Here is a 104,684-nt window from a genome sequence, read left to right as displayed (position 1 = left end):
TACAGAGCGTATTTGCGGAAATAGGAGGTGTGTAAATAAAGTGATGAGACTGATTTTTATAATTTTTTATTCAATTAAAATTACAATTCGACATTGTCTTGCGAAGCCTCATAGCGATGGGCACGATTTTTCCGCTCTTCATAGCGGTGCCAGGAATTCGGATACTGAAATTGCCTTCAGCTGATGGGTTACGCGGCCGTTTTAACGTTTTCTAGTGTCCCAAAATGGCGTCCTCTGAGGTAATTTTTCAATATTGGGAAGAGAAAAAAGTCACAAGGACTCAAGTCGGGGGATTAAGGGGTTTGAAGAGCCATATTTTTACTTGCCAAAAACTCATTAATTGAAAATGACAAGGCACATTGGTCGTGATGCAGCACCCAGTTGTTCTTGTTGCTTGGTCTCACACGCATGACCCTTTTTCAAAGTATTTCGAGAACTTCTCGGTAAGTGTGTTGGTTTGCCTTGAGGCACCAACTCTTTCTGGACGATTCCCTGGCAAATCGAAAAGGGAGATCAGCATGATTTTGATCTTCGACTTACTCATTCTTGCTCTTTTTTTTTTTTTTTCTTTTTTTTTATTGCCTTGGTGGAGTTGAAGTGTGCCATTCCTGGCTCTGGCGCTTCGATTTCCGGGCCATACTGAAAGACCTTAGACTCGTCACCAGTAATAACACGTTCCAGAAAATGAGGGGTCATTTTCAATCCGCTCCAAAATATCAAGGCATGTGTCCCTCCTGTTGTTCTTTTGTTCCTGCGAAAGGTTTCGAATCCGATCTCGTATAGTGGCTATACACGTGCGCCCACGCTTTCAAACTTGGCCGCACTTCCAGTCCAAATTGTCGCCAGTGCGGTGAGCCAGAAACGGAGGAACACATTATAATGGACATGAAAGAACTGATGTTCTGAGGCAAGCCTCAGAACATCAGTTCTTTCATGTTCAACAGTTGCCGCCTGCGTCGATCCCGTCGTATGAATGTGTGTATGAGTGTGCAAAAATGTAAGAGTGAAAGGAGGATGAGTGAGAGAGAGTGGCTGGTTTGTCCCTTCAGATGACGCCCCCTAGAAGTCGCTGAGAAGGAGTGTTAGCTTAGCTCAATTGGTAGAGCCATGGACCGGCAATCCAGAAGATGTGGGTTCGAGTCCTACAGCTGGCTAAACTTTTCAATGACTTTCATCTTTTAACATTATAATGGTGCGTCCGGCTACATCCGACACCAGACGGGAACTCCAGAAAGCAGAGTGCAGCACCCTGGAACATCAGAGCTACAGATTGAGGAGATCGTCCATTCGCGTGGCAAGCTCCAGCGCCGCAAATCCTCACAGAAAGCCCTGCTGAACTTTCTGAAGGCAGTGGACCATCCCGATCGGTTGTAGTGCAAGAAACTGTATAGAACCAGACGTGTGAGCCTTCCCCCTTTCCCCTCCCCCTTTCATCACTTCCCCGAGCAACGTACCGCCAATGTAGGCAGACAGACCGGCTCGACTTTCCCCATCCCCAATTCATTGGTCAACACCTCACCGAACGGTGGTATGAGTGAAATTCAACTTTCCCCAGGTCGTTCTGACTGTCAAGCCACGATCGGAGCGCACAGGATCCCGGAGTCTGTCAACATTTTCGTCAATTCTTACCTCTGCAGGCCTTTCGCTGCGAGGTTCGTCTTGAATCTGTTCTCTTCCTTCTGAAAATGCTTTATACCACCTGAAAAATCTGGTTCCCTTGACAAAACATTGTCTCCATGGACCTGCTGAATCTTCGAAAAAGTCTCCGTCGTACTGCGCCCAAGTCTGAGGCAGAATCTGATAGCACAACGTTGCTCGAAATCGATGCGACTGAGTTCCAGAACGCATATAAAAAAATAATGACAAACAGTTTACGAAAAAAAAAAAAGAAAATGCTACGGACAACCAAATGACTCGCACTGGCGTCGCATCACATGTTGACCCACCTTCCCTCCAAGCGGAAGTCCCCGTTGTTCCCAGATCGAACATTACGCTACCAGCCTTATTGTTTTATACCCCTGTCACGCGGGCAGTCTTCAATGATCATTGAAACCAATGACCATTGAAAATGCGTGTAGTGACACCAAGCGTGTGACGTGTCAACTTCAAAAAGAGTATTGGATTCAATGTTCCCCGACAGGTTGACACGTTACACGCAAGGTTGCGCTACACGCATTTTCAATGACGATTGGTTTCGACTTACAAACTTCATAGAGCATACATGCGTGATATGTGCATACAGATCTTGGCATGCGGCAGCATTCAGGTGGGTTTGTACCCTCTCAGAAGAGAGGGTACAAACTCCAGACACCAGACACCAGAGACACCAGAAGGTGTCTCTGGGGCTGTTGCAGTTTCGGAACTATTCAAATATGTTCGTTTTGAAAAAAAAAGGTCACTTCAATTGGATAGTCGAATACATCGTATAGAATTGCATATTCGACAAAGAAATTCGAATCGAATTTTTGTTAGCTTCGATATTCGAAAACTATACGAATATATTCGCGCATCCCTAATAATGCTTAATAATCTTTCCCATACCAAGATGTTTCCGCCACGTTTTCGTTGAATCATTCAACGTCACCCGCGTCCACTGTACAGACGTAGAGGAAAGGCGTGTAACTACGACGTGTAAAGAGAGCTTCACCACATAACGCGCTGCAGGCTGACCAGTGCACCGAATAATGGCGTTATTGACTGATTCCAGGAGGGAGCGAAGCAGACTTCACTCGAAACAATTAACCCAATTAAGTGATCCAAAATGACTGTACACATCCTATTTTCAATAAATCAGGAGTGGCAGCCGTATTATTCGGAATGACAGAAACCTGATGCTATGCAGTGAAGTTCTGGTTTAGAGTGTAGGAGTGTGCTATGTGGTGAAATTATCCAGTGGAGCGCCAGGAGACCGTTATGTGGTGAATGCACTTTTTTTTTCCTTCTGGTAAGATCGTGTTTGAGGTGAAGTCGTGAGTAAAGTTGTTGTTGTTGTTGTTTTACGGTGAAGTCGTGTTTCAGAGCTCACTTGGACATTGCATGTTACGAACGAACAACAATTTGTCATGGCTGGTCAAAGCGTCATCAGGACAAGAGGCGGCTGAGAAGCGAAAATATATGTCGTAATCGCCCGAACAACTGCGCATATCTATCGGGTTGATGAGTCTTGGCCACACCTCCCTTCTTCGCGAACGTCGTTGTGACGTGTAGTCCACGAGAGCTCATTTTAGTTCACATCTAGTCCATTGTATCAGAGGGAGAGAGAGATAGCTCGTCGCATCGACATAAATCTTGCAAAACTGCCCACAGAAATGACAACCTTCGCACAAGCGTCAAAACATACTGACTGCGCCTCGCACTGAAACCGAAACACCGATCAACCGAAGTGTCTGTTGTCCGACTGACATTTCCTGTAATCTCTTCTGCTTCCATACTGGCCACTTCTTTTACGAACTCTTGGGAGTACCCACCGCTGTAGGAGCAGCCGAAGGAAAGATTTCGGTAACTGCACATAAAGGCGACTTCCGAAGCGAGAACACTCGAACAGATAGAATCGGGAACTGGACAACCCACGCGCCATCGCCATCATTTCCTCTTTTATCGTCGTCTGCTTCTTTGTCGTCTGTTTCCATGAAGCTAATGTTCCGTCCCTCTTTTCGCTCGCTAAGCGATATCGAACCGCGACTATTTTTCAATGCTACGTCCGACAAAAAAGGGGGGAAATGGAAAGACAGGAAAAAGAACAATGCAAAAAAAGAAAAAAAAGTCAATACAAGTTTATACAAAATGTGGTACGAATCACGCTTGTAAGAATAATTTCAGTGCGTGTTAAAACGTTCTTATTGCAGATCGAATGTAAAGAATTTTTAATGGCTGTACACTGTAAAAACGAACTTCACAGCATAACATGCTGGAGACACTCCTACGCAGAATGATACTTTTATCACTCCTGATTTGTGGAAAGTGTCACAAAAGGGCGTACGCCTCCTGGTATCACCAAATCTGCACTCTTAAAAGTGAAATTCGCCGCATAGCACGCTCCTAGCCAACCATAATCTCGAATGATATCGTTATTTGCTCTGATTTGCTGAAAACGGGAGGCGTACGCCTTTTTTGTGACAATTATGAACAGCATAAGTGTCACAAAAAAGGCGTACGCCTCCCGTTTTCAACAAATCAGAGCAGATAACGATATCATTCGAAATGATGGTTGGCTAGGAGCGTGCTATGCGGTGAAGTTCATTTTTAAGAGTGTGGAGCTCGTATGGGGTGTCTTTTGTGGTTTTGTGAGGTGTGCGTACCCGTAATGTAAAGGGCCTAATGTGATTCGAGAACGCCCGTTTGTGATAATTAACAGTTTAACAGGTACCCAGACTGCCAGAAAAAATAAATAAAGAAAGAAAAGGCGTACGCCGCCTACTCTCGACAAATTAGAATTCTGGATGTTGGTCTGTCTTGTGGATTATGTTGTGGTAAAGACTTCGCCAACTTCATCGCGTAACAGGTTCGGAACGTACCACACTACAGAACGATTTCGCCCTTTTTCCTGGTTTGGCGCATATTTGGCGCTTTTATGGCAAGTTCGATATGCAAATTGTCACAAAAAGGCGTCGCGTACCGACCTCTCCTCAACTCGAAGCGAGGACTGCGCCACACCTTTAGAAAGGGGTTTCAACATATTGCACGCTGAAGATCAGACATTGCACAGAATGATGCCATCATCACTCCGGATTTGTGAAAAGCTCAAGGCTCACGCCTTTTCGTGACCAGTAACGTAACGGCATAAGTGTCACAAAAATGTGTGGACCTCCCGTTTTCAGCGAATCGTTTTTGTCGGGATGATGGTTCTGCGGGTACACTGTGAATAGCGAACTTCACCGCATAGCACGCTCTCCGCCAACCACCATCACGAACGATAGGGTTATGGCCTCTTATTCGAAGAGAGAGAGGGGGGCGTACGCCTTTTTTTCGGCAGTTTGGATATATGATATTTGAAAACGTACAAAAAGGCGTACGCCTCCCTCGCTCCTCGAATGAGAATATATAACCGTATCATTCGTCGCAATGGTTTGCGCAGAGCGTGCTATGCAGTAAAGTTCTGTTGTTAGAGTGTAGTGTGCTAAAAAAAAAAGAAGAAAGAAAAGAAAAAGAAAACAATAAAAGGAAGGAAACGGGGTCTCTCCATTTTCCTTAGGCATCAGAAAGAAAAAAGCCCCCAAACTTCCAATAATAATAGTTAAAAAAAGAGTCGTGAGGAAATATGAGCAATAATATAAACACATGCCCTTTGTCTTGGCCCAAAATAAAAGCGATTCTTGCATGCCGTACTTGCACTATAGGTAAGGCCTAGCACTGCGTGACAAGGACAGACAGAACGAGAGAACGGGACAAGGTGCTATAGCCTTCCAACCAAACAATGTACTGGCAAACAAGATGCGACAAGATAAAAAGTGATTCCACCGTCTGTTCCCCTAGAGTGCAGGTGACCATTTCTTGCACTTCGCTTAGAGGCCAGCGTACAAGGTGCGCGCAGGACGGGCGACATTCCCCACAGCAGCGGAAGATGCGAAAAACGCCATAGCTTTCTGCGCGCAAGCGCTCAACGTCCAGTGTCCACGTACACTGCTAACCGTGGGGAATATCATGCGACAGAGCCACAAGATATTCTGTAGCAGACGACAGGAAAGACGCTGACGGTGTCATCTGCTAAGTGTCGTCTGCTAAGTGCGCAGTACGCCACTCCTAACATTTCGCACCGTGTGAATGCCCAACATAAACACGGGACGGAACTTAGTCTCTGTGAACAGTGTTTTCGCTTTTTCATCCACTAGAATCTTCCGCGAGCATGTTGCTTCATTCGAGGGGCCGCCAGCTTCACAGATTTCGACAGAGATTTCGAACAAAACGTCACTCGCAGTTCGTGTTCATTTTGAAATGACCTTTCGTGCATGATTTAGCGCAAACACCACAGTACAAAACAGTGTAACATTAAAACCTCGCAAAAGTCACACGTCGATCGTGAAAGCAGTACAATACGGAACGAGATATATGGGCATTTAGAGAAGAAAAAAAAACAAAAACACAATGGGAGATCCGCACGCGCAGCAGCATAATAGCTATATACTGTGCGTATAGAGTGGGACTATTCGAAGCGAAAATCTCCCGCTTGAAAATCAGCGCACGGCAAAGGAACATATGGGCGCACAGAGGCATAGGAAAGGAGGAACGTATCCAAACATCCGATAAAGAGATCGGGGAGGCCGCTATATTGGGGAGAGGAAGGGGCGCAGTTAAACTCTAGTTTGCGTACGCCGCGGGGTTCGACTTTCGGTGAGCAGATGGTTTGTTAGACTCGAAGCAACCCGGGAGTTGCAGCGGGGGAGACATTAATGAGAAACGCCCCTGTTGTGGTCGTGTGACGCGAGGGGGCGCACCTTGCGTGTCGGTCACGTGGCGCAGAGCAGGTTGCCAGAGGGAGGATAATGTGGCGCACTGTTGCCAGGTTCGTCATGCGACCTGATGTTGCTGCCATTGAGGGAGTGCGTGTATCGCTTTCATCTCTTCAGGGAATGCGTGTGTGTGTGAGAAAGTGATTGTTACGAAGGTGGCGTAGCTGAGGGCAATGAGATGCAGAAACGAATGCAACAGTTAAGCCTGACACGGCTTGGTTGCAGACGACAGTGACAGAAGGGAGCTACTTAATTCTCGCTTTAAAAAGATGCCGCCCGCCTCGACTTGTGTTTGTGTGCATTTGCACCAGCCCCACTCATAAAATATACATACTCGTAATACTGACTGTAGATATAACCTGTACATATTGTAGCTATATTGTCACTGCCTGACACCAAGTTGACGCCAAGCTTTTTAGCGAGTGTTGTGTGTTGTTGTTGTTGTGTAAATATTTTCTGAAACGAATGTATACATAATATTGTCTCTACTTGTAACTGCACGTTGTCTGGTATAGTGTCCCGGGTGTGTCGTATGTTGCGTGTCGTTACCGTCAATAAATTTTCCTTTAGTATAAAACATAACTTCGCGGCCAACTAACGTGAATGGATATAAGTTTCATAAAACGTGTCATAAAAAGTGTCATAAATTCAAAAGGTGTAACAAAAAAGTGTCGCAAAATCAGGAGAGAAAACGACAATGGCCATGGCACGAAGCTAGCCATCACCACGAATGACAAACGTTATTCCATCTGATTTAATGAGACTCGATTTCCAGATACAGGACAAGATTTGATGATATCACGTGTTGCGATGTTTCAAGTGAAAACATGGAGGGGGTTTATGGATTTCCACATTTCGTCTTCTTTCGTAGTAATCACCGAGTGTTTCTGCGAAGGTAGAAATTAATTTCGTATTATCTGCCCTTTTAACACCTGTAAACCTTCTACTACCTGATAACCAGTCAAAATTTAATTCTATGACGCCTTTTATTGCGTAATCTTACATTATGTCCTAGTTTCGGTATTGTACTTTCTGTTTTTATTATGATGTATTCCTGTGCGAATGTTTTTGTACATTCTAAAAACGGAACCTCACTGCATAACGGACTGAGAATCAACCAGAACCATAAAGTTCTTTCGTGATATCTGGAACATGGGAAGAGTAGGCTTTTTTTTGTGACACATACAAAGTTACCTTAATTGTCGTCACCGAAAGGAGTACTACAATCGTTCGCAAAAGAAGATTTAGGCCTTTTCTGGAAACCTTATGCAGAATATATAATCTGTTGAACACAGGTGTCTTCCTCGGATTTTCAACAAATCAGCGGGAAAGACGACATCATTTTGAGCGGTGGTTTGCTAGGAGTTCGTTAGACGGCGAAATTTCAATCCAACAGCTTCCAGTGAAGTTAGCCCAGGACACACGATCATAACCCCCCTCCCTTCCGCGGTACTCAGTCCACTTCCATCCCTCTTATTCTACATGAACGGTGCATCGAAGAGCAGCAAAGAACAGGTGGACCCAATAAAATCGGCCAACCAGCTCTCAGAGAGCCCTCCAGAAATGCAACCTTCACTCAACAGAGAGGGCGGACAACCATGTTATTCAACATGTGCCACCAAATACTTGCCTCGCCCGCTCCACACCACGTGGAAGTCAACCGGGCGCACAACAGTTGGAGGCATTGAAACCCACACAGACGGGGCGAACGGTTCAAAGCCGGAGGCGGGAGAGAGCAAACCCGACAACCTTCCCTTTCTCCCCTCTCCCTCCCCTTTCGCAGCTTTCGGCCAATCGAGGGCCGGCATACGCCGAGGAGGGAGAACGTGGAACCCTTACTCAGCACTTGAACCGCGAGTCGCATCGGAGTCCGGCTCTTCATCGCGGGGTTTTTGCGTCGTGTCGTCTGTTGGTGAAGTGTCGTCTGCTACGCGCCGCTGCGGGGATGAGTAACCAGGATCGTTCAGCAGGTGAGTGTTGTTTCTTTGCGTTGTTTCCAGACCTTTGTGGAAAAAGCAGCGCGCAATATGATGGCTGTTCGTTGCGTGATGAGTTTCAATTGTTCCCGGTTAGCAGAATTAGCTTTCAGTTAAATCTGAAGACGTGTACTGCACGCGGCTGATTTCGCCCACGAATCTCAACTGGCACAAGGTTAACAAACGTACGCGAATTCGATAAAGGCAAACAAAAAAGACAACGGGACGTATGGGCTCTATCAGTATGGATGCTGGTCACGACGTACAGCTGCGTGCTGATAAAAACTGGTGAAGCAACAAAAAGCAGAAGAGATAAGCGTAGAAGCATGTATGCGATTCTGCAGGCAAGCTTACTGCCACATAAAGAAAAAAAGTTACCTAATGAATGAAAAACCCGATAACTCAAATAGATCGTGAAAGAGGGATATCAGTATCAGTGCATCCAGAGGACGACGCCTATAAGGTTCGAGGTTCAAGTTAACGGAAACCAGAAACGTGAAATACCCAGATTCCACAGGGAACAAAAAATATTTTCGTTACCTTTACCGGCAACCGCAACGGAACCGAAATTGAAGCCTGGGAAACGGAATTCGTGTAACGTAGTTCCCCTATACCGTTCCTCCTTAACATGCATATAATGTCTTTAAAATTCCATCAAGCGTGGAGTGGAACCACCTTCCATCGTCATTATTTTTTATGAATGCTCATATGTTCCATTGAATTATAAGTAGCCACCACTCCCCTCTCTTTGCCATGAGGGTATTAATAAATGAATACATATATAGGGTGTTGCATGAGAGAGTGACCCCTAATTATTAAAAAAAAATCTACGTGAGATACAAATTGAGAACCTTCTGCACGACACTTGTGAAGGTTTTTGCCACCCGAACAGGCGGTTCGTATGAGTGTACCTCGTCAATTAGGCTAATTATCTTAATTGAACTTTTGCCAAGAAAACGTAGCGTTTCTTCTTCTTTTTTTTTTTTTCGCTGGTTAGAACGTCTGTGGGCACAACATTCTATTCCAATCGTAATTTAAAGTTTCTTCAACTATTCCCGAGTTTTTCGACACCGGAAAACTTGCCATCAATGCGAGGGCGTTTTCCGATATCATCAGTGCCGGCATGGAAACAGCATGAGGAAACAAGAAAAAAAAGGGAGGGCGCGGACCGGCTTAATCACGCATTTTGTCTTGGCAAGCTTATCTGTTCGCGGCCATCAGTTACTGATAGTCACCGACATCGGATGTTCTGTGCTGTTTTCTGTGTTGTCCTTTCCTCCTCCCCATACTATACGTTATGCGGGGAAACTTGGACGAGCGCGCCTTGATGGGCGACGGTTGTCCAGGCATGCAGTTGTTACGTATTTCCGGATTTCAAATTTTTATGGAAACATTGTAAAAGACCCTGTATTTGTGATTGAAATGGCGTGTTGTGGCTATGAACTTTCTAATTAACATAAAAAAATGTTACCGTTCCTTGGCAAATTCTTGAGTTCAATTAAGCTAATTAGACTAATTAATGGGGTACACTCATAGAAAACACCCGTTTTGGGTTGCAAAAACCTTCGCAAGTGTCGTGCACAAGGTTTTCAACTTTTATCTCACGTAGACTTTTTTTTTAATAATTAGAGGTCACTCTCTCGTGCAACACTCTGTATAGTAGCACCTTCTTAGACATGAACTTCACCGCATAGCACGCTCTCAGCCAACCATCATCTCGAATGATATCATTATCTGCCCTGATTTGTTGAAAACGGGAGGCGTACGCCTTTTTTGTGACACTTATGCTGATCATGATTGTCACGGAAAAGGCGTACGCCTCCAGTTTTCAACAAATCAGGGCAGATAACGTTATCAGTTAAGATTGTGGTTGGCTAGGATGTGCTATGCGATTAAGTTCATTTTTAAGAGTGTATTCTCTCATTCACATGATGCGACGTGATGTGATGTGATAAAGAAGAAAAAAATGGGGATGTGAGTTTCGACTAAGTCGAACTGGCTACCCAAGTACGCTTACACACAGAAAGTATAAACAGGTGATGAGACGATGAGAAAACAAAGAGATCACATCGTCATCACATCATCACACACACCATTCACATCACATCATTCACATCACATCATTCACATCACTTCAGTCATCAGATTGATTTAATGGCGAAATACATGCAGACGATGTGAATTGTTGATGCAGAGAGGTTTTATCGCGGGCCTCACCAGCTTCTTGGGATATTGAAGTAATTGAAATGAAAACGAAATTGAAATATGCAATTGAAATAAACTGGACGAAACTGCAACGCAGTAAGCGCGCAACTAACTGTTGGCTGTGCTCACTGTCTACCGAATGCCTTTGTCTGTGCCGTGTATGAGTGGTCGGGGAAGACCACATAGGTCATCTGTCTGTTCCTACATCAAGTTTGACGTAGAAAGCAGGGTTTGTTACTGGAAACGGAAAGTTCAAATATTCTCCAGGAAACGTAAATAGAAACAGAAACGAAAAACAGTTTCGTTATATTTACCAGAAACCGAAACTGAAACTGCTACCGAAAATCATCCGGAAACGGTGACAGAAACGGAAACGAAAAATTGAATATCTTGGGTACGGGAAACAGAAACGCGGAAACGTTATTATTCTCGGTAACCACCCGTGCCTTCAGGTGTTCCGAACCCATCAAAATATCAAATGGATTACTTGTACGACCTGCATAAAGTATCGTGTACACACACGTAGGTAACCGTGCGAAAAAGAACGTTTTCAATTCTTCGGCTTGTCCTTATTTTTCACCTTTAGAAGATTCCTCACAAGTATGACCAGCAAGAGGTCCTTAGTGATTCTTGCGTTCTTCAAGATACGATAAAAGGGTCACAGATAGGGTTGCCACATTTCGTAGTGAAAAATACCGGCTGAGGGAGAGGAGGTGGAATAGAGGGAAAGGAGGAAAGGCTCGCGGAAAAGGGAAAGTGGGTGAGGGGTGGACGAGCACACACACATAGAGAGAGCGTGCTCGCTCAAGATAATACGAGGAAACATACAGGGTGTCCCAGAAAACGTGTCATTGAATTATAATAAAAAAACTACACCACCTAGAGTCATGCGGTCAAGGCCATTTGTTCTTACTGGGTTTTTGCCACCTCCTCATGTGAATGTCGTGTAACGTAACTTTAATTATGTAAATTTTTGCGAGCTTAAGTCGGAAATTTGCCTAGTAAAGGTCACTTTTTTACCCCACCAATGTGAAGAGCGTGTCTAATTTAGTCAAATTAATGATAATTGACAGGGATATTCAGGAGCTATCCCATCGAAAAAAATAGCCGAACATCATGTTCTACGGAGGTCGCACAGAATAGCGCACGATGAATTTTTCAGCGCAATCTTTCTCAGCCCGACGAAAGGAGGTTGGAAACCCAGCCCTTCTCGACATCGCAGAAAGAGATAAAACACGCACGGCTTATCACGTCCGACTTTCGCTGGGATAATGCTCTCCCTCTCCCAATTTTAGGAACTGTTACTTTTTTTTACTATCACTCTGTAGGCTGGCTTCGGAACCTCCTTTCGCCGCACTGAGAGCGTTGCGCCCAAAAAGTCATCGCGCGCTATGGTGCGGTGCTCCGAAAAGCATGATATTCGGCTATTTTTTCCGATGGGATAGCTCGTCAATATCACTGCGAATTATCATGAATTTGAGTGAATTCGGCACGCTCTTCATATTGGTGGGGTAAAAAAAGTGACCTTTACTTGGCAAATTTCCGAGTTCAGTTCGCAAATATTTACATAATTAAACTTACGTTACACGACATTCACATGAGGAGGTGGCAAAAACCTAATAAGAACAAATGCCGTTGACCGCATGATTCTAGGTGGCGTAGTTTTTTTATTATAATTCAATGACACGTGTTCTGGGACACCCTGTATGTTCCTGTGTGTGGTTGTATCATTGTGCTAGAAATAACAATGATAATAATAATAATAACAATGAATAATAATAAGAATGAAGAACTAAGAAAATGACTGGTGACTGCGGAGCTGGGTCTGTAGTGGAATGTTGAAAGGAAAATCCCGTAAAAGCCCTTATGAAAGGTCTTGAGCCATAAATACCGGCAAAACGCTGCCGGTATCACCTTCCTACCGGCAGAGCGGCCAAATAACCGGCCGTGCCGGTATAATACCGGCCTGGTGGCAGCCCTAGTCACAGAAAGGTTCTTGCAGCATGGAGAACTGTTGAAGAAAAGTCATTTTTTCCGTGGGATAAACCACATAACGGGATATACGTATTGAGGACTCTGACGGCAATTCACATGAAATGTGAACCGGCTGCAATTCACCAACAGAGAAAGCGGGTGCTCGAATCCGCCACCCCTGGACCTCTAGCGAACCTGGCTCTTTCGAAACGTACACGCATTTGGAATTTTTGTCACTGAGGAATCCTCTTATGGCTACGATGGATTAGGGTCACATTTTTTGTTAAAGGTACTGTAAAGCAGTAGACAAGCATGATATGCCGGTGATGTGACTAGAGACTTGGTTGCTTCTAAATACCATACGCGGAACCATACGACCGACAACGCACTATAAATATTTTTAATTTGCCATGAAAGATGCGGCGTAATGAGTAATTTGTAACGTAATCGATTACTTTTGGGGCCCAGTAATTTTTTGAGTAATTCAATTACAATTTGCAGTAATCAATTACCAAGTAATCGATTACTTGGAAACTAAAGAATCCACATTGTTCGGGACGACGCACACACACATATATGGGATGATTCACCGCCGCGAGAAGACAAAACCAACTGCCCTCTGCAATTCGGTTCAAGGCAGCTGTCTTATATGTAGGACTTTTCCCGCAACAATTACTTACCCGAGGACCCCGAGGTCAATTGCCACATTGTTTCGCACGTGTAGTGTATTTTTGAGTCCACTGTCCTCTCCCCATTCATGTGTACTATCTATCCGTAACCCGGCCTGTATACAGTAAGTTGGACTGTAGGTTGTATCGTGAACCTGATGAGTCATTTGTGGGAGTTCCAGTTGGGACTCTTTTCACAGAACTCTCAAAACTCTCAACCTCTCGACACATTTTTCACAGAACTCTCGACCCCGATAACCTAATGCCACTCTTGTGACCATGAGCCCCTGTCAGTCTTGTGCGGAATACTGTCGATATCACAACGATGTCGACGATCTACAATGACTTGTCGCCGTGGCCTCAGCTATCCGGCATGTTCACAGCGCTGGAGAGAGGACAGAAACAACATCTTGTTCAAATCGTTTTCTCAGATATCGAAAGTAATTGGCAAAGTAACGCGTTACTTTTCGAGGCGTTACATCATTACTTTTTCCGGCAAGTAATTTGTAACGGTAAAAAATTACTTTTTCGTACAAGGTAACGGTAACGGTAATCAATTACTTTTTTTTTAGTAACGTGTACAAGTCTGCGTGGTATGGAGTAGCCGGCTTCCACGTTGGCGGTGCCAATTTTCTCCATTCTTTTTTTTTCTTTTTCGTTCACTCACTCACTCTCTCCATAAACTAGCGCCATTGCTGATCGTCTACACTCCATAGCACGCTCGTTGGCCGGCCACACTTGGGAATCATATCGTTCGGCCTTATGATTTCTAACACCAGAGGGGGCCTGCGCCTATTGTGTAACAGTGCCGTGTATGCCAAAGAGAGCCTGGCCATTAATGGAACCTACCTAACAGAACCACTGCTTCACATGATGAAATAGGATGTGGAGCACTACATCCGCGTGGGATGTGGAATCCCATATAATGATGTGAAATCCCACATCAGTGTGGGATATTACATCCTATATCAGTGTCGGATGTAAGGTCTCACATCGACGTGAGACCTTACATCGATGTAAGACCTTATACCAGAATCCCACATGGCCCTCATGTAGGAATTTTCAATAGGGTTTTTGAGGTATCTAGCCAATCACACGTCGAAATACAGTTGTCTATTATTACATCCATCCCGTACTTATGCCTCACCCTTATTTACTGGGCGCCACCATTTTGGAGAAACTGGATTGATTCGGATTGAAACGGGTATCACTGGTGGCAGACGAAAACGACGGATTTTGCGACCACTTTTATCAGCGCCATCTGCATAGAGAGGTATGCCGGGAAGGCTCAGAATTGCAGGAATGGTTGCTGGCAGAATTAATTATTCAGGAGAGCGGTACAACCGCTTCTTCGTAGCAAACTGAAGTTTTAAATCACGTAATGTAAGTAGATCGAATCAAAAACGAGCAAAGATGTATGTATAAATAATATGCAATCATATAATAACAAATTCCTACGTATAAGGGTCGCCCTTCATTGCTATTTTCTTGGTATAGCGGTCTTCACTAGGCTAACGTTAGCAATGAAACATCCCATTTTCGTGTAGATAATGATGATGGAGCGAAAGTTGAAGCTGATTTTTGCAGATGAGTACATGAGGGCATATACTCATAGTATGAAATTAAATTAGTCTGTGAAAATTTCTTGTCACGAAATCTCCGCTTCGCCGTTCCATGCACCATCCTCCATATTCGATAAAATTTGGTGTCATGGCAACTCCAATGAAAAACGGTAACCAATGAAATGCGCCTAAGTTTGATTGACAGGTCGAGCCTATTTTTAAGGTTCCTCCTAATGGCCAGACTCCCTTTGGCATTCACGGCACTGTTGTGTAGCATCCGAACGCGTATACAGTGTGGTGCAAAGATGGCGCACGACACTTTTGACTTCAGCAAATCAGGGATGGGCATAAATACATTTTCTGAGTATTTAAATATAAATACAAAATACTTTGTTGAAAAAGGTATTTAAATACTCTGCATAAATACTTTTCGACACGAGTATTTAAATACAAAATATAAATACAGTATTTAAATACCATAACTACTACCATAAATACTTTGAGGAAAATGTCATCTGGAATTACAGAAATAACGATAATCATAACAAATCAGCAACGAACAATAACATTTATTTGTTAGGTTATTATATTTGCTAGAACAAATGCTTGTATTAAATTTGAGGAAGATGCTTCGTACAACAAGGTATTTGGCTAGTCGCGACGTTGTCCGCAACAACAGTGAAAAACTTGCCAGCTAAAATGGTTTGTCGCATCCGCATGGTAGCGCAAACTCTCCTTTCTTGCCAAAAGGTCAAATGCAGGGCAACTTTAAGATATGAGTCAGTATATACTGTATCTAGGAGTATTTACAAAGTATTTTGAAGAATAAATACCCGAAAATTGGTATTTAAGTATAATTATAAATATATTTTTCGAGTCTGTATTTAAGTACAAAATATAAATACATGTATTTATATTTGAAATAGTATTTTAATTACAATGTATTTAAATACTGCCCATCCCTGCAGCAAATCTTGTCACTGGGCAGTATTACTCAACGCCGATCGTCCTATATGAGGTGAAGTACTGTTCTTAGAATACACATAGGACTACAAATTCTGAACGGATCTGAGGTCCAGTGCAAGTTTCAACCTATAAGAACGGTACGGTGGGTGCCCTTTTTCTACCTATATTAGCCACCGGAAGACATTACGGTATCTTAAACGTTGTATATATAATTTATATGGATCATACTTACGTTTTACGAAGGTCATTGTCGTTGTTGAATGTAATGAGAATATATAGTCTAAAATTATACCGTTCAGCACCTGGGATACCGTTCTTATAGGTCTGAACACGCTCCAGCAAACCGTCTATATTCCCACTGCCGAGAGCTATGCCTGCCGATGTGACGTCACGTTACTCGGGGGAGGGGGGGGGGGGGGTAGCGCGCCCTGGGCTCTCAACACCAGCGTAAACTTTCTTTTTTTCAGGATGGCCTATGCGCATGGGTATGACCTTGAGGCGCCGGAGATGGGTTATCTGCGTCTTCACTAGATGGAGCAATATGGGGACGAAAGAAGTTAGGACCAGTGAGGACATCGCACGAGCTGCGCGATGCGTTGGTCCCACTCCGAACCGGTTTTGGTCCTTTGTGCCACCCACGTGGATATGTTTTGACGCGCACCGAGCATGGTTCGCTGGAGAGCCGCTAGGATATGACGCGGTGGGGGGAGGTGTAAAGCAAAATTTGCCCGTTTTCGAACTGTTGTTGAATTCGAATGGCAGATTTGGAGCGCCTCCGGAGCAAGTTTTGTTGCTCCGCCGAGAGCAAGCCTGTTCGAATGGCAGATTGAGAACAGTTCTGGAGTCTTCCAATGGGAGCTTCGGAGCGGCATTCGAGCCAAGGTCGCTCCAGGGAGCAACCCAGACTGCTCCGCCAAAATAGGCAGATTCAACCGGAACTCTACGTGACGTGTCACTTGTCGCTCGTGCTTCCTATTTCCTGTCTCTATTTCGCCAACATGGCTGCTTTGCAACGCGTCTTCGCCGTGACTAGTATTTCGCGTCGTACGTTGGCGATTTTGTTTCGTGAAGGAAGCGAGAATCAGACATTACCAGGGCAACGTTAGGAGATTAGGAGGACCTTGATGTTGCAAAACATGGCGTTATAATGGAACATGAGCATCTTCTTCTTCTTCTTCCTCAGTCTCTGGCCGCCATCCACCAAGGGAGGTTACCCAGCGCTAACTCCAAGTTGTGCGGAAGTGTTCCAGTCGCAGATTCGGATCACTTGCTCTAGGCCAGATCAAGCCGCTCCACTGCGGAGCCTGCCACTTGCTCCGACTCTGCCATTATAATTCAACATATATGGTTTCCGCTTTTCCCTCACGTATAGTACCATCATAGCTAAGGGCCAGTTCTCACTTGGCGAAGCCCGACGCGGCGTCGTGTGCGAGCGGCGGAAGTAGAGGCGCTTTTCCGCCGCCCCGTCAGCGCGCTCGATTTTCATGTTCCCACCACGGTGACCTTCCGTCGCCCAAAGCAGACGAAAAATGAGGGGGCGTGGCCTTTCTCTTTCACCCTATTGGTCGCCAGCTGTCGTTCTCGGCAGCTCTCGTCGACGTCGTGATAGAAGTTCAGCAGAGCAGTTTTTTCGGCTCGACTTCTCTCCTCTCCCGACTCCGGAAATGCGCGTCTATTTCCGCCGCCCGCTCACGACGCAGCGTCGGGCGTCGCCAAGTGAGAACTGGTGCTAAGAAAGCTTTAAACCACTATACGAAACTACTACTGAGAACTATGCTAGATCTTTCACTCGTTTTTTGTTGCATCTCATCAAGCACCGCTGAAACTGGCCATGCACAGATACGACGCAAAAACACTTCCCTCTCGCTAAACAGATAACAACAACAACAACAATAATAATAATAATAATAATCAAATCAAATCAAATCTTTATTAGCTGAAAGTGGTCAGTACATATCAGGCGGGTCCGCCTAAGCCCGAAGGCTTGTTACGCGGGACCCGGCAGCAGCGACAAACACTACTTGTGTTTATAAGGTTAAACATACATTGGAAGCATTATCTAATACATAGTACGTAATGCCTAATAAGATTAACTTAACAAGAGCATGGCACGTAATGGGAACTGACTGGTGTTTACATTCCAAGTAGGTAGACAGTTCAGTTCACGAACAGTTCAATTCTTGTTATTTAGAGAGCATTCCGTAAGGGACATTTAACGGGGTGCACTGAGTGATATTGTGTCAAGGTGATGTTTATAGAATAAATCCCTCAATGATTGCTTTAGTTGACGTTTCGAATTTATATGCAGTATTTCACTTGGGAGCCGGTTAAAGACTGCTGGCACATAGTAGTTTCTACAATAAGTTCCATATCGAATAATAATAATAATAATAACAATAATAATAATAATAATACTTTATTTCCCGCATTTCGTGGTAGGAGGTGCTGACAAAAAGCTGCCACGAAAGCAGCTTGACAGACAATCTACATCGTTGTTTTCCTTCCGACACGTTCAATACTCTTCGGCTGTATCAACAGCATAACATTCCTTCGGAAGGCGCTGTCCTGTCCAAACGTGCAATACATGCTTTCTTCTAAGCTTCCATCCCCATATATATATATATATATATACGACTTCCTTGGTCAAGACAACCACTTGGCGTACTTCATTCAATAAAGAGGCCCGCACATCCGTATTGCCGCTATAGCCCGTCGGTGCAATATATGCCTTCGCTTGCTCCACTCGATGAAATCTGTCAAAGGAAGGCCCCGCGAGGAATAAAATATATGGCGCATTCATAACATCAGGGCCTGGCCCGTTTTCTCTTGGCGGTATGGCGTGTTCTTGCCCTAAGGCTAAGCATATACCCACTTCCTGATATATAAACTTGCTCGTCTTTATTCGGGACTTGAGTATTTGTGTATGCCCGTATATTGATCGTAGCCAGATACTGCGTTACGGATCTCTTGCTGCTGTTGCCGTGTTTTCGTTTTCTTGAGTAGAATGGGGAATATGTTTATTAAAAAAAGAGAAAAGGATAGCTCAGCCCACACACGCTGAATAAGGCCAACCGTTGCACGGAATGATACCTTTAAACAATCCCGATTTGGGGAAAGCGAGGAGCGTAACGCCTTTCTTCGGAACTGCGTAAGTGTTCCCCAAAACGGCTTACGCCTCCCGTTTTTAACCAGTCAGGGGCAAGAAAGGTGTCATTCGGGATGGTGATTGACTAAGAGGGTGCCATGTTGTGAAGTTCTGTTTTTCTTCTTCTTTTTTTTTTTTTTGGGGTGCTGGCAAAGAGCCGGGTTGCTATTCCAAAGAAAAAGAGAAGAAGAAACAAAAAAAAAAGGAAAAGAAGGAAGAAAAAGGAAAGAAATAGAAATGAGACACTATGACCACGGAAAAACCACGGCCACCACCCCACAACAACAACAAGAATGGGTTTGGCTTCCATGCAGGAGTGCGTGCCGTGCGTCAGTCATCATAGTGCCGTTGCGGACATCTGATATTGGTGTTTATGGAGAAAAAGCACTAGGAAGAAGTTGCGGACTGGCTAAAATGGTTATTTATTTCATTTCCTGTTATAATGCAAGCTCTATCAGAGGCCTGTTATTTGCAAGGTACGACAACAGTCAGGGAACAGCACGTGCTTTTACGAATTTTCGAGGTACCCCGCAAACCTTCGTAGTCTCCGGTTCTCTAAGAAAACACACACACACACACACACACACACAAAAAAAGACACAAGAGACGTATGTGGCGGAGGATTGTGCGGTGACGAGACCGGCTTACCGTTGCTGGCCTCATGACGAGTGTCACGACTGTTGCCATACTCGAAAGATACAACGGAACGATGCCTCGAGTGTGTCCTGCGGTGAAGTACACTCTAAGAAAAAAGAAAGAAAGAGTGAAATGAGGAGTAATTGCGGCTTCTGATCCCCTAAACTGCAATTACTCCCCATATTAGTCCCCTATCCCCGACATTTACTCCCCAGGAATGCAAATTGTCACTGAACTTCACAAATGGTCTTCCGAATGCAACAGTCTGCGTAAATATGTGCTCTTGGTCAATTTGATGGCATAAGGCTGTATTACTCAGCCAACTCCACAGTTTTCCACCCAAACGGAGTAAGAAACAGTTAACGTTTCTTTCTTCGCGAATCGTGCCCTATGTACGTCGCAAGATTTTATTTCACTCGATATATCACTGTTGACGGTTTGATTCAAAGTACTTTCATACATGCACGCGAATTATGTACCTGGTACTCCTAGAACGGAGCGTAAAATGCAGCCTCCACTCTGTGACATTCATTTACTCCCGTGCATTTGCTCCCGAAAGGGACTATATTTTTGTGGCAACGCATTTAGTCCCGAAAAGGAGCAAAATTACTTCCTTTTTTCCTTATATAGTGCAGTGTTTTTAATCCTGAATTGAGGACTGCCTGTTCCATGTTACGAAAACACCGTAATTAACCATTCTATTCACTATCACCGCTCGTCTCTGGCGCTCGGCAGCGTCTCCTTTCCCTCGTGGCAATGCGAGACAAACGATAGCATGGGTGATGGCCGATTCTCTGGAGGATTCGCAGCTTTCGGGCCATCCTGCGGTAGCCACGTGCGCTAGTGCAGCTGGGTTCAGCCTCCGAGAAACGAGATTGGTGGGCAACCGGGCGAAACAAGAAATCCTCCTGGGTCTATATCCCCCGTGGTGCCGAGTTGCCACGTGTTCCACTCTGTAGCTCTGCGGCTGCGAACAGCACTTGGTCGAACTATCTCTTCGGACGGGATGCTCACGACGGGAAGACGGATGAAGAAGGAACTTTGATCTTTACTATCACTCTTAAAAATGAGGGGGGGGGGGGGGGGGTGTCGAGGTAGCTTGCCGTTGTTGGCCGCACTCAAGTGGGCATCGTCACGACTATAGCCAAAAAAAAAAAAAAAAAAGGAAAAGAAGGTGGGAGTTGAGGACTTCAAAGTGATGTAGAAGCAGGATGACCGGTACTGATGGGACGGAAGCACACTGTAGGTGAGAGGTGCACTAGAGTGGTCTCTCCGCTAGGCCCGTTGTTTGGAGAAAGCGCACGAGGCCGCGAGTTTTTGAAAGTCGTTCCGCACAAGAACCTTCGGGGAAGAGGACGTCCGTCAGTATACCAGGCCTGGCGTGGGGAAGATGGGTTTCCCGCATGGCATGGTATGCACGGCATTCTGTCAGGACATGCGCAATTGTCTCCGGATGATTACAGTGTCCGCAACTGGAGTCCTCCCTGGAGCCGATCTTGCACAGTTGCGAGTTCGTGAACGCAGATCCTGTGCGTAATCGATGGAGCATTGTCTGCATACCACGGGGAAGATCTTTCGTGGGAAGAGAGGGTCGGTGATTCTGCATGATGTCCTGTATGCCAGGGTGGCGCACCTCAACTAGCTGTTTGACGACCATGAGCCTGTCAGTGTCGGCCGGGACTGCTAAGGATGGGCTGCAGCTGTTGTGTGCTGAGGAAGCTAGCTGGTCCGCTCGTTCGTTGCCTCTGATGCCGACATGAGATGGGATCCATTGGAGCGTAAGCTCACCTCCGGTTAGCCTATGCTGGGCACACGATCTCCTTATACATCGGGCCAGAATGCTACCACACATGGGGTTTATCACGTTGTTGAGGGCACTTCTGGAGTCTGTACTCTCTTAAAAATGAACTTCACCTCATAGCACGCTCCTAGCAAACCATCATCTCAAATGATATCGGGATAACACGGGGCGGAACTTGCGAGCAGTGTTTTTGCTTTTTCTTCCACTAGAATCTTCCCTGAGGATGTCGTTCGTGTGAGTACACAGATACGCTGACATTTATAGATAATTCACGCTTCGGACACTATTTCTTGTATAACTTTAAAATGATGAATGCCCCCTTACCCTAGATCTCCACAAGACGAATCGTTGTTTCGTTGCGAGTGCGACATAAGGTGCGAGGAGTGATTGTAGAGCGACTGAAGACATTCCAACCTTTCAGTTGCCAACATATGTTCACCATTGCTGCGAACGCGTGCATTACTAAGTGAAGGCACACCGCAAAGACCGTACCGCAAAGAAGGATGTAGTTGCAGGTGAAAAGGCGCGCATGTTGCTTCGATTCCCATTCGAATAATTCTACAGCCGTATACTCCTGCGTAGGTCATCCATGTTCTAGCCAGCTCGCTAGGACCGTACTGCACTCTGCAGCGGCTCTCCCGTGTTTGGATTGCTCGCTTGGTATGGTCAGTACGAAAAGCAAACTTGTTATCTAGCTTGTAGGACTGTAGCGTAAAGTTAGTGTCTGTCCAAAGGGGACTACCTCCATAGGTAGCTCTCCTGCTTGATGACAATACACTCCTGCGTAGGTTATCTGTTATCTGTCATCCTACAGTTGGCGATACAAGGTTACCTGTTATCTGGTATGTAAGATAGAGTTTGTGTAAAAGAGGCTACCTCCATAGGTAGTTATCTTGCTTGATGACAATACACACTCCTGTATAGGTCGTGTTCTCGTTACGGTCGAGTATCGAATGCACGAATCAACAGAGAAAAAAGCGCTGCGTTGTTCACTCCCTCCTGTCCGTCTCCATTCGGGATCCCTGTTAGGAATGAGGTGCGGGTTCTTGGTATTCACTATAACAGGGCTGGGGTCTGTTCTCTTTCTTGGTTGCGTGTTCACGAGCGCAGCGTCTCGGTTCTCACGGATTTAAGGGGCCTAGTGCTCCAACCTGTAGAGCTCGCCTGGCTGCGTCGTGGTTCCTGAGCAAATATTGGTATCACGGGAGAGTTTGCCTTCCCAAGTTCCCCCTCGTCAGGTTTTCCTTGCAGCAACTCGTACGGCCTTTCGGTTAATCTGGGGCAACGGAGCTGAATGGGTATCCCGTGCACGTATGCACCAGCCGAGAGAGGTTGGCGGTTTCCGGGTTCCGCACGTAAGAATCAAGTGTCTTGCGCTCGGGATAAAGGCAATTTTTGACGGCCTTAGTGACCTTGGCCACCCCGCCCACGATCTCCTGCAATACTGCTTAGGTCCAGATGCACATCTGTTTCGCCCGCTTGTGCAGAATAGACCACGCTCTGAGTTTGTGGCCTCGCACTTGAGAGAGTACGTTTTGAACGTCCGTCGCCTACGCGCATCATTCCCGTCGGATGATTTCTTTGTCTGGCCCGTCAAGCAGTTTTATGCCACTCTTCTGAAACTCCTTCCGACGGCGAGCTCGGCTGTGCCTCGCCCGATCGCGTGGCGTCATATTACGACCGGCTTGTTGGATGCGCGCCGTGCAAGCTTGCAGTGGCGTCTTGCGCACGACGTTTTACCTCTCAGGGACAGGTTGTCCCGCTTTGGTTTGACCAGGCCTTTTTGCCCTTTCTGCCCTTCCTTTGAAACGTCGGAGCACGCTTTTCGCAATTGTCTGCTCCCGGATTTTTTGTGGCACCAGGCTGAGATGCTTTACTGCATTCCGTTCATTCGGTGGGGCACGGTCCAGTTACTGAGCTCGCTCCCAGTTCCGGTCTGCGATAGACGCCAGTTTGTACTCCTGGCGGTAGAAGTAATCTACCAGGGGGCTTAATTGCTTCATCGTCGTTACGGTCGTTACAAGCTAACGAGTGGCGGGAAATTCAAAAAGGCGGGCGGGAAATTTAAAAAGGCGGGCACGTGATAAAACACGTGCACGGCGCTCTTCGCGCGATACGTGAAGGCCGTGGTACACGTCACGCGCAATGTGTCACGTGCCCACCTTTTTGAATTTCCCGCCACTCGTTAGCTTGTAACGACCGTAACGAAGATGAAGCGATTAAGCCCCCAGGTCTGGATAGCACGCTGCATAGCTGTGCACGGTGGCCGTGCTCGCACCGCCGTTGAGTTACTGAACAGGGTCAGACCGGGCATCCGTAGAGTGCTATACAGGGAGAGGGGAGTCCTTAGGGCCGTCCAGTTTCGTATGCGGCGGCAAACATCAGCGACCCTCTTTGAAGAAAGGAATGGTAGGTATATCATCCGCTTCTAATATCCTTCGTGCTGCTGTCCCACGAGCAACTCTCCGTCAGTTTTGGTTTGTTGCGAGGTGGCATCTAGCACGTACATCAATCCCAGACCTGCCGTGAGCTCGTCTTCGAGTGTTGGCGTTGCGATGGTTGTAGACTAGTGCGTTTGTTGCGTTAAAGGGAGCCAGTCAATATGGCTGGTCTTCCACGATGATGCCAATACATACAGGGTGTTTCAAAAAACTTCTCGACTACCAGAGCGTAAAAATGGGCTCGAAGGACTTGAGGGGTCACTACGTTCACTTTTACCATGTATATGTATACGTATGTATACGTAAGACTGCGATATGATATGTATACGTAAGACTGCGAAGATAAAAGACGCGGTGTCGCACTTTGAATTTAGCATTGGTTGTCCAGAAACAGAACAGAGCTTCACCACATGAAACGGTGAGTGCCAACCGTTCCACAGAATGATAACGCTATACCTATACCCAGTCTTCGGAAAGTGCGTGGCGTACGTCTTTTGGTGACAGTTAACAGAACTGCATAAGCGTCACAAAAAATGCCCCCGTTTTTAGCTAATCTGTAGGGCCCGGAATTTTATGCATTTGCCTAAAATGCCTATAAATGTCCTAAATGCGACACCTTCAGTGTTGCCGCATTTTTATCCACTCTATCGAGTTGTGGCCTATTTTAAGATTTTCGATGTCATAACGTCCTTTTTTTAGACGTGCAAGTGCGAGTGCACCTTCGCAGGCTCATGCTGAGTTTTACTTTTCGTTTCTGCGTGTTTGTGCGTTTTGTTCCTTTTTTTTTTTAGTTTGGTTTCCTTCAGTACCTTGGTTTTCTAGAATGTATGTTTGATCAAATGCTTCGCCTTCTCTTGACCTTTTAAGGTCATCGAGAGCGCAGAACTAAAAGTATTGTCCAGTATATAGCGTTGTTTCGAGGAAGCCTCAACGTTCCTGTACCAGAAGTCAAAACTTGTGTGGTATACCGTGGTCTTTAAACGAGCAGGAATTCCTGGACGGAGCCTTCTGAAATGCCAGCAAGCCAAAGAGTGTACCATATTAACGTGCCTACTTTTGCGTTTCATTCCCCGTTTTGGCGTTTCTGAGTGCCTATCTGCCTGCCTATTTCCATCGTTGTTAGTGCCTCACTTTGCGTGCCATACTAATCCGGGTGCAGAACGATATCATTCGGGTGGTGGTTGGCTAAGAGCGTTTGATGCGGCGAAGTTCTCTCTTAATCCGGGCGCCGCGGCTGTGTTGTCTGGGTATGTTCCCTCGATTTTCCTCGGACGCTTCAAGACAAATGTCGGCAGAATTCCCTGTGAAGTCAGCCCAAGACGCACGATCCCTGCGTGCAGTTAACCAATTTGTTTTAAGAGTGCGAGGCGTACACCTTTTCTGTAACAATTACCAAAATAGCGTGAGTGTCAGAAAAAGCCGCTCTCTCGTTTGTAAGAAATTAGGGGAGGAAATGATGTCATTCGACCCAGGCGCCTGTGATTCGCTGAAGTTTTGCTTTTACACTCTAAGGGGGTGAGGGGGGAAGAAAAGAGTAGACTGGGAAGTACTTACAGCTTATAGTCCTGTAAATTTCAGTTATTCCTCTCCATTCAAAAAAAATAAAAAAATACTTTCCGCACCGTAAGTTGTCCTCGAACATGACCATTCAGTTGCTTGTTTATGCATTTATCCCCCGAAGAAATCACACACACAAGGTCGTCACAAAGCATCTAATCCAGAAAATGGTTAAAATCATTTCATTTTTGCTGAGAGTGTATAGAACAGCGCGAATGTTTTGTGAGGGTGCGATGGCAGACTTTGCAAAGTCCGATGACAACATGAAAGACGACAGTATGATGAGATGATGACAAGAAAGAAAGAAAGACCAGGCTTACTTGTTCGCATTGATTCTGATACGCGTTTAAAATTTCGAGCCGAAAGCAAAGCGTTAACTGTGGCGAAAGTAAAACAAATACCTAAAAGCACCCATCACGTGCGCCCTCACAAAACAACAATTCCCATTCTCAAACGGGGAACACTTTTATGAAAATAAAAACTCTCTTCCCGGAATGATATAGCGGGCAAAACAAAACGAAGGAATGTTTCAAACTTGCACATACTCCTGCAGTTGCATCTTTTTGTTGCCGCGCAGATTCCCAGCTGCGTGCTTACAGATCCTCGTTCCCCGCGGAGTCTGCTCGAAACCATCCCGATTTGTTCGCTATGGAAATCTATCTGTGCTTTCTCCCCCTGCTGAATAGAAGAGACTGATTTGGCCTCCATCCGATCGCTTCTGTCACGACAACAACGGCCGGTCTATCTCTCTAACCCGTTGCAGCGGATGTATATTGTTCGCGTATACCTTTGAGATACAGTTAGAGAGTTCTGTAAACCTCATGGGGGGGGGGATATGTTTATTACGAAAAAAAAGGCAAGCAAAAAGGAAAGGTCAGCCAGACAGAAGTCGACTCGCTATTCCTTGTAAAAACAAAAACAGAAAAGGAGAAACAGGCAAGCGGCACATGGGCAGCAGGGAGGCATGAGTGCACGATCGCTCAGAGGGAGTCTATAGGAGCCCAGAGTCACCCAGGAAGCATAATAGCGCTCTGGTAACAGCCCATTGCTTCTGCCCTATATACAGGGCCCAGTCGGGTGGTCAAAGAGAGGTCTCTGTGCCCCAGGGCAGACGGTGCGTGATAAACATCAGGGTCACAGCGTATGAGCCCGTTGCGATCACCACACCAAACAAAGCAGTGTTCTATTGAGCTCTTGCAAATGCTCATGTAAACGGAAACTTGCGGATTACAAGTTTTCATCATTACTTGTGTCTAAAAGTTCCGAAAAAAAAGAAAGAAAGAAAAAAACTACCTAATTCCTAGAGACACTGCACTTCCAACAGAGTTGTTCCTCACTTGCAATGTTCACTGACATTCTACGGGGCTATCGTAGGAGAAACTCAAATATGATATTACTTGCAGACTCCACATTCCATAACACATTTTATGCCACCCTTCTTAAGCAACCGATGCTTGCTTCGCCTTCTTCGTACCACTAGCAGGCAAGGAGTATGTGTGGCACGTCAGCTTCTACGTGGCACGTGGGGCAAAGAGGCGATGGATGCTGACTCATCTTAAATAGGAGAAGTGGAGTTCGTGCCACATTCAGCCGCTCCCGATGAAGCAACGATTCTTCGATGCGTGGAATGCGGCCAGGCACAGCATATGTGATACAAGATCAGTGTGCAGGACGATGATCGTGGTGTAGGTGTCACCGATGACTGCAGCAGACTAAGAGGCCAGAGCCTCCAGAGCCACTTTATACTGTCGGTGAGAATCGTCCAGGCCCTGGGCGCCAACGAGGAGACGTGTGTCTCAAAAAGGCCAGTGGTGCGAATGGTGCCAGAGGTAATTCAACTCGTTCGTGCCAGTCTCTGCAGAGTTCTTTGCAGGGAGAGAGTCCTTCTGGGCTCTGTCGAGCTTGAACAACGGTGGGTGGCATCCAGTGTCGTCTTCCGAGTGGACCACGGTAGGTTTTGCAATAACTTCTGAACTGTACATGTTCTCGTGTCGTTACCCTGGTGGCAGCTCAGCGAAGCTATGGACTGCTGCAAGGAGACAACTTACACGAATATCAATCTCTGATCATAAGTAAGCTCTGGCAGAGGGTTGCCATTCAGTTTGTGTTAGCCTGAGTTCGTTTTGTGGCGTTATAGGGAGGCTGCCCCTGTGGTTAGTCTTCCACTTTGATGCCAAAACATCTTTCAATCCTACGGACAAGACTTGTGCTTGATGCGAGACCGCGTTTTTGTCTTTCGTTATTTATAACGTCCTGCAACAATGAGTGCAAGCTCTCTACAGACCTCAGGGTCTGCTCTTTCTGTATGGGACAGGCTTTCCTTGATTTTGATTCGGTCTTGTCGTCTCAGATACGCTGACATATCCAGATAATTCACGCTTCGTACGCTATTTGTTGTATAACTTTCCCCCTTTAAATTATGAATTCTCCCTTACTTCACATCTCCTCAAGACGAATCTTTCTTTCGTTGCGAGTGCGACATAAGGTGCGAGGGGTGATTGTAGGGCGGCTGAAGACTTCCTGCCCTTCAGTTGAAAACATATGTTCACCATTGCTGCGAACGCGTGCATTACCAAGTGAAAGCACACCGCAAAGACCGTGCCGCAAAGAAGGATGTCGTTGCAGGTGAAAAGGCGCGTATATTGTTTCCCTTCCCATTCGTGTAATTCCATAAGTTTCTCTGTGGCCGGCCTTCCATTTGATGCCAATACACTCTCTAAGTTTCCGCCCCCGGGTGGGTCGTGTCTTGGAATGCGCGGCCCGTAAAACGGTCGTCGGGGCAACATCGCTTGCGGTGTTGTTTCCGGGAAGATTTTTTTCTAAAGATCTAAGTTTCCATGAGCCCTTGCGTACCACAGGTGGCGCTTGCGATTCCAATGAAGGCTTCTGAGGGATCTCAGGCGGTTACTGTTTTGTGGTCTATTTTTGAACCGTGACGTGGGCAAGCTAACGCTTGTCCCATCCTACAGTTGGCGATACAAAGTCCCGAGCTTCGCCCCAGGGCGGAAGTACTCCCTGCTTATTTTTGTGCTTGTGTTGCTGTCGTGCGGCGCTTGCGTGTCGAACGCCCAGATGAAGACATTTCCTTGTGGAGCGCCCGTGATTTCTACGCCACCTACAGGGAAATGCGACCGGGTCCCGCAAGGCCAGCAGTGCCAACGAAATTCGCCTGGCGGCGTATCACTGCTGGCTGGCTTGATGCACGGCGCGCTGGTCTCCAGTGGAAGCTGGCCCATGGTGTCCTCCCACTGCGTGAACGTTTGCACCGGTTTCGGATATGTCGCACGGACGGTTGTCCGTCTTGTGGCATGTCTGGGACAGCAGAACATTGTTTTTTGCGATGCCATATTCCACTTTTACTGTGAAGTAGGGCGGTGCAAATATTTGGGCTCCCAGCAGTTGATTGGGCCACCGTATGGTACCTGGAGCCGATGCCGGTCGCACGCGCGGAGCGGAAGCAACTAGCTTTGCTGATTTCGGAAATTAACTTCCAGATTTGGATTCGCCGGTGCCGGCTGTCCTTTGGCGGCCCAGATGTTGGGAGCATGGCTATTTTTCAGGCAGTGAGAGCCGGGCTGCGTGCACATATCATCCGTGAGCAGTCATTATTTGGGTCTGTGGAGTGCTGTCGCCGCTGGCTTACAGCGCCTCGGCTCTTTGATCATGATCAAGGTGAGTGGCATATCAATTTCTAGTAAGCCCACTAGGACTGTACTGCTCCCCCGTAGCGACTCTTCCGGAGTTTCAGGATTGTTCGCAGGGTATGGCACGTACAAAAACCAATCTCCCTTTGGAGCGTTGTTATCTGGTATGTAAGATAGAGTTTGTGTAAAAGAGGCTACCTCCATAGGTAGTTATCTTGCTTGATGACAATACATACTCTCCTTGATGACAATACACTCGTTCCTCCCCTGTGGCCGGCCTTCCATTTGATGCCAATACACTCTCCTCCGCTGTAGGACTGTAACGTAAAGTTAATGTCTGTCTAAAGGGGACTACCTCCATAGGTAGCTCTCCTGCTTGATGACAATACACACGCTGTTCTCTGTGATCTCAAATCTGTAGACCTGCCCCTCACTTTCCGTGCCCGCTTACTGGCCTCTTGGTACTACAGCCGTCTGTGGTTCCTCGCCGCTGCATGTCTGCCACCTGCAGTCATTCGAGTCGCCATAACTCGGAACGCATTCCGTTTCCTGAGGGCTGGTTCAGTTGAATGGGTCAGGAGGTCCCAGCTGTATCTCACGCGTGATCGTGGTGGTTTGGGCGTGCCGGCTATCACGGAGCGATATCTAGCACTGCAGATCCGTGCTCTTTTTGAGGCGCTTCACAGTCCTGATCATCCAGCGTGCGCTTTGGTGCACTATTTCCTCGGTCACGCCGTCCGGTGGTTCACCGATATCACTGACAGCCGCCCGAGAGCAGAAGTTCCTTCCCCCTTTTCACAGCTTGCATAGCTGCCGTCAGACGCGTACGCGAGAAATCCCCGGACGCTGACATCTCTCTTTGGGAAGATTTCTATGCCGCACTCATGGAGGCGCCGCTGGTTCCCTCCCTGCCTGGTGCTGTGGGCGGTCCTTCCGGAAGCGCCTGGCGACGTATCACGGCTGGCTGGCTGGACACTCGTCAAGCGAGTCTTCAGTGGAAGCTGGCTTATGGTGTCCTGCCGCTCCGTGAACGTTTACACCGATTCCATATTTGTCGCACGGATCACTGCCCGTCTTGTTGCATCTCGGAGTCACCAGAGCACTGCTTCCTTCAGTGCCAGATTCCGCTGCTCCTGTGGAGCATAGTGGCGGTTGTTTTTTATCTTCCGAGTGTCGAATGGGCCACTGTAAGGTTCATGGAACCGTTGCCGGTTGCAGAAAGGGATCGGAAACATTTGGCATGTCTGATTGCGGAAATAAATTTACAAATTTATATACGCCGGTGCCGGTTAGCCTTCGAAAGGTGGCCCCGACTGCGGGAGTTTAGGTCTGTTTCAGGCAGTCCGTACTGGACTGCGGGAGCTGATCATCAGGGAGCACGCAGTGCTCGGCCCAGTGGAGTGCTCCCGTCGCTGGCTTTGCTCCACTCGCATCTTCCGCTATGATCAGTGTGAGTGGCACATTGTGTTCTAGCCAGTTTGCTAGACCTGTACTGTCCTCCGTCGCAACTCTCCTGTATATCATGGATTGTTCGCATGGTATGGCCCGTACAAACAGCAATCTCCATTAGGAGCGTTGTTATCCTGCCTTTCAGCATAGTGCGATACTAGTGTTCCTGTTCGTGTAAAGGAGCCTACCTCCATAGGTAGCTCTCCTGCTCGATGACAATACACGTATCTGAAGTCTAGTCTGTGTCTCATCTCATAGAGTCAACAATGCAACAAGTCTGGTAAGCCAACTAGGACTGTACTGCTCCCCCGTAGCGGCTCTTCCGGAGTTTCAGGATTGTTCGCAGGGTATGGCACGCACAAAAAGCAAACTCCCTTTGGAGCGTTGTTATCTGGTATGTAAGATAGAGTTTGCGTAAAGGAGGCTACCTTCATAGGTAGCTGTCTTGCTTGATGACAGTGCACACACAATGAAGGCTGGCCATGTCACGTCGGGACTGGGAGGTACTCGGGTTCGAATCCCGGTGCCGGCTGTGCTGTCCGGGGTTTTTCCTGGGTTTTCCTCAGACGCTTTCAGACATATGTCAGCACAGTTCCCCTAGAAGTCGGCCCAGGACGCACATTTCCCGAGGGCGTCAGTCGTGACGCTGCTCACATACGTGAGGGCGACAACGGCAGGCCCTTTCACCATCACCACCCCACCCACACACTATGAAGAGAGAGAGAGGGAGAGATTATGGGTTTAATGGCACAAAAGCAGCAAAGGCCATAGAACGCCAAATCTATGGTGAGTGTGTGGTGGTGTGAGATGGTTATGGGAGAGATGATGTGAGAGAGAGAGTGTGTGGTAGTTAAAAGCTATCTACAGGTATGAGCGATGAGATGGATCAGGATAAAAGAGAGAGGAGAATGACGATAACAAGTGAGTATCGCGATGAGGTGATCCAGGATGCGATATTTACAGAAGTTCGGTGATATTGGATAAAAGCGGAGCAATGCTTCACATCTACATCTGACTTAGTAGCCCACACATGGTCAAAAATTGGATGACATTATCAAACGGCACAAGAGGAGTGTCACCCAGTAGAAGGGCTGTGTGGAGTGAGACATGGTATCTGTAGAGTGCGGTGAAATACTGTTGGCGTTGGTGTTCGAAGTGAGGGCAGGATGCCAGTACGTGCAAGACAGTCGTCAAGCTGTCACCGCAGTGCGCGCAAGTTGGCGGATCCTGACTATGAAGAAGAAGAAGAAGTGGCTGTGATTGGAATGGTTAAATGGTTCGGAGACGTAGGAAGATAAGTACACAATCTTCTGTGGCTCATCTCATAGAGTCAACAATATAGGTTGTGACTGGACGTGTTCTGCAACCGCTCCGAACTAAGTCTATTGCTTTCCAAGCCCCGAATTTTGCAGTGCCGCAGGGCGGCTTGCGACTTCCCGGCGAACCACCGGCCAGAGAACTGACGTTCGACGTACAACTTCCTTAAGACATAAACGTTGACCAGTTTATTGACGGCATGGTCGAACTGGTAGGCGAGGACGACTTTTACGGCGTTCAGCATAAAGGCGGCAATGCCTTCCAGGCTTCTGTAGAAATGCGGAAAGCCCTCGACATGATCCGTCAGTTGGGAGCCGTCCGTGTCAACGGTCGTGTTTTCCCGGTGCATCCCCTTGGGTCCAGCACACGTCAGTTGTCTGAGAATGCCCTTGTTCCTGAGGAACGAGTTTCTTGGGCACGCGCTGCTTAGGTATGGAACGGTTATTGGCATTCAAGATGTCGTATATCCCGTGAGGAAAAAGGCCAAGATTGGAACAAGAGTCGTTAAAATGGAAATGTCATACGATAACCCGCTGCGAAACTGAGTTCTGGTTCGAAACTGTTCGGGTGCGCGAGTATCTAATCACCTGAATACCCTCGCGTTGTCCATGTGCGCCGCGCATGTAAGAGAGAAGGTCACTTCCGAGCCGCATGTACTACTCCATTCTGCGAGCGTTGCTCCATGTTCAGGCACGCCAAGAGTGAGTGCAAGTCTGCATGTAGGCGGTGCAGAGCAGATGACGCGACTGTGGAATGCACTGCAACCGTTTTCACACCTTTAAAGGTGTAATAATGTTTATGGCGCACGCCCTTTTTGGTGTAATTTTGGTAACACCATAATGGAGTACGGTTTAACGCTAATTTTCTTTACTCGCATGCTGTCTGTCCTCCAAAAATTCAGTCTTTCAAGTCTCAACGTTGTTGAACAGTATTGTAGACACTTGTACGTGCTCGATTATGGCTAGCAATGCATATATGCATTAGCATGTATCTACGACATCCAAGACATAATGAGAGCAAGATTTGAACTTACACCTATCTTTTGTAATGCTTTCTGATTTTTGTAAAATATCGTCCTGGAGGTACAATGTTAGGCAACCAGGTCTAATGTGCATGGCGCCACCTTTCAAGGTGTGAAAAATTTAACAGTGAAGCGTACGGAGCAGGAGCTACGCCGAAGCAATCCTGGGACGTCCCCGACCCCAAACAAACAGCCTCTCACAACGTGCTGCACCTTCGCGAACGGACCAAGTGTTTCTTCCTCTTACCACCGAGGAGACGTCTGGGCTCCCTGGAGACCAGGTTAAAGCAGGAGACGCAGCAGTGGAGGACCATACGCTACCTGCTGTTGATCGGCGCGCAACTGTAGACAATGTCGCTCCTTTGCTTGCAGGGGTCACCACTGACCTGTGTAGTGCCCCTAGTAGAGAGCCACCAGATGTCGAGGTGCCCTGCGCTGATATCCAACACCAAGGATTAGGCCAACAACGCGAGGCCGGGGTGCCTCCTTCAGACTTAGCCGTAGACACCCCAGCGGACAACTCGTCTACAACATCATATACCTCGCCGAAAGTATCAGACGACAAAATGGCGCCCTGTCAAGATCGCAAGAGCACGCATGACCTTCAGTTGACATCTAGATCCGGGGACAGCCCATCTAGGAAGAAGAAGAGGAGGAAACTGAAGACTGCGTCCCAGTCGGAGAGGCAGTTCTGGGGTTGGTCGTCGCACTCATCCGGTGCCTTACGATTCTAGTATGGAAGTGCGTATACTGACACTTCACGTCCAGGGTTCTAAGAACCCTAATAAGCGAGCCGAAGTAGTCAATCTCGTGTAGAGACTAAAGTGCGACATACTCTTGCTCTAAGAGGTACATTTTCAAAACAAGTTAGAGCAAACCGCATTTAGGCGGAAATATCGGTTGCCTTGTTCTCTTAGTTTATGTGTAGGCAGACCATGCCGGCGTGGTTATAGTCATTTTCAGTGGTCGTCTTCTAAAGGATAGTTTCGTCTCGTATGATAGCGATGGCAGGGTTATTTGTCTTGACTTTTTCATAGGTTGTGCTAAGCGTCGGCTGGTGAATGTTTATGACCCTGCATCCGCACCTCTCACGAACCGTTTTTCACGTGAGGTGGAGGACAGCGTGCGAGTCGACTGTCCTGTCTTGGTAGCCGGTGATTTCAATTGTGTGACCGACTCAAATCGCGATGCCCGCGGTCCGGGACAGGGTAGGCCTACTTGGAATGCTAGAGGCCTGCAACGGCTGTTGTCGACCTTCGACATGGTTGACGCGTGGCCTTTGCTTCGTGACGACGTTTTTCTTTGCAACACGATCAAGGGGACCCTCTGGCAGTCGGTTATACAGGTTCTACGTGCCCCGATCCGCATCGACGTCTGTCAAGGAGTGCAGTGTCGTGACTTCTACGTTTTCGGCGGCATATGTCAGCGATCACCAGCCTGTGCTCTTAATGCTTGACACTTCGCGTACACGCCGTCGCGGTGTGGGGACGTGGCGACTTGCCCCGCCCTTTCTCAACGACGCCGTCGTTACTGTCCGCATCAGAGGATACCTGTCTAGTCGCGACCCAACAGCCCAAGAATGGGAGGGTTCCAAGCATTGGGTGAGACGTGTCCTGCAGACCTGGGGTAAGCGTCGTGCAAGAAACCGTACACGCGCATTGAACTCCCTTTCTGCGAAGATATGCTTCGTTCGCAGGGGCCACCCAACGACGCCATTGATGACAGAGTACCTTGAATCACTCATTCACCGCCGACTCGCTCTTTTGTGGTGTTCATCCGCTACAGCCCGCCAAGAACGCTGCCAGTCCAGATCGGTGGCCGGCCCTGAAGTTCTTCGTTATGTTCATGACACGTCGGCATCAGTCAAAGACCAGGCGACTGCTCGAGGCTATTGGCTAGGCCTTGCTACACCCGTTAAGCTAAGATGTACGACAACCAAGATGATCGCATCGTCTGTGTTCAAAGTACGAGCACCGCAGGGTTACTTTGGAAGAGATGTGTTGGATGCCTGAAAACGTGTCGCGCCTGGTAAAGTTCGTGGTGCGCAGGATCAAGGGTATGGTCATTATGAGGCGATAATGAGGCGATGATATAAATGATTTGGAAGGAGTGAGGTTGCTTAAGGAGGAGGCATCGGTTGTGATTGGTGGGGAAAAGTTGGTGCGTTTTATTTGGGAGGAAAGATGAGGAGGGTCACGGTGTTCAGGTACCCGATTGATTATCTTGACACAGACTTAGAGAAACAACAACAACTTTATTTTCGACCTTGGAGAGTGGGAGTTTCATCGCCACAGGCGATACTCTACCCCATTGCTGGATGGAATGGGGGGAATAAAATAACGAGCCCCTTCACAATAACGATCGAAGTCCGATGGTGTCCAGAAATGTCAGAAGAGCTCTGAGCGCAGAGCGTTGCTGGGCTGGATTGGGCCAGGGACCAAGCAATTTCGATAGGGAGAAGGGGCGAGAGTCCAGCTGACGAAGAGACTCGGAGAGTGTGGTTCGGGAAGGTTCGTAGTGAGGGCAATGAAGAAGAATGTGCTCCAGATCCACAAGAGCACCACAGTGGCAGCAGGTGGGAGAGTCAACTTGTCTCAAGCGGTAACGCCACCGAGCTGTAAAGGCCACATCGAGGCGCATTCGGTGGATTCCAGTGGGTTCCAGTCCATTGTGGTGTCGTGGGGAACGAGCAGGGCCAACAGCGCCGCAGAAGCAGCACTCTCGTATCGGAAACGGACCCGTATTGTTCTGCTGAGAGGAGACCGCCGTTCAATTCTGCGACGCCTAGTGACACCCCTGGCTTCCCGCCAACGCACAACCGACATTCTTCCCCCCTCTATGTTGAACAGAGTTGATCCCACGCTCGCTTTCCGCATGCCACGAAACACCTCTCGTCAGACTTAGAGAAGGAACTGGAGAACTACGGAGAATTTGTAATTAAGACACAGAGGGAGAAGTACCGTGGTGTCCACGACGACTGAGAGGCGGGTATATGATTCGTTCTCATGGAGCTTAGAGGGGAACTTCCCAACTTTTTGACGGTGAGAGGGACCGGCGTTGAATATCTGTACCACGGGGTTACACGAAGGTGTGCCAAGTTTGATGAGACAGACCATTTAGCTCGTGACTGTAAGGTCCTCAGATGCCGGGAATGTGGCTCCTTTTATGAAGGATAATGTGGGAGGCAGGAAAGGAGAGGAAACAGTTGTGGGGAGAAGTTCCTGATCCTGTTCACATCATGGACAACGACATGGAGAGGAACAATGGTGTCGCTGAGGACGTGAAAAATTCGGTAGAAATGCAGGAGAAAATCGCAGGGAAAGCAGATACAGAAAATCAGCGGGCACTTCAGGAGAAAAGTGCAGTGGCACGTCAGGTTCAGCATCAGAAAAAGCAGGATGCTGAGGATGGCGAAAGCCAGGATACGGAGGAGTCGGAGGTTGTGGAAGGGTGTAGTGGGGTGGACATAAAGAAAGTTGAGTTGCTCGAAAATCGCTCTAGTGATGACCCAAGGAATATGTCCTGTGCATCAACCACGGCAACGCTGTGTGCGTCTCCCGGGTAAAAAAACAAACAAAAAACGAGTCGTTAGATAGTGGAGAGAGCGTAGCTGGTATCTGAGAGTGGAGGGCGTGCGAGTGACAGTTGTGACAGGAAAGATAGGGGCATGACTCTGAAAAGGAGGAGGGAGGACATCGAAGATGAGGAAGAGAGAGGGTAAATGCGCCTAAGGTGCCTGTCTAGATCAGATTGCTGTTCTCCGGTGTTTTACGCTTTTCTTGAACAGGCTCATATTTCTGTAAGAAAAAAGTGAGGTTCACTTGGCAACTATCAAAGTTCAATAGAAAAAAAAATTCCCGCAATTAAAAAATTGTCCAAAGCCTTCCTTAATGGTGGCAAAACTTTACTTGCCGAAAGTCCCACAATCCTCCTGCGAGTACGTCGCCAGTTAGAATTTTTTATCACGTTAGGTGAGCCGAAAGAAGAGCGTAAACTGTGGCGAAAACAGAGCAAATACTTGAAAGACACCGATCATAAGCGTCCTTACAAAACAACCATCCTCATTCTAGAACGGCGAACACTTTTATCAAAATAAAAATATTCTTTTCGGAATGATATAGCGGACGAAACAAATGGAGGAACGTTTCAGCTTGCAGTCATACTCCTGCAGTTGCCTCATCGTTCTTTTTGTTGCCGCGCAGATTCCCAGCTGCGTGCTTACAGATCCTCGTTCCTCGGAGTCTGCTTGAAACCATCCCGATTTGTTCGCTATGGAAATCTATCTGTGCTTTTTCTCCCCCTGCTGAATAGCAGAGACGGATTTGGCTCCACCTCGTTCGGTTCTATCTTACGAGGAGAGACCTTATCCATCTCGACAACAATGGCATGTCTATCTAATGCAACCCGTTGGAAACTGGAGGGGCTGTAACGAAACAGCTTGTTTGTGCTTTCGTTGGTCGTACGAATATATAGGGCTTGGATAAACCGTACATAACTTTACGGAGGGTTGCCTCGTGCAACTCTAAAAGATAGCTGATCACAAAACAATGGATAAGTAGGAATAATGCATCGTGTGTTCTCTTAGTACGAAACTGCACCGAAGGACACGGTCTTAGCCAGCCATAATCCGGAACGATGTCGTTCTCCCGTACGGTTTGTTGAAAACAAGAGGCACACGCCTTTTTGTGACCGTTACGTGGTTGCGTTAATTGTCAGAAAACGCCGTACGCACGGCGCTTTCCACAAGCTAACGGTGATAACTGTGTCGTTTCGCGCAATGGGAGAGCTGGGCGTACGCCTTTTTGTGACAATTCTGTATTTATCCGAATTGGCACAAAAATCCATACACCTCTCGTTTTGAACGAACAATAAAGAAAAAGAACAGAAAAGGAAGCTGCCCATTCTGAATGACGTGTTGATTTGAACTTGTTTCTGTTCATAGAGTGTAGGTTCACAAACAGACGTGGTTTAAATGGCTTCCCACTAGACTGCATACTTTTTCTTACTAAGAATAGAGCTTCGTCGCATAGCACGTTTAGAACGTGCAGCATGTCGCCACACAATTTTTTGGCGTTTAGAGCGACCCGTCATTCAGATTGGGCATCATCGGCTTTCGTGATTTGGTTTTTAATCGAAATCAATCAGTTTCCTGAAAGTAAGAATTTTTGTAGAAGTGTAGGAACCTTTGCAGAAGTGCAAGAACAAGCCGTAAAACAAAAATTACGACAGAGTAGGTTGGGTGTGAAATATACGAGCATGTTATCCTTAACAGTTTAAATGATTTTGATAGACTTTTGCACCTGCAACCGCAAACGCCGAACTACATGATGCGAGGCCTCGTTTTTGTCTTTCGTTGTTAATAACGTCCTGCAACAGTGAGTGCAACCTCTATACAGACCTCAAGGTCTGCTCTTTGTCGTCTCATATATCGTGTATTCACACGAGCGACATTCACCGCAGAAGCGGAAGACGCGAAAAAACGTCATAGCCTTATGAGCGCGAGTGCTCAACGTCCAGTGTTCACGTACACTGCTAACCGTGGGGAATATCCTGCGACGCAGTCACAAGATATTCTGTAGCAGACGACAGGAAAGACGCTGACGGTGTCGTCTGCGAAATGTCGTCTGCTAAGTGCGCAGTGCGCCACTTCCGATATTCCGCATCGTGTGAATGCTCACATGACACGGGACGGAACTTGGTCTCTGTGAGCAGTGTTTTTGCTTTTTCTTCCACTAGAATCTTCCCTGAGGATGTCGCTCGTGTGAGTACACAGATATGCTGACATTTATGGATAATTCACGCTTCGGACACTATTTCTTGTATAACTTTCAAATGGTGAATTTCCCCATACCTTAGATCTCCTCAAGACGAATCGTTGTTTCGTTGCGACTGCGACATAAGGTGAAAGAAAAAATATTTCCTGGAACAGCACCGCAAGCGGTGCTTCCCCGACGACCTCGTTATCGGCCGTACCATTCAAACACACGGCCCACCCGGGGGCGGACCGCGTGATCAAGGGGCCCGTCTCCACATAGGGTGCGAGGAGCGATTGTAGGGCGACCGAAGACATTCATACCTTTCATTTGCCAGCATATGTTCACCATTGCCGCGAACGCGTGCATTATCACGTGAGATCACACCGCAAAGACCGTACCGCAAAGAAGGATGTAGTTGCAGGTGAAAAGGCGCGTGTATTGTTTCGATTCCCATTCGTGTAATTCCATGATCACGCAACGTGTATAGGTTTAGTTACTGGTTAGAAGGCAAAAGAAAATCATTCCTGTGGAAAATTGCGCATGAGGTCATACCAGTGAGGGACAAGTTTTATCTGTGGGGTAAAAGCCGCAGAAGAGACTGCGAGCTTTGCGGTCAAATAGAAACGGTGAGGCACGCCGTCTTCGAGTGCAAGGTACCGATGTACCTGTGGTCCTGTTTTAAGAAATATTTTGGATTAAGTAACTTGACATTTGAAGAAGCTATGGGAATACATAGATGGGTAGAAATCCAGCGAACCGGTAGAGATGTAGGAAGGGAGTTGCCTCAGGACAGAAGCCGCCGATATTTCGAACAGAGACTGTTCTTCTTCTGGGCACCGTCCTCATCATTGGCATGGTATTTAAAGGGTTAGGTGTGACGTGTTTAAAGGTTCATGCGAATTGTGGGTCAACAGCCCGGAGGGAAGAAAGGTCCGTAGGGGTTTATTACGGCGGGAGTGAATGGCTGCTTTGTTAGAGTGTGGAGGGGATTATGTGAACGTAGTGATCTAGGCTACAGACCGGTTGCAGAAAAATGGAAGGTTCACGAACACGTGGACATGGGAATACATGTTGGGAAAGTAACCAAAAGACAACAGAAATTTTACATGTTAGTAGCAGTCGAAATCGCATATCAAGCTTGGGTAAACAGGTGTAGAGTGGTGCATGGTGGTGACTGCTGGGGTAAAGAACGAATGAGAAATATAATCAGCTATTACGTACGAACTTGGCTTGGGAGGGAGCGGCTAAGGTTAGGAGCAAAAAACTTCTCGAAACAGTGGCAGTGTAAAGGGTTCAGGGTAGTGGAGGGTATTATTAAATTTAAATTGGCAGATTAGTTAAATGAATTTAGAATATACTACCGCCCAAGACAAGGAGGAGATCTATCGGAATTTTGGGGTGAGTTAACTGTAAAGCACAGGAGTGTTGACGCTCTTCTGAAGCACACGATACAGCGTTACGCTCAAGTGCAAAAGCAATGGGGCAGAGTTTTAGAACTGGCCTCAGTTGTTGACTTGGTTGGGGAAAATAAAGCAAATCAGTAAATTAAGGATATAGGGAGTGGTAGGCTAAAAGATAAGGAAGATGGGCTCACTAATTTTGTGACTCATCTAATCAGTCAACAATACAACGTGTATAGGTCTTGTGGAGTGCTCTCGCCGCTGGCTGACGTCTACTCGTCTTTTCCGCCACGTTCAGGGTGAGTGGCAAATCATGTTCTAGCCAGCTCGCTAGGACCGTACTGCACTCTGCAGCGGCTCTCCCGTGTTTGGATTGTTCGCTTGGTATGGTCAGTACGAAAAGCAAACTCTCCTAGAGAGTGTTGTTATCTAGCTTGTAGGACTGTAACGTAAAGTTAGTGTCTGTCCAAAGGGGACTACCTCCATAGGTAGCTCTCCTGCTTGATGACAATACGCACCGTACATAGCTCTAGTTTTAGTTATCCCATCCTACAGTTGGCAATACAAAAAAAAAGAGATTGTTATATGGGAGTCAGTCCTTGTGACTGGTCTTCCGCCTCGGTGCCAATACACACATTTGAAGCGTGATGTGAGCAAGCTAACGCTTGTCCCATCCTACAGTTGGCTATACAATACACACAGCGTGCGTAGTGCGAGTCTAGTGTAAAGGAGCCTACCTCCATAGGTAGCTCTCCTGCTTGATGACAATACAGCTACGAAACAATGAATTGCGGCGTGGTAACGACTCCCAGAAACCACAAGCGACTATGGTACCAGGCCACTAGCAGATGATCGCGAAAAGTGATGGGTAAATCAACAAACTTAAGCTGCCGCAGGACAACACTGCAACGATTAAACACTCGTGGCCAATTTACGGTAGATATGCCAGTGCAATCAAAGGTAACACCAAGAATTTTGACTTCTGGCCTCACTGGAACACAGAAAGGAGCCCCGCAGGAAGTCTGGAGGTTCAGAAACAGGGCTGCACTTTTTGATCTATTCAGTCTTGCCCCTGAAACGGCTCGGCAGTCCTCAAACGCGTTCAAAACAGGCCCTAGGGAACACTCGCGAGAAAGGATCACAGAGATGTCGTCCGCGAACGCAAAGACAGGTGGGGGGCATCCATTTGGTAGTGGCAATATAACTGGAAGCGAGCACAGTCTCTCGAGTAGAGGGTTGATGGCAATGGCGTACAAGCCGGGGGAGAAAGGACACCCTTGACGGACCCCACAAGTTACGTCAAAGGGGGACGAGAGTCCGCCAGCGACAGAGACAACGCTTCTATACAACGCCCCTATACAACGTTTCCACATACCTGACCCAAGCAACGGCGAACCCATATGCCCTCAGCCGAGAGAACAGGTATGCGTGTCGCACACGATCAAATGCCTTGGACTGATCGAATGACGCCAGCACAGCGAAGGCATGACCACTGTTAATCCAGTGTATGGCATCACAAAGAGCGATTCTATGAAGGTCTGAGGACCTGCCGGGGACGGAACATGCTTGGCATGGGTGTAACACCTTCTCCAACAGAGTTGAAACGCGCAATAAAAGAGTTCTGGCTAAGATCTTATAATCGCTCCTCAGTGAAGTGATTGGACGATAAGCACCTGGCTCCAGTTTTCGAGACTTGTCTTTGCACAGAAGAACAACAACACCATTCTGCATGATGGGGCATAGCAACCCCTGGGTTAAGCATATGTTAAACACCCGGGTCATGCAAGAACCAATCACACTCCAGAAGCGCTTGTAAAACTCAACTGGGAGGCCATCAACGCCAGGGCACTTTCCGCTCGTCATTGAGGAGACAGACGCAAAAACTTCATTTCGCGTGAGCGGCCCTGAGTCAACACACTCCATTTGTTTCGCCGGCAGTGGGCGCTCTCGGCTAACAACATGCTCGTCGTGAGGTGACTCCTGATAAAGGGCCGCGCAATGCTCACGCATTGCTTTCTGAATGTCACCGGGATAAGTCAGAATTGAGCCGTCAGCTGATTGGAGCTCAGTAATTCCGAAGTCCGGATTTTCTGACACATAGCGCTTGAGTAACACTCGGGAGCAATATGCCTCCCGGCACCAGCGCAACACGTTGCGCTGCGCAACAAATTTGCGCCAGGACTCCATTCGCAGAGAGGCTAGGCGCCTCCGCACGTCCTCGGTATCGGACGCAGATTCAGGACTGCGTGAGTCAGTGTGGCGAAGCAGAGCTATCACCTGTGCTAACACCTGTGAAATCGGACGCGGAACGAACATCCGCAAGCCAATTTTTTACGTCGTTTTTAATTTCTGGGTCGTTTAGCAAAGACACGTTCAGGCGCCAAAAGCTGGAGCCAGAGCGAAAATTTAGCAGGCCAGATAAAGATAATAGAACACCAACATGATCCGTGAGATCCCCAGCAGGTCGCGTCATACAGCGGGTGATGAAACCCGACAGCCCTTGCGAGACGTAAAACCTGTCCAATCTGCTGTGGCGACCCCGGGAATCAACCCAGGTGAATTCATAGGTATTCCCGTTTACGTGCGACCAAGCATTAATGAAACCAACCGAATTTACTAAGCGCTCAAGTTCTCTATTCGCTTGTCTGCCGCGCTGTCGGTCAATCGTGCATTTGAAGTCGCCCGCAAAGAGTAGATTTTGGTTACCATAGAAAAAAAGAGTCAATTCTGCGAAAGAAATCTGAGCGCTCAGTGCGACCGGTAGGGGCGTAAACATTTACAATCCGAAAAACACTACTGCCGTACTCCACCGCCACTACCCTACCTTCGGTGTCCGTGTCGAACCACCGGACGATACCCCGGAATGACGGGAACACTAGAATACCCACGCCTGCCCTATGTGGCGATCCAGGACTGAAGAAAGCTCTGAGCCCTGAATCTTCAAGGGACTTGATCGCACGCCCGGAAAGGCAACCAGTCTCTTGAAGAAGGATAATGTCCGCACCCGCCAACTTCGCCCAATCGACAACCTCCACCTGCTTGGACTCCCTGCTAAACCCCCGGACGTTTAAGGTTGCAAGACTGAACAGAGACATTAAAAGGAAAGGAAATGCAGCGAGTTGAACATTAGGACTCATCGTCCATTGGGGAGTCATCGTGCACATCGGAGCCGTCGGAGGACACACGCATATACGTTTAGCGACAGAGGCCAGGAAATCTCTATCACCCACGTGCACTTTCTTAGGGTCCTCGTCAATTACCAAGCGCTCCGAGTCTGAGGACGCACCACTGTCATCATCGTCACCGATCGCCTCGGTAATCGGGGAGCTACACCCTGCCACAACGCTACCAACGCCACCCACGCCACCAACGACAGCAATCGTGCGCTCAACTGGAGAAGCATATGTTGCATCAAGAGCACCGCCACTGACCACTACGGCTGCAACACTAACAGCACAAGCAGAACTGGTAACGGCTCTGACGGCAGAGACACCTGCAACGGTCTCATCGGTATCTGCTCTGTCACCACTAACTGCGTCCCCACTACCATTATCACTGCCAGCACTAACAGTGAAAGGATCTTCCGGCACACTAACGGTTTCGTGAGGCACTCCCACTGAACGCACCCCACCACAGCCGTGGTACCCTCGTCCGCGAGAGCCTGCACGGGAGGCGCTCCAACGGGAGCAGTTGATAGCACACTGCTACCAGAAACACGGGATGCCCATGTTGTGGCCAAACATTCGGACGAAGCATGATCACCGCCACAGCGATTACACGAAGCATCACACCTCTCGTGCCCAAAGTCACCACAGCGAGCACATACTGGGACTACGCAGTCTTTTTTGAAGTGGCCCCCTGCGCCACACCGCATACAAACACGCTTGATACCGTCATAGTTGACGGTCAAACGCTTACCACGCACACTTACGAAGTTCGGAACTGGGGTCCGCATTTCCATAAGAGCGCGCCGGTTGCCCGTTTCAATACCTTCTGGCTCCTTCTGAGGGAACGTCTCGCGGGCTAGTTTGGTGACAGGACCGTACTCGGTAAGAACGGCCTCCACTGCTACATCAGGGATGCCATCTGGCACCGATATCACAAACTGTGACCAAGTTGGACTCCAACGAGACCAACTCGATCACATTGCCCTTCACTGTGAGAGACCCCAGGGACTTAAGCTTCTCAGCACCAGACATGGTCTTCACAATGAGATCACATGCTTCACCGCCAGTGTGGCGCATCCTTTTCACGACTTTTCCTACCTTCATCACAAGAGGAAGTAGGAAGACCACTCGTGACACACTGCTGGAGGCAGTGTCACGGAAAAAGCTAACGGCCGACTGGCAATAGGAATTAGTGGCGAAAACGCCAAAAAACGACACGCTATACTCTCCTCACATAGTGAGGCAACCACACAAAGAAGTCAGCACAAAAAAAAAGAAGAAACCACAAAAAAAAATCACTCACCCGAAATATGGAACAAAGCTATAGCCTGCCGATGCCGCCACCACTAATTCGTATACTGCCATCACTATAGGCACGCGTTCCGTTTCCTCTGGGGCGGTTCAGTGGAGTGGGTCACGATGTCCCGCTTGTACCGTACACGTGACCAGGGCGGCTTAGCCTTGCCGGTGGTGCTCGACAAATGCCTTGCACTTCAGTCGCGCGTTTATTTCGAGGCATTGCACACTCCCGAACACACAGCGTGCGCATTATTGCAGTAGTCCCTGGGATGTGCTACCAGGCGGTTCGTTGAGAGCCCTAGGTTTCGGTCTAGGTCCGAAGTCCTGCCTCATAACTACAGTGCCTGTGTTGATGTTGTACGGCGGTTGCGCCTTCACCTTCCGGATGCTGACATCCAGTTATGGGCTGTCAGCGATTTTTATACAGCTATCCGGGAGTTGGAGCCTGGTCCCCCAGTTCCTTCGGTGCCGACGAAGCTGTCTTGGCGTCGAATCACTGCGGGCTGGCTAGATGCCCGGACTACCTCCATAGGTACATTCTAAATCAGGTAACGCATATGTAACGGTTAAGTACCGCTTGGCCAGGAGGTGCTTTTTTTTAAATGTACCTCTTAAAATTATGAGGTACATGCTCCCTCACATGCGATACATGTAACGGATAGCGCGCAGCAATTTAGGCCTACCCGTCGGGGTGGTTCCCCTCCTCCACGATATATTAACAGCACCAAGAAGCTACACTGCATGATAAATATAACAAACAAATACCTTTATTCGAAAATTATATCCATTTCAGGGGTGATGCTTGTGCATTGCGAACGTGCATTGTCGTGATGCACAAACGCCGAACGCATGGGGCACAGCGTATATGGATGAACGATGACCACTCCATCTCTCCTTCGCCATTGCAGCTGCTCTGTGGTCACGCTTCTTTATCTCTTCCACACCTTTGGATTGCTGTTCTTCCCCAACTTCAGTTTCTTCCGCAGAACGAAACACCAACCACAGTAGACGATCGACTCACCCCTTTACGACATCGCCTGGACGTAACCTAGGAGAAAATACAATGTAAAAAAATCCAACAACCGAAATAGCTTGCCTGAAAAACATGCCTACTTGCTTGTGTAATCCAGGTGTAAAGTGCAATCTAGGCTCCTCTAATTCACGCATCAACGTTCGTGCATGAAACACAAAGTTCGTTGTCTCCGTCCCTCAGTCGTTGTGTCCAGCCTGCCGGTGATCAGGACCACTGGGAATCAGAGCGAAGATGAACGAAAATGCGTCGTGCAGACGAATTATTACTTCATAGATATAATACACACCTTAAATGACTCCAATCTTGAAAGCGTCGAACGAATTTCTTCGAAGACCGAGCAGACTCGTCCTCGCTCCCCGACGTTTCAAAACAAACTGATTTGCAGCGGTTCCAAGAAACGCATTCTTCCCAAACGTGCGATCCCTCACGGTCACGGGTTCTAGTTATTGCACTTCTTTGACAGAATGATAGTGCTCATCCATTACGGCACTGCTGCATAAGGGAATTTATTGACTGGTATTCGGAATCACACGTACGAAATATATTTGCAGCGCACGGATATCGTGAGACGGCGTTCGTACTCATGCGCCGGAAACACGCGGTACACATGAGGTACAGCTGCTATAGATCGCGCTTAAAAGGTACCTAGCCGGTACGGATGGGTCTCGGAGCCCTTGTAGCGTTTGAATACCGCAGTGGTCGCGAACTGTACCTGCTGGTTGAGGTACCTCATGTGTACCGCTTGGCCCAAGTACGGGTCCTCTTTCATGCGGTACATATCGGGTGCCGGATTTAGAGTGTATCTCTCCTGCTTGATGACAATACACACGTGGCCCGTATAGCCCGTCCAAACAGCAAGCTCCCTAGGAGCGTTGTTATCCTGCCTTTCGGCATAGTGCGCGTCTAGTGTAAAGGAGCCTACGCTTACGCTTGTCCCATCCTACAGTTGGCAATACAAGGAGCCTACCTCCATAGGTAGCTCTCCTGCTTGATGACAATACAGGTGTTTACTCGTCTTTTCCGCCACGTTCAGGGTGAGTGGCAAATCATGTTCTAGCCAGCTCGTTAGGACCGTACTGCACTCTGCAGCGGCTCTCCCGTGTTTGGATTGTTCGCTTGGTATGGTCAGTATGAAAAGCAAACTCTCCTAGCCTAGAGAGTGTTGTTATCTTGCTTGTAGGACTGTAACGTAAAGTGAGTGTCTGTCCAAAGGGGACTACCTCCATAGGTGGCTCTCCTGCTTGATGACAATACACACACACTTCCAAATCGGTACCGGTGTACCTGTGGTCCTGTTTTAAGAAATATTTTGGATTAAGTAACTTAACCTTTGAAGAAGCTGTGGGAATCCATGTTGGAAAAGTAACCAAAAGACAACAGAAATTTTACATGCTAGTAGCAGTCCAAATCGCATATCAAGCTTGGGTAAACAGGTGTAGAGTGGTGCATGGCGGTGACTGCTGGGGTGAAGAACGAATTAGAAATATAATCAGTTACTACGTACCAACTTGGCTTGGGAGGGAGCGGCTAAGGTTAGGAGCAAAAATATTCGCGATACAGTGGCAGTGTAAAGGGTTCAGAGTAGTGGAGGGTATTATTAAATTTAAATTGGCAGACTAGGTAAATGAATTTAGAATATACTAACGCCGCAACACAAGGAGGATATCTATCGGAATTTTGGGGTGAGTTAATTGTAGAGCACAGGAGTGTTGACGCTCTTCTGAAGCACACGATACAGCGTTACACTCAAGTGCAAGAGCAATGGGGCAGAGAGTTTTAAAACTGGCCTCTGTCGTTGACTTGGTTGGGGAAAACAAAGCAAATCAGTAAATTAAGGATATAGGGTATGGTAGGGTAAAAGATAAGGAAGATGGGCTTACTAATTTCGTGACTCATCTAATCAGTCAACAATACAACTTCCAAATCGCCTCTTCTCACCTGTATATGAACATTTGGAAGTGAGCCTACACTCTTAAAAATGAACTTCACCGCATAGCACGCTTCTAGCCAACCATTATCTCGAATGATATCGTTATCTGCACTGATTTGTTGAAAACAGGGGGCGTACGCCTTTTCTGTGATAATTATGAACAGCATAAGTGTCACAGAAATGGCGTACGCCCCCCGTTTTCAACAAATCAGGGCAGATAACGATATCATTCGAGATAATGGTTGGCTAGGAGCGTGCTATGCGGTGAAGTTCATTTTTAAAAGTGTAGGCCACCCATGAATAAATTTTTCCGACAACAACAACTTCCAAATTTGGATTCGCCGGTGCCGGCTGTCCTTTGGTGGCCCAGATTGTGGGAGCATTTTTATTTCTCAGGCAGTGAGAGCCGGGCTGCGTGCGCATATCATCCGTGAGCAGTCATTATTTGAGTCTGTAGAGTGCTGTCGCCGCTGGCTTACAGCGTCTCGGCTCTTTGTTCATGGTCAATGTGAGTGGCATATCAAGTTCTAGTAAGCCCACTTGGACTGTACTGCTCCCCCGTAGCGACTCTTCCGGAGTTTCAGGATTGTTCGCAGGGTATGGCACGTACAAAAAGTAATCTCCCTTTGGAGCGTTGTTATCTGGTATGTAAGATAGAGTTTGTGTGAAAGAGGTAGTTATCTTGCTTGATGACAATACACACACTCGAGCTAGCTCCATAGATAGCTCTCCTGCTCGATGACAATACACGTACTCGTTTGGTTTTGTTCTCGTTCTCGTCAGTGCAAAGGAGCCTACCTCTATAGGTAGCTCTCCTGCTCGATGACAATACACGTATCTGAAGTCTAGTCTGTGTCTCATCCCATAGAGTCAACAATGCAACAAGTCTAGTAAGCCCACTAGGACTGTACTGCTCCCCCGTAGCGACTTTTCCGGAGTTTCAGGATTGTTCGCAGGGTATGGCACGTACAAAAAGTAATCTCCCTTTGGAGCGTTGTTATCTGGTATGTAAGAGTTTGTGTGAAAGAGGTAGTTATCTTGCTTGATGACAATACACACACTCGAGCTACCTCCATAGATAGCTCTCCTGCTCGATGACAATACACGTACTCGTTTGGTTTTGTTCTCGTTCTCGTCAGTGCAAAGGGGACTATACCTCTTTGCTTGTTCCGTTCCATTTGATGCCAATACACACACACACACACTCTCTCTCGTTTGTGTCAGGATATGATCTGGTCTCCATTCAAATACGCGGTGGAGGGAGGTAAGGGGGAGACGGTCCTTCATATACTGGAGAAGGGCTCCTTGATAACGCGTCGCCCCAGGGGTGGGCAGTGTCTTTGAATGCGCGGTCGTCGAGGCAGTATCGCATGCGGCGCTGGTAGGGAAAGATTTTCCTTAAATCGTTCTCGTTCGTGCTCTCGTGTACCTTCAAATCCGCGTAAGCGGTGGAGGGAGGCAAATAGGAACCGGACCCTCATTTACGGGAGAAGGGCCGCTTGATAATGCGGTCCGCCCCCGTGTGGGCCGTGTCTCTGAATGTGCGGCCGATAAAAAGATGGTCGGGGCAGTATCGCTTGCGGTGCTGTTTCCAGGAACATTTTTTCTTAAACTCTCGTTGGTCAGCCATCTTTATACGGCAATCACCGAGCTGAGTCCGATCCTGCAGTTCCTTCAGTGCGAATCGTTGCTTCGTTGCGAGTGCGACATAAGGCGAAAGAAAAATTATTTCCCCGAACAGCACCGCAAGCGGTGGTGCCCCGACGACCTTGTTATCGGCCGTACCATTCAAAGACACGGCCCACCCGGGGGCGGACCGCGTTATCAAGGGGCTCTTCTCCACATAAGGTGCGAGGAGTGATTGTAGGGCGACCGAAGACACTGCTACCTTTCAGTTGCCAGTATATGTTCAACCATTGTCGCGAACGCGTGCATTATCACGTGAAACCACACCGCAAAGACCGTACCGCAAAGAAGGATGTAGTTGCAGGTGAAAAGGCGCGTATGTTGTTTCGATTCCCATTCGTATAATTGAATTGTTTCGTTTCAACGTAATTGGAAGTGAGCCTAGGTCACCCATGAATAAATTTTTCCCCACACACATTCAACGTAATATTGCGATCCCAATGAAGGCCTCCGAGGGATGTTTGGCATTGGCAGTTCCGTGGGACTGTCTGCCTAGCACTAGTTGATCCTGCTCTTCGTTTTTAGGGAGAGAGCAGTACTATTTTTGAAATGTGATGTGGGCAAGCTTTCGTTTGTCCCATCCTACAGTTGGCAATACGGTTTCAACGTAACGCTCTGGTCTCCCTTCAAATCCGCGTATTGATCTTTCGCCTGTAGGGCCAGGATCTTTCGCGGTGGAGGGAGGCGAAAGGGAGCCGGTCCTTCATATTTGGAGTAGGGCCCCTTGATAACGCGGTCCGCCCCTGGGTGGGCCGTGTCTTTGAACGCGCGGCCGATAACAAGGTCGTCGGGGCAGTACCGCTTGCGGTGCTGTTCCGGGAAGATCTTTTCCTGATCTTTCAACGTAAAGTTATTGTCTGTCCAAAGGGGACTACCTCCATAGGTGCACACACTTCCAAATCGGTACCGGTGTACCTGTGGTCCTGTCCAACCAAGCTTTCGTGGCGTCAAATCACTGCGGGATGGCTAGACGCCCGCCCCGTCGGTCTTCAGTGGAAGCTTGCCCACAGCGTTCTTCCTCTCCGCCGAACGATTACGCCGGTTTCTAATCTCTCGCTCTGACGGTTGCCCGCCTTGCGAGATGTGTGAAATCGCAGAGGACCGTTTCAAAGTTCACTTTTAAGAGCGTATGCACTCTTAAAAATAAACTTCACCGCATACCACGCTCCTAGCCAACCATCATCTCGCATGATATCGTAACCTGCCCCGATTTGTTGAAAACGGGAGGCGTACGCTTTTGTTGTGACAATTATGAACGGCATAAGTGTCACAGAAAAGGCGTACGCCTCCCATTTTCAACAAATCAGGGCAGATCACCACATCATTCGGGATGATGGTTGGCTAGGAGCGTACCACGCGATGGAGTTCATTTCTAAGAGTGTGGAATATCGGGATGCCCCTAGCCTTGGCGGACCGTCCTGTCTGGGAGCGCACCCTAACGGTGGAGGTTCGAGACGTTCGACTACTGTAGCCAGGTCCCCCAAACTCACCTCGGAAAAGCGTGCAACGAAGAAGGCCGCCACTAGATACCCCACTGTTGCCGTTCCGGATCACTTCAGCGCGCTAAGTTTAGCGGCAAAATGTTTTTGTTGTTTCCGCGAATGAATCTAGTCTTTATATGTCCAAATAGAACGCGTATAACAACTTTCTCTGTCGTGTTTCACTTTTTGGTTCGTTTTTAAACGTGTTGAGCGATCGGAAGGATCTAGTGCACGGCTGCGTGCATCACATAGCGTACCTGTCGTACCAGGCGCCGCAGGCGCTGCAGTCGTCCATTTCTCCTTCGGTGACTTGGCCTGGCTTGGATTGTGCTTCAACTGGATCTTTAGCGCGCTACAATCTACGCAAGCCAACGTCTGGTAACACTGGGGTATCTAAGGGCGGCCTCCGGCATTGCACGCATCGGGATAGGAACAAATACATGGGAAAATGGCGACCTTGGGGGACCTGACTGTAGCCTCTTAAAGCGCTTTAAACTCCTCCCCCTCACATAGCGGCGTCAAATCGTTGATGCCACATTCCTCTACAAATGCGTTTATTCCACTATATCGATTCCGCAGAATTGCTAAGCTGCATAAATTTTCGCTGTTCTTGTGGTACCCTTCGCAATCCACCATCCTACACTCTTAAAAATGAACTTCACCGCATAGCACGCTCCTAGCCAACCATCATCTCAAATGATATCGTTATCTGCCCTGATTTGTTGAAAACGGGAGGCGTACGCCTTTTTGTGACAATTATGAACATCATAAGTGTCACAAAAAAGGCGTACGCCTCCTTTTAGGCAGTTCCCTTTGCAATATCGAGCGGATTTCTTGGTGGATCTGACTAAGTTCGCTACAGGCTCTCTAATTATGCAAAAAAAAAACAAAAAAAAACAAAACGTGAGGTTGACTTGGGAAATTTTGGAGTTCAATTAAAGAAATTGAATTTCTTTTAATTAAAATGAAATGAAAATATTTTTGCAAGGTGGCAAATTCCGTTGCCACACAAATGCCGTTTACCCCGTATTTTTTTCGTCGCCCCGTTTTTTTATAAAGTCCAAATGACACGTTTTTTGAAACACCCTGTATATGTACATTACTGTGATTTGATAGTGCGCCAACACCTAGGCTCTTGCGACCGTTCTTGGGCACAATAAACTCGTTCATTCATTCATTACTAACAGTATTGTTTCTGGAAATATTTTTCCTAATCTTCATCTCATAGCATGCCTAGAACCGAATGATTGTCCGTTCTAAGTACGCTATGCGGTGAAGAAAGTGTAAAACAGGTGCAATATCTTTCGATCTCTGTTTCTGCGGCAAGGCTTCTCGTGTCCTTGCGTACACACTCGAAGAAAAGACTCTAAGACACACATTTCACCGTGGGCGCCTTTTGAGTGTCGCCCTACAATTGTGCATCTCTTCGCATCCGAATTTCATTCCCTGTGCGTGGGTGCAGAGCAGCAGACATACATCGCTTACACATGTCAAAGCGCTAAACAGAACAGACCGCCAGACGACGGTCTGTCTCCTAGCTATGCACTTTACCACACGATTCCCGGCAATCCTTCACCATAATTCACTTACGCAGCCACCACGAACCGCAAAGAACGACGCGCAAAAACAGACACCCACACAAAAACAAACAAACAAAAAAGCAGCAGCATAGACATCGAAACCTCTTCCACTGTTTCTCTCTCTCTATTTTTTTTTCTATTTTTTTTCAGCCCGCAGAGCATAACTGGGAATGTCATCCGCGACGCGGCGCTGCTGTCGTTTCCATCATGGCAGCGTCCCGGTAGAATCCGGTTAGGCTTAACTGCGATCATTTTTCAAGCGGGTCGATCTTTTTAATTTGCAGAAGTGAGGACGAAGGAACCGACTATACGTCCTTCGTTCGGCTGCCTGTCGGACGAGAAAAGCGTGAAATATTTAACGTGAGGCGAGAGGGTGATAATTTGATTACGGAGGACCAGCGCGGACGATATGCGTTGACGAACAAGAAGTGGTCGGACAGGGCGAACAACGACGAATGAAACTCTGACGAAAAAAAGAAGAAAAAAAAAACGTTATCGCATTGCCTCTTGCAGACGGGAATTAGATTACCGGGCGAGCGACATTTTCGACTGACTGATTTCATTTGGGCAAAGGGCCACATCATTCTGCGGTCACATTCTGCGGACCCATGTGTGGAGAGAAGCTTCTGAAGGGGAAATGCGGCGTTAATATAATTGATGTCGTAAGTGATGGCACGTCTGAGTGTTACATGATGATTGGAGAATAAGAATGCGCAATGGTGTGCGACTAATTTCATTGGCCGTATTGTTTTTTCTCTCTCTCTCTCTTGACTTCTGGAACATGCGAGGAGTATGGCTTTATTTTTTTAGAATTAACGCAAAATGTGAAGTGTCCCGAAGAGGAACACGCTCTCCACTTTCAGCCAATCAGAAGCGAGGAAGATATCATTCGCGTAACACCTAACTCATATTTAAGCTGGTACGTATAAATCTGTGTCAAAATTATCGAACGCAGTGCTAAAATTGCTGCATTTTTAGGGCTCGGTACCTCGTTTGGACTTGTGTTCACTACCTTGTGGTCTATGCTGTTCTCGGGAAGATTTTTTCCTGAAAAACGACACTGTTAAAAATCACCCAAATCAAATCAAATCACTCAATCAGGGTGCCCTGTTTTTATTATTTGTTTAATTAATTCACTCGGCACGCTCCGAGCCAAGCGTCATCCCGATTGGCATCGGTCTCTTGTTTGACTTGTTGAAAACGGGATGCCTTTCGTGACACTTATGCAGTTCAGTATGCTAATTATCAAAACAAAACAGCTCTGTCCACAAATAAGAATCAATAACGGTATCATTCTGCGCAATGATTGGCCTTGGACATGTCATGCGGTGTTGTAGTCTATCGAGCACATCCTACTGCACTGCTGTGCATATGCTGCGGTGCGGGAGAAATACCTTAGCCATTGCAGGAACTGTACGGTGGATGATGTCCTACATCCCAATGGCTCTTTCACGGAAAGACACTCCAAAATTCGCAGCCTCGTCTACTTTCTCCAGATATCTGGCGTCCGGCTCAGAGGCTAAAAGTACCGCTCGGACTTCCTGGCAACTCTGCAGTGACAGCCCTAAATCTTAAATTTCGGCCGTCATCATTCCTTCATCTGTTATCACACCATATCATCTCATCCTGGCTACAGTCGTGACGCAACCGGTTCGTCACCACCACCAGTCTTGTTATGACTGTAGTCGTGACGACGCCATTATCCCCCCCCCCCCCCCCCGCTTTCAGAGTGGAACCCTCCATACGCTCAAAAAGCGGACCTTCACCGCTCTGTATATTTGGTTGGGGCGGACCCTGTTATTCGTACACTCTTAAAAATGAACTTCACCTCATAGCACGCTCCTAGCCAACCATCACCCCGAATGACAACGTTCTCGCTCTAGATTTGTTGAAAACGGGAGGAGGAGCCTATTTTGTGTCCATTATGCACGGCACAAAATAGGCTCCTCCTCCCGTTTTCAACAAATCAGGGGCGAGAACGTTGTCATTCGGGATGATGGTTGGCTAGGAGCGTGCTATGTGGTGAAGTTCATTTCTAAGAGTGTAGGTATCGCTTCCGATTCGAAGAAAAGGGGTTGTACGCCTCTTTGTGGCAGTTGCCATATATCCAGACTGTTGACAAAAAAAAAAGAAAAAGAAAGAAAGAAAGAAAAAGGCGTGCGCCCCCCACCCTCTTCGAATCCGAGTGCGCAAGAAGACACTTCCAAACTTGCAATGTTCGTCGAGAGAAATTATTCGCTTTACAAGTTCGACAATTCCTCTTTTATTTTAGTAGAATAGCGAGAGCAGAAAAGTAAAAAGAAAAAAAAAAGAAAACACGGGATTCAGCGCCTTGAATGTCAACTTTCAAGAAATCCAAAAAAGGACTGTCGACGAGCTCACTGCTTCGGCAATTTCTGCTGGCGGCAATTCCCCCCCCCCCTGCAGTCGAGCACTCGGGCGCCGCCACACCGCCCTTCTGGCAATTCTCTTCCCGATTCCTTCTCCGGCAAATACGGCAAACACAATTTCCACGCGACGCGGATGTCCCACACTGGGATCGCGACGACGACGACGACAACAAGCAAAACAAAAATGTCGCAACCCGTAAATCAAATCGCACAGCTGGAGGGGACCAAGACGGGGCGAGTCCCTTTGCCATCTTTCGCGCAAATAATAGAAATAAAGCAGACGACAGAGTCATAATATCAATAAAAGGACGCGGGCTCCCTTCAAATCCAAGATGGCCGCCCCGATGGCGAAGCAGACGATGTCCGAATTGCCTCATGTGAATTTCAAATGCGGTGAGGGAGGAAAGAGACGCGGGGATGGAAAGGACAGACCACGTGACTCATCGCTCGATTCCAAAAACACTTTGTCGACCTTTTGCGGAAGATTAATGTTGAGTGGAAATTGCGAAAAGAGAGAAGGAAAGACAGAAAGCCATTCTTTTGGCGGTCTTGTCCCCCAAAGAAGATGCGGAAATTCGTTCGTTGAAATGCTTTCTTCAGGAAGCTTGCATCAACTGGGCCCCCATACAGTCCTGTCTTTTCGTCTTCTTCTTTTTTTTTTTTTTCGAACTCAGTATTCGCGCAGCTCTCATCTGTGCATATCCACTCCGTTGAAAACGCGTTATCGTCTGAGGATAAGCTGCCCTGGAAGTTTATGTTGAACACCCGAAAAACAGACCACCACCACGTAACGCATCCAAGGACAACTGCCTACTCTTTCAGTCAACTGTCTCAACCACCTCTTTCACTCAACACGCAGCTTATGGTACTGTTATCGCTTCGGATTTGCGGTGCATGGGACATACGCCCTTTTGTGAGAAACGCAGGGATCGAAACCGGAACTGAACCTGAACCGAAAACCGGAAGAAAAACGTTATTTTTCATCGAACCCGAACCGAACCGAACTCGAACAATTTTTTTGCTTGTCTTGAACCGAACCGGAACTGAACCAAAAAAAATTGATACGGTTACCGGTTCGGCAACCGGTTCAGAGGTGAAATACCTAATTCTGCTATCCACTGACCTTTTTTTTTTCTCGATTATTTATTTTTTGTACGACGCCAGATGAGCGTAAAAGTTTGTGACTGTGTCGCCAGTATTTTGCCGGAGCAAATGAGGGCCCTGACTGGGTTCTGCCAAAAGGCGTCCCTTTTCGTTTTCAGCAGGCGACCACAGGAGTGCAATACAATAAAATATCAGAGACCCGCTACTCTCTTCGGATGCCCTGACCATCTTGTGCAACGAAGAGGCAGAGAGTGAAACCGAAACTATGCAAAACTTTGCGTTTCCCTAAGAATGCTTCGTCTTGTGAAGCAAGCGGTCGTGGCGAGGCAGCAGTAGACGCTTCCTGAAACGGTTATCTCACACCGCTCTCTTAAGACCATGCGCAGTGAGGGTATAAGCTCGCTTTCATGTAGCAAAATTACTGCCGATGAACCGGTTAAACCAGGACCGAAAAAAAGTAACGGTTCCAATCCCTGTAAGTGTCCCGACCGCTGACAGCTTTTATTTTTATTCTTTCATTTCTCCCGGAACCGAACCTGAGCCGAACCGATATACCTGAACCGGTTCAAGCTGATAATTTCGGTTCACCGGAGCTCAACCCGAACCGAACCAATATGCCAGAACCCCAACCCGAACCGGACCGAAAAAAATACCGGTTCCGATCCGTGGAGAAAAGCAGAACAAGCATATTGCTCGACAGCGCCACCAACTTGGTAGAGTTGATCTACGCTAGAAGCTAGAGGCGAACAAGGTCGCGCCCGAAAGCCACGGTCTTGAGGGGACTACGATGGTCCCTCAAAGGGACGCGACCTTCGGTCCTACTTTTCTCTCAATAGGAGGCAGGGAACAAGTGTCCATTCGTGGAACCCAGCCCTCCCCTTTCGATTTGTTTCGGTTTCAGTCTATCTACCAACGTCATGATGACGTTTCTCAGGTAGAGGTTTATTTTATAAAGAGCGTCGTCTGCTAGAACGAAAAGTTATGCATTGCGTTCTCGGGCATATGCAGGCTTTCAGAGACACGCGGCACGACGGACATTCGACTGGGCACGACCCAGGAAAACGAATAACGTATATTCACGCAATTCCATTAATTGGACTAATTAATAATGTGTGGTAATTCCATTACCGCACAAATAATTTTCCTCGTCGAATGGCGATGAAAGTGTTTGCCACAGTCGGGCCACGCTCAGGCAGGTAACATCACGGCTATCGCAAGATGGGGAGAGAAAACCGTGCGTCCTGGGTCGACTTCACAGGGAACTGTGTCGACGTTTGTCTTAAAGCGTCCGAAGAAAACCCAGGGGAAGCGCGGAGACGACAGCAGCCGGGCAATCATCGGGCGCTGGTAGACAGCTGGAAACGAGATTGGGATGATCGACTATCTCGTTGAAGGGAGAGTCGGTACGCACAACGGATGCGTCAGATAAACGGTGCGGTGCGGCGAACGCATCCGTTGTGCGTACCGACCATCCCTTCAAGGGGATATGTGTCATCCCAATCTCGTTTCTAGCTGTCTATCAGACACGCGCTCCGCCGTTCAAGGCAAGTCTGCGCGCCACTGTACAGGTCTTTTGTGGGTGCCTGCGGCAAAATCTTTTCAGCGTCTACAATATTTTTCGGCAATAACACTCTGACAACTGACGCTGAGGAAAGTGCACGAACACGTACTGTTCAAAGGGCGACGAATTATAATTTCTAAGTATACGCAACCCAGACGCGTTGATCCGATTACCGGGAAACCTGAATCCGAAGCTGTTCTTCCCACCCATCATCCTTTCAGCACATTTAAGAACGGTCGCACAGAAAGAGATTAGAGAAGAACGGATTCCGGCTCGTGAGGATTATAGGTATGATCATTCGAACTGCGCCTGCTTCAACGTGCCGTCTCAAATGCTGCTCAAGAATTCACTATACGCAATCTGGGATTTAATGGGCTCGAAGAAGGTTACATCGCTCAGGGCTGCGAATTGGTCCGCAATGCTGATAAAGGAATAACTAACGAGGCGTCCTTCAGGCAGTTTCTGCTTTTGGCCTCGACGTCCCTCATCAATTATGAAGGAAATAAATTCAATAAATCAAATCAAATCAAACTGTGCGTGTATGTGCGGAGATGATGTGGAAAAAAGAGAACTTCACCGAGCTGATACCATAACTCCATAAGTGTCACTAAAAGGTGTACCAGCGGCATGGCCGAGCGGGTTAAGGGGGCATACCAGCTCATCGCACCTGATGAAGGACGGACTGCGTCTGAAAGCTTGTTTTTCAGTAAAATAAATGTTTCAATATCTTTATTTTATCCAATGTATTTCCTGTGGAACATATATTATGCTTTTTCTCGGTAACCACCGCGCAGATTTTAACGCAATTAGAGCAAGCACCAGGGAATAGGCGATTCCTTTTGTTTTACTAAAAAAAAAAAAAGTCTCTTAGCCGAGTCTGTGGAAAGTGTAACCTAAATGCGCTCAGTCATAATGATAGGTTCACCCGTTTGGGAAGCGCCTGCTAGGGATGGCGCCGGAAATAGTGTTCGATGGTCATACGAGGGGTGTTCAAGTCAAACCGGGACTTTTCATTTTTCGCAAAAGTACAATGAACTTACAGGCGAGAAATTTGTTTTATTTTTCGACGTAATCTCCAGCTGCACTAATGCACTTGTCGCAGCGTTTCACGAGGGCTTGGATGCCAGCAGCGTATAGAAATCCTCACCAGCGCGTATCAGCCATCGCGACCTCGTAACGGCTTCACAACGGCCTCATCAACTGCAACAGCAGTGCTATCTGAGGAAAGTACTATGTGCGTAAAAAAACGGTGGTGTGTAACTCAACCTCAACAGCTCGTTCATCACCTCATCATCAGGACACATCACATCCTGCCCCATTGTGCCTTGGGGTAGTGGGCCGCACCTCAAGTGGCGAATTTCCCCATTCATTGTCATTAACTTATTTGTTGTTGTTCAACAGCTGCGCTCAAATTTCGCGTTACCGACTACCATGATCGTCCAGTGAATTTTGTGTACTGTATATCAACACAGGCGCATGCGCACAAGATGCCGACGTGCAGTAAGGAAATAGTCGGTGTGTATTTGGGATAAAACGGTGAACATCGAAGCATTTAATTCTCTTATTGCTCGGAGAAGGCGTCACGAAACCAATTAAACCCTACTGCAGACGCCATAAAAGGGACGGCACAAATCGTAAACAGCTAGCATTACTGCACCTTTTGATTGAGCGTAACCATGGTCGCTATAAGACCCCGTTGTCGCGATGAAAGCGTCGTCTGCTACTGTTGGACAGCAATCGCACCCACTAAAAGACCCCGTTGCCGCCATGAAAGGGTCGTCTGCTATAGACATCCACACTCGCCCAACAACGCCACATAATGTTAATCCAATCAGGCATTAATCTCACGGATGAGAGCGTGATCCAAACAGGGTTTACGACCATATCTACTTCTAACGGATCCCATAAAGGCAATTGCCACCGTTTAGCGATATTGGGCCCGTCGTCGAAGAGGGCGCTGCGAACGGGTAGACGTTATTGTTGTCTTTCTATAACGGCGACGTTTCTTGTTTGCGGTCCTTATTTGGAGATAGTGCAGAGGGGCTGATCGGCAAACAATGGGTGTTGACTCTGCTGCTGGGAAGAATCTGGAGGAAGTTCTCGAGAAGTTATATTTTTGCGAGATGAGAGCGGTTGCTTAGCAACAGATACGGATCGAGGTACGCCTCTCGCGGAATCGGCTTCTTCTCCCATTTTTGACGTCACTGTCAAAATCGTTTACACGCGTCGAATACTTGTTTCGAGGCAGCGGAGAGCAACTGACAAGCAAACTCTGCCCTATGACTTCACTTTTTGGAAGGATAGAGAAGCACTCTGAGCTTGTTGGCACGAGAACATATTACTGTATAGCGCCAAGCAGAGAAAGACGACAGACACTTTTCTGTGGATATCACCTATACCACCTACAAGAAATGGAGCTGCAGGCGACATATGAAGTCACCACATAGGTCCACGCTGGATGATGATGATGATCATCATCATCATCATCCAGCAAACATCCAGTTAAAACAAGAAGAAGAAGAAGACAAGTTGCAAGTTAGCAAGTCGTGCATGAGCCAGGTTCGCTTTGTCTGCCTCGTGAAATACTTATGAAGCTTCCGTGGTGTGTGAAGGGCACTGGGCTAAAGTCCGCGCCGTGTCAAAGCACAAAAATCAGTACGTGCTATGTGTACGGAATGTAGTTATCTTGCTAATTACACGATGGATGTAGGATGGGACAAGCGGAATGTACCGTAGTATAAGGTTGCCGTTGTCGTGTGGGAAATGGTACGTCGTTCAAAGCGCGTGGTGTGTGAAGGAACGATTGCGGGAACGTGATTTGAATGTCAAGGATAACCGAGGGGGTTGGCTAAAAGAACATCGTAAATAGTGCAGGTGGTGAGCCGCTGTTGATCCAAAGTTCGTACGTTGGAAGGCATCGGAACATATATCAAGTCCGTGAGATGCCAGAAAGATTAGGGAACCCCTTTTGTTATTTTTATTAATAGCTGGAAAGGCAACACACACTTGCCTTTGGCTGAGTGATTTGAAGAGAGAGGAAGGTGCACTGTAAGAAAAAAAAAAGAGTAATTTTACTCGTTTTGGGGGCTAAATGCATTGCCACAAAAAAATATTCCCTTTCGGGAGTAAATGCACCGGAGTAAATGAATGTCACGGAATGGAGACTGCATTTCACGCTCTGTTCTCAGAGTCCCCGGTGCATGCATATAGCAATACTTTGAATCAAACCGTCAATCGTGATGTATTAAGGGATATAAAACCTTGCGACACACATATAGGACACAATTTTGCGAAGAAAGAAGCGCTATTTCTTACTCTGTGTGGGTGGAAAAGTTGACGAGTTATACACTCTAAATCTTCTCACACCTTTAAAGGTGGAATAGCGTACATGGCGCACGCCTCCTTAGGTGTAATTTTTGTAACATCATAATGTAGCACGGTTTCGCACAAATTTTCTTTACTCGAGTGTTCTCTCTCCTCCAAAAGTTCAGTCTTGTGCCATCTCAACATTGTTCAACAGTATTGTAGACTCTTGCGCGTGCTCGATTATCGATAGCGATGCATATATGCATTAGCTCGTACCTACGATATCCAAGACATAATGAAAGCGAGATTTGCACTGACACTTGATCTTGAGTAATGCTTTCCGAATTTTGTAAAATATCATCCTGGAGATGCAATGTTACGCAACCAGATTGAATGTGCATAGCGCACACCTTTAAAAGTGTGAAAAAGTTTACAGTGTACAGCCTTATGCCATCAAATTGACCAAGAGCACACATTTACGTAGACCGTTGCATTCGGGAGACCATTAGCGAAGTTCAGTGACTATTTGCAGTCCTGGGGAGTAAATGTCCAGGATAGGGGACTAAAACGGGGAGTAATTGCAATCTAGGGGAGTAGAAGATGCAACTACTCCCCATTTCATTCCTTTTTTCCCCTTAGAGTGTGGACGCCCCCCCCCCCCCCCTCTCTCTCTTGGGATCGGAAGCACTAACCCTATTATTCCTTGCAACGGTTGGCGAACAGCTTCTTACGCGGTAATGTTCTGGAGTGTGCATGCCGCCTGTCCAGTTCTCTCCAATCTAAAATACGAAAAGTACGTAAAGACTAATAAAATAAAATAAATGAGGTATAAAGAAAACGCGATATTATGACTTTGTCTCTCTTCCTTGTGACCCCTATTGAAATATTCTTTTGGCGTTCTTGTCATTAGCTTTATCTGCGCCCTTCATTCTACGCCATTTTGAGGTAATTTCCACTTTTCCGTTCTGCCCAAAAAGTATCTACGCAGCTAAGATGAAAGGATTTCTTTCCTGTAAAAACAGAAGAAAAAAAAGCGACCCGATTAATTTTGGAACCTAATCTGCTCCACCCATTGTGGTCGTGGATCGAAGAACGGTAGAATATTTCGGGCGCTCGGGCCACATCTTCTCGTTGATGGGGATGGATGCTGTAGAACAGAGGGGTGACACAGGTGATATAGCAGCTTCTTTCCACGCAGCCTTATCTTCCATCCTTGACAGGCGACGATCTTCGAATCGTTTCCGCGCGAACGGGGGCGATGACTACGCCGTCATCCATTATGTAGTAGAACAATAGATTTGTGTCGAAAGCCTATTCGAGGAAAAACTCGTGCTTCTCTCCTTTTTGAGAAGCGCGGGCGACTCTTCAAAAGCGGATGAGGACAGGTCGACTACCATCATCATCATGAGTGCGACGATCGTACGCCATTGGATGCTTGCCGAGCGGTACGTTGCTCAAGGGGAATCGTGCCTCCTGGGCAGACTTCACGGGGAACTGAACCGGCATTTGTCACAGCGCAAGGCCAGAACACAGGAAACTGACCTATAGTAGCGCAGTAGGAGAGCGCACTTTTTGCCACAGCGTCGCGTCATGCGGCCAGTCTTAACAGCCAATACGAAAGCAGAGTGAGCATGATGGATTACACTACCTGGCGCAAGAGGGAGAGTGGCCTCTCTGTGTCCAGTCGTCCTATCTGCGGCGCAGTAACATTTTGAGCGCTCACGGGCTAGGTTTCTTTTCCTTATTTCGTTCAACATGGCTATAGACATTTATTAAACATAACTGGATTTAAACATCTATTTTACACGCAGTGTGGAAGGCTAATCGTTTAGCCACTAAACCGTGGGAGCTGGTGATCATACACGGTTAAAAATGAGCTCCACCACATAGCGCGCTCCTAGCCAACCATCATCCCGAAAGACAACCGGTTCTCGCCCCTGATTTGTTGAAGACGTACGACCAAAAGCAGTGTGTTCTAGCAATCTTGTCGTCCTCTGAGCGCTGCGACACGATATGCGTTACGACATTATGACAGTATCAGCGCTAGATGTCACTGATATACCGGAGAGAGCATTATGCATGCATAATTCACCAAGCCGTTATTGAAAAAAAAAAAAAGTTTGGCGAATTCCATACAGACTGATGGATGCCGCGTCTTTTTAGAAGTATCGTAGATCAGTTGAAGCGCAATCGAACAAAATGTGTTGATTCAACATCACCTCAGGATTGTAACATCACGTGTTTCGTCCAAACCCCAATTTCTGCGTGTCGCGTGTGTTTAGTTCTATTTCTTTTCTTCTTTTTTTTTTTGCAACTTGCCGCTCTTCACGACTGGCAGGCCACCTTCTCTTTCTGCAAACGCCCCCCCCCCTCCCCAAATCACATCGGGGCCGTTTAGAAGATCAACCATGAAGATTGCCTGCAACACTGCGCCGAAGTATAGACACCAACTTTGCATTGCCCGTCAAATGGGACGGCAAAACTACATTGCGTGCCTTAAAGGGACGGTCTCGTACAGCCGGGGCGATTCCGAAACTTAGCCAAAACTATCTTCACGAGTACTGTACACATACAACTATCAAAGTTTCATTCGAAATAACCAAGTTGTTTTACTGTGCACTGTGCACAACCATGTGCTTGTTCCATACGAGGAAAATATGTGGGTAATAAGAAACGCCTTTTCGTCCTGTGGTTCGCTGTCCGTCGGGTATCCTAAACGTTCCCCGTCGGTACAATCCCCAACCCATGATCTGTATCCAGTTATCCTTTACACACAAAACATGTATACTGCAAATGCATATGTGTGTGTGTGTGTGTGCATGCATGCAATCTGGCTATGTGGTCACGGTTTGCGATTTGTATACTTTTCAGGTATCCTGAACTAGCGAACGGCTACGTCGAGATGGGAGAGCGTCGCTGGTCTGGTGTCACAACCCAGGAAGCTGTCCGCGAGGGTACCTGTTTCGGTCCCCTGCCGTCCAGCATAGGAGGCTTGGACCCACTCGCCTCCATGGCATGGTTCTGCACCGACAGGACGCCAACACCAACAAATACCATAAAGGTAAATACAGTCAAACTCCTTTACAACGAAACTCAGGGGACAGCAAAAAAAAATTCGCAGTGAAGGTATTTTCATTAAAAAGGATGTCCATTATTGGACCTATAGGCTCCAGCGGGACCGCGAAAAAAATTTGCTGTAGTGGTATTTTCGTTAAAAAGGTGTTCGCTATAAAGGAGTTTGACTGTATACTGTTAAGGTGTTCGAAAGCTGTGAGGTAACTATAACATGGCACATACAGCGCGGCTTTTAAAGAATGTGCCTGGTTCGATGCATCCGGAGAGCGTTCCGCACGGCGAGTGCACTTGGCTACTTGCACCACGTCCTCCTGGTCTGTCAGACAGCATTGAACTGAAGCGCGCCCTCATGGTAAATGGCATGCATCGGAATCTATTCGAAATCCTGAAAATCCGCTGGGTCGTGGTCGGAGCTCGCAAATAAATAAATAAACGAATAAAAACAAATAGAAGACAGAAAGAGGGCAACATCAATGTTGCGGAGTTCCCGCCCTGCGCAGGTCTTTTCAATCTAACAGCGCACTTCTTTTCAGTTATTACCCTGTCACCCCTTTTGCCTTGTGCCACCGCCGTGACGGTAGCCAACGCCTCATCACATCATGATGCGCTCTTAAAAATGAACTTCACCGCATAGCACGCTCCTAGTCAGCCATCATCCCGAGTGACATCGTTCTCTCCCCTCATTTGTTGAAAACGGGACGCGTACGCCATTTTGTGACACTTATGCAGAAATGTTAATTGTCACAAAAAGGCGTACGCTCCGTGCTTTTCACAAATCAAGAGTGATAGAGGTATCACTATGTACAATGGTTGGGCTTCAGCGTGTTATGTGGTGAAGCTTTGTTTTAAGAGAGTACACTCTTAAAAATGAACTTCACCGCATAGCACGCTTCTAGCCAACCACTATCTCGAATGATATCGTTGTGTGCCCTGATTTGTTGAAAACGGGAGGCGTACGCATTTTTTGTGACACTTATGCGGTTCATAATTGTCACAAAAAAGGCGGACGCCTCCCGTTTTCAACGAACTAGGGCAGATAACGGTGAATTTTTTTATGAATTTTTTTGAACGATGATGAATGAAACTCTTTGAATTTCCCGCCACTCGTTAGCTTGTAACGACCGTAAAGATGATGAAGCGATTAAGCCCCCTGATTTGTTGAAAACAGGAGGGTAAGCCTTGCCTCAGGGTAGGACTGCGGACAAATTCGACCACCTGGGGTGCCTTGAACGGGCGCCGAAAACCTCAGACACACTGTGCAATATTTAGCAATATTTACCTCCCCCACGTCGCTACCGTCCTCAGCCGGGATCGAACACGCGATCTTGTAGCCAACCACCATCCCGAATGACATCGTTCTGTCATCTGATTTGCTGAGAACGGGGGACGTACCTGGTACGTACATGGTCAGGTACTGGGAGGTACCCGGGTTCGAATTCCGGTGCCGGCTGTGCTGTCTGGGGTTTTTCCTGGGATTTCCTCAGACGCTTTCAGACATATGTCGGCACAGTTCCCTTAGAAGTCGGCCCAGGACGCACATTCCCCCAGGCCGTGAGTCGTGACGTTGCCCACATATGTGAGGCCGACAACGGCAACCCCTATCACCACCACCACCACCACCACCATGGTCAGGTACCTTGTCAGGGTTTCTTCCTTTTGTACCTGACCCTCGTTTCCAATGGAAATGAAATGAAGGCATACATACATACATACGCCATTTTTACATACATACATACGCCATTACGCAGTTCATAATTGGTACAGAATGGCATACGCCCCCCGTTTTCATCAAATCAAGGATGATAACGTTGTCATTCGGGATGATGGTTGGCCAGGAGCGTGCTGTGCAGTGAAGCTATATTTTTAGACTGTATAGGTGCACCCTAAGCGGGGACGTGTCCTATATGACGTCATTATTCACCATTTGATCGTTGTTACTGCATCCTATCTGAGCCACGTCAGTGGTGCGTCTCACAGGCAAATATTTCCATAGATTGAGAAGTTACCCGCCAAAAAGAATTCGTTACAAGTTAAGTTACCGTATGCAAAATGTAACTAAGTTAATAACGAAGTTCTTCAGCATGAAATGTAACTCGCAGTTACTGAGTTACTTAAAAAAGAGAACGAGTTACTTCCAAGTTACTGCGCACACAAAATAGCATTACGCAGGTGCAGCGCGCGTGAGCAGTTGAGTTAGACCTTGAGTTGCAGCGGAGGAGTGCAACACGCTTAGATCGTTTTTGTTTATGTCCAACAGTATACCTCGCCCTGTTTGTAAACAAATGACGTCATAGTGTTCGACAGCGCCAAAATTTGGTAGAATTCAACTACGCTCGAAGCTAGAGGTGAATAAAATCGCGCCCGAAAGCCACGGTCTTGAGGGGGTTACGACATGGTCCCTTAAAGGGACGCGACCCTCGGTCCTACTTTTCTTTCAGTTGCTTTCAATGGGAGACAGCGAACAAGTGACCGTTCGTGGAACCCAGCCCTCCTTCCGATTTGTTTCGGTTTCAGTCTGTCGGCCAATGTCATGATGACGTTTCTCTGGTAGAGATCTATTCGAACGCTTTGCATCTTACTCCCTGTGGGCGCACAATGGTTCAGCTTCATTTCAATGGCAGCAGTTCTTACTTCCTGAATAAAATACTGTCATTGATTGAACATCACGTTTTATGGGAAAAAATGCCATGAAGGAACCGGAGAGAAAGCAAGAAAATATGTGGACGTGAGTGAAAAGCGAGTTAAAAGTAACTTGGAACTTAACTTAGGTTACTTTGGCAAAGTTACCTGAAAAACGAACGAGTTTCTCTGAAAGTTACCACGGCGCAAAAGTACCGAGTTAAGTTACAAGTTACAAAAAAAAAAAGAATTTAGTTACAGTAACGAGTTACCTCGAACTCTGAATATTTCTTTCTCTCACCCGAGAACACGCGGCGCACAGAGGAAGTCATAAATGAATAAACAGAAGCACTTGATCCCCCTTTGTGATGAAGAGCCTCCATATAAGCGACATATGTAAACAAACAAGCTTATCGAACGCGCTAATTATGTTCCCCTTTGTTTCGCTACAGGGCACGGACGCGAAGCAGCAGTCACTTTTCCATTCGACGTGCCCATTAAGGGTAACATGAAAAGAACGACAGTACACAGCTCGCTAATTGCGACGTCAAAGACACATCGGAGAGCCCATTGTTCGGCGCAATGCCACAATCATAAGGAAACCCCCCGCATATAATCTAAAACGCGCTCCCCGAGCACATTCATCGATTCGCCCGTCGAGTCAATACCGCCCGCGACCCCGCCACATATACTCGCGGGGGAAACTGGGTGAAGCAAAAAGGGGTAAGCATTCGTTATGGAAACAAAGAACGAAGCCCGCAGGAGGAAGGCAACGCAGATACAAAACCGGGGATCTACAGATAAAAGCGTCAATATCGGACCGTATACATAAAGAGAAGAATCGGCAGCTGAAGATAGCCTCGCCTTCACAAAAGCGCACTCATTTTCTCTTCCTCCGTATATGACAGTCGTCATCGAGATTGTAAGCCAGTAGCTCGCGACGATGGTTCATTAGTGAAGCCCGCCGACAAAAGAACATTAAATAGATCGAGGCAGAGGGCGCATCTCCGCATGCCATCTTGCCTTACAGGCGAATGTACGAACGAAAACGTCTTTCAGAGGGTCTGGATGGGGATATGACCGGAACGACGCCAAATGAGGTCCATAGTGTGTTGAGCAGCTTGCTGTGGAAGTCACATGGAAGGGAGACTAAAAGGGACCGACCGTCTATGGGAGAGAAACAAAATGTCAGTGGTGGCTGAACTATGAGCCTGTAAGCGTAGACCACGCGAAGACGCTCGTCGTTGTCGATGACAGTGTGTGCTGTGTCCACCGAATATAAAGCACTGCGTTCATTCTACGCAGTAAAAAATAACGCTAGAATCACTCCTACGTCAGTTCTTGCTGAACGTTTCCCTTCGTCGCGCCTTCCTATAATCCTATACACCGTGTCGAGATAGCCTCCTCACCTGCAAGCTATGTATACGTTCTTGCAAGAGAACCTAATAGCGTCCTCGATAAACTTGCTCCGGAATTGCCCCGAAACCACAGTGGTGCGTGGCGCTCTACACTGGCGGTGCCCTGGGCGGAGGCATTATCGAACATGAAGCTGCACTGCACTGGTGGATCTGATGGATACTAGCATGCGCCACCTAGAGATATGTGCTCGTTGTTGCTCGTAGGCTGCGCGACCCGTAGCGAGAGGCACCTGGCGAGCGGCACCGATCGAATGCCATGCTGACGATGACTGTCTGCTGCTACTTGCCCGGCTACACCTGGCTACTTGCCGCTTCCGCCTTTCTCCGTGCTTCCGGCAATCGCGATGCTTCTTGGGATTGCACTCTGGCGCTCGGCCGCTTTTCTCGGTGTGGGTTCGGGGCAACTCAGTGCTGCACTGAACGGGTGCACTCCTTTAATCGAGGACGTTCAGTGCGCACCAGTGCAGTTTATCGAGGATGGCAAGCCGCACCAGGTCGCACCGGGGCGCACCAGTGCAGTTTATCGAGGACGCTATTACTACATAACACGGTGAAGGGTAAGGACTGATCAGTGGCGTATCTAGGGTGTGGCAGGTGTGGACAGGTGCCATGGGCGCCAGGTGAACAGGGGCGCTATTACGTGGTCGGGTGTGAATGTGCCAGGTCGGGTACTCAACCTGGCACATTCATAAATGATCTAAAGCACCCGCCATTAGAGAGGTTGTAGTGTGAAACCTAGTGCGGACTACACGAAAAAAACGCATCCCCAAGGACATCATGTTAACCATGTTGCCATGGGCGCAGATAGCTCTAGATACGCCACTGGGACTGATAATGACTAATGATAACTGACTGGTAATGGACTGATATGCCGCATCACTCCTGGTTTGTGGGAAGCTGCATTGTGTCACATAAAGGCGTACGCCTTCTGTTTTTGACCATTCGGGCGGCAGAACGACGTCATTGTCGACGGTGCTTGGCTAATAGCGATTTCGGGTGGTTATTGGTCATTCGGGTCGCCGAACGCAGCACTGCACTCGGAAATCGCCCGCGCTGGATCACGTGACAGTTGCAACACGAAATGACAGTAATCTAGCGGTTTATGCGCTTGGACGGCGCTAGGGGCATCGCTGTCGCTCGTCTCCGGGTTTCGTCGTCTGCTTTCGCCATGCAAACTGGCGCGTAATAATTACGCGTCATTTTGCGGTACGCGATAAGGAGTGCAATCATTGCACTCCTTCTTGCGTTGCAGTACATAAATAGGATGACTCGCCTTACGTGTAAATCTACTGCAGTTATTAATTAGTATTACTACTTGTTTCTCTTTCACGAAAGGTTTCGCCCAAGGAAGATGATGCGAGCCAGTGGCTGTGTCAAGTGACTCCCGCGCGAGGCCCTCACGAGCAAACAGTGGAGGTGATCGCTCAAGACGGCCAACTTTTCCTGCGTGCAATGCGCGATCTCCATCGTGGTGACCAACTTCTTGCCTGGTTCGGCAAAGAGCTAGCCAACGTCCTTCGTCTACCCGAGATCACACCCACTCTCGTCGACGGTACGCTGTCTCACACTGTGTCCGCGATAGTGGTACTCGTCGCTCGTTTACAATAGCTTTTTACAATTTGCAGGTGACAAAGCCTACCAGTGTGCATTGTGCAACGAAGCCTTCTGCTTCCCGTTCCCCGTCATCTCCCACCTGATGTATCGCTGTCCCGCTAGGAATCCAGGCAGTCTCCTGGGAACCAGTCCTGAGCGGCAGCTTCCTGCGCCGATGTCCAGACGCGTAAAGGGCTTCGACATTGCGTCGTTGACCGACACCGCCATCGAAAGTCCTAATACGCCGCCTCCATCGGAACACTTGTCTGCCGACCGTCTCACCCCTCCGGACTCCGAACAGACGGCCCTCATTTCGCGGCGGAAACCATCGCCCGATGCTCCCGCGTTACCCGACGTCAAACGTCCGTCCCTCGCGGATCAACTTCGAGCGTCAATCGCTGAATCAAAATCGTCGCAGAGAGCATTAGACCGGCACACGTCCCTGCCGGAGCAGGACTTCAAGCCCAACGATCTGTCTCGTAAAAGAAAGTCCGAGGACGACCCGACATCCTTTCCGCCACAAAGCGCTTTCAAGAAGGTCGATAAGACGGATCGTACGGCACCTCAGGGCCTAGGAGTCTCTGCCTCATTCCCTTACCCTCTCCCTGGATTGTGTCCACCTTTCCTGACAATGTCCACACTGGACAGCCGACTTAAGAGCGACGAAGACGGCGGCCGGAGGTTCCTTGCTGCAGCCTACCCACCCCTGGTGCCATATATGCCACCGTCCCTGGCGGCCTTGTCGCTTCCATCGCAGAACTGGTGCGCGAAGTGCCAGGCCAGTTTCCGCATGACCAGCGACCTGGTGTACCATATGCGGTCGCATCACAAGCGGGAAGTGGACCCGGCCAAGAAACGCAGGGAGGAGAAGCTGCGATGCCACATTTGTCACGAGACATTCCGCGAGAGACATCATCTCACGCGGCACATGACTTCGCATCAGTGAAGCCTACACTTCCTGTAGAGACGATATTATAATCTGGGTGCTACGTTTTTGTGTACCTTCTGTGTGCATTTAGAACACATTTCCATCAGACGACGTTCCGGAAGCGGTGACCTTGAAGCATTTTTGTTCCTGTACCGAAAGGGTGCGGGAACCGATCGCTGGAACCGATGTACAGAGATATATTGTTAGTCTTGATCTTATTGACGCTTGCCAGACTTTCCAGGTTCAGCATGAAGTGAAAGAGCATGTACACACGGCTTCTAGTCAGACGAGTGCTATACAGGTGTACATATGGCAAAAGATTGCAACAACTTTCTACCAGTGCAGCGGCCAGAAGTTGTTGCATTGAAGTGTTCAAGTGATAACGTTATAGTGCAGTACCGTAGCTACCTTAAAGTGCCACTACGGACTAAAAAACACGTTTTCAGATGTCGTTTTCTAAGTAAACCTCGTTCGAAGGAAAGAAAACGCAATAAAATGGTGTCTGCGAACATTGCATACCTCAACAGATTTTCGAGAGAGACCGCGAAATCTCATAGTTTCGGATTCTGCATGAGTATATGACGTCACCGCAAGCTATGGAATGTGTCTTCTAGTAACGGTCTCTGCTCTTCACCTTACGCTGAAAGAATGCCAGCAACTGCAGTGAGGAGGCGGAAATCGATTTTATTTTCGAGGAGCAATGTTGTCAGACGCCTGGCAGATTACACACCCTATGACGTCATACTTCTTAAAACTAGAAAATACTTTCATGACGCGTTCCCGTCAGGCTGTTTCGGGAGAATATAATGCAAGACAGGTGGATTGCAGTGGCATAAATTAGACAGGATTCCGAAGACACAAGATTCACACAAGACACAAGAAGTACGCGGCGGCACCTTAGAGGGAATATCGCGTCAGTTTCTGTCGATTTCCAAACTATAGTGTCGTATTATTCCTCGATGACCACGGTATCTAAAATCCCACGCAAAGTACTGGCGTAGTTTGACTGTTATTCGATGGATTGCACGGAAAGAGCAGGTGGCGGATGTTGAGAGTACGCCGGAATTCCCTCTTTGAAATAACAAGGAACCGTCACTCCTTATGGACCAATGGGGGCGCGGTCATGAGAAAAGGAATCTGATCTCCAAAATTCGTGTGTTCTTAATATTCAACCACATTTCGGACAAAAAAAAAAAGACGAGTAGATTGTCGGGCGGTGCCGAACCTAGTGGTCACTATAGGAACAATCCGGGGTAGTTGGTATAGGTTCATGATGGCGAATAGCAGCAAGAAGACAAGGACATATGTAGAAGTAGATCGCCGCAGTTGTCCCGTCTACTTCTACCTATATCCTTGTCTTCTTGCTGATATTCGCCATCATAAACATAGTGGTATCAGTTCACAGATGGTTTTCCGGATGAGACCTTTAGAGTGACTATGGCATCCAGGAACGTACGTGTGAGACTGATACGGCGATGTTCGTCACCGCTTCACAGTCAACTTGGCCAAGTTTCGCTTCCAAAAAAAGCTTACATATTAAATAAACTATAGTTTGAAAGATTCGCTCTCCCTCTGCAGCTAACGCCACGATGACGTAAGCCATGCACACGAATGGGAGCGCAGCGCAGGCGATTATCTCCGAGGTCGTCTGTTTGGGGTTCGCATCGCAATATGCTAAGTGAAAAGTCCTCGGTGCATAGGACGACTTTCGTTTACCGGTGTGAGTTCTAACGTGACCTTGCTGGCGTGGAACACGGTGTTGCGCTCCACGTCCGACGCTAAGCAGAAACAACATTCCGCAAGCCGACCATTGAGCCTAGTATTCCGGATCGCCCGCCCGCCTACTGGCCTGTCTCCAAGGCTACCAAGGTCCCTCCATCCACTCTCTTATTGGTCTCGTTCTTGGTAAAGGGCGTTCACTGATTGGCCTTGCCCAGATGACGTTTCCAGAAAGGGACTTCCGGAATAGCCTCAATATGTGTCGTCTGCTCTTGCCATGTGTTACATCAAACTGCGCAGGAACAACGCCACCAATAGACCTCTCCCTGATTTTAAACAAATGACGTCATAGTGTTCGACAGCGCCACCAATTTGGTAGAGTTGAACTACGCTCAAAGCTACGCCGAAAGCTACGGTCTTGAGGGGATTACGATGGTCTCTGAAAGGGACACGACCTTCGGTCCTCCTTTTCTTTCCATAGGAGGCAGCCAACAAGTGCTCATTCGTGGAACCCAGCCCTCACCTTCCGATTTGTTTCGGTTTCAGTCTGTCTATCAACGTCATGATGACGTTTCTCGGGTAGAGGTCTATTGGCGTCGGATTTTCATCGTTATCATCAATTATGAACACGGAGTAAAACGGCACTATAGTTTTGGAATAGACCGGGACCGATGCAATAGTCCCTTGAACGTTTAATATTTTTGTGCAATGACAGGTCCAATATGGAAAATCGTCTGGACTTAAAAACGTGGACAGCGTTTATGTACATGCATCAGGGTGAGATAAAACTTGAGTTGGAGTCCATCCACTGTCATAGCTCGTTTATCGACTGACTATCGACGGAGTGCGATAGAAATAGAGTATTTAGTAATGGTAGCATAGCATTATTGATCGTATGTATGGTTTATTTACTAAGGGATCAACTGGAAGCGACTTGTGGCAAAGCGTGTTTTTCTGTGTGCAAGGACGGCACTCTATGGCGAGTGTGGTTGGTGAGGAAAATGTGCAGTGATTGTGAAAGGGAGAAAGCAGCAATACATTATGTTCGAAAGCATTATGTGCGAATCAATTTTTATGTGCGTCCTGGTAGATGTGGTTCCTCTCTCTATAGCTCTTTCGCATGTAGTCTGTAAAAATTATACGCTTCTTAGCGAAGCATTTACAGTTTTTTTTAATCGTATTTTTTGGTTGAGAGTTTTTGTGAAAATGAATAAAGAGAAGGTTGTTACATATAACACGAGAAAGAGCATCATTTTAATCTTCCCTTGGTACTGGTGATGGTGGTGGCGGCAAAACGTCCCGGGTCGATCCCAGTGCAAAAGGACAAAAAAAAAGAAAAGATAAGATGTGCAGAAAACTCTTATTAGAGCTCTTCAAAATAATCGGAAGGCACGTCACGTGTCACATCCTGCGACACTCACAGCAGCTGACCCATAATTACAAAAAAGAAAGAAAGAAAAAGATAACGGTAACTGGGGGTATGTCCTGTCGCATCCACGTGAGACCACAGAAGGATGCCTGGGTTTTTATTTCTTGTTAGCGCCGCGAAGCAACTGTGGCTATGAACGGCGTACAGATGTGGACACATGGAGAGAGTGTACAGCTGGGGGGAATGGGGGACATGGGGGTTAGTGTACTTCCTGGGCCGACTTCAAGGGGAGCTGTGCCGACATTCGACTGGAACGTCCGCTGGAAAATCCCGGAAAAATCATAGCCGTTGGTATAAGATTCGAACTCACCACCTCTAGGTCTTCAGCACGACCTTGGCTATTATAAACGAGCGGACACTCGGATGCCTCAGTATCCAGGCAGTATGAGTATTAAATTATTTCTTCCTCTTCTTCTTCTTTATTGTATTTTTATTATTTTTATTTTTATTATTTTTATTTTTATTTATTTTATTATATTTTTATTATTTTTATTTAGCAAGCCGACCGCCTTTCTGGTTGACCTTTCCTTTTCCTTTAAAAAAATCTTCATATCCCCCCTTATTATCAAAGTATTTTTACGCAGTATCTACTCGTAACATCGGTTTTGGCCTGCATTCGTGGTTGAACGGAGCCCCGTCTGTGCGCAGGAATCCTGAGAACGGAAGAATCGTACATATACATACGTATGTACGGCTCGCGTCATAGTTAACTTGAACACCGCACTAGCCTGCGAAGCGGGAAAAGAGCCATCCGGCAGCGCCTAGCACAAAACAACACCTTCGTAACAAGGGTCCCCTCCTCGGGCTGTAAACAGATGACCAAAACACCCTCCGACGTGACTTCTCCGAAGCATCACCAGGGTGCGCAGGCTGGAATGGCGTTCAAGTTCACTCTGATACGAGCTGTACATACATAAAAACGGTGTGTGTGCATAGAGACCTAACTGTCATTTGCACACGTAACTCGTTGTCTACTTACCTGAGGTACTTCCGGTGGCGCACGCTGGCGTATTTATGCGTGCGAAAGCTACAAAAAATATTGGAAGCGAAACTCAGCGTAAAAAAATAAACAATGCGATGAAGCCGGCTTCCATGCATTAGAATAGACAACGTGGCGGCCTCAGGAGAGTTGCATTCAGGTGCAACTAATGGAGCTATCGGTGCGGAAACCGAAACCGATGTCCCACATGGATGCTCATCGGTAATGCCCCTAGTGGTACCCGCACACAACTTACCGAGGACCGCCATGTTGTACCATTCTAATGCATGGAAGCCGACGTATTCGTGCCCTATTTCTTTTTTAATACGCTGAGTATGGGTTCCAGGGTTGTTTTGGTAGCTATCGCAGGCATAAATGCGCCATCATGCGCCACCGGAAGTTCCTCAGGTAAGTTGACAACGAGTTACGCGTGCAAATGCCAGTTAGGTTTATCTGGACCCACCCTGTATGTATGTATGTGTGTGTACAGCTCATATCAGAGTTAACTTGAACGCCATTCCAGACTGCGGGCCCCGGTGGTGCTTGGTAGAAATCACGTCAACTCTGTCACATCGGAAGGCGAGGAAAGCGCACGCGTCTGCCGGGCCGAAAATAAACAAAATAAAGAAAAACACATGGTTTTTCGGCAAAAGGACTGTGTAGCAAAGGTTGGCCCGATTTCGATTTTGGAAACGGCAATTGCATCAGGGGAACAAGATCTACCAATGTTACATTTGAACCGAGCCTCTATATCTAATAATTGAAAAGTTAATTAGTACAAGTTAATTAGTCAGTTGCGTCGTTCATGGCTTATGATCGAAAGAGAGAGAGAGAGAGAAAAAAAAATAGCGCAATTTACGCTTTCCTCTTCCCTCTCCTTTTCGCGAAGGAGTGGAAGACAAAACAGTGCGGAAGGGCCTTTGATTGGTTTCTTGGCACTCTAGTAAAATAATGTAGAGCGGTGATTGGAGAAATCGTCTGAGGGAACCAACGATAGCCCACATTGCATCATTGCGCTACATAGTGCAAAAGGACGGCGAAAGCACAAATTGCGACTTCTTTTTGCTCACAAGTCACGAACGACACAACGGACGGACCTACTTGAGGACCCACCGCACTGTCGCATATCTTGAGAAGGAGAGAAAGAGGAGGTGCGTAAATTGAACTTTTTTTTTTCTCTCTCTCTCTATCGATCATAAACCACGAACCACGCAAAGGATGAGTTCGTTTCCTTTTCTGTTTGTGTCGAGGTAACGACATTGAGCGTTCCTCGCTGAGAAATCGACCATGTTATTCGAACACATTACAACATAGCAGTCTGTCCCACACTCTACTAGAATCCTCCCTAATAGCAACTACAAAAGGATGTGTGAGCCAACTTGAACCCTGATACGAGCTGTACATACATACATACGGGGTGTGTACATAGAGACCTAACTGTCATTTGCACACGTAACTCGTTGTCTACTTACCTGAGGAACTTCCGGGACTTTCGGTTCGCATCCGAACGTCCGGTACGGGAAGCCATGGTCGCTGCAGCGCTGGGTGGTGTCTCTCTCTGATGACTGAGGTACAAGTTCCTCTGACGTCTATAGCATAGGGGGTGGCATTATTACTCCGTAGACGAAGTGTGCTGGGCGAACGCAATGCATTCTGGACAGGTCATGGTCACTCGTCACAGCAAACGTCACCGCACACGTGACCTTAAAGAGACTATGAAACGATTTTTTTTCTCGTTTTCGTCAGAAAGAACACCTCTTTTTTTTTTTGGGGGGGGGGGGGTCAAGAACCGAAGTGTTAACTTCGTCATACGAGCGGTTCTCTCGGGAGCGAGTTTAAACGGAGCTAGGAAGGGAGTACAGCTGGCGCCGCGCCGTGGCGAGCTGTCGAGCGAAGAAACAACGAGCAGCTTGATGGAAGGACGGCCAGGTACGAGACACGTCATCATGACGTGTCATGATCCTGCCGTAAGGTCCCGCATCTGCTTTCATCAGGAGCGGAAATCTCCATGACGTCAGCTTCCGTGCCGGGTCGCATGGTCTGGTAAAGCAAAGCAAAGCAAAGCCATCAAATGCGTTTCTCTGTGGAGCCTGACTGTGGCTGAGCGTCCGATTTTCCCACGTTACTTTGGCGGTATGGATGATAGTATTCTTTCTCCGTGTTTTTTTTTTCTCCAGCTTGGCCTTGTGCATGATATCAGCTGCTGCTCGTTGGCGCTCGACTGTCTGTCTGAGGTCCCGTGCTTCTCGCTAGTTCCTGTCGCATTGTCCTCCCAGAAGGCTTGATCACTCTTCTTAGCCCCGTTAGCCACGGATAACTTCTTTAATCTTGACTAATTCCATGGGAGAGACTCAGTTTTATTCCGTACCTTATTCACTCCTGAGTTTTACATGTATGTTTATATTTTTATATATTTTACTTACAGTTACCAATATTTTTACTTTGTATCGTCCTTTTTACAATTGTGCTGGAATAGCTTTCCATCCTTTGCAAGCACACGCGTTCCCTTGTGCAGTTATCGATGTTACCACCGATCGTTAAGAGGTTCGTATTACGCGCCTCATATTCACCTACGCTGAGACGCCGAAGTGTACACTTTCTTTTTACCCTGTCTCCCTTGTCCTTTGTGTATTTCATTGCTGGTTCGTGAGTCTATCTGTTCATCTCGTCCTGTGTTCGTCCTGTGTTTTCCTCTGAAACTCAAGGCAATGTTAATATCACATTAGAAGCGCTCTGCACGAAAGTGGGGTCGATATTTTTATACATCAAAATATTACACGTATTTTATACGCATATTACGTGCATTGCAACGCTTTGAACTGGGTTTATTTTTTTAAAGTAGCATCAAGCTTGTTTTATTCAGTGAGCGGACTGCATCGACATCGTGGTATTTAATGTCATCGTGAATCGTCATTGGATACTCAAATGTCATTAGACGGTAATATCATTTCTCGCGCCCGTGTTGCACGAAATTCTCCCTCTTAAAGCTCGCGAGGGCCATTATGTGTCTCCACAAAGAGATATCAAAGAGATAGCGTATCACGGAGTTGCTCGGATAGCAAAAACCCGAACACGTTCTCAACGCCGCATAATGGCTCCTACCACGCCATTCAAGCTCTTTCGAATCAACACGCTCGCCCAAACGACCACATCGATTTGACTGAAAAGATGCCATCAAAACAGTTAGAATATTCTTTCGAGAACATTCGGCATAGAAAGCAGGCGCGATAACGAACATGCGTACCAGATTACGCAAAAAAAAGTGTCTCAAATGAAGCCCTGATGAAGGCGTGAAAAACCATTAAAGCCGCATTGAGGCTGATGACGACCTTCGTTTTATTTGCTCCAAAAAGTACGTTGGACAGGGAGGTGGTGGTAGTGGAGGGGGGGAGGTCATTTATCATGCACAAAATCAACGTTTTCTTATTTCTGAGTGCTCATGTAGCCAATATCTACTGATGCGGCGATAGTGAGACGGAAGTTGTAAGTTGCTTTCTATCTTCCCAAGCAGCACAATGTACTGAAAGTCGAGTGCAATAGGGGTGGACGGGTAGGTGGAAGGCCTTGAACAGACTCGTGAAACTCAAGAACATTGATAAGACACATACCGTCCACCCCTATTGCACCCGACTTTCAGTACATCGTGCTGCTTGGGTTGCAACGGTACCGCGGTCATTTTCTCAAGCATGAGGGAGTTGTAGGAAATCGCAAGCGCCCTGCGATTCTGACTCCGTATCACTGTCAGTCAATCAAATATCAGCAACGTGATGTCATCCACTCCAAAGGTATCAGGCGATTGGCTTATCATGTTCTCGGAAACGTTATCGTGAGACTTCTACGTTTTCCTAAAACTCCTTATTGAGAGCTACGCCGATTCGCATCCGAATGTCCGGTACCGGAAGCCATGGTCGCTGCAGCGCTGGGTGGCGTCCTTCTCCGATTACTGAGGTACAAGTTCGTCTGACGTGTATGGCACTGGGGGTGGCATCGAATGTAGTGCTCCATAAACGAAAGCGTGCTGGGCGAACGCAATGCATTCTGGACAGGTCATGGTCACTCGTCACAGCAAACCTCACAGCACACGTGACCTTAAAGGGACTATGAAACGATTTTTGTCCCGTTTTCATCGGAAAGAAAGCATTTTTCTGGATCAAGAACCGAAATTTTACCTTCGTCATGCCAGCGACTTTCCCTGGAGAGGGCAGATTTCCGCCAGTAGACCAAAAAGCATTTTATTTCATAGTCCCGTTAAAGGTGGCAGCGGCCTTGATCGGTGGCCAAGCCGACTTTATTCCAACAGGAATATGTTGGCAAGGGCTAAGGCGACATGAAAACGAAGTCACGACCTCAAAGTGACGTTGCCTATGACGTGTAACCACAACAAGATGGCGCTTTTGCGAAATCCACCCGCTTGAGGGTTGTTACAACAATGGGGGGTTTGTGTCACCTCTGTGGTCTGTACTCCTGTGACTCAACCTCGGTAATATACTGGGCAGTTTCATTTTAAATCGAAGAAGGTGCGAGTGACAAAAAATATATACGTTGGATGGGACCTTGGGTAATGTGAAAGACACCCTATAGACGACCTGAACCTCTGCGCAATCGACAACGTAACGCTGCCGCGCAAAGCATGCTGGTCTGCACCTATCACCCTTATCAGCCGACGCATTCTTCCGACTTCTTGCCCACTATAACAAAATATAACCTCGAACCGGTCTTCTCGTGACGTCAGATGTTTGCCAAACAGAGTTGTATTTGTATACGCTACCGTATACGCTATACGTATACGCTACCGACCCCAGCGCTCCGCGTCGACCCAAGAGTCGCTGGAAGGCGACTCTTGAGAAGCAGTCTAGTGTTGAACCCTCGAATTTTAGAACGGGAGTCACTTCCACGGGGACGACTTCACGAGAACCGCGCGGGCTGTATTTTCTCCTCCCCCTAAAATCGACACACTCGAGTTGCTCGAGTCCAGTAAACGTCTAAACGAACGCAACTAGATAGGGAAGAAAAGTAGCCGAAGCTCTTTGGCTGTGGCCCGCCTGCGCACTGTAATGATGGCCCAATAAGACCAAAACAGCTGTCCAGTGCTGCTGTGGCGACGTTTGGGTCTTATAAGCAACCAAATAGGGTCGTCTATCTATACTAGGCCCGTGCAGGTGACAGTGTGCGAGGTGAAGACATGGAGAAACTTCGATGCCTCTTGCGCGCGCTTTCTTATGTGTCCTCTTTGAGCAATTCCTGAGACGTTCGTTCTCGGCGTCATATCATAGCTTTCGTATGATATCAAATTTGTTTGTATCGGAAACGTGTGTTTCTCGAAGAGCGCTCAAATCTGCACACTATGCTCACGTTTTTCTGGAAAACACCAATTTTGTTTTTAATACAGATTCACTCGCATGAGTAGTCGAAGACCTCTCTCTTACATTAGCAAAGAGGTACTTTTGTGTGTTTGTTTATTTTTTATTTTTTGCCCGATACGTCAAGACGTGCAAAGTGACCCGGGTGCGAGTCAGGGCGCCATCTGTGCTATCTGGGTGTTTTCTCTTGGTTTTCTTCAGACGCTTAGAGACAAATGTCGGCATAATTCCCTATGAAGTCGGGCCAGAACACACAATCCCTCAAGCTACATGCCGACAGGCAGCAGGCAGATTGCTCGGAGATGAAAAATGAAAGTCACTGAAAAGGTTACCCAGCTGTCGGACTCGAACCCACATCTTCTGGATTGGCGGTACAGGGCTCTACCAATTGAGCTAAGCTAACACGCATTCTCAGCGACTTCCAGGGTGCGTCATCTGAAGGGACAAACCAGCCACTCTCTCTCAGTCATCCTCCTTTCACTCTTACATTTTTGCTCACTCACACACACATTCATACGACGGGATCGACGCAGGCGGCAACTGATGAACATGAAAGAACTGATGTTCTGAGACTCTTCTATGTTGTTCCAGTATCAGAACATCAGTTCTTTCATGCTCGGAGATATTACGCTATACCACCGCCACCATCACCGCCACCACGACCCTGAGACGCGCGGCGATGGGTTCTTTTCTTTCTTTCATTTTTTTTTTTCCTGAGCTCTCGCGCCTTAGTGCCCTGGATGATGACATACCACGCAGTGACTGGGACTCCAAGTGGTCTCTTCAGCTCCGCATCGACGACCCCATAGCACATACCATACTGGAGATAGAAACAACTCAAAAACAACGATATTGCCGTGGGTTTTCAGTGGGTTCCTTCCCAGGCAGGAATATCCGGCAACGAAACAGCTGACCGGATCGCCAACACTTACACCACAAGCTTCCTCCTCCAGGTCCCTGCACCTCTGGACCCACGACATAATAGGAAGCAGTCCTCTGCGTATACGTCCAAGAAATCCGTCTCACTGCTTATACGGAAGTACGGCACTTCTCCCAACCATGCCCTGTGAAGGATCCCAACCGGAAGCGATCTCCTCTTCTCCACAGACTCCGATGCAAGTCCGCTTGGCACCCGCCTTTCGTTACAAACTGGGCTTCGCGTCATCGCCACGCTGTGAGGCTTGTTTCTGTTTCGGTGACCTGGCGCACATCATCATGGACTGTGCAGAGTCTCCAACAGCCAGAGACACCTTCATCTAGAGTTTCAGTGCCTTATCGCTTCCCTGTGGCTCTCTGGACGAGATTGTGTACCCGTAGGGTCTCACCCACATCCGTAGAAAAGCGCGAGACGGGCTCCTAGCTTTCGCTTCCTCTGTGGGACTGTTGTGAATGCTTTCCTTCTCCCTCCCTCCCTTCTTCTTTATCTCTATGTTTCTAATTTCTATTTTTTTAATTTCTGACCCTCTATACTTTCTCTCTCTCTTTTACTCCCCCTCTCCCCCTCCCTTTTCACAAAGGAGTGAAATTTGCCGCCCTGTCTGAGCAGGCAGACCTCACTCCTCTTCCTTATAACATCACACCACCACCACCACCACCACAGGAGTCCGCGGGGTTTGAATCAGGGCTCCGGCTGTGCATGTGTGTTTTCCTCAGACAGTTTACGACAAACATCGGCAGAGTCCCCTGTGAAGTTTGTCCAAGTTTCACGATCTCCTCCAACCAACATGTCGCAGGCAGGCAAGCAGACCGCCAGGAAACAGCACTTTACCACCTCCACCGCTGAGATACTGTGTTCCTGGGTGATGGCCCTTCCAGACGCCACTCTTTTCATGCATGCAACGAAGCATTTCTCGGGATACACCATCGGCATGGTCGAGCGGGGTAAGGCGTCCCGCTTGTTGGTGATAGCCAAGTTCGTGCTGAGGACTGGGAGGAGGTGGGTTTCGGATCCTGCCACTGCAGCTGTGCTGTCTGAGCTTTCCCGAAGACTTTCCAGACCAATCTCGGCACAATTCCCTCTGACATCCGCACACCAAGCGTACTAACCCCCCTGTCCCCCACTCCTTCCTGCTGTCCTCTCTCCATCTACGCCTGTACGCCGCTCATAGCCAAAGGGACTTCGCGACGTAAGCAGGAACAAAAATTCTCGGAGTATCATGAACTAAGAGTCTGATCCTCAGTTCGTTGTACAGTTTTCACCTGGTAGATTATTGTAGTTCGCGTGACCCAAAACTGATACCAAGCCTGAAGGAACCCAAGCAGCACAATGTACTGAAACTCGAGTGCAGTAAGGGTGGATGGGTAGGTGGAATGCCTTAAACCGACTTGTGAAACTAAAGAACATTGATAACATACATACCGTCCACCCATATTGCACTGGGCTTTCAGTACATTGTGCTGCTTGGGAACGGTCGCATTCGGGATCCGATCCATGAAATTGGTGATTTTTTTTTTTTCGTCCGAAAAGTGCTTAGATATTGAATCAACGAATTTTAAACAGCAGTGTTGCTTCCGCAGTTGCAGGGGATTGGAAACCACATCAGCCTGACGTCACACTCCTTAACAGAAGGAGTGTGAGAGCTCACATCAGAAAGTAAAAGCACCGTCCACACGTCCGCATAACCGCGGTATCCTTCTTCTCAAGGCTTCGGAGAGGGAATTGCAGCGCACTTTCAAAATCTTGAGCCTGCTCTGACATGCGCTCCATCAAATAACAGTCAGACTACGCCAGTATCTCGCGTGGGGTTTTCAAAAGCACTGTCGATGGTCTACCAGGAATAAAATGATACCATTGTTTCAAAAATGCACTGTGAACGATGCGACCGCCCCTTTAAAGGCAAAGAAACGAAGACGCTCCTTTCACGGCCCCTATTTCGTCCGAGTATTGTTTCATGGCTCGTTCAATTCGTTTCAGTAATTCTTCCTTTATGTGTCTTGGTAGCCATAACTGCCAAATTATTCAGGACGGAAACTGCGTTCGCCATTAAAAACAAAACGAAGGTATTCGCACAATCACAGCGGTGGTGGCTAGACGAATAAGTAATTGGGCATGCGCAAGATCAACGACGCTATTTCTTGGGGACCCTAAAACGTTTGGATTTCCTATTCTAACACTCTCTAATAGCGATACGTTGTTCCTCGAGAGTCTTATGACGTAAAATTTCTTTTTCAGGGTGTCATGCTTGTACGACAACACACAACAGGGTCTTTACCATTACTCGTAGAGCGTGGAGATCGTTATGTTCAACCCTGTTACTCAACACTCCGACGACCCGAATATAGTAGGTTGTGAAATCCTTCATGTCCCCAGTGGTGCAAACGTCTCCCTTTAAAGCCTTAGCGATGCACCTCAACGTAGACGAGCCTCTCCTTGCCGATGATTTCTGCAGAGTGATCCTAAGGCCACCAGCAGCTCCAAAGTCTCTTGAGCATATGAGCTCCCAGGAGCGAGTTAAACTGGATACAGACATTGGGACCTTGGTCGACACACACACACACGCACACACATAAAGATACGATGATGAGATGGAACTGATGCCGGCCACATGGACTTCACGGTGCAGGAGCTACGGACGGCGTTACGCGCTTCCCGTCTGAGTCCTTCTCCTGGCCCGGACGGAGTACCGAATCGAGCGGTTTCAAACCTGGGTCCTGCAGCCTTACATGCACTCCTACGGTTTATTAATGAGAGTTGGAGGGAGGGCAGAGTCCCAGACTGCTGGAAGGTGTCGCAAATAAGTGCCTGTACTGAAGCCTGGAAAGTCGCCCATGGCTCTTGACTCATTTTCGACCCATCAGCCTGACAAGCTACCTGTATAACCTCACAGAGCGTACAATCCCCAAACGGGTAGAGTGGCATCTAGCTAGAGGCAAACGCACTTCTGCCTCAGGCCATGGCCGGTTTTAGGACACCGCAATGCACAATGGATTGCGTCCTTGACCTGGTATCGAGCGCTGAGCACGAGCGTGGATGTGGCCGGTTAACTGCACTGCCTTTTTTGGACATCAAGAGGGCTTATGGATCTGTGAGCGACGCCCATGTGTTGCTTGCATTGTGCATCTTGAGTGTTGTCGGACGATCTCTTCGGCGGATTGCTTCGTACCTGGAGGGGCGGTCGATCTTTCTTCGCACCAACAGTGGAGTGAGTCACCATACCACCTACAGTCATCGGGCGTTCCGCAAGGGGGAGTTCTGAGCCCCCTGCTCTTCAACGTAGTGCTGGCTTCACTCCCGGGCTTGCTTTTCCGCCGCGTGAATATCAGCATGTACGCAGCTTGTGGTCGCCGGGCACACAATGGCCAGCCATGTAGCGTCGGCTTCAGGAATCTCTGGAGATAGTGGCCAAATTTCTGTCTCAGCGTGGCATGGATGTGTCTCAGGACAAAACAGTCGTCCTAGCATTTACTAGAAAGAAGCTTGCAGGCTTCCAATTCACTATCGGTGGGAACCCAGTGCGCAGAGTAACCTCACATCGGTTCCTGGATGTTGTGCTGTACATATGCCTCTCCTGGTCAGCAGAGGTCTAAAGCCTCCGTGAAAAGGCTGCTTCACATATTAACGTCTTGAGGTTTTCGGCAGGCCATCGGTGGGGATCATCTTGTGCTTCGATGCTTCGGTTCCACTCTGCCATGATTCGCCAGATGCTTAGGTATCACTTGCCGGCACTCCATGGCTCCATGTCCGACATCTGAGCAAGTTTTGCACAGCATATTTGCTCGAAGCGTGAAGGTCTGCCTTGGTCTACCACGTGCAACACGGAACGAGGTAGCCGTAGCTGAGGCTAGGAAGCCCCTTTGTAGGTGCTACGTGCAACAGAGTCTCTTCGCTATTACGTTCGATCGTCTCTGTACGCGTCTGTTCAAGCATCCGTTAGTTTCAGCCATTCATAGACGACGTTTTTCAAGCATTCATAACGCAGTAATGGCATATAAGAATCTTATCGTTGCGCACAGGCCACCGTCCAAACAGCGTAGTCCACTATGGATTTTTCAAGCCCCCGTTGCTAGCACCGTGGTCCCCGGACTGCGTCGCCCATCAGTGCAGTCTGGACCTAATGACCCAGTATAGCGACCGAACTGCGTTCACAGACGCTTCGAGCACGGCAACGGGGTCTACTTGTGCTTACGTGATCCCGCACCTCCCCGTTAAAGGGTTTCAAGTTATCGCACCGTACGACCTCGACTGCTGCGGAGCTCTATACAATGGCTCTGATACTCCACTACACGGAATCCTCCTCCAGTGCCACTTCATGGATTATTTATAGCGACTCGAAGATTGTCCTACAAGCGTTGCAGAATGTGTTTGTGTCTGACGCCATTTTTGCCCCCATATACGAGGTCACCACGTCTTACAACTCCTGCCGCTTCGGCTGGCCACAACGTGACATTGCACTGGGTACCAGGTCACTGTGGAATTCAACGAAATGACGCAGCTTACGATGCAGCGTGTCCGGCACACCAGCTTGCGTCCACGCGGAAGGTGTTCTTTTCGCGATCGGACGCGAAATGCATGCTTCATTCCCTTCGAGAGCGGCTCAGTAGGAATCTGTGGTTTTCTGGCAGTGCACGGTCGACTCTGCGATTTACCCATCTACCCTCAGTTAAGCTTCCGCACCCCTTGGTCTCTTCCGCGTTCCATGGAGTGCCTTGTCCACCGGCTGCGCCTGAATGTTCCCTAAACTGCTCGGCTGTTTCACAAGGTAGGGAAGGCGGACTCGTCCAACTGCCCTGACTGCGGTGTCATCGAGGATTCAGAGCATATACTGGTCTTGTGCACTCGATACTCCGATACCCGATCTAAACTTCAGCGCTCGCTCGCGGCCCTAGACAGTCGCCCTCTTGGGTTATATCTACGGTTCTGGGTGCCCGACCCCCGCATGAAGATCTGTTTGCGCTGCGTGCCTTGGTCTCGCTCCTGTGTGATATTGATGCCGACGATAAGTTTTAATTTTTGTGCCTCTGTTTCCGTTTCTGTTCTCTTCTTTTCTTTTGACTGTTCTGTCTCTGTGTGACTCTTTGTATCTGAGTCCAGTGTATGTTTTCTGAATTGTCTACGCGGTGTGGAGTAGCCGGGTTCGACGTTGGTGGTACCAATTTTCTCAGTTATTTTCTTTTTCATTCACTCACTCACTCATTATTCAGATTCGTACGCTCACTTTCCATCCAACATCCCCAAACTTTCTTGCTCACAGCTTTGAACTCCTCCTCTCCAGGAACAGTCCGCATACACCTACGCCCCCCCCCCCCCACCCACCCACCCCCCGCTCTACGAAATCTCTGGCCGCATTCCCACACGAATTTCTCTACCGTGCCCAATTCGCTTGTGGAGGCCACATTCTATGCCCGCCGACAAATCGCTTCACAGAGCGGAGGATCCCCGTTTGATGGTCACCTAATTGGGTTGAAGACCCTTGGGGGCTTGTGAGCGATGGGTCCCATGCGAGCCTTCGGGCGAAGCCACCGCGGCGCATCAATCTGCTCTGGCAGATTGTCTCCCCGAGACCGCCGGATAGATTGTAATATTTCCCAGATGCCGCTTTAACGTTAGCCGCATTCTCCATGCAAATATATGGTCTTTCTTCGGAAGATGACGTTGTATCGAATTGCTCGAGGGTACAGGTCTGGTCGTCGGAGTCTAAGACAAAATTGGAGGCACCGAAAAGGGTGTGGGTTGTCAAAGAGAAGCCATCTCGTGGAAGTTGATCAATATACGCATCGTCGCAAAGGTGTGACAGTCTAATACAACTGTTACATGGGCAGTTTTCAGTGACCTTTGGAACCAATGGTCATTGAATGGTATCAGAGCTATCATGGCTGTGAATGGCAGTGGTATCGAGAGCTCAAGCAATGTTGATGCTCGAAACTTAAGCTATGGTGTTTTCTTCTTGTTGTTTCTTTTTTTCTTTTCTTCTACAGAACCTGCTGACCTTTCGTCGTTACCACCCAGGGATGAGAGTGCGTACCCCCAAGCTGCTGAGGGTACCTCATCCAATTGTCTTTCACCTTTTTTTTTTCTTCGTCTTTTTGGCTTTTTGGTTACCAATGATGAATGACAGCATGTCATTGTATAACAGAATGCTTGGCTGTTTCTTTTCTTTTTTTTTCTTTTTCTTTTGCAAAGTCAAAATCTTCTGTTTCGCTCATGATCACAGTTGCCTTGCCATAGTAAAGCCACGACTTATTATTATTATTATTACAGAAGCTGTTCAAATTTCGTATATCCGTGTATCCGTTGTCATGCATACACTGCCATTTTTAACACAGTGTTGGTAACACATCAACCGGCTTTGAAAATTCCAGGCTCTCCCGACAAATGTTTTAAGCACAAAATATTATGTATTGTGGGTGGACATGAGTCAGAGTCAGTTGACGTAGACGATGAACCCGAAGATAATCTTCCAGCCCAGGATACGCCAGGTACGTTTATTTTCTTGTAATTCGCAAACTCAAAAGATCGTAATGGTCACTACATGTGTGTGTAATGTTAACGCAACGTGTAATATCATGTGTAATATCATGACGTCAGGACGGCCACAGAGTCTTCCTGTATGCTCTGCTCATCATCTGTCATGTGTGCTCCATCCACTTCATCGACACCCCTATTACATAATAACCGATGTGGAACGAGGTATACATGCCGCGACCGCTCTGATGAAACACCTCTTTACGACACCAATATGCATCTATTGGTTGAGAGTTCTTCATGCCTGCGCTTCGTTAACTGATGATGATGATGATGATTGAAAGGAAAAAAATGGGGATTGTAGCTCTCATCACGAGGGCCGGCTACCCCAGATCACCTAAGGAAAGGAATGCCAGACACATCCACCCACACCCACTGGAGATGTCACGAAGCGGCGACGAACGCCACAGACAGGGTCATAGCCCGTCTAACAGCTTGGGCTTCGTTAACTATGGGTGCTCGTTACGTAAGGTCCGCGTAACCATGCATCAACTTAGCACTGGGCCTCCCTTTTATGGTGGCACGTCTTTTCCGTGTGTAAACTTTTAATGACGTGTAACTGCTCTATTGATGACCAATGCAAGGTTGTCATTGCGTGCAGTGGTGGTTGGAGGCGTGCAGGATGGTTGCGTGAGTGGTGGTTGATGTGTGACGCTCTTTCATATGTTTGGTAATGACAGCCCCCTAAAGTCAAAGTTGCAACACGTTCCAGATTGCAAATGGTGTCAAACAGTTTTGCTGCATTGTGCGCGCACGGTTGACCTTCGAAACTTGTCACATGACACTTTTTGCATCAAATGCTGGAAGGCTACTTTTTGCAACTTCTATGGCCAGAAATACAACGGTACGCTTGCAAGCGAGCTACACTCAAGGGGGTATGCCACGATATTCCGCCGGTTGAAGTCCCAGGTCTCAACATCCACAATATACCCAAATGGCAGTCTGTGGACCTCTTCCGGACAACCCATCACGGATGAGGACCCAACGACACTTTGAGGACGTCCTGAGGACCGCAAGTGTTCTTGGGGCACTTTGACAGATATACTTTGTTGTTACACTAAGCAAAGAAAATTGCATACCTACTCTCAGTAGAAGTCGCAGAAATCTAGCTTTGAACAGTCTATGAAACGATTTTTTTCTTGTTTTCATTCAAACAAAGGATTTTTCCGAGCCTATAACTGAAATTTTACCTCAGGCATGCGAGCGGATTTCTCGGGAGAGAATGTGAACGGAGTAGGGAATGAGGTACACCTGGCGCCGCCCAGTGGCAGTGCACAAGGATACGTAACTCGGCAGTTCGATAGCTGGATAAAGTGAGGCGCTGCATCCTTTGCACGTCATTAAACCTCACGATGTGACGTCCCAGAGACGTAATTGCGATCAGTCCTCAGCGATTCGTTCTCACGTCTCGTCACCCTCTCTCAGCGGCGGATTCAGACCCTCGCTTGAGTGTGGGTGAGGGTGGGGTCGGGGTTCCTTTGTCGCAGCGCGTAACTGGGGAAGAGGAATACTAATGTTGGGGGACGAACGTCAACTACCCCCGTTCCCTGGGGGGGGGGGGGTATGTTTAATGCGAAAAAGAGAGAGAGAGAGAGAAGAGTGTCGGGCTGAAAATGCTTCCTTCGAGGACCCTTTTATGAACAGAATGCTTAGGGCTTTGGCCTCGCGATGTCCTGACAGCGACAGTTTGGTCCGTAAGGAGGTCTTTGAGCTAGATGAAGAGTCGACCGGACAACCCCCCCCCCCCCCAAGAAAAAAAAAAGGCGTGAAGCACGCAATTGTGCGAGACGGTATCACATGCGCGCTTGATGTCCAGGAAAATCGGTACGATGATCCACCGATGAGCACGAGCATGTTGGAGTCCAGAGACTAGGTCGAGAACTGGATCAATGGAGTTTCTGTGTCGACGACATGCAGCCATTTCGTGAGGGGACACACATTGCTGCCAGCCGCCAGTCGAAGCGATGCAAAACCTTTCTCTCCATCAGTTTTCCCATACAGCTTGTCATGCTCACAGGGCATCCCCATATCATCGTCATCATGTATTTCTCTCTCTCTCTCTCACACACACGCACAGGGCGAAAGGTGGATAGGGCATTTCGGACCTGGTTTTAGGATGGGAACAACTAATGCCTACTTCCAGGTAGGTGGTACACTCTTAGAAATGAACTTCACCACATAGCACGCTCCTAGCCAACCATCATCCCCAATGTCAACGTTCTCGTCCCTGATTTGTTGAAAACGGGAGGAGAAGCCTATTTTGTGCCATTATGCGCGGCACAAAATAGGCTCCTCCCGTTTTCAACAAATCTAGGGCGAGAACGTTGTCATTCGGGATGATGGTTGGCTAGGAGCGTGCTATGTGGTGAAGTTCATTTTTAAGAGTGTAGAGATCCCTGTTACCAAGAGGTATTATACACATGAAGTAGAGCATGGAGTGACAGCTTGTGACTGTTTCGCAGTGCGGCATAGGTGATCGAGTCCTGGGGACCGAGCCGGCGTTCACAATTTTTTTTAGCTCGGTTGGTGTGAAGTCACGATCCATAACCTCCGGTGAACTGAGCCAATCCTGGTGAATTTCAGCCGTGAAACTGCGGACAAAACTGCTACGTAACCGGAGTCGTCGAGGCGACTGTCGGTGTTGTTAGTACCACACAAAACCCCGTCGCTAGTGTGTTTTCGTCTACACCCTTAACGATGCGTATTTGACTTTGTCATAGAGCACGCTTTTCAATTGCTTCCAATATTTACAAATAGGCTGTGTGTAGGCTGGTCACAATCACGCATTAAAGTGAATGGTTAGAATGCAATTCACAGTTCTCACATACACTGAAAGGATATTTTACGTGTTAGGAATATGCGCTCGTATTAACACGTATGCACGACAACCAGGCACACTAGCATGCTGAAAAAAAGCATTCGATCTGAGTATAGGAGTATAGAAAACATACTACCCTCGTCATATCCAGACGTGGCGCCATGCGAATATAACCTATTAGTCGTTGAGGCTTAGAACACATACAGAAACGCAACACGAGCTCACAACACGCAGTTGTATATTCCAACTGCACTAGGCGAAGGAAGATCTAGCGATGGTACAGCTGACTGTAGGAAGGGGTTACTGGGCCCATCCATGGTACTATACCACTGGGTTCCACCCGTATTCTATACCCTTGAAACGCAGCTGACAACATTTCATATCCATACATTGCTGTGGAAGCGTGTTTGCCATCAAATTACTGATAGCCATCCCAGCAAACCACGAGACATTATCAACCACAAGATGTTACTTAATGATAAAACAACGACGATAAAACCTGAGACACGGAAGAGAAAAAAAAGACAACACGACACGTTCTCACTCAACAACCCATTTAAATGGGTTATGAGTTAAATGGGTTAAATGGGTTGCTGAGTTTGAGAACGTGTCGTGTTGTCTTTTTTCTGTTTCGTGTCTGTTTTCGTCGTCTTCGTTCGTTTCTGTTTTATCGTCGTTTTTTTACAATGTACCACCTCGCATGCACCCTTGCACTTCTACCATCGTTACTTACTGGACAACGTGATCTGCCGAGGACGTCCAAGGTTTGTCTCGATGACGTAACTTGGATGACGATAGGACTGCCAATGTAACATATTGTGACATATTCATAATAGAGTGCACACGCAACACAGAAACAGGGCGACGAAACAACCACTCACTTCCATATTGAGACATCCTTCTGGCAATCCTGTGAACATCCAGAGGGACATTTTAGGGACGCCTTACGGGACGCTACCACCGAGCGCCCCCAGCTGCCTTCGCGGTTCGTCGCTCGGCAGCTGGCGAAACCTCACATCCAGCGATTGTTGTTTGTATAGCTATCTAGCCGGTTGCTGTTTAGGCAGCGTTCAGCACCGTTACAGGCACTTCGGGTGAGGGGGTGATGTAGGGGGAAGGTGCGGACTTCGGGTGAAGTCGAGACGTATGACATCATGATTCACGCGGATGTTCGGAAGGATGGTGAAAGACAAGCACGAAAATGCTCACACAAACTGTAATATCAACTTCTGTGAAACAGCGTACCGAATGCCAAGGTCGTCGTAGCTCAGACTTCCGTTTTCCATTGAAGGACTGGATAGCGACTCGCATAACTTACTGGATAGCGATTAGCATAATTCATAAGGCAGGTTTCGAGTGCCACTTCTTGTTTTTAGATGTTGTGATGGCAACGTTTTTACGTAGAAATGTCGTTCCATGCAGATTATTCACAATCTATCGCATTTTACAGTGTTTATTACAATAAACATCAGAACTCATCAGGCTCAACTTTATTTGCTTAGAATCGAAAAACTGAATACTTTTTAACAGCAGTAACCTGCGTATTTGTTACTGTTCCCTGCTCTTTCGGAAGATGCTAGGGTGCCTCCGTGCGTCGTAGCTTTTCCTCCTGCCATTGTTAAGACGCAAGCGTATTGTTCCACAAGATTTCCATGCAATCCTGTAAAGCAGAATAAACAAAGAGTAGGTCGTTCTGAAATGTCAAATGTTAAACGGATAACCGCATACCACGCTCATATAGCAAGCCGTTATCCAGAGGCATGTCCTTATCTCTGACAATTTGTGCACTTTTGGAGGCACGTGTTCGCTAAATGTCACACACCACCCTACGCATCTTCTCTATAATCAAAGCGACATCGATAACGCTATCACTCTGTGTGTTGGTTGGCCCTGAGCATGTTATGCGGCGGAGCCTGGCGATTGCTCTCTAAAGACAGAACTACATTGCATAATACCCATGGCTGTTTGCCAACGGGCAATTTTCAACGATCACCGAAACCAATGACAATTGAAGACGCATATAGCGCTCCACGAGGCCGCAGAACGCGTCAATTTCTCGCACGAAAGCTAGGTTCCCAGACAAGGTTAACGTGTTAGGGTCGATTCACGCGCTGCAACTGTTTTGCTGAAACTCAGTTCCCGCAACAGTTGCGTACGACCGAAGTTACAACAAATAGGTTCCCCAGGCAGCACGAAACTTTATTTGGATGTCCGAAAAATATCCCAACATCCCACGTCCCAGAAAGAGCATCCCTAACATAGCCCTGGGACGTGCCCTTGAACAGCGGCTCTAGTTGTTAGTTTTTTTTTTTTTTTTTTAAGGAAACACGTAATGAAGTCCCAGAAATGTAATGTCCGTCGGCGTGCGAAGTAGGGATCTCCTCCCACTCCCCCAAGTGTGTTGAGAGAAAGAGTGAAAGAGTGGGTGACATGAGGCGTTCGCGCGACAGTGGATACGTGACGCCATTTGATGAGTTTACACCGCGCTTCAGAGTAGAGTATGCAGAATACTAAGCACCACTACAGTTGAGGTTAATCCTTATCGTGACGTTCATGTTTACGGTTCATAATTCGAGGTGTTTGTGTTCGTGATATGGATGACAAATGCAGAAATGTGGCTTGCTGAAACTGCTCTTTGAAAGTGGTGGGAAGACAAATTTCCGTTGACACCTTGTCCTCCATGTTGGCTGTGCGTGTGGCTGCTTACCTTGTGAGGTACAGACGAGAGCACTGCATGGCGAATAAGTTATGCAGCTGATTCCAATCCTTCGAATTACTTAAATGCGACATTATATGTATACCGTTGTTTAAATGAGCAATAGTCTGACTTAGATGTGCTGCACAACATGCTTTGGCCAAGTCAGTGCGAATATTTGCTTACATGGGACGGCGTTAGGTAGGCATAAGGTTCCTGGGATATGCAACGGATGAACTGGCTGTGCATTTGTTAAATATTTAGCATGTTCTTTGCTTTGTTTGTTTCCAGATTATTTGACAGAAACAAAAGACAGAAAAAAAAGTGTATCCTCAATGATGGCACTGTTGAAGAAGCTCAACAAGCGACAAGGTCATGGTTGCGCCACGCACTATACAAGCCGTCAAAGAGGAGTGGAACACACAGTGAATCGGAAGAAGAACAGTGATGTTTGTTGGGTGCATTGGAGGTTTTGTTGTAATACTTCTTGATAGGCATTTAGTGATGGAATATTCTTCATTGCGTGCGTTTAATGTACTTATCCCTGATGAAGTAGACCAATGGCAAGCTACAACTTGACGCAGCTGTAGTATTACTCTTAGTTCAGTGACAGATCCGAGGGGAGGGGCCGTTGGGCGATCACCTCCCCCCCCCCATAAACACACACACACACACACACACACAAAACGTTAGTCCATCCATTGAATTTCCCTCTCACTCCCCTCCCTCACAACGCGCTTCGACAAAGAAACCGCCCTCCTCTCAACCGAGGGTCGGGACCAGCCACTGGGTTAGCTATTGAGTTTATCTCAGTTATTGTACATGTAAGCTAGATTGGGGATCTAATAAAGAAGGCGCGTTTATTATCTCGCAGCAAGTGATCATTTCCTGTTGCCTGATGACAGTAATTTGTACAACAAGAGAGAGACTGTCAAACAGCATAGATGAGCACATGTCCTGATCTATTGTGTTTGTAAACCTCCATCAAGTTCAACGCGGCAATATCAATAAGGCTAGCACATCTGCGGAGCTGACGTGCTGTGCAGGGAAGCCTGCTTCCAGTGAACGTATAACATCCCAATAAGGACTCCTACAAGCCCAATACAGATCACAACGGACGTCCCTGTAACGTGAACCACAAAATCTATCCGAGTTTCATCTAGACGCGCTTTAGACTTCTATTGGACGGAACTCGCACAACGCCTGGACGTCCAAAACATCCGTAGAGGGACGTCGCAGAGACATTTCTCTGATCATTTTGTGTTATCTTTCACACGGCGAGCAACACGGAATGTCGTGGTGGTCAGCGAGCGCTCCAGATGGCGCGAAAAAACATCATTGTCATCATTTTCGCCCAACCGCACTGAGACTTCCACCCGTTGCGAGTTCAATCCTCCGCGAGTTCCACAATTTCTACGAGTCAGTGATATATTGATCGTCCCGCGTATTGCATCTGCAACAACTGCAATCTTTGAAGAGTGTCCGTGTGACAGGGGTATCATACCCCTGTCACACGGACACTCTCAAAGATCATTGAAACCAATCGTCGTTGAAAATGCGTGTAGCGCCACCTTGCGTGTAACGTGTCAAGCTGTCGGGGAACATTGAATCCAATACTCTGTGGGAAGTTGACACGTCACACGCTTGGTGTCACTACACGCATTTTCAATGGTCATTGGTTTCAATTATCATTGAAGACTGCCCGTGTGACAGGGGTATGACACACGGAAGTTTCATCACGGAAATTGCGCATGGGCAGCCAATCGTTCTGATTTTGACGAGCTTGGAAGGAGGAGCCATGTGATTGACAGGTTGCACCGAGAGCTGCAGGAGGAATCGCTCGTGGAGCGATCGGCTGTGCAACTCCTGCAACTCGGGTTGCGCAGCCAGAGCTTCCGGTGCAACCTGGTGGCGCACAACTAAAGTTGCATCGTGTGAACACGCTTCTTAGCACTACGCAAATGTTCAATGACTATTGGTCTCAATGATCATCGAAGACTGCCTGTGTGTAATACACTCGATATCACCCAGCATGAACGATTATGTCGGCATGTCTTCCGATTATTGAAACCCGAGGTGGAGACACGGCCTTTCTATATCGCTCGACGGACACACAAAGTGATGGTGCATTCCACTGGTTATCAGGAAACGTGATTTTATCTCTTTGTAGTCACTTCGTGGTACCTGACCGTCACCGCTATCGAACACAACCCTGTTTCACGACGAGGAACAGCAACAGAGCTCCACTCGTGGGTGGAATGGTGATGGTGGTTGTGGTGCTGCAGCTGCAGCTGCTAAAAGATCTCGCCGTTGTCGGCCCCGCAGAGGTGGGCAACGTGACGACGAACGCCCTTGGGGAATGTGCGTAATGGGCCGACTTCTAAGGGAACTGGGGCGACATATGTCGTGCACTCCGACAGAGCTTCACCACATAGGACGGTGAAGGCCAACCTCTGTACAGAATGATACATTTATCACTACCGGTGTGTGGAAAGTGCGGCGCGTACGCTTTTCTTTTTTTTCGAGCTGCATAAGTGTTCCAAAAAGGCGTATGCCTCTCCCGTTTTTAACTAATCAGCGTTCAGAACGATGTGATTCGGGATGGTGATTGGTAAAGAGCGTGCTATGTGGTGAACCTTCATCCTCCTCTGTCCTCCATCCGTCCGTCCTTCTTTCTTTCTTTCTTTTTTTTTTTGCTATTTGCTTTGCTATGTTTTTTTCCTACCCTTCTGTTGAGTCGCTTTGTCCTCTGTTGCATGCAACCGCTGCAGGCCGTGCCCAACCACAACAACAACAAAAAAGTTGTGGCTGTAAGTGCCTCCCTGTGCGGCTGGCGTCGACTTGTTTTTACGACTACTGTCATCGGAGATACGACCATGATTGGCAGGGTTCCTGAGGACGTCACGTCGATTAGGATTAACGGCCTTTTAGTGTACTGATGCCGTTGACTGAGCTCTATCAATACGTATAGCCCACTTATTTAATGCGATTCACAGCGAGATCACGAATGGCTCACAGATCTCACCTGTGCGTTCCTCACGGCTGCGCCCTCTGCTGGTAACAGTCGAACAGACATTTTCTGGAAAGAAAGAAAAAAGAAAAAAAAAAAGAAACATGGCTGAGAGGGAAGGCTTCGCAAGACAACTGATGTTTTGAAACTTGCTATAATTGTCCCCTTATTTTCCTGTTATAATTTTTCTACTAAATGCAGAGCTGCGCTTCAGTTTTTAGATAGCATGTTTAAGATTATGCTTACTGTTGTTTATCGTCTATTTATTATTATTATTTTGTCAAACCAAACACCTCAATGGAGCAGTGTTTCTCGTCTCCTCTCTTTCTCTGGTGATACCAGTACAAATGCCTAGCGCGATTTTCTGCTCAGGTGGTCATTATTGGGACTTGGCTTTGTTATTTGGTTCTCTTTCGTTCCTTCTTTTTTTTTCTCTTTCAAGTTGCTCAAGTGAGCCGGCTATGTATTTTCCTATGGATTTCCACTCAGGTTATATCGATATGATATAATTAATAAATTAATAAACTACAAAATTACGTTATTTGGGTACACGTGAGCTGGATAGAGCGCTGAGGGGGTTACTCAAACCCTCTCAACCTCTTGCACATAGGCCTTACTAACGCTCAGTAAAGCTGACATGCACACATATTGCAATGGCCTTCATTCTCATCATATTTTCACGAGAGAAAATAGAGTATGCCTCGATTCACAACAGCGTTACAGTGAAATCTACTCCTAATTATTATTATTAATGTTACGGTCTAGTAGCTTCAGAAACTCCCGATGACCACGCGCCGCCTACCATTGTGCGTGGCGGAAATTTTGATAGCCGAAATAATTTACAATACATAGATAGGCGTTCTACGTTTTCGAGAATTCCGCCGAAAAAAAAAAAAACACATCACGGTTCCTTGTCGCGCCTTCCCAACCACTCTCACCTTGAGGTCTTCGCGGTGTTCCACAATGCACTTGATGAACTGAAACACATGAAATGCAATTCACTCGGCGTGTATTACAGTTACTGTATTAAGATTGCAGTAACTTGTAAATCTGTAAGTCACTACAGGCGACTAGCTGTTATGCATGATGTTGGAAAGGGCAAAGCGGCACTGTTATATGATCAGCTTTGCACGTTACGCTGCATGCTGCGTTTCGCTTGCAGCACATCGCTTACACTTGTGAAGAGATGCCGCTTCTTGCAGAAGTATTCTTCAACGTCTTTTCCAAGGGCATCGCCTGTGACCTCTCTCAAGCAAGCAGCCTTATGTTTGTCTCCAGTTTCCCGTACCTATAGTAACGTGCCACATTGAAACTTTTATTAATTTTCCATTTTCTCGACATATTGTATGCTCACCTGTCGAGGAATCATGTTCTCGCATTTCCTAACCCCCTCTCTCAGGACGTCCTTCTTCTCTGATGACATGTCTGGAAGACAAAACATTTTCACAGTGATACGGTCAGTACGTACAGGGTGTTCTTTACCACTTCTATATTTTTACTAAAATATACTATGAGTACCATAGATATTGCGTTTGTTGTTCATTTACATCACAGGGCTAACACAAAGCCCTTCATACGAGGGTGGTTCCATAAGTTTCCGGCCCGAGGTAGAAAATGCGCGCGAATTTGAAAATGCGATTAAGGACGCGTGGCGCCATCTGTTGGAGGGCCGGAGCACCACCCTCAACCCTCTCCATGCTTTTGTTGGTTGGAGAGCGGCATTTCAAACAGCCAGGGTGCACTCTTCAGTTAAAATGGAAAAAATCGAGCACCGCGCTGTGATAAAATTCTTGACAAAAGAGGGACTTTCGCCTAAAGAAATTAAAGCGCGACTGGACAACGTGTACAGGGAAGCCTCTCCGTCGTACACAACGGTAAAAGACTGGGCTAAGCAGTTTCGACTGGGGCGAGAGTCCATTGAAGATGATCCACGCGATGGTCGTCCAGTGGAAGTGGTGACACAAGAAAATAGGTCTCTTGTCGAGGAGGAAGTGCTGAGTGACAGGCGTCTGAAGGTGAAGGAAATCTCAGAAAGGCTGGCGCTTTCCAAAACAACCGTTTTTCGCATCATCGGCGATGGCCTTCACATGAAAAAGGTCAGTGCGAGATGGGTGCCACGACTTCTCTCGTCAGTTCAAAAGCAACAGCGCATCATCTGTGCCAAAGAGTTTTTGGAGCTCTGTCAAGAGAAAGAAATATTGAAGTCAATTGTCACTGGGGATGAGACTATGGTGCTCTACTATGATCCCGTTTCGAAAAGGGAGTCGATGGAATGGCGCAAACTAGGAGAGGCACCCCCAAGAAAAGCCAAGGTCACAGAATCCACAAAGAAGATCATGGCAACAATATTTTGGGATGTCACGGGATCTGTAACGACCATCAAGCGGGTGTTTTTTTTTTCTTTTTTTTCTCCAAAACCGCCATCCTTTCCTGACCACACGCCATAGAAAATATCATTTTGAGGTCATGTGACTCTGTTTAGTTAGTCTTACCGCTTGCCGACATACTGCCATCTGCATAAAGCCAAGGGATGAACGTGTTTTGCCACCATGAACTACAGGGTGCCTCGTAAGCGAGATGGTAACCCGTAGAAGAAACGAGTAATAGGCAAGCTATATAGCTGGCGTAGAGACTGGAAACACATTTCCCTGAGCTTGAAGGTCACAATGAGAACGAGTTTAAGTTTAGTTTAAGTATAAGTTTAGGTTAGTACATCGCATCCGCTCAGCGCGTATTACGCGGGGTCGTCATCACATCTTTGGAAGTGATCATCAGTACTGCGCTTTTTACTACAAGATTATGAGTTTTAAAAAATTTTCGTGGTGAAAAGACGTCCGAAACGGCGCACAGAAACAGCAAACGTGTTTGTTTACAAAAGGCTTGGCCTCAAATCACGGGCGCGGTCATCTTCAGGGTCCCGTGTGCGTTGACGTTTGTTGTGACATGTGATCAGGATCTGCCAATAATGCATTGAATACGTCCAGCACGCTTTCGTCTACAGAGCAAGACACATGGGCCTGTTTTACGACGTCTGGGGGCACTCCGAACCGTATTCTGCAGCGCCATTTGTGGTCGTGTAGCCTGACGTTCTTCCGTACACAGGCATGTATCACCTACACTGCGGCTCTGAAAAATCGTGGCGCAAGGATTTCCACAAAAGAGATGATGCCGGACACGACCGTCTAGTAAAGGCGCTCCACGCTAGAGGAGGACTGTTGGCGCTGGGGTCGCCGAACGAAATTTCAGTGCAACAGGCCCATATCCCACATTTGACACGCTCAGATTTAGCACTGGGAACGAGGCTTAGACGGAAGTGCAGCTGAAGTAGAAACGGTTGCTTCCCCTGCCGTAAGGCTTCTGCCATGGCCCCGCAGTCTGTTAGGCTCTCCAACCTAACCTCGCTTACAAATTTACAAATAACAGCGTAATTCAGCGTAAAAGCGTACGCGCGACTTCCGGTTAGCCTCGCTCCCAGGAGTGGGGTCCGATATGGGAATTGTGCTTTTCCGATAGAGAGCAATAGACCAGAGGGCACCCGTCTGAGTTACACGGCCACGCGCACATCCTCACGGGAAGGGCACCTACATAGTTGTGAACATTCAACGTTTCCGATTAGGGGACGTCGGGCAAGGGCGAGCCGGCAGAATAGAAGACAGTTCTTGTTGAAATATATTTCATTTCTTAATCATTGTGAAACTAGCGCGTGCTTTAAAACATCCATCTCCGAATTTCCCTATGCATGCGAATCGAAACGGAAACCGCGTCCATCAGGAGCGCAGAGAGGACAGCGCTCATTCCCCGTCAGAGGGGTAAGTGATTTGGAGCGACGGAGATTATTGAGGTAAGTGTTGACCTGCTGGCCACATCAACAGCTTTATCGTCCAGATAACCCTCGCTGTTGATCTGCTGGTCACATCAACAGCGTGATCACGTCCAAACCACGTGACCCTCTGGCGTGGTTTGAATGAGCCCTTGCTGCAGGGTTTCAGCTTTGCATTCCACATAAGCCTCGACGTTGCAAACTAATATTGTGCCCGCCTAACGACAGCATGGGAGACCTCGGTGTCACAGGGATCATTAGCTTGCGCCAAACCGGTCGTCCTGATGGAATCTTCACAGCAGCAATCTCTGGATCTACAGTTCTCCTTCATGGGATTGGAGAGCTGCCTAAAGGAAACCACCCCCTCACACTCCTCCTGGGCCTGATGTCATTACGTTCAAAGCGTTCCAAAATCTGCCCTTCCATAACCGACACGCCCTCCTCAGGCTCTACAATGGTTGATATTGCGGAATATTTCAGACAGAATGGAAAAATCGCGCCGCCTCTGAAGCCAGGCAAGTCTCCACACGCCATTGATGGCTTCCGACCAATCGCCCTCACCGGCGATGTCGGCAAGGTATGGACCGAATGGTGTCCGCACGAATGAACTGGCATTTTCAGAGCACCCGATTCTTTCTTGCGGTCATAACTGGCTTCCGGCAAGCACGTTCCGCAGTTGATAATGTCATCCACCTTACCTCCTCAATACAGTCATGTCTCGATTATCCGGACACCTCGCGAGTCGTCCCTTTTCGTACGTATAACGAATTTCCGGATAAACGGACCAAGCAAACTTCCGGGGAAACCCGGAAAATTTGGAAGACGTCTTTATAGCAGTGATGGCCAGTAGTTAACTACATGTAGTTAAACTACTAGTTAAACTACCTGATTGTAGTTAAAAAGTAGTTATCAACTACTTGCAGAAATGTAGTGTGCAACTACTAGTTAAATTACTATTTCAGGTAGTTAACTACTGTAGTTAGGTTACTGCAGGCGCCAACTACTTCCGATTTTGCCGCAAGCTTTACGGCACGATTGTGCTTCCGACTTTTACCTTGATTGACGATTGATTACCTTGATACCTTGATTGCTTGATGAGAACGGAGGTGCAGAGCAATTGTGCCGTGCATGTGTACTAAATCTTCACTTTTATCACTGCTTGTGATTCATATTTAGGTGTCCAAGAACACTATAGAAGGGGATTCGTGTCGATGGACAACGTTAAGTAGTTAGAGGTGTAGTTGAAGAAGTAGTTTTAACTACCTCCCCTGAAAAGTAGTTGAACTACTAGTTAAACTACTCCATCGCGAAGTAGTTAGTAGTTATAGTTAAACTACTGTAGAAGTAGTTAGTGGCCATCACTGCTTTATAGCTCCAGAAAAGGAAACCAAGAAAAGATCGTTACTTCAAAAATTCAGGCGGAGTGAGCTGCTTGAAATTAGTAGGCACTGGGTGTGACAGAATTTTTAGTCACAGCGACGGCACCCGCTGCGTCACCCTGCTGTTCAAAGAAGGGCAATGTCTCATAAAGATGGTCCCGCGCACATGTTTTTGTCTCTTAGCAAATGCCTTTGGCATAGCCCAAAAGGCGGGCGATGCTTTCAGACGGCCTGGACATTGACGTTCACACGTGGGTTTCCTCGCCCGGTGGGTACAGGGCACCTCTTCAGCTGATCGTCTACCATTTCTACCGTGTGCCCACACGCACCAAAAAGGGAGTGACCTCTGAAGAAAGGGGAGTCAAACAGTACAGAACGCGCCCGTGAGATGGGCCCCCTTCCCGGAATAATTCGAACGCAGCACACTCTTAAAAATGAACTTCACCGCATAGCACGCTCCTAGCCAACCATCATCTCGAATGATATCGTTATCTGCCCTGGTTTGTTGAAAACGGGAGGCGTACGCCATTTTTGTGACACTTATGCTGTTCATAATTGTCACAGAAAAGGCGTACGCCCCCCCGTTTTCAACAAATCAGGGCAGATAACGATATCACTCGACATTATGGTTTGCTAGGAGCGTGCTATGAGATGAAGTTCTTTTTTAAGAGTGCACATGCCACACTGTTAAAACAGAACTTCACCTCATAGCACGCTGCTAGCGAACCATCATTCCGAATAATATCATTCTGTGTACTGATTTGTTCAAAACAGAGGGGAGGCGCCTATCTGGGACAAGATAATCTGTCCCAAATAGGCGCCTCCTCCCATTTTCAACAAATAAATACACAGAATGATATCATTCGGAATGATGATTGGCTATGAGCGTGCTATGTGGTGAAGCTCTGTTTTAACAGTGCAGGGACAGAGGACGTTGGCACTTTTCCGGATTAGCGAAACAGAATGAGCTAGGTCCTGGGAGATTGCTCCCCGTACTTGCTGTCCGGATACGGATAAAGATTTCCAGATAAAAGAGACGAAACCCAATGGTAGCATGTTCGTTCCCGGTAATGTAGTCCCGATAACGGACGTTCTTGGCCATATGTTGCTCAACCGTCGAATGATTAATTACCTAAGAACCATTAGTTAACTTTTTAATTATTAAAGCTACGAAGTTGTCCCAATAAGGACCTCTGTTCCCTTCGGTGAGCTGATATCGCAGCCGTTTCCAGAACAAAAATCCGTTCGATAGACTGTCTGCAAAAAAATTCGTGAAGGAGCACCAATTTTTCGTTATTTTGTCCATTCTGCATCTTGGGAAACGCGTTTTTCCTTTACCCCCAATGTGAGAGGATGAAAGAGCCACTATCGCCTTTTGCGTCCTCGAAAAGATTAGAAGAAAGCAGAAACTGCAACCCAAGATATGGGCAGTTTGTGTAGCCCCACACGATACATTTGTGTTTGTTTTCTTTCCGCAAGTTAAGGCTCATCTTCGACACATGAGGCGGCACTGTGCTTGTTCACCCTCTCACAGTGGAGGCGAAAGAAAAACGCGTCTCCGAAGATACGCAATGAAGAAAAACAAAGAAAGAAATTGTGTTCATTCACGACTTTTTGCGGGCGATCTATCGAAATCTGACACGAACCATCGAACGATCTATCAAATGTTCTGAAAGCATCTACGATATCAGGTGACCGAAGGGAAGAGATTTTCTCATTGTAACAACTTCGTAACTTTTATAATTACAAAGTACGGGGCGCCCCAATGTGCAAGAAAACAACATCTTCAAAAGAAAAAGATGAACAACAGAAAGAAAATAAGTTTATATCTTACTTACCATAATCCTACGTACACACCCTTAAGGGAATGCACACAACTCCTTGTTTTTTTTTGTGTGTGTGTTTTTCTTCTTCTTTTTGCTACTAAATCTAAGAGGGTCGAGCTACACCTCTGGCGGGTTTCGGCTGGAATGGCCGAACTGTTGTGTTATAACGACCATGAAAAGGTCCCAGAATTTCTTACAAGTATTCTAACACTTTACAGAAGTTGCCCCCAAACTGCTGCTCCAGCACCCCATCCAGCTCGTGCCCCAAACTATTACTTGCCCCAAAACACTATTTCTCTAACTGACGTGCAAATACGTCGCAGACTCACTGCAGATGACATCCAACGTCGTCTGATCCACTACGAACCGCGCTGCGATTAAGAGGGACATCCAGAGGATTCCTGAGCACGCTGCCACGAGAAACGACTGAGCCCTACGACAGGTCATTGTGGACTGCCTCTCTCCACGATCAGTGAAGCGAAGTTATTGTGCACGGACTGCATGAGCTACTGCAACGCGGAAACGACTCTAATTTATAAGACCGCAGAATTGAGGACGACTTTGTTTGAACACATGCGGCCTGAGTGAACGTGGCGCTGTGTACACATGTTTCCCGAACAAGTATAGGTTTAACCTCAGAAGAATCGTTACATGTCAATGCGGCTCGGAGTGAAAGGAAACACGACTAATGTAGAACTGCGCACTCACGTATACGATGTGGGTAGAGTATTGAGCCCGCTGTTTTCGAAGGGTTACTCCCACAGCGAATTGGTCAAAGAGGGAACGCAATACGACTTAAAGCGACAGTCAGAAGTAGTGTTCTTACGTTTTTAAACTGTTGGGTCCCGAAATTCTACTTAAAAAAAGCCTAACAAAGCTTGTCGGACATTGGTGGGGTTAGCGGCAACTATCTCGTTATGAATTAGGAGCACTTTGGCAACTTTGATCAGCTCTTAATGGGCGATTTTAAAAAGATGCGCGCGCCACCAAACGCGCGGCGCAAAGCAGCATGGGAACTTTGAGGGTTTGAGGGTTCAGGGAGGGAACTCTGTCGTCTGCTTCGGATTTGGTTGACTCTGGCTGACGCTGCTTCTGCGCACACCGGGAATGTTGTTGTTCTTCCTCTACCTCCGCCGTATCGTAAGTCTTGAAGGCGCCCTAAGCTCCCATGAGCCCTTGCGTGACACAGGTGGCGCTTGCTTTTCTAAAAAGGTCATCTATTTCGAGAGATTGATTTCTTTTCCTTTTTTACTCAGCTGCTATACCATTGTACAAGGTACCTTGTAGTGTGTATTCTGTTATAGATTGGGGTGAATTCAATGTGTGTTTCTGGTTCTGGCAAAAAGAAATAAAAAAAACAAGAACGTGACTTCACTCGGCAAATTTCGGAGATTTTTAGGATGACACTTTTATCTTGCCCAATCAAGACGAGAATTCCGTTCGAAAAGGGAAGGTCTTTCGGATCTAATGTGGTCACGGTCAACGGAAACTTACGAAAATTGTCAACAATGTATGTCAACAAGGCGTACGCATATGCTCTCGATATACCACACATCGAGTCGACACGCCGTCTTGCTGGCCTTTCCGATTTTCCTTCTTTTCATTTTTTTTTGTTTTGTTTTGTTACAGTGTCTGCGGTTTAGGGGAAGATGTTAGGAGATCGCACGCATATACATACACGAACGCTCATATACGCGCACGCACACAAAAAGACGCGTACAAACGAGCGCGCGCGCACCGACACATGCACAGGCTCAAACCGCGACACGCGCTCGCTCACACATGCGTTTACACACAGACATAAGCGCACACAGGCTCACACGCACGCACACACGCTCGCGCTTACATACTCACACATGCACAAACACGTGACCCACACATGCGCGCGCGCACTCACAAACACACACACACATACCAAACATACACACAAACAAACAAATCGCGCGATTTTCATCTACAGCTGAAAATAAAAAAATGTGTGAAAATCAAAATGTCAAAAATTCGGTTTTGATGTTGTGGGTTTCATATTCTTTCATACATTCATACGTAGGAG

General features: G+C 47.5%; 2 protein-coding genes and 1 long non-coding RNA gene across 3 annotated transcripts; 1 reads left to right on the top strand and 2 right to left on the bottom strand.

Moving 5' to 3' along the window:
• The first annotated feature begins 8,329 nt into the window (after positions 1–8,329).
• Positions 8,330–73,076, top strand: LOC135369335 (PR domain zinc finger protein 8-like). Its single transcript, XM_064602929.1, has 4 exons — positions 8,330–8,416; positions 63,373–63,562; positions 68,949–69,165; positions 69,239–73,076. Exons 2-4 carry the CDS (start codon positions 63,404–63,406, stop codon positions 70,150–70,152), a joined length of 1,290 nt encoding a protein of 429 aa, XP_064458999.1. The 5' UTR covers positions 8,330–8,416; positions 63,373–63,403; the 3' UTR covers positions 70,153–73,076.
• LOC135369334 (uncharacterized) lies at positions 18,197–19,676 on the bottom strand. Its single transcript, XR_010415080.1, has 2 exons — positions 19,591–19,676; positions 18,197–18,550 (listed from the first exon to the last, which is right to left on the bottom strand). It is a non-coding gene; the product is annotated as an uncharacterized LOC135369334 (long non-coding RNA).
• Positions 73,077–91,376: 18,300 nt separating the features above from the next.
• LOC135369333 (uncharacterized) lies at positions 91,377–103,077 on the bottom strand. The gene is made up of 6 exons (XM_064602928.1): positions 102,961–103,077; positions 96,961–97,031; positions 96,781–96,894; positions 96,545–96,583; positions 95,622–95,675; positions 91,377–91,561 (listed from the first exon to the last, which is right to left on the bottom strand). The coding sequence occupies exons 1-6, from the start codon at positions 103,019–103,021 to the stop codon at positions 91,520–91,522; spliced, it is 381 nt and encodes a 126-aa protein (XP_064458998.1). The 5' UTR covers positions 103,022–103,077; the 3' UTR covers positions 91,377–91,519.
• Positions 103,078–104,684: the final 1,607 nt, after the last annotated feature.

The sequence above is a fragment of the Ornithodoros turicata genome, chromosome 9 (genome assembly GCF_037126465.1).
Source record: "Ornithodoros turicata isolate Travis chromosome 9, ASM3712646v1, whole genome shotgun sequence".
Classification (NCBI taxonomy): Eukaryota; Metazoa; Arthropoda; class Arachnida; order Ixodida; family Argasidae; genus Ornithodoros; species Ornithodoros turicata.
Note: the sequence above shows the minus strand (reverse complement) of the source record. Positions and strands in the feature narration are given on the sequence as shown.

Bases quoted from the DNA above. Each gene is read 5' to 3' on its own strand.
- LOC135369335 (XM_064602929.1), top strand. From the start codon at position 63,404: ATGGGAGAGCGTCGCTGGTCTGGTGTCACAACCCAGGAAGCTGTCCGC. The intron at 63,563-68,948 runs GTAAATACAGTC...CTTTCACGAAAG, and splicing joins CACCAACAAATACCATAAAG to GTTTCGCCCAAGGAAGATGA. The intron at 69,166-69,238 runs GTACGCTGTCTC...TACAATTTGCAG, and splicing joins CACACCCACTCTCGTCGACG to GTGACAAAGCCTACCAGTGT.
- LOC135369333 (XM_064602928.1), bottom strand. From the start codon at position 103,021: ATGTCCCTCTTAATCGCAGCGCGGTTCGTAGTGGATCAGACGACGTTG. The intron at 96,895-96,960 runs GTGAGCATACAA...ACGTTACTATAG, and splicing joins AGAACATGATTCCTCGACAG to GTACGGGAAACTGGAGACAA. The intron at 96,584-96,780 runs GTAAGCGATGTG...CATGTGTTTCAG, and splicing joins AGCGGCATCTCTTCACAAGT to TTCATCAAGTGCATTGTGGA.